Source organism: Microtus pennsylvanicus, chromosome 20, assembly GCF_037038515.1.
Source record: "Microtus pennsylvanicus isolate mMicPen1 chromosome 20, mMicPen1.hap1, whole genome shotgun sequence".
NCBI lineage: Eukaryota > Metazoa > Chordata > Mammalia > Rodentia > Cricetidae > Microtus > Microtus pennsylvanicus.
Window position 1 is genome coordinate 5442128 of NC_134598.1, and position 113126 is coordinate 5555253.

General features: G+C 37.9%; 1 protein-coding gene and 1 long non-coding RNA gene across 6 annotated transcripts; one reads left to right on the plus strand and one right to left on the minus strand.

Moving 5' to 3' along the window:
- Window positions 1–847: 847 nt before the first annotated feature.
- Usp15 (ubiquitin specific peptidase 15) lies at window positions 848–94115 on the minus strand. 5 transcript variants are annotated; one of them, XM_075954562.1, is made up of 22 exons: window positions 93964–94115; window positions 78363–78490; window positions 74480–74610; window positions 66446–66572; window positions 62548–62693; window positions 57505–57566; window positions 46507–46593; window positions 39808–39952; window positions 19551–19724; window positions 16182–16340; window positions 15826–16050; window positions 13400–13483; window positions 13215–13309; window positions 12929–13120; window positions 11265–11380; window positions 10821–11093; window positions 10361–10431; window positions 9950–10065; window positions 9356–9505; window positions 8526–8629; window positions 6403–6491; window positions 848–1293 (listed from the first exon to the last, which is right to left on the minus strand). In XM_075954562.1, exons 1-22 carry the CDS (start codon window positions 94050–94052, stop codon window positions 1111–1113), a joined length of 2946 nt encoding a protein of 981 aa, XP_075810677.1. In that variant the 5' UTR covers window positions 94053–94115; the 3' UTR covers window positions 848–1110. The 5 variants fall into 5 exon arrangements, with proteins under 5 accessions (XP_075810677.1, XP_075810678.1, XP_075810679.1 ...); XM_075954563.1 differs by lacking the exon at window positions 46507–46593; XM_075954564.1 differs by lacking the exons at window positions 74480–74610; window positions 78363–78490; window positions 93964–94115 and adding an exon at window positions 67127–67193.
- LOC142838879 (uncharacterized) lies at window positions 94034–95854 on the plus strand. Its single transcript, XR_012908646.1, has 3 exons — window positions 94034–94147; window positions 94521–94573; window positions 95737–95854. It is a non-coding gene; the product is annotated as an uncharacterized LOC142838879 (long non-coding RNA).
- The last annotated feature ends 17272 nt before the right edge of the window (window positions 95855–113126 follow it).

Sequence of the window (113126 nt, forward strand, 5' to 3'; positions counted from 1 at the left end):
CTTCCTATGCTGCTGCACAGGTCTGACTCTGGGAACATGCAAACGCCCTCTCTCTTATACACGTGCCCTTCTGAGAAAGCTGTAAGGCTATGGTGATTTCCATCAGGAACGCACAGAGAAAGTGAACAGACCTACCTCTAGAGCCAAGTTATCAGGAGTCAAAGGCTAGCACATGGACAAAGTTCCCTCACCTAAGACTGATGCCACGTTCACTTCAGATACAGAATACTACTCAGTCTGTCCTTACGTCATAGTAACCGGGAGAGCTAAAGAGTTGGGCTAAATCACCAAAAACGGGGCAGAGAACAACAGAGAGCAAAAAAACTGAATTTGGACCAACAGTGGATGAGAGATAAGCATTTAAAGCCAAAACAAGTCTGAGATTTTGAAGAACAGATTCCAATGGCAATGAGGGATACTTACACGTGGCTGAAAAATGACTTGTGGCAGACTGTGAAATCTAGAGCCTGCTCCCACAGTGCGGTAGATGCAGTGCTTTGTGTTTTAATGATGCAACAAAAGGAAATTATGCCAAGATTATTTCTCATGGTACGATTTTTTTTTTAAACAGACCCACATTGATTAGCAGGGACAGATCTGAAAATCTGGCTTTCCAAAGACACACTGCAGTATGCGTGCCGCACGGACACTGCTGTGGAATACCGGAGTGGTGCAGACAGCAGCCTAACACACACCAACTACATTACCCAACAACTAAGTTCAGCCATAGTTTTCTTGCAGTATTATTAGAGCAAAATTAATGACCAACATCCACAAATTTAACATTTGTCATCAATTAAGTCACATCCAAAAAAATTAAAGAAAACATAATTCGTCAAAACAGCAGCAAACTTAAAAGGGATTTATTTGTGATTTCCTATATATATTTAGCTTGTAAATACAAGACCGTAGATGTATTCAGAGACAATTTCTGTTAAAGTTTTCATTGTGTTTCACTTCAAGTACTGCACAAGTTAAAATCTGATAAAGGATTTACATTCGGTTATCTGAAACGCCTCATCTCAGACTCTGTTTTAATGTGGTGGATCACTTCATTTCCATAGACACCACCAGCAGGAAAGTCTCTCTTTATGGCTTCTCGGACTTTCATTAATTAGTGTGCATACAGTTTTCATTTTCTATGTCATTGTCATTATCATTGCTGTCTTCGTCACTTTCCAGGGGGATACCTGTGGCAGCTGAAGCACCTTTAGTTTCTCGGTCAAGAGGGAAGAAGCCGGTTCCGCTGAAAGTGTCTTGTCTCTGGTAGAAGAGTACGTACGCTGCTTTGGACTGTCAAACAAGCAGAGGATGTCAACACACAAAGATCATATTTGATACAGTATGGATTTTTAGCTAACAACCAATTTTAGTGACAAAAAATAAAATAGAAAAACTACACATGACCAAATGGAAGTTTATAAAATTGGCTAAATGTAATTATTTCTATGCTTAAAAATAAGTATTTTCATTCAATATAAATTGGACTAAGAAATAGATACAGCTGAAACACAATGAACTTATTTACTATAATATGAAATACAATTGTTTTGCTTTCTTTTAATGTGTCTTTCTAGCCAAGACTACATGTTTCAGCTCAGCCTTGACCTCCAGCGCAATGTCCTCTTACTGTATTAACACTTCCCTGATGGATAAAAATGTTGAACATTGTCCCCAGTATTTATCAGGAAAATACTAATTTTTAAAAAAAGGACATGAAAGCACAAGAAGATTACTAAGGAATTGAAAAGGGGAAGAGAGGAAGAAAGACAAGAGAATAAAAGTTTTTCCTTTTTGAGAGATATACTTTCCTTGTGTAGCCCTGGCTGTCCTGGAACTCATTCTGTAGACCTAGTAGCTCTGCAGAAACCAGAGATCCACCTGCCTCTGCCTCCTGAGAGCTGGGACTAAAGGTGTGCAGCCATAACTCACAGCTTAAAAAAATTATTTTAAAATAATATTTTCCATCAACCATAACTATAGATTTTAAAATTTATTAATTTTTAAACATTTATATTAGTTTTGTCTGCATGTACGTCTGAGCATCACTTAGAAACTCAATGCGTGAAGAAGTCAGAAGAGAACACTGGATCCCATGGAACCAGAGTTAGAGACAGTTGTGAACTTCCATGTGGGTGCTGGGAATCAAAATCAGGCTCTTATCCACTGAGCCATCTTTCTTGCTCTTGTATCATTAAAAAAAAAAAAGTCAGGCTGAATATATGAATCTACAGAAAATTAAAATATTTCTGCCGAGCAAAGGAAACAATCAGCAAAGTAAACTGACAGTCCACATAATGACAGAAAAATCTTTGCTAGCTACATCTCAGACAGTTAAATCTACATTAAATATATAAAGAACTAAAAAAAATTAAACACCCTCCCAATCAAAAATGTCAATCAATAAATGGGCCAATGAAATATACATTTCTTAAACTCAAATAGCCAATAGTTTTAAAAATATTAATCAGGTTTAGCCATAAGAAAATGCAAATTCAGAGTATCCATCTCACTGCAGTCAGCGTGGCTAAGATCAAGAAATAAAGGATAGGTGCTGTTGAGGATGTAGGGAAAGCGGACCTTCATTAACTGCTGGTGGTAGTGGGAACTAGTCCAGACAGCCCGTTATATTGCTGCTACATTCACACAACAGTGAATCACAACCAGTCTATATATATATTCATTAACAGATGACTGGATGCTGAAAATAAGATGTATGTGTGAGTGTATATATATGTATATATATATGAAACACATACACAATGGGATTTTATTTAACAGTCAAGAAAAATGAAATAATACATTTTCAGGAAAATAAATGATCTAGTGGGATGACTTGGGCTCAAAAAATATAAAAATCCTATTTTCTCATAAGCAAATTCCAACTTTTCAATGTTTTATGCATGTATGTATTTAATATTTTATGCACACATGTATTCTTATGTATGTATGCACACACGTATTTAACATATGTGTGTATTTAAGTGGTTTTGAGAGTGGGTACAGGCAATGAAATCATATAGCAAACCATGAGAAAGGAACAGGAGGTTCTGGGAAAAGGAGTGCGTGAGAGAACACACGACACACAAGTGGCCAAGAGGCTGTGGGGGTTGACGGGTGCAAGGGACAAGAGAAAAGGGGAGGAAAGGAAATCAACAAAAAATGTGCATGAAATGTCATAATGAAACCTAGTATTCTGTAAGCTAACAAAAACAAAAGATAGTCCAGGCTGAGCTGGAACTTGCAACATAGTGCAAGATGCTCTGAACTTGTGATCCCCTGCCTGAGTCTCTGAAATGCTAAGATCCCAGACATGTGCCACCAGAGCTGGTCAATCACTCTGATTCCTTATGTACTATGCCAGACATCTCTCTCCAGCTTAATCAATACTTAAGTTTTTCTGCATCAAAAACCACTCCCAAGAGAACTTCCATTCTCCATTCCCCACAATCCTTCTCTTCCTCTCCTTGGGCTGGTAGAGTGGCCACCATCTCACCAACAGTCCTAAGCAACCTAATGGAATGGCTTGCTGCGGGGTGACAGTGTCTCAGTCAACTAGTGGCCTTGTAAAGTAATACTGGTCCATCTCTCAGGAGCATCAACATCTCACCATGTCTTCTGTCCAGTAACCTGCATCTTCAGTGACACCACTTCTCCTTGAGCCCACTCTCTGCCAGTTCCCTCACTAAGTCCTTTAGAACACATGTTCTGCCCTCAGAACCCATCATTCTCAATTTGATTCCCTCATTAGGCATCCTAGCACCCAGACAGTAGGACTATCACGAGGCCGAGGCCAGCCTGGACTACACAGTGAGACCCCGGCTCAGGAGAGAATCTACTTCTCACCCTGAACTTGAGTTAAGTATTAGCGTCCCACTACAAGAACATGCCCGCAACTAGGTATCATGCACTCCAAATGTCACTGGCGAACTTTCTTCCAGTTTTGGTAAATCTTGCATTTCTCATCTTCATAGGCAACTCCAGTCAGGTTTTACCAATTCCATCTAGTAACTATTTCACAAGCTCATCTTCTTCATGTCCAGATTATTTTAAGTGCTGAAATGACCCGTCAACCTGCTGGATAGCCTTTCTGCTCTTTTACTCGGTTCCTTCAATCTCCCTTGTTTACTGTTCTCTGAGAGAAGTGCACACATACACAGTGCTGTCGGGTGACTTACCAATCCATTACCTAGCTGCCCAGAGTTTAACATCTAGGATGTCAGTTTTCTTTACCTGACCACTAATCTGATTTTGTCTCATTTCACTACCTGATTTCTGATTTCTTCCCAAAAACCCTATATAAACTTTCCTTTTCAGTCATGTCAAATGATTTTCTATTCTGTCAAAATGCCACACTTTGCCACTCCTCCTTGTCTAGAACACCTGCTATGCGCCTATGTAATTTACACCTATCTATACTAGCAGAGTCAGGACACACGCCACCTTGGCGACACGGGCTTTCTATACTCTTGTTTGTTCAAGCACAGCAGTTCTGTTTCTCAGAGACATACTTAAAAGTAATTGTCATGTTATGATGTTAATCTTCCGTTCTTGGCTGGTCAGGGATAGAGACAGCAAAATACACACAGCTGTTTAGAATGGCGTTCTCACTATGCCATCCCAGACACGTACACAAAGGTATTCAGATACTAGTTGACTAAATGAAGAATCTCGGTTAAAATATATAGCAGCATCAAATCCACCTTTTATTTTTGGGGGTTAGTCTCAACATAGGTCAGGCTTGTTTCAAACTCATTATATCACAAAGAATGTCCCTGAGATCCTGATGTTCTTGCCTCCACTGTCTGGGTTCTGGGAATACAGGATTGTGTGTGGAATCAAACTCATGGCCTCTATCTATGAGCTACGTTATCAGTTCCCAAACTGTTTTATAAGCAAGATAAATTTTTATTTGAAGGCAGTATTAGGGCAGTTCATTTTAGGATGTTTGGGCTGAAAGATTAGAAAAAATAGACTCATATAATTATTTTTAAAAATAATATAGAATTCAAGCATGTTTTTGTTACAGATGTCATCTTATAAGCTATATATAATATTGCCTAGGTATGAAGAAAGATATATACCATAGAGGTTTGTGTAAGAACATTCTTTGGTATTGGTACAATAGCAACACTGTTTATGAACACGTTCTCAGAACACATACAAACTATAAGACTGCATAGCATACACATAAACACACATGGGGATGGGAGAGAAAGGAAAAGATACAAAAAGTTATTTTGGACCTATTTATAAAATGACAGATTACATCTACACCAATAAATGGGCTCAGAAGTTTAGTAACTTGCTCTAAGAAGCTGAACTCTTGAAACAAACAAATGAACAACAATAAGAAAACATAAACTAAAACCTAATGTCTATTCTAAGTAGTATTTAATCTGGGGACAAAGGAGTCAGTGTTTCTAACATCTCTGAGACCTACACAGAAAATACCACAAGAAAATACTGCTACTTCTCTTTTTAACCAAAAACAAACAAACAAACAAAAAAAACCAAACTTCTAAAATAGGTGTTCTGTCTGGATATATGTCTGTGTAGCATGTGCAGGTATGGTGTTGTGGAGGCCAAGAGGGCAACAGATCTCCTGCAACAGGAGTTATGGTTGTGTCGGCTGCTGGGAATGGAACCTGCATCCTCTGGAAGAGCAGTCAGAGCAGAGAGACTTCTGAGTCCTCTCTCCAGCTCCCTTAGATCTCTTACTCTTAATACTGTAGCTAATAAGTGCAGATTAGAGAAAAACAAGCTTCTATGGAACGACTCAGTTTTGCTCTTTTTTTTTTTTTAAAAAAAAACCCACATACTATAATCTTCTTCCATCAATTAATATTTGGAAATAAAAATGTACTCTGTTGTGAAACAAAACAAACACTAGTGTGCAGAGAGAACCTCCTGACTCTTCTACTAACGAGAAGATGCAGAGCGACACCTGCAGCAGGCTGGCCTTTTAACAATCTGTAAACCCTGCACATCCTCATGTGTCTAACAGCCTGACCATCAGCAGCCAGAGTCTGAGTAGCCCAGAGCAGCGCAGACTTCTCCAGAGGAAAACAAGTTCCCATCAGAAACTTGTTTCATCTGAAAATGACAAGACAAATTTTCACACTACAATTTATGGTTCTCATAAAGAGAAAATTCTGAAGATAAATTTCCAACCAACCATCTTCTACATACTGAAATCAGAACACGAGCCTTTAGCCAAAGCAGCTGCTGAAGTGTGGACTAGTGTTCCAAAGGGCCCTTTTTCTTTTCTATTTTTGAGATAGAATTTCTCTGCATAGCCCTGGTTGTCCCGGAACTCTGTAGAGCAGGCTGGCAACTGTTAAATTTGTATTACCCTGTAAGCTGCTGGCCCACGAGCTCAGCAAGTGAAGGCATACTTACCACAATTTGGTCTTCAGACGCAGTGGAGACACTACTGTCATCAAAATAGTACCACTTTCCATCATCTTTATTTTTTGCAAAAGCAGTATCTAATGAAAAAATATAATTACTTCTATGACTGGAGTATCTATGGCTTTGGGGGGGATTCTCAAAACTCTATAATCACCTACATAAGAAATATCTACTAAATGACATGATAATCATCTATACAGGCATAATATATATTCACTTGATTTGACAAAGGCTTTTAGAATAGTTTCTAGCAATTAAAAGGCTTAAGACATACTTTTTTCCTAAGATGAAACGTGATTTTTTTCAGAAGAGGAAAAATAGCATTATTATTATTTTTTAATTAACAGCGATTATGTGACCAGGAGCAGCTATGTACTGTGCCCACACTAAGGTGTTCCCGTTACACTTCACACTGTAAATACAGAGACCAAGGCTTCCAGAAGCAGACTTTGTTAAGGCACTGTAGCTGATATGCAGCAGAGCTAGGACTTAAAACCAAGACTGCTTCTGCATCGAGAATTTCTATTTATTTACTTATTTATTTAAATTTTCTATATTTTCTTTTCTAACAACTCTACTTAATCTGTACTTTTTACACATTAGAATTTCTTCTGTCTTTAATGACAGAACAAGAGAAAGATAAAAAATACAGCGACTTCATTATCCATGCTCTGTACAGACCATCTACTTAAAACTCCTGTGTGCTAACAGAGCTCTTCCCAACACGGTCATTCACTTGCGCTGGCTTTAATGAGGAACTGAAAAGCAGCTTCCTTCGTGCATCCCTCAAACCTTTCTTTTGCTCCTCCTTCCATCCACTAGGATTCACTACTGAAGAGCTGTGCACGTCCTTGTTCGGAACTCTTTCGAGGATCCACCAACTCAACAGTATTATGTCTTTGTTCTGTCTACTTTCTTAAACCTGCTGAACTCATTTGAGGGAAGCCTACTGTGTGTGGTGAGTTTGCTACCTGAACTCAAGAGAATTGCAGTATAGACAATGCACTTACAGAAAAAAACATATTCTCAGTCTTAAAGAAAATATATAATCTCAGATTAAATAAATAATAAATAAAAGTCTTTGAAAATAGTAGCAAGATAAGTCTTTGGGGAAGATTATTAAAAAGTCATAGTGAGAAAACAATAAAAAAATAGCCTGACAGTAACTATAAATAGTCTAAAATAAATTGGAATTTGGGTGAAATGAATATACTTTTAGAGAAATGGAAAAATGTTCAAATATACAAATAAGAAAAAGAAAACTGCCCAATAATATCATAATAGTCCAGCAATGACATAAGTAGAAAATTTTATGGGGTAAAGTCCATAGTTTGACAGAGAATTCCAGTATGCCTGATGGATAATTATTCCCCATATTGTTCTGATGATTGCAGGAAATAAAAAAATCCAATCTAGCTTCTTTATAACCATAAGTTCAATCAAAATGAAGTAATAATAATAATAAAAGACTCATGAATGAAATTGTTAACAGTCCTTATGAGTCAACTTTGCATTAAAAATGACAAAAAGACAAATTCAAGAATGAAAATCTGCCACAGTCAACCTCGGACGATCTGGCACTCAGTTTTGTCAAGAATGCCCCTTCTGGGTAGTTCAAAGGAACCCTCAGCTAACATCATCAACCGTGACATTTCACAGTCTTAGAGTGGTAAGGAGTTAAATGTGATTTAAGTGGCAAGATACAGTGCAATCAATTTAAGTCACCAGTGGTGAAAGCAACAGATTAAACAGGCATGAACTGACAAGATTAAGTCTAAAGTCTTAGGAAAGTTACTAAAATCATTAGAAAGTTATTAAAATCATTGCTTACGTTAGCACATGTGCATAGTCTACAAGAACACAACACAGACATGTTAGCAGGAAGAGAATGAAGAATGGGGAGGGAAGCACCTGAACAGACCCAGGCCTTCAGTTGAGGAGGATTAACCAATCCCTTTAGAACCGGGTTTTAAAATAAAGCTGATTCATTCATTTACAAGGTATTGAACAATGATTACATGCAAGATACACCTGACAATTTATTTACTTTAAAAAGTATGAACTATCTTACAGGAGAAACTACAGATGGGAAAAATGGTAAAACAACTTACAATGTCCACCTCCCATCCCTCCATAGTGGTTGGAAACAGCAATCAAATTATAGCGGCAAGGGCCTGCATTTGGATTAATCAGGAATTCTGACATATCCAAGTCACTGTTAAAGAAGAATTCAGTTAAGTTATGCTTTCGTTAGAACTAATGAAAATCTTTTTCTTTTAAAACAATAAATTCTAGTGTCTTCTGTTAGTACTGACTCTCACATATGCACGTACACAATCATTAATACAATATCTCACACACACAGATACCCCTCATACAAGAAATTACCTAGAGATAACCTACCAAACAAATTAAATACTGAGATTTGAGTGTTTGGAAATCCTTGTCTCAAAGTGATAACTTGACAATAAATGCTATTCTGATTAATGTCTTCATGCTAACACATTTAATTTATAGTGTGCCAGCATTTTTTCAAGATGAAAAGTGAAAAGCAACTTCTTTATGAACATTCAAGAGTTAAGAGCTTGGAGAACCCACTGCTGCCACTTTTCCCAGCAAGTACACTCTCTGTGTTCTCCACAAAGATGGGTGTGGCTCCCACCCTCAACAAAGAAGCACCTTTTGCTGCAGAAGGAGATCACTTTCAGTCGAAACTGGTCAATATGTAGAGACAGAAGGTCTGTGGGAGTGCTTGTTTCCAATGAATACAGTCACAACAAATTGTGAAATAGTGATCCTGACAAATTATTAGAACTAGTCGAAGCTTCGAGGCTTAAACTGGTCCGAATATATCTGACATTTACTATGATAAAACAGGAATATCATCACATCAGTTTGAAAAAAGAAGATCCAATGCTTACTGAATACAGTTTAAACTTACCTGATGGGAAAATCGACTAGTGTATCTAACTTGTCCCTCATGTAGCGACTATAGGAAAATCGTTTGAGATGCACCACAAGCACTGGAGGCAGGGACCATAAATCCAACTTCTTTGTGGCTTGCTGGTGTTCTTTACAATTTGGACAATACCTACAGAGAAGAAAAAAGTCATACAGCTTGACAGAGGCTCAAACAAAAGATTTGTATTAATGAAAACTACAAATCAAAAATCAATGTTTACTAAGTTTTACATTTTATCAGTAATTACTGTACACTTAATATATGTGAACATGAAAACAATTCCTTGTTATTTTTATCTCATACATTTTTCAGATAAGCTTAATCATTATAAATATATAGATAAATATTCAAAGAAATGATGAAAGTGGTTATTAAAGAAAAGGCAGTCATGAGAGTAAAGGTAACCATTGTAATACTTTAAAAAGGGTGTCAGCACCCCTGTTTAGACTAGAACTTACTATCTAATGATCTTACTAAAAATTTAAGGAAGCTTAGTTAATATTTTGCCAACATTACCAGAGTAAATCTTTAAAGAAAAGGAACTAGACACAACCATCTAACGTCTTTTCTCACCAGGGGTCTTCAGCACCGAGTTTTTCTTTTGTTGTAAAGAGCTCAATGCAGTCTTTCAATTTCACGAAGGGTTTTTTTGGAGGTTTATATTCCACACTTTCATGTTTTTCAAAATCCTAAAGAGAAGCATTTCTCGAGTTCAGAGAACAAACGAAACAGAACTCAAGCATCTTAGTGACTTATCTTACTAAGAATACTGAAAATATACCAGCTTATGAACGAATAAGGACACAGAAAGCATGTTCAAAACCAACCTTTTGCCTTAAAAAGTAAACAGGTTCATGATTTTCTTTTTTTTTATGGTTAAAAATAAACATATATGTAGAAGCAAGGGAGAAGAGAGGAGTAAGGGCCAGCTCTCAACAGTCATGTGAAAAAGGCAAAGACGGCCCAGAAGGAGTGAGGGCTCACCTCGGCAGCATTCTCATCAAAGTATCTCTTTTTCAAATCAGGATCCCAGTCCAAAGCCAGAAAAGATCTTTCTAAGGTGGAAAAATATTTTTTCATGAAAAATGCCATAAGCTTTAGTTTTAAAATAAACAATATCTTAATGCCAACATATATATACTACAGAAAAGAAAGAGCAATTTCTTTAAAGCACTATTTTCTACTTGCACTAGGTGATCAGGGCAAACACTAACAGCTATTTCCAAGTCACTGAATAACCTAAGCATTAAAAAAGTAATATAAAGCTAAAGCATACATACACTAACCTCATTTTAGTATCACTTATTATATGAAGACATTAAGGCTTTTATTCCTTATAGACAAGTATTTATTTTCATGACAGGTCTAAATTTCATGGTCTACACCTAAAAATACTTTGTTATGCTTAAGTTCAGTGTTCAAACTATTTCTCACAGACACTCACCATCTAGCCGAAGCTGCCTATCATCAAATCTTATATGCCTGGTGTCATCTTTGATGTAGTTGATATCAGTGTTGCCTAAATTGATGAACTGGAATGTAAACAATCGCTTTTTGTGTCCCGTGAGTTGACCTTTGCAAGTTTCTTCAGTACACAACCCATTTTCAGAATCGTTGTCTCCTCCAACCGAATCTTCAGACTGACTGTTGTCATTCTCTGAGGGAAGCTCTTGATCCTGGCTGGACTCATCATCTGGCTCATCTGTCTCCATCTCACCTGGGCATTTAAATAAGAATCTTTACATTAGCCATACACTACCTTTCAAAGTAGGTATTACTTTTCCATATCGACTCTTGTGTTTTAGCTTATTAATTCAGATCTCAACCTTTTCTTTGGGGCAATATTGTCTAGGTCAGAAGTGTTTAGGATATGACAAGAAAGTCTTACTTGGTGAGCCTTCTTCATGTATGCCATTTGGGCCGTTCCCATTAATATTCTGGTCCTCACAGCAACGCAGGGGTCCATCAGTTTCCTCACTTTCAGTAGACATCTTGACATACCGGCTGCAGTAAAATCAGGCAGCCAATAAGCTTGTAAAATTAACTTTCCATTTTACTTAATAAACAATTTTAATTCAAACTCCAACCTAGCACTCATATAGTAAAGCTGAATAACAATTTATATCTGGGTTGCTTTTAATATAACAAAGTGATTTACTTCTAGAATTTTTGCTTTTTACTGCTACTGTTTTTGAGAAAGAGTATCACTGTGTACCTGCAGTCGGCTCGGAACTCTCTATGTAGACCAGGCTGGCCCTGAACTAGTTCTCCTGTCTCTGCCTCCTCAGTTCTGGAATTAAAGGAATGTGCCACTACACCTGGTTGCATGTTCTTTTCAATTTTTTAAAATTTAATTATATTTTTGTTTATCTGTGTGCATATATAGATTAGAGGACAAACTTGTAGCTTCTGGCTCTTTCCTTCTACCTCATCAGCTTCAGGGATTGAATTCAGGTTTTTGGGCATGGTGGCAAGCATCCTTACCTACTGAATCATCTCATCAGTTCTGGTTTTTCCAAGTTTTATATGTTAAAAGTACAGCACAGTAGATCACTTCTGAACTTAAAAGTAAGAATTTTATAAATGATACTCATTACCATGCTGTATATTGTTGCTAGGAACACTTTTATATTTGTGCAATGTGATTTTCATAAATGGATCATGAATTTATAATGATTTGGTTTATAGAAAATAAAAAGAATGTCAGCCATAAGGGTAAAATAAAGGTCTTTAATTGTATTCATCATACCTTATTTACTTGAAGACTATAAAAAAGAAATCAGCTGTGCGGTGGTGGCGCATGCCTCCCAGCACTCAGGAGGCACAGGTAGGCAGATCTCTGTGAGTTTGAGGCCAGCCTGGTCTACAAGAGCTAATTCCAGGACAGGCTCTAAAGCTACAGAGAAACCCTGTCTCAACGTTCCCCCCCTCAAAAAAAAATTCATAAAAAAAAAAATCAAAGTGTGGTACACTATCTCACCATCTGCCACAAAAGCTTATTCTTTTAAATCCACATGCATTAAAAAATGACCATTTGACATTTATTATGATTTCTCGTTTGTTCTTATATTACATTTATCTGCCAACTAAAACTTCCAACAGTAAACTTTTGGTGTAAAACAGCTAAGAATTCATGTTTCTGGATTTGAAATAATCTCAGTTGTGTATTTTATGTGAATAAGTCAAGGGACTAAATTGTCATTTTATTTTTACTTCATTATTGGGGGGTAAGAGTTGAGGCACTCTTTGATATAGTCCAGAATGGCCTCAGATATACAATATAAAAGAAACAGTATTCTTGATTTTCCGGCCTCCACATCAAGTGCTGAAATTGTAAGTACACTTCCCAACCCCAGTCCATGCTGCGGGGTCTCATGCTGGACTGAGATCACAGGTGTTCATCACTGCCATACCTGGCTGCCATCAACTTTCTATCAGTTTGGTTAGAGATGTGTATAACACTCTGGTAGTACTTGAACAATGACATTCATTAGCTATTTTATATTTTATTCTCATGTTTATTTTGCATAGTTCAGCTTATTTGGCACTTACCACATTCTCAAGAGTAGAAGATTATAGAGTTTATCTTCAGTATTGTTTCGTGGTACAGCCATAAGAAAAGGCTGACCAAACAGTGAAGAGCCAGTATGGTGGGTATAACTTGAGTGTCTGAATTTTTCTCTTAGGCAAACAGGAATAACCACATGTTCTGTGTCTTCTGTCCTGTTGATGTTAATTTCAAACCTACAAGGGCGGGAATGACCATAAGTTTTACGTTAGTTCTTTAAATTTTTTACCCTCCCCCCCACAACAGACTGTAAATGGATATTATACTTACACATAAATGTCATCCCGCTCCATAATACTACTGAGGTTCTCATCCATGGCAAATATCCTATGAAATCTATGATTGTATATGTCAGTGACTATCATCTAGAAGAAAATAAATGTCTATTAAGCTGGTTTTACAATACTGAGAAACCAAACCCCAATTTCCATACTTCAATCTCAGAAACATCTCACCTTATCTGCAGGCACTCCTGACAAAGCAGACAACGCTGTACAAAGATCTAGTATATTTCCAATTTTGGGCACAATAACTTTGTACTAAAAAACAAACAGAAACTGTAATGAATCTATGGCACTGGGAAAACACTCAACATTCAAGTGTCAACTCCTGGGTGATAATGTCCATCACAAGGACTTCCTAGCTGTACTGTACGCTGTTCACTGAATCAAAGACCTACCTTAGCCCACCTCCTGGACCTGTCACCACGAAGCTGTTTCTGGGGTCTTACACTCAATAGGTTACTTCTTACCTCTTTTTGGTTACTGTACAGATTTCTAGTCCTTAGGATGCTTTTCTCTCTACTGTCATGATGTCATTCACCTAGACTCCACCCTCTTATTATTTTAACCACCCTGCAACAAAATCTTTGTTTTTTCTGCTCAGTTCTATTTTTGTTGAACTGTGATTTGAATTAAGAATGACTCCCATATGCTTATATGTTTGAATGCTTAGTCATGAGAGAATGATGTTATTTGAAAGGATTAGGAGTTGTGTCACTGGGGATGGGTTTCAAAAGTCCAAGCCAGTCCCATTGTGCTTCTCTTTCTGCTGCCTATGGATCTGGATGTAGGGCTCTCAGCTCCTTCTCCAGCACCATGTCTGCCTGCATGCTGCCATGCTTTCCGCCATGATGACAATGGACTAAATAAAACCTCTGGACTGTAAGCCAGTGTCAATGGACTGTTTCCTTTAAAGAGTTGCCGTGGCCACGGTGTCTCCACAGCAACAGAGAGATATTAACTTTCTCACAGAGTTTGTATATGCTGAGAGAACTTCTCAAACCTCAGCACTGGCGGGCTACAAATCAGAGTTGAGTTCACCACTGCCAGGAGCACTTCTGTGGGTCACTCCCTTGTCCAGGAGCACTTCTGTGGGTCACTCCCTTGTCCAGGAGCACTTCTGTGGGTCACTCCCTTGTCCAGGAGCACTTCTGTGGGTCACTCCCTTGTCCAGGAGCACTTCTGTGGGTCACTCCCTTGTCCAGGAGCACTTCTGTGGGTCACTCCCTTGTCCAGGAGCACTTCTGTGGTCACTCCCTTGTCCAGGAGCACTTCTGTGGTCACTCCCTTGTCCAGGAGCACTTCTGTGGTCACTCCCTTGTCCAGGAGCACTTCTGTGGTCACTCCCTTGTCCAGGAGCACTTCTGTGGTCACTCCCTTGTCCAGCATGCAGTAGCTATTTGCATCTGCTCCATTTCTTAGCATTCTATTTCCTTTCTCCTTTCACTCCCTGAAGAACACTTCACCTAGAAAACTGAAGCCTCTTTAAGTAGGAAAGTCTGGCTTCCTGTCCTTTACAAACCTCAAGTCCAGAGGTTGTTTTGGTCCTGTCTCTGAGACTACGAGAAGACAGAGATCTTTCTTCCCATGCACACCTGACCCTAACACCTAAGAATGCTATCTTTTTCTTTTTTGACACCTAAACTCCTTCTCCATTTACCTTAACTTCATGTGAGTACCGAAATATACACAAGTCTTAAAAAATTAACAAATCCCTAAACCAAAATAGTCCTTTACTGTCTTTCCCTATCAATTCCCCATTTCCTAGAGCTCCCTGTGTCACTGAAAACTCAAGCGGTCTCACTTCAGTTTAAGAATATAAGTTTAATGAATACTGAGTATCTCTGTCTAGATTTTCCTCATGTGCCCCAAACACAAGTGCAGGTGTGCCTCAATCCTTCCATCACTTTGAATGAAGGAGCTGGTAGTTTTGAGAACACTGCGTAGACACTATTCTTACTAAGAGTAAAATAAACTCCAACACTTCAAGCATCAATGGTAAGAGAACTCTGTTCAAAGGACACCTTTCATACAGTTCTATTTCTATTACGTACCAACAAGTTTGAGATATCTGGCTAGAACCCTAACTTAGGAATTTATAGCAAACAATATAGGAAAGCAGGAACCAAATCTGCTCTGTTTAGGGACAAAGGCAGGTTTCATTCTAGGCACCCACATGGTAGTTGACAAACAATCTGTAACTCTAGGCTAGGGGAGCCAATGTCCTCTTTAGGCCTCACCAGTACCAAGAGCACATGTGGTATACAGACATATATGCAAGCAAAATACCTATATACATAAATTTAAAAATTGATAGAAAAATAGAGATAGTAATACTGTTATTAATCTTTTAAGCAAATACCTCAAATTATAAAACAAACATCTTGGTTGTCTTTTATGTGAGAATGAAATTTGAAAGTTTATTTTTTCTATGACATCCTTCAACTTTCCATGACCTTTTTAGTATAACTTCCAGAGGATTTGGCTTATAAAATCTATTACACAATAAACTTTATTATTGGATTGTGCTGGAGAAACCAACAGGTTTTAGTCATATCACTAGTTAAGTAAAATTAACAAATAAAAAGGTCATTACTTACTTGCATAGGTTTAATAAGTGGATCCATTCTAACTAAATAAACTTCCAAGCTACGTTCTTTTTTCATGGGCAATGGAAGTGTCAAGTAGCAAAAAGGGTCAAAGGTTACTGAGATCTTAGCACACTCAGGACACACTAAAGTAGATTTGAAAAGGCCATGAAATATATCTACTATGATAGAATCATTTCTTTTTAAATGGTTTTCCCAGGCTTCTTCAGCAACCACCTACAAGGAAAAGGAACACAAGTCACTAAGAGGTGTGAGAAAAGTTTGTAACAATGACGACAACAATAGCAAGAAGTTCACTAAAGTCTGAGAAAACTCACAATGGCATCAATAGCATGGAGTTCACTTACCTTATCCGGCCTGCCATCAGCATCTTTTAACTGTATATATGGTTTTTTCCTAATTCTGTTCAAATCCTCATGTAATCCATCTAATAGGAAAGCTAACAGTTCTTGGCAGTCTTGCTGCTGATATCCAGAGAACTGAGGTGCAAATCGTCCTACCTGTGTCTGAAAGACAAACAAAACCACAAAATCAGATAGACAGGATTCCTTAAAAAGCAGTTATTCTCATCATTCCTATGTTTACACATGAGAAATTACCTATTTATTACTTATATGCCTCCAGTCAAATTTGTGACACATTTTAATCATCTGAAGACATGTTCCATTTAAAAATCAGTTACCTGACGTATGCAACCCCCTCTGGCGGGGAGAAGCTATACTACCTTTTAGTTTCAGCATCGTTTTGTAATTTTTGTCTTATAATTATGTTTTATTCTTTATACTTTGTGCTTTCCAGGTAGGCTACTAGTGTATAAAACATTCCCCAAGGAGAATGCTAAGGTGTTGGCTAGAGTTCATAAACACAGTGAGTGGTAGTGTACTTTATGGGAAAACACAATTAGATGAATTTTGTTAAGAAATGAGTTATAGTGTTGGTTATGAAAACAGTGCTAATGTGTCAACCGTACAAAATAGGGACTTTTCACACAGATACAGATAGAAGATGAAGATGAAGAATGCATTGATTAGTTAATGAAAATGTGACCAAAGGCTTGATGGAATCAAATCCTGCATTTTCCCTAGGAATGTGGTTTTGTATTTGTTAATTTAACATTATGAAAAATAACTTTTGTGAAGAATGAAAAATGACTGTATTTATATAGAATAAGAATAAAGACAAATATACCCACTCTCCACAGACACACAAACACAGTTTATTTGTTTTTGTATTTCCAGTAAACATGTGATAAGTCTTTATCTGGGACAAATCAGACCACCACATGGGCTTTCTAAAAATAGAGTTGGACACGGTAACGAGCCTGTGGTCCCAAAACTTAGGAGGCTGACACAGAGGATGCTGGAGTCCAGACATTTGAGACCAGCCTGGGCAATATAGCAAGAATCCATCGTAAAACAAAAAATCCCATGAAAAAAATACATGCATAAAAGAACTCTCTCTAAATATATTGATCATTGACTTGTTATTAATCAGCACTTCACTGTTTATCTACGGAATTTGGCATCATTTATATAGATCTCCCTGTAATGACTGGCAGACAGATAACAAGGGACAGGTTTTCATCCTAGCTATATTAATAGTGTAAACATTATATACATAGAAATATACCTCTAAAAGCATTCTGAAACAACTAAGTTTCAGAAAACATTGACTTGAGAAACAAAATGAAAATATGGTAAAATTTTATATAAGACATTGTGAAACACTGGAGACTTAAAAGCTAGTAACCTTTTACTAAGTCACTAAAGAAAAACTATAAATTCTCATTTGGTCATTTTTAAAAAAGGAAAGTTGGGTGGTGGTGGCACAAGCCTTTAATCCCAGCAGTCAGGAGGCACAGGCTGGTGGATCTCTGGGAGCTTGAAGCCAACTTGGTCTACAGAGTAAGTTCCAAGACTGGCTCTACAGCTACTGAAAAACCCTATCTGGAAAATCCAAAAACCCCAAAACAAATAAACAAACAAAAAAACCCTACCAAACAAATGAAAAAGAGAACAAGTCTGACGGTCAAAAGGCACACTACATTTCATCTACAAGTTTCTTTAGTCTTTACAGTACGAGAATTTTTAAATAAGACTTAAAAGGAATATAATCTGAATCATAGAATGAATAAGGTCTGATAATTAATAGGTGTACATGTACATATAATTTAAAGAGAAAAAAAATCTAGCAAAATGAAACTGTTGAGGGTTGGTTTGTCTAGAGAAGTCTGCCCAAAGTTTAGAATGTGAAAGAATAAATGCAGAAACAGTCCGATTTATTAACTGCTCCATATTTTTATTTGAATTTGTTCTTAATTACATTTATTTATTGTTTGTGTACACACACGGTGCTCAAAGGACTCATTTATTTTCTTAATCATATATTTAATTTTTTAAGTCTTATTTTATATATGGGAATTTTGCTTGCATTTTCTTTGTGCCTGTGGAAACCACCCTGAAAATGGAGTTACAGATGGTAGGTTGATGTGGGATGTCTTTCTGTATATGTGTTGCTTTTATTGGTTAATGAATCGAGCTGTTTTGGCCAATGGCTTAGCAGAGTAAAGCCAGGTGGGAAATCTGAACAGAGACAGATAGAGAGAGTAGGCAGAGTCGAAGAGACGCCATGTAGCTGCCAAAGGAGAAAGATGCCAGAGCCTTACTGGTAAGCCATGGCCTCATGGTGATACATAGACTAATAGAAATGGTTTAATTTAAGATGTAAGAGCTAGTTAGAAACACGCCTGAGCCATTAGCCAAACTATAATATAGTTTCTGTGTGATTGGGTCAGGGCAGCCAGGAAACGCAAATGCAGTCTCCATTTACAGTGGGTAGCTACTATGTGGGTGCTAGGAACTAAACCCTGGTACTCTGGAAGAGCGGCCAGTGCTCTTGAATGCATAGCCATCTCCAGTTCAGACTCATTTGTTAAGAACTGGTAGCTAATTAACAAGATATTCTCTAGTAGATGGTCTACGAATGCCACTTACCTGTAAAGACTATGGCTTACAATAACTGAGTGTGAGATCTAAGAAGTAACCACCTCATACATACACACATCCAAGTGTAAGAACCATTGAAAATATAATTTGCAGATTAGTTTCATTCTGATTTTTTAGAACAATCTACAATAACCATAAGGATAAGCTAGATTACTGAGACTTAAAGGCATGCCTGAGGGAAATTCTTTGTATCACATAAAATATTCATGTAGGGTTTCCAGAGTCTGAACCCTTTTAAACCATAATGTCTTTTTATTTGCTCGTCTTATTATTCCTTCCCTCTACTGATAGCCTTATTCATAAATATTTAATTTTAATTATGAGTGTGTGTGAGTTTGCATGTGAGTGCAAACACCTGTGGAGGTCAGAAGAGGGCATCAAATCCTCTCCAGCTTGAGTTACAGACATTTCTGAATGACCTGATGTTAGTGTTGGCAACTCGTGTGCTAAAAACTCGGGTCCTCTGGAAAAGTAGAAGTGCTCTTAACCCCTGAGACATGCCTCTCCAGCCCATTTCTAGACATTAAGAAAACAAAAGCCGAACAAAAAGTCCTAACCACCCATCCTGTGCTATGTCCTGAAGTTTTGTATCAAATGGGTGGAGACCGGGAGACGATGAAATGGGACTTCATCCCTTTCACCTGAGGATCCCACTTGCCCTCGCCCGAGGGACAGGAGCAGACATGCTGAGAATAAGTTTGCCATACTAACCTTAAATGCTCTAGGAGTGACGTAGCTAAATTTTCCAGACCACATCTGCTTGATCAGTTCAGCATATGATTTAGCTATTTCACCTCTCATTCCTAAGGGATTGTCAAAATTCAGTTCTTCTTGGTACTTATCATTGAGGAAATATTCAGTAAGTGGAGGTGTGTTGCTCAAACACTGCAATGAACAAAATATATTTTAAAGTAAAAGTAACCACATACACAATTAAAAACATCAATTTACCATAACACATACAGAAAAAAATCAATGGTAACTGTCAAACACTCAAATGAGGCACTCATATTATTCATTTCCCAAGCTTTCAATCATTTACTTAAAGTAAATAAAAATACTAATGTTTGTTGCTGCAAAATCTGCATTAATTTTAACCACAGCAAACTACCTGTTAACTGGGAGAGAAGCTCAGAGTTTTCTTTCCTTCTTTTACTTGATTGGTAGAAATTATGGATTGTCTAATCATCCAGGCACCTGCAAATTAGCCTGAGTAGGTAAAAACTGAGATAGTGTGCACGCGAAAAAAAAAAATCACTTAAAAGAGGTACAGATGGTTCGTGGTATCCATGGACTCAAATCAATTAAAAATAGGAAAACATTTGTGGGGAAAAAAAACCACATTCACACTGACCAAAGTTGTTTCTTGTCATCACTCTTTAGTCAGGACAATGTAAAGGCATTATAAGCAAGCCAGAAATGACTGGAAATCTACAGGAGGAGATACTCAGGGTATGTGGTATTATAAGCCACATAACAGAAAACACTCTGTGTGTCTGTGGGTTTTCAGACCAATACCTCATGGATACCAGGACAACTGTACTCACTGCTTCTGCAGCCAGTGCCTTACCATAAAGGAAGTTTTCTTTCTTTTCTTTTTTTTTTTTTTTAAAGATTTATTTATTATGTACACAGTGTTCAGCCTCCATGCCTACAGGCCAGAAGAGGGCACCAGATCTCATTACAGATGGTTGTGAGCCACCATGTGGTTGCTGGGAATTGAACTCAGGACCTCCGGTAGAGCAGTCAGTGCTCCCAACCTCTGAGCCATCTCTCCAGCCCAAAGGAACAGTTTTCAAACCTGTCGTGTGGCTGGCAGCAGTGTTTAGAAAGGGTAGTGCTGACCAGTAACCTAAAAAGACAAACTTTAGGCAGACCCTGGGTGTGTTCTTTTGATAGCTCTAATAATAATCTAATTTTCTTTTATGAAAATAAAAGCTGCAAAAGTTCTCCACTCTTAATCTGAATTAATTCCTGAAGAAAAAAATTTTTAAAAGATGGTAGAAACACATCTCCCCCAATATTTTACCTTATGATGGAATAATTTTAAACTGATGATGTATATAATCTGACCTCAGTAAGAGCCAAGTTACTTTATTAAGGAATGTTTGAATATGCAATGTGTCACATACACATACAATCATGTAAGTCGTACAAACGGCCATATATATCTGTTTGTCTTGGAGTCCAGTGACAAAAGTGCTATATAAGAAACCGCTGCTTGCATGTAACTTTTTAAAAAAAAAACCACTTTGTTCAGAGTCTCAATCAATATTCATGGATATCAAAGCTTTGGAGAAATAGTGTGCAACTAAGTTAAATCGGCTTTGGAGCTCTGAAAGGTTCAGCTTGCTGGGTTCATAGAGGTAATTCAAATTAAGAGCATATTATGTAGTCTGGTCAAAAGACTAGGTAGGCATATTCTACTTTTAGTTCTTTCAAGTAAATTATGATACTCTTTTTTTAAAAATAAATCAACTTATGTTTGCTAAGTAATCATAATTATCTATAAAATTTAGAATGTAGTCTAAATTGGTAGTCTAGCCCCACCCCTCAAGATGAAGGTGGAAACGTATTAGTATCCCGGCTGGAGCTGACTGTCAGATCCTCCCCTCTTCCTAGCTCATCTAAGAGGTTTGAGAATATGGACACCCGCTATGGCTGAGCTCCACCCGTGCTCTTATTGCACTGCACTTCTGGTTGTGAGACAAGATCTTAAGTGGCCCAGGCTAGCCTTGAACTCATTCTGTATCACAAACAGGTCTTGAACTTCTCATTTCTTGCCTTGGTCTCTAGAACAACTATGATTACTGACCACTACTAGGTTTAGTCATTGTTTTATGATTCGGGTTGGGCTCTGTAGGTCTTTAGAGTCCTTTATGTTTGCCTACAGTATAGAAACAGGCTTTGTAGTAAGAGAGAAATACATAGGGAGTTTATAATGTAGACGGTAAGGAAGGGAAAGAATACTGCCTGCTTGTTCTCAAGTCCTTTTATGCTTCAAAAATCTTATACTCTACTTGAGTTTCATTTTCTCCTTTTGTAGGACATTTTACTTTCAATTATAAACCCTGCACTGGAGGAAGGGTCAGGCAATAGAGAACACATCAGAACACAGATGTGGGGGCTGGAGAGATGGCTCAGCTGTTAAGAGCATTGCCTGCTCTTCCAAAGGTCCTGAGTTCAATTCCCAGCAACCACATGGTGGCTCACAACCATCTGTAATGAGGCCTGCAGGAAGAATACTGTACATATAATAAACAAATAAATAAATATTAAAAAAAGAGAACACAGATGTGGCCACCTTGCAGCATCCTTTGATTTACCACAAGTAGGATCAACACAAAACAGAAAATTAGGCTAAGAGGCAGTCACAGCAATATATAACAACTAGCACCAGTTCCAAATCTTCTATTTGATTTGGTCAGGATTACAATAATTAATTATTATACTTATACAAAAAACCAAATTTATAGTGTTTCTAAATTGCTAAAAAGTAAGTGGTGCAAACATGAATAATTTCTGAACTTTATTTTTACTAAGTTATTCATGGTTTGTTTTGTTTTGTCTTTTTGAGACAGGGTTTCTCTGTGTAGCTTTGGAGTCTGTCCTGGAACTAGCTCTTGTAGAGAGACCATGCTGCCCTCGAACTCAAAGAGATTTGCCTACTTCTGACTCCTCGGTCCTGGGATTAAAGGTGTGCACCACCACTGCCCGGCTCATGTGTATTCTTAACTTATAAGACCTTCCAAATACAAAAAAAAAAATTTTTTTTAACTCTCTACCAGTGGTCTTTTAACTATGTTTAATTATGTTACTGCCTTGCTATAAAACCTTTAACAGGTTAGAGAGAGGTCAGTGATTTAGAGCATTGGCTGTTGTTCTTCTAGAGGTCCTGAGTTCAATTCCCAGCAACCACATGGTGGTTCAAAACCATCTATAGTGAGATTTGATGTCCTCTTCTGACATAAAGTTGTATGAGTAGATAGAGTACTTATAAAAAATAAATCTTAAAAAAAAAAAAGGCTCGGCAGTAGTGGCACACACCCTTAATCCAGCACTTGGAAGGTAGAGGCAGGATAGTATCTGTGAGTTTGAGGCCAGTGTGGCCTACAAGGTGAGTCCCAAGACAGATAGGTCTGTTACACAGAGAAACTCTGTCTTGAAAAATAAAAAACAAACAAAAAAACCTTTAGTAACTTCTTACAGTCATACTAGAACACCAATTCTTAGACAAGTCTCTTATTCATCTATGTCCTTGACAAATGCCTTTAATTACTTTCTTCACTGACAGTCTCTTAACTTCTATGCTTCCTCTCAATACGTAACGTGCACAACTTCACCTATCTGAAAACCTATTTTCATGCCTTATTAGCTCCATCATCTAAATGAGATCTGGGTGTCCTGCCGGGAATGTGTTTTCAGATCCTCAACAAAGTTTCCTGCTGGGCTTGCACACTGCTCAGTTCACTTTCACTATAGCACTGGTTTTACATATTTTGTAACATTGTTGCTAATCTATGTCACATGGGCTGTAACTTTCATATCTGTAATCTTCAGCACTGAATATATCACTTGGCACTGGTCATACATAATAAATACATGTTTAATAAAATGTTTTGCCTGTATTTACTAATTTATTCTCTCAGTTTTTATTCCTTTCTCTCATTATCTAACACAGAGTACTCAATTTTTGTCTAATAAAACCTTAGCACATGTGGTAAGTATATATTTGCTTATAATGAATGACTTCAAAAGCACCCTAAAAACCCAAAGATGAAAGCAAAAGGACAATATGTATTGAACCCATTTCACCTTTATGTCTGAGTTTTCTCTTGGCTTTGCAGTGAACCTGTTCTGATCCTCTAGACTAGTTCTTATTTTCACAGGGACACAAGTCAGTTTGAACAGTACCGCCACACTAAAGAATGAAATACAAATACTCTTAACACGTAGGGGCCTGGACTACTTATGGAGATGTCATAGTTCTGTTTCTCTAACAACTTCTAAAATCACATGAATACAGAGATCCAACAGCTAGCCAACCATGTTACTAATTACACAAATAATATTAGCTTAAATTCTAAGCGATGTCAGAAATTTCTCTAATCTTCCAAGTATTGGTACATTTACAAGTTGTGTTCTTTAAAGATTTAAATCAAGTAAGGACCAGTTACTATAACTTTGGGTACAAATTTCAAGAGAATTAAGGTCAAGCATCCAAGTGTCTCTGTGTCACAGGTGCCATTCAACCCATGTTAAACACCATCGTTTGGGGAGAAAAGCAGCAGCCAGTTTCTTAAGCTAGGTTGTGTTGCTGTTTGATGTGAAATTATTGGTTTTTTTTGATAGCTTAGGTTTTTTACTAACGAGTTCTTTTATTTATTTATTAAAGATTTCTGTCTCTTCCCCGCCAACGCCTCCCATTTCCCTCCCCCTCCCCCAATCAAGTCCCCCTCCCTCCTCAGCCCGAAGAGCAATCAGGGTTCCCTGCCCTGTGGGAAGTCCAAGGAACCCCCACCTCCATCCAGGTCTAGTAAGTTGAGCATCCAAACTGCCTAGGCTCCTACAAAGCCAGTACGTGCAGTAGGATCAGAAACCCATTGCCATTGTTCTTGAGTCCTCAGTAGTCCTCATTGTCCGCTATGTTCAGAGAGTCCGGTTTTATCCCAGGCTTTTTCAGCCCCAGGCCAGCTGGCCTTGTTGAGTTCCCAATAGAACATCCCCATTGTCTCAGTGTGTGGGTGCACTCCTTGCGGTCCTGAGGATGTGAAATTATTGTATCATTTAGTGTTTTCATACGATCTTATCTTAAAATGAGAAAAGCCTTTGATGATTGAAATAGGATGCTTAGACTGGCTGCCACTGCACATAATGTTCTAAAGAATAACTCCTTTTTAGTGTGTGTGTGTGTGTGTGCATGTTTCTCTATATTTAAATAAGGAAATTACCCTCTTAGACTTAAAAGATACTAGGAATACTAGATAACAGAGTACGGACTAACAGTCTTTTGTATCGTATGTAACCTAAACATGTCCTTGACTGTACAATTCAGTAAAACTTTAATTTCTTAACATATATGGTAGTTGCTAGCAAAACCAAAGCATATATGAGCACATTATAAGAAAAACCAGATGCATGTATTAGTAAATGCACTAATTTCCTTACATTCAGCCACCTGACACTGTCAAACATCAAAATCAAGAAAGTTAGATCTTCTCATTATTTATAATAAAATGGGGCCCAAATATGAGAAAATGATTTGATATTAAGACACACATGCATATAATATTTTCTGAGATATGGTTCTATTATATAGCCAAACTGAATATGAAATCCTGATCCGCCTCCCTCAGCTTTCCCAGTATGGGAAAAAAAGATCATAAAAATCTTAAGCCATGTTTTGTTTTAATTATAATTGGGTTTAGAGTTTGTTCCTCAAACGAAGGTGAAATTTTTTGAAGATGATATTAAAGATAAAGTAAAACCATGCTTGATAATGCCATTATGAAATTACTATCATGTACAAATATCTATACTAATTAAAAATAAAGTAATAAAGCAGAAACTAGACAAAAGGGTTTTTTGTTTGTTTTTTTGAGACAGGGTTTTTCTGTAGCTTTGGAAACTGTCCTGGAACTAGCTCTTATAGAACAGGCTGGCCTCGAACTCACAGGGTTCTGCCTGCCTCTGTTTCCCGAGTGCTGGGATTAAAAGTGCATCACCACCACCTGGCACAAAAGAGATTCTTAATAGTATCTTCAACTCAATGCAAAAGAGGAAAAAGTAAACAACTTATGTTAATGAATAGGTAAGGTACTTAGCAACCAGGTTAAATATTTCTATATTTAAATATTTAAAAACTGATTCCATGCAAGCTTACAGTGTAACATACTGTTAAGAGCAACAGAAATTTAAGGATGAATAATTAAATTTCATATTTGGTGTAGATATGGTAATCTTTTTGCCTTTACTAATTTAGCTTTCATGACAGAGTGATGGGAGACAACTCAAGGTTGAGTATAAAAGCTATTATAACAAGTTCCTGATGAGGAGAAACAGTCAGAAAGGTGATGGACACAGGACAACATGCACAAGACTCAGGCAAGCAAAGGCATACCAAGTCCCAGCATGGAGATGGAGGGGGACAGTAAGTGTCACCCCTAGCCAAGGAGCTAGTGACAACTGATAACTGTTAGGGAAGGAGAGACAGTCTTCTCTAAGAGAGAGTCCCTGACAAGTGGCAGGCCACACATTCAGAAATATAAGCACAACATAAATGGGATTGAATGAGTTTAACCAACAAACAATGAAAAAAAGAATCGACACAAAGTTCCCTGGATCTGGAAGAGTTGGCTGAGCAGAGTGAACGGGATCAAAACACACGGTACAAAATTCCCAAAGAACTAATTAGAAATAAATACATGATAAGGGGGAGAGAAACAAATGACAGTGAGAAATGACTGCTCAATATCTGTTTCTCAAAGGGGCTATATGTCCTTGTATATTTTATACTGGAAACTGCAAATTTATTATTATTCAATTTAAATTAGGAGTCTTACTATAACCCCTTATTAATGTAGTGAACGAGCCTTTGCGTGCACTCCTTGGAGAGCTCTCTCACACACAGTGCCCCACCTTAGTCTACCAAGGGGTAATTAGTATTTATCCTTCCTCAGGGAGAACTTTGTGCTTCCAACTCATTGACAGCATCAATGTGTTAGTCACCGCTGTAGATCTAGCACAATGCTGGCTGAATAACCCAAGAAAGTGTTAGCTGAATGACAGTATCAAGTAGGGACCAGAAATGGTCCTTAAAACATTGGGAGAGGAAGAGACACAAAAGGACACAACTTACACCTGCTTATAATAATATTTATCCAAAAGTTAGATATGTCCAAAAAAATCCTGTTTTTTTTTTTTTTTTTTTGAGACAGGGTTTCTCTGTGTAGCTTTGGATGTCCTGGAACTTACTCTGTAGGTCAGGCTAGCCTTTGATCTCAGAGATCCGCTTGCCTCTGCCTCCTGACGGCTGTGATCAAAGGTGTCACCACAGCCCAGCTCAAAAAGTCCTCTTAAGGCTTAAAGAGGCATTATGTAGCTTCAGAATGAAAGAAAATTATGACTGTCAAAGCCTCAATATCTACAAAACTACATCTACATAAGTTAAAACTATTTTTCTAAATCTTTAGCCAGGAACCAAGCAAAAATTCTACTGGAATTCTAAATACTCAAATGTCTCACCTATTGGGCACTCTGCTATATGGTTCAATGTAAATAGAACTTTATCCACTGCAACCCTCAAGAACAGTAAAATAAATACAGAACACTTCAGGTATTTTATAAAGAATTATCTAAAACTTAGCCCAACATTCTAAAAACTAGAATACTATGTGAAATGTTTAGTTACTTAAATGACGGATGTACTGCACCTAATATTTCTTGCTATACGCATACACATATCCTTTCATAAGTACATTAGTATTTGAAAGTAAAAGACTTAATCTGTCACTAAGTTATGTTCTGGCCAGTGAGACTTATGTCTCCTGAATTCTCTGAAAAAACTTTTAGGTGATGTATTTTGAGTCTTAATAAACTTCTATTTTATTTATTTTTTGATTAAACTGAAAAACTCAAAATCTTACTATACAACCAAAACCGAGTCTGAAACCAACATATGAATAATTAATAGCCATCCCATAACTTGAAATGAATCTGGAATTTCCCCAGTACCTGGAAAATAGTCAAAGCAATCCCCTTCAAAAAGAGGAAGTTGTCTTTTGTACAGCTGAGTGAGAACACTCCCTCTCTGCTCAGGCGCTCCAGTAGCCCAACTCTCAAGTGCTCATGTATGCTCACTACTTTAGTAAACCGGTAACTACAACAGGAAAGAAAACACACTTAATTTTTCATTACCTAAAGCTTTTGAGTTTTGCAACTTATTCTGTAACTGATCAAAATGAATGTCACTCAATACTTTTTAAAAAACAGCTACTCCTTCAAACTGAAAATAAAACCCCAATCCCAATAAGGGACTTGCTTTTATTTTCTTATGATTTTAAAATAAAACCCAAAGAAATATATGCTTACAACCATTTTAGAATATTCTCAGGTAACGTTTTCTAAATTTTAAGTGCAGTGACTGAGACTCCTTTTTTACCTCAATTGATTTTTGTGTCAACTGCTGTCCTCCCTGCTGTGACAACATTATGAGCATTCTGAATGGCACTCTGTTCTTACCAAAATAACTGCCTGCAGCTCTTCACCCAGACAGCAGCCACTGGGAAGTCTAAGGCAAGCATCCATGTGATGAGCTGCACACATAGGGGGCTTTGTCAAGGTGATTAAAAAATGAATCTTTTAATAACATGATACTTTTATTTTTTTTTAATTTCTTCTAGAAAAGTAAGATCTCAACACCCTAGAGATAAATCCTAAGGATCCCTACAAACTTACTTTGTGAAGCAAATACAATTATGGCTCTTTTAGCTTTATATTTATATTTTCCAAGCTTTTCAAAAGAGAACAAATTTGGGCAAATAAAAGCAGATATACTTTTCTTCATTTATTTCTTGCTCTAATTATCCCTCCCCCATTCAAGTAGTCAATAAGGTATGAGCTACCTCTACTGAAAACACTGGGATCTTAGATCAAGTAAACCCCCTCCTCTGCCTACTCCCCTACTTCACTCTGTTTCATCTTTTTGAGGTGGGGTCTGGCTACGATTCAGGGTGGCCTGGATATCAGTCTCTCTACTTCAGCCTCCTACATGATGACAAGAGCCTGCTACCACATCCAGCCTAGTGAACACATACTCAAAGGGAGTGTTCTGGTCAGGAAAGGATGCTCTTCTTACACCATCATTGTTAGTGCGACTCCTAGGGTTATGATAGGGATGAAATCAAACTTCACTGAATGTCTCACTTTATTCCTTCCTCATGGTGTTTCTTCACGTTGTATCAAATCCAATAAAAAATTATCATCAAAGTTCTGGAAGTATGACAATTGATAACATACATTTTGTTGGGTAGCAAAGAAATATTAATCCCTTTCCTCTTCTTTCATCTATAAGATTTAGAAAGGATAATCCTAAATTTATCAAAAATATTACTTAAGTATGCCCCTTCCTTATATATTTACCCTATAGATTACTTATAGCAAGTACATCCTTTAACTATGGATGTCACTATCTAAAAAAGTTGTCGTAATTCTTTTGAACAGCACAAGAAACTGAATATTCATATTGAAGAGCACATGAAATTGAATAGAAGATTCCTTCTGAATGCATATGTACAAGTCTGTGATGAACTACACTACCAATAAGGCCAAAGGCTATTACAGACTTTAGGTATGGAGTATTTTAATCAAGTTTTAACACTACTAGGCCTCCACAGCAATTAGCTAATTAAAACCATTCTTAGCAATAGGCTATTCATTAGTGATTTCTATTTACATATTTTATGAAAACAAGTAAAAACCATAAGGTTCAAATAATTTTAACAAAGTGTAAGCTCTACTTATTTTCAAAGCCAACAAATTCATTTTAACGTGAAATGACGTCTTAACTCATTAAGACTGAGACACTAAATGTCGGGTTTTTTTTGTAAGCAAGATAGAAAAAGGAGTTAAGAATAGAAAAAGGAATTAAGAAAATAATGGTTTCTTAATTTTTTCAGTATTTATTCCTTTTCCATAATGTTCAGTACAGAAACATTTTTAGATAAATATTAAGAATTGTGTGATTTGTTAACTGTTTTAACTTTCAACGGCATGGGATGGGAAAAAACATTATTATATTCGTTAAGAGAAACAATGAAGTCATGCACTTCTCTGTCTCAACTCATTACAAGATGCCTGCACTGACAATAAACAGAAGTATTATGTGATATCATGAATTATGAAGCATTAGATTATTTTTGTAAGAAAAAATTTAAGCAATTATTCCACAAGTATTTATCACTGAAAACCAGCATTTCAAGAGAACTGTAATGGTAGGACTAATATTCTGGAAGAGTGACATTCTTACGGAGATTCCTTGCAACGCAGTGATGGTCCAGCCTGTCATGTTGTGACCAACAAGGCAGTCCAACCCATTTGTAATCACATTGGTTACATTTGTGGGGCACAAACTATAATGTTGACATAATATTTGTTTATAATGCTTTCATCTTTCAACTGCAAGGCGTTAACTATTGTATGTCAGAGTTCTATTTAAATTACTGAGCTCTTCTGTAGTTCTTTTGCAGCTCTAGAAATACTACTACTCAGGTACAAGTCAAGTACATGTCTGGTAAATTACTTTTTTCTAATGCAATATTTCTCAAACCAATTTGTGGAGTGATCAACTGAAAAAAAAACCTTCTAAATCACTAAAGATTTGGCACTTTTGTCAAACAAAATAAAAAAAATTAAAAACACCATATAAAAAACCACGTCTGATTATTACAAAAGTATAAAATTACTCTATCAAATTGACACAGAAGACTTTGATCTCTTATAATTTCTGAAACTCTTCCATCACTGACCAGTTCAGTGACACCACAGACAAGATATAATCTGAGAGAAACACTGTGCTAGCATTATTATTATTATTATTATCTGGTATCATGCTAAATACTGAAGACATAAAAGAAATTAACGACAGCCTCTGCTTTCACAATGACCACTGTGACAGAAGGAGGGGGAGCGCTCAGAGTGTAGACAAAGAAATCTGACACAGCATAAATTCTAAAAACTGAAGACCTTTAGACTGATCTGGCTAAAGAGATAAGCTGGTTACAATTTAAATTTTATTCTTAGGTTATCTAAAAAAAATTAACAATGAATTTTGAAACAGTATACTGAATGGCCTGGAAGATGATAAATGAGGCGTGAGAGATGGTGTTTTCCATCCTAAGAGCAGCTGAGTACTGAAACAGAGCAAACAGTGCACACGCAGAGGAAACGACCAACGTAAGTGCATGTCAGATGCAGTCAACAGGGCTGGGACTGGGAGTCTCAGGTTTGTCTTGGGTTAGTGGATGAATGGTTATCTATCACAAAGTATAAGAAAATCCAATGTTTTGGTATGTACCAACAATCCCAGCACCCAGCAGACAGACAGGACTGCTGTGAGCTCAGAGTCATCTTGGTCTAAACAGAAAGTTCTAGGTCAGTCACACAACAATCAACTAACCAATAAAGGGTCAGGGCCAGAGTTAATAGACATGTTGCATCTGAGTCATTTGTAAGCTACCTTGGCGTAAATATTCACTGAACATTTCTATGTTAAGGTTGAAACTCAGGAGGGAGAATTATACTTGGGACAGATTTGGGACTTGTCAGTATATAAATAGATATTAAAATTTCAAAGGTAAAGGGGCAATAAAGAACAAAAGGTAATTTCTGTGAAGGAGTATCCGACTACTATCAGCTGACACAGACTGTGTCAAGTATGTCTTGTCTTAAGCTCTTTCTCTCAGATGAAGAAACTATGAAATTTCTTTCTTCTCTCTCTCTCTCTCTCTCTCTCTCTCCTCTCTCTCTCTCTCTTGGATTTTTAGAGACAGGGTTTCTCTGTAGCTTTTGGTTCCTGTCCTGGAACTAGCTCTTATAGACCAGGCTGGCCTCGAACTCACAGAGATCCGCCTGCCTCTGCCTCCCGAGTGCTGGGATTAAAGGTGTGCGCCATCACTGCCCGGCACTATGAAATTTCTTTATCCAGGGATCCAGGGTGATACAATTATAAAGGGGCAGAGTTACAGTTTGAATCCTGGCAGTATGGTTTGAAAAACCACGTGTTTACCCACGCAACTTAGCTGACAGCTCACAGTACAATGAGAACTCCGAAATAGCAATGACAAAGTGGAAGGAGCAGATTATTCTTTTCAAGGTCATGGGTCCTCCTAGTCCTATCCTCCATTTAAAAACCTGTATATAAAGCTTAAAAAAATAGTGAAGAAAGAAAGTTTAAGTAAAGGACAATGGAGACATAGGCTGGGAAAGTGTGCAGACTCCAGGAGGGTGGCAGGGTAATTACGACACAGGCATTACTATTTTCAGTATGGCATTCAATGATAATACAGTTAAGAATAAAAGGAATCTGGAATTACATTTTATTCCTCTCAGAAGGTTTTCCTATGAAGTAATAATGTTTTCTTTGAAAAACAAACACTGAAATAATTCTCCTGACAAAATATGTATTATTTAGAAAAACTCTTAGCAATTACTCATAACCCTTCTATTACATCAATGTCAGCAAACTGAGGCAGTCAAATCTAGTAAACACAAAATCAGGTATATAACAGAGATACTATAAATAACCAGTGTATATTATGCTAAATATTTCATGTGACTTTTTTTTTTTAGCATTTCAACATGTGAAGAAGTATCAATAGGATGGACGGGATTCTAACACACACTGAGTACATGAATGGCGTGCTTTGGCTGTGGTAAAGTAGATTTGATTTTTATGAAAGAAATAAAACAGGAATAAGACATGAGGTAATGTTTGTAGCTCTGGTAATATCCTGCTATGGTATCGCAGGATAGATAACCTGAAACAAGATGAACAGTAACGTTCTCTACAAAAATAAATTAAAAAGCTAACTCAAAAGGCGCTATCTGTTGAAGTGTGGTAGAGACTTGCTTAACATGTGCATGGCACTGAGTCTGATCAACAGCACTAAAAGTAGTAAAATAAAATAAAATATCCACTTCTTAGTAAAGCACCACTTATTTTCTGATGGCTTTTTTATACTCAAAATATTATGCAGATCATGTATTCTGATATACCTTTGGTATTCCTTAGTCTATTACACTTAGTAGACCATGAACGTCCAGCGACAGGTATTGTCTTTGTTTGTATGAGTCATGTCTGTAATAGACACTTAATGGATATTTTTTCTCAGCTGATAAAGTAACTAGTAAAACAATTAGTTTATTTTCTTGGTTGCTTTGCCCTCAGTTGAACTTTGCTCATTTTTCTCTAGAAGAATTTAGTAAATTTGTTTCATGTACCACATAAGTAAACATTGCTTGGAAAAAACTCAAGTTAACAAATTAATGTCATTCTAAATTAGTGCCGCATGATCCCAAATAAGCCCCCAATCACACCCTTCTAATCCTCTGAGAATGATGCTATTTTTTGGAGATAAAATAATTCATTACAAAAATCTAGAAAATATTTGTATTCACAATTCTTTTTTTCTCCTACCTAAGTGCCTTTCCTCAATAAAAATACTGTAGGGCTTCTAAAGATGTCCTCTTTAGATGCAATAGCTTTTATGATTTTAACTACCATCTGCACCATATTTCCTTCTTCCATTTTAGACTTCTGACTTACACTCTCAAACAAGAATATTTGGCTACTTATGGTTATTTGCTTGTAGTTTTCATAAAGCAAAATGAAACAAACATCTAAAATTAATTCGTAATCTTCTCTCTACCCAAATGTAGCCCTATATTTACCTCTTTTCCACTACTATAATTTTGTCAGTGTTAATATTCATTACTTTAATGTAAGAGACAGAAACTAGAGGTACTTAGAACTTCTTTTATCCTTCCTTAATTTTGGTGTTCTCTATATCTGAGATGCTATTCCAGGTCTAGGGATTGGTGGTAACTAACAGTACCTGTCATATGTACATGTGTATAGGTGGGTGAGCTAGGAATAAGAGAAGAGAGCTGAACAAAAGCCCCTTAAATACAAATAGCATGCAGCTGGTCCTGAGCTGCACTCAATATGAGGAAAGCAGTTACCGTTTTCTATAGGGTGCTTGGGCAAGGGCCTTCTTCCTGGGTGTTAGAGACCTAGCGAAGTCAGAGGGGAAAGACGCAGACACTTAAAGGAAGATTATCACAGACATAAAGCAGAAGCATGTTTGGTTCAGTGAATCATTACAGATAAAGTAAACTTGATGAAATATGGTGGGATATAATTCATCAGGCCTACACGATATAGGACTCTGCATGGTTTTAAGGACAAACTATGTTGTGTGTATGTCTGTATATATGTGCACAACCAGCCACACACATCAGTAGAGGCCCAAGGTCACCATGGACATCTCCCCAGTTGCTTTCCATCTTATCTTTTTAGACAGAGACTCTCACTGAACTTGGAACTCACCTTCGGGATCCTCGTCTCCCTGCTTCCCAGCAATGGGATTACACGTCCAGCATCTCACTTAGGTGCTGGGGAATACCAACTCAAGTCCTCAAGCCTGCATGGCAAACAGTTTACTCAAGGAGCCACCTTCCCTGTGCCCAGGGTGAAGTCAAATGAAAAGGTAGTGTTAACAGTCAGAGGAACAGGAAAGAGTTTCCTTAGGTTTAAGGAAACTTCATAGGCAGGATTGAGGGTAGAAACAAAGAAAAAGCTAAGAAATGAGACTTGGAAGCCTGAAACTGTTAGTATCTTTGTAACTCGTTCACAGATAATTCTGTTCACAGAATTCTCCTTCATCTGGCTTGGTCTTTTTTATATGTACATCTGTCCTCACTGCACACTTCACTTATTACTACCTCCCAGCACTCTATGCGTACATCTGTCCACACACTTCACTTATTACTACCTCCCAGCACTCTTTTGGCTCCTCAAACATGGTGCACCTTAGGGACTCTATACATGGCTCTATTCCCTCTAACTTCAATCCACACCTGCCTGTGTCGCACCTACTCTTTGGCCACAGCTCAAATGTGAATGCCTGAGAAGCATGACACTCAGGATAAATTAAGAGCTATCAGAGTTACAATAACATTTCATTTCTCCTCCTCACGATGTGCGTTATAACTTATGATGGACTTTAGTACTCATCTCCCCATTTTGTTTGTCGTGGTATAATTAGTACCTACCAGAGTAAAGCATACTCAACAGGACTTAAATATTTGCAGAGTTTAATAAATGACATCACAAGTGCAGCTTACCTGAAATAACCACTGAGTTTGTTAACTGACCATGCTTATGATCAAATGATTATGTGTAGATATAACTTTCAAGGAAACTGCTATGATGACTTAAAACAAGAGTGTTATTTTAGGGAACTCCTGTGAATTTTACAGTCTTTCAAGCGTCACAGACATGTGTGCAATATGATTACACAATTGTGTGAAGACCCTTAAGGCCACTGAGCTTTACACTTCATTCTTAAAAAGGTCAAGTTTGTTACATCTAATTTACTGTAACACAATGGAAGGTGCTAACAGAATTTCCTGTCATCTGATTAGCATAATTTTAACAAATTATTTTTATTTTATCCGCATGAGTACTTTGCCTACAAGTATACATGTGTACCGGGAAGGTCTCATGTTCATGGAGGACAACAAGTAGGTGCCAGGTTCCCTGAACTAGAGTAAAGGATGACTGTGAGCCTCCACGTAGGTCCTGGGCATCTCCTTCTGGAGGACTTAGACCTCTACAGTGCATTTAACTGTTTAGGCATTTCTTAAGTTTCTGATTAGAGCACACTTTAAAAAACAAAAAGAAAAACACCCCAAAACAAAACAGGTTTTCACAGAATGTTCTGAATAAGAACTCAGCTCAACTTTACTTATCCATCTACCAAAGAGATACTTAGGTATACCTTACTGACTTCTAGGGAGAAGTTAAGAAAATAAAAATGGTATAAAAATAACCTGGAGCACACAGATAAAACTTGTTACTATTATTCGAAGACCTAATTCAACCTCAGACTGTCTTACTATGGGTTTATTTGAGAGCTAGTAACTTATTTGTAGATATGATTCACTGAACAAGGATTCTAGTAATCAATTCATTAGCCTTTTTCCTGCTCCAAATTTACAGTTTATAGGTCACTGTAAAATAGTGATATTATTTTGTAAATGGTTTCTACATAAACTATACATAAATATTGAACTCAATTGATTACATGTAAAAGCATAATCACAAACTATTTCTTGTTGTAAACAAAAAAGGTCTCAAGAACAAAGGGAGGGATGGAGAGGGGGAGGAGGAGACAGCCAGGGTTAAAAGAGAAAAAATTATCAACAAGTATAGCCTGAACTAGAATTTAAATTTAAATCTATCCAGTTAAAAGAAATTGGCAAAAGACAAAGTATTACGGTTTTCACTCTCTCGAGAATTTGCCAACCCAAATCTATAACATTTTTATTATCTGATAATACCAACATGCAATATAGAATATAGGGCTGATTATGGAAGAGGGGACAGAAAGATTCCGAGAGCAGAGGACCTCGGAATCTGCTGAGAATGTGTCTCTCAGAAATAACAAGGAAGCTTTATCCATGACACCTTAACAACATGGCTGCCTAAATAGGACTTGGACAATGACCAATGGACAAGCTAGCATGGCAGGGTAAAATCTCATGGGCCCACTCCTAGCTAAAGAGCCACAGACAGGTAAGGAATGCTGCGGGTGGGGAACAGTCTCAGCCAAGGATGAGCTCTCAGCCTGTCAGCGCTGAGATCACACACAAACAAGGAACACTGAATGGACTGGGCGGGTTGGATTTTTACACTGGTTTACATCCACACATCACTAACAGCAACAAAGAAACCAAGAGGGAGTGGGGGTTGCACATAGAAGGACTGGGAGGAGGAAAGGGAAGAAATGTTGTAACCATAATTTCCTTTCAGAAAAAAAGAGAATCTAAATTTGGAACTTAAATCTTCCTGAAAACCATGCTGACTGATGTTGGAATGCGTTGGTAAAGGAATTCAGCTTAAACCTTTTTATATTAAGCAAATAAGTTATATTAACAGAGGAATGCTGGAGCCAGTTTTTGTTCATTTTATTTTTATAGGTACAGATTCTCTAGTTCCCAATAGGGGCTGGTGAGATGGCCCAGCAAGTGAGAGCTCCTGCCGCCAAGCCTGACAGTTCAGCTTGATCCCTGGAATCCACATGGTAGAAGGAGAGAACGGATTCTGATGTTGTTCTCTAACACATGTGCACATACACACAAGTTAAAGTGGAAAAATATTTAGAGACAAACTTTTCTTACATTAAAGTAACTAAAAAAAAATCAAGAGACTGCAGTTTAATTCTACTGCTAACTGCTGTTAACAGAGACGGAACCATTATGGTAGCACTCAGTAAGTGGGGAAGTATATAGTAGTTCTTAAATATCCATGGATACTAAAACCTGTGGAGGCTCAGATCTTTTATATAAAATTTTTATATGAAATGAGATTTTGCATGTAACTATGTATTCTCTGGCATACTTTGTAATTTTCTATCCTCATATTACTTATACACAGCAATACAATGCAAGTGCTGTTCAGCTCCTTTACACTGCACTGTTTCAGGAATAATGACAAAAAAATACATGCTAAATACATATGCAGTAGGCTGACTGGATGCAGAACCCATGGGTATGGAAAGCTGACTGTACCTGGAAATCAGTGCTGGTGTTAGCCCCGGTAATACACAAGTAAGTCTGTATTTTAGAATCTGATGCACTAATTTATGATCCTTAAAACAATGTCCCTATGATCCATAACCATGTATCATCCTTCTATTATGACATGAGTTAAGAACAGACAAGACATTTAAGTCTGCATCAGTTAATAAGAACACTGGTTATAGAGAAATTTCCTCATTAGCAGAGACTGAAGAACAGACAAGTTACACACTTTCTCCTCAGCTGAGATGAAGACATGTTTTCACGACAAAACAATCCCTGTTAGTGAAGCCACACACTGTAGGACATTCTTTTAGAGATATATTCTTCCTCCAGCTGTAAATATTAAATTCTCACAAGTATCATCACCTGTCTGGGACCACAGGTTCTCCTTCCTCACTGTCCTGTCTCTACAAGAAGAGACATCATCTCCTTTGCCCAAATAGAAAGGAGGAAAGCATGAAAAACAATCCTATCCAGTGTCTGCAAGGTGTGTGCCTCTGATGCAAACAGGCTCTCTGCATGCTTAGTCGCGATCACAGGGGCTTCTGTTAATAGTTGCTTCGAGGTCTGTAGAAGGACCGAGTAACTGCACTGAGTAATTTGGAAGATTGGTTTTAGGCATTGGTGATCAAGTATACCACTCACTGCCAAGCATAACTCATTCTCATAAGAAAGTCTAATTTTCACACACTTCTGTAGGTTATTAACAGTTACAACATTTTATATAATGATCACTGTTTTTTAGATTACTGAATTACTGGAAGACGTTATATTAAAAATCAGCAGCAGCAGCAGAAAATTTTCAATGTTTGGAAGCTCATGAGTGGGCTTCGATTTTAAAGTTATAAAGAAAAAAAAATACCTGAGTAAACCCTGAAAAGAACAAAGTAAAGCCCTACCTTTGAGATTCTGCATTTATATTAAAAATAAATCCAATAATTGGGGCTGGGGACACGGCTCAGTGAAGCACACTGACTGCTCTTCTGGTCCCATGGGACTCAATGCCCTTTTCTAGTGGGCACCAGGCAGAATCATACAAGCAGGCAAAACACCAATACTCATAAGAATAAAGAAAAAACCATGGTTTTTCCCCTTTTCCAGCTTATTTTAGAGAACTTTGTTTTAGAGAAAGTATAGTTTTCAGCTACAATAAGACACAAGTATGAAATAATATCCACTACTTCACACAGTCGCTGCTGGAGTGTTTGGTGAACACTCAAGGTTTACAAACCAGCATCCTCATGGTCAGACTGAACTATGTTAAAAGACACGACCAGGAGCTACCAATTAATTGCAATCAGAAGAAGATTAACCCCAATTCTAGCTGAACAGGGCAGTCTCACTTAGATTGACTTAGCAGGTGCAATGGCTTGCCTGTCAACCCAATGCTCATACAGAGGACTCAGGAAGAGTTCACTAAGCTAGTCAGCCTCTGCTTGACAGATAGGCAACTTCTGAAATGGCCCCACTAAGTCAGAAATTGACTATGTTCCCTGAACCCTCTAGTTCTAAAACTATTGCCAACTCTTGGTCTAGATAGTTCAGCTAAACTTTAACTGTGCAAGAAGTTATAAAAAAAGGGTCAATTTATTAATCAGCTGGATCAATGACAATGTACTTTATAAATACTTATCCTTAGTCTAAAAGATTTGTGGTTATTTTCAGCAATTCATACTCTGTTATCTTTGGAGGTTACCTCCTGTGTAGAGGAGACTGAATTTTAAAATATGAACAAAAATATTAGACTTAAAATTAATAATTCACAGAAAAGACAAAAAAGTTACTAAGTTAAAATATCAAGAATAGTCTACCCTACTTAGGGCTTTTAAAAACACAGCAGTGGTAGCACATGCCTTTAACCCCAGCACTGGGGAGGCAGAGATAGATGGGCCTCTATGAGATTGAGACCATCCCGGTCTACAGAGTGAGTTCTAGGACACCCATGAATACACAGTGAAAGCCTGTCTCAGAAAATAAACAAAAAGAGGATGAAGCAATCTGCTCTAATTTATAGATATGACAGTTACTTCAATATATACTTCCTTCATTGCTTCAGATTAAAGGCATAGATATTTAACAACTATGAAGAATGAATAGAATGCAAGAAAAAGAAAAGTCACATGGAAAGAATGGGCAAGGAGCAGTAACCAGCTCTTTTTTGCACATCCATAAGCTCTAGAAGAGAAAGTAGTTAAAGCGTGGAGGGGAAAGGAGAGATGAATTTCTCTATTTTTAAATGTCAAGCCCTTATTAAAGCTTTAAGAATTTATTTTTTTAAAGCAACAGACCTCTACTGCATAAAGGAGAGTTGGACTGTCTGCTTCTCCTTTGGGAATTTAAGTTTCCTGCTTAGAATTATATATTTCGCATGAGGAAACATTTAGTCTGAATATAGCAATAGACCATGCTACCTAACTGGGAAGCAGGTCGAAATCCTACTACCAGCAGCATGAGCTACCATGTACACGCCTAAATATCCCACAAATTACAAATTGTCAAAACATGAAGTTCTTCAACATGAAAAAAATAAAGACAGAACAACGCCATCCTTTTTGCAGTAATGAATTCATGAAGCACAATTTTCACTCTGTTTGGAAAGACCTACCTGAATGGCTGAGTTCATGAAACATGTATTTCCCAAATTACTTAAGCCACAGAGGCCTGGCTGTTCATTGTTTCTTCCAGGTTCTGAATAATCATAGTTCTTATAAGCAGTATATGATGGGAGACAGTAATTTGAGTTTTTCACACTGGAAGAAAAAAATTATAAAAATGTAGCCAGTTGCATCACAATATGGTTACAATAAAGAGTACTTTAAGCATATGCAGGGAATATCTGGTTAATCTTTAAGGATATTTTGCTAAACACTCAAGTGGAACATCTTGAGACACCATTTTCAAAGTAACTTCCTTAATTAAGGTGTTTTTATCCAAGCAACAAAGCACCATATCAGAAGCCACATCACTCAACAGAACCCACTATTATATCATTCTACCCTGGGTTAACAGGAGCAGCATCGTGGCTTGCTCCATTCTGCATTGCTCCATCAAAATGAAAACACTCAGATTTTAAACACCATCCGCAGCAATTAATCATCTCATTAAAGTCCGCTTTGAGTCAGTCTGCTATGGTAAGACGACAGTGCAGGAACGGGAGAGTTGGGCTTCAGCTACAGATGAACACCAAGAGGCCCAAGGCCACTGTGACATCACGTTGAGATGCAGGGAAGATTCTATTTATAGCTTCTAAGCTGGACTAGCAAACTCTAGCACGGAAGTGCAGAGAGCAGCCTCTGATCAGCAATGCAGAAAGGATTGCATACAAGCAGATCCAGGCAGGACCACTCACTCACCTTTGCTCCTATTTTCTGCAATACTCACTTTAACTTTATAAACAAAAAAACCTCTATCAGTATAATAAATGTTGAAAAACTCTATAATCTAAAATTTAGGAAATCAGCATAATTTTAGAATTATTTAGGTCAATAAGTTAAATCTCTTATTTTTATATAAGATAATTTTATGAAAAGGAGGAATTCTTAATTTTTATGATAGCTTTTTATGAGACTATTTAAGAGATACTCTGCAAACAGTTCAAAATCATATTTTTCGCGCTTTTTATTCATTAGGATGAAGCTGGATGCAATTCAAGGTCATAAAATAGAAGTAAATGATGATACAAATAAAATGTAGTTTTACAAATAAACACAATAAGTTAGTAACTCCACTAATACTTCCTGGCTATAATTTATTCCTGATATTTAATTTTCTCATGGTTTCAAATATTTTTTGTTACTCTAGACATTATACTCTCACTAGATTAAAATGGTTTATATGAATTACAGTATTGCTTATTCTAAAAAAGATTTTAGTAAACATATGTACACCATACCAAACAGACAACAGAAAACAGTAAACCCAAGATTAAACACAGCTGTTAGGTGGCTTGTCAGACAATCAACAGGCCAGAGGTCATGGTCAGACCCTTTAACTCACGGGTCAGCCTTTGGAGAACTTTCATGGCAATATAGTTTTTTTTGTTTGTTTGTTTTTCGAGACAAGGTTTCTCTGTAGCTTTGGAGCCTGCCCTGGAACTAGCTTTTGTAGACCAGCCTGGCTGGCCTAGAACTCACAGAGATCTGCCTGCCTCTGACTCCCAAGTGCTGGGAAGCACTACTGCTTGGAGGCCATATACTAATTTTTAAGAAAGGACAATATCCCAATTCTTGTCTTTAGGATTAGAAACACCTCAGAGCTAGGCTGAGGCACATTCTAGGACAGCTACTTCCTCCTTGTAAAGCATAGCTATTTTTATGTTTTTATTTAAAATTTTTTCTTTACTCACTTTGCAATCTACTTTGTTAGTGAAATTCGTCAACAGATTGTGATATGAGTTTTATCTCTGGCCCTGAGTGGAGATACAATATTCTAAATTTCCCTAAAGGTAGTGGTTCTCAACCCGTGGGTTGCTACCCCTTTGACAAACCTCTATCTCCAAAAATATTTACATTACAATTCATAACAGTAGCAAAATCACAGTTATAAAGTAGCAACCAAAATAACTGTATGGCTGGGATCAGCACAACGGGACTGGACGATCTGTGTTACGGGGTCGCATGTGATGGAAGGTGAGAGCCACTGCATAGGGTTACAAGATTACAAAGCATCGCTGCCCCTTTCCTCCAGAGTCAGGAACACTTGCTGAAACGCTTCTCTAATCAGACAGTCCTATAGACTCCAGAAGCCCAGCTTTGATGCATTTCCTTATAGTTCTTCACTGTCAAGCCTGTCCGTTTTCCTGACCTGTCACCGCACCCCCCCCCCCCCACAACCACAGGGCCACCTCATTCTTTCTGGAAGGACTTCATACCTCTTGCTGCTCATTTGCAAGCTTACCTCCAACCCAGAAAAGCAAGGCTTTCTTTCTTCCCTGCCCCAGTTACATTCCCCAGCTGAAGCTGAGACTTTCAGCCTTGATTTTCTCTTCCACTCTAATATGATCCCATAAAACTACCCTTCAGATTTCTCCTAAGTGTTTTTAATAAGACTATAAATATTTTTAGTGCTTAAAAAATTCATTCCCTTCTCAACAACAACAAAAATACCAACTCCCTGATTTTCCAAAAAGAATCCACTCTAAGATTGAATGAAAATATCAAGGCCCAGAGAAATGTAACAACTGTTGGACTTACGGCTTTTGTCATAAACTTAATTATAAAAAAGACAAACAGAACTCAAGTTTTTTCTCTTTTAAAATACTAGCGGTATAATATATCTTATTCTGTTTTATAGTCCTAGTAAGTAAAAACTTACTAAGAACCTGTTAGACTTTAATGTATCATCACTCAGAATGTAATTAAAATCAAGTTCTCCTATACAGTGTTTAAAAAGGTCTGACAGAGGAGAAAAAAAGATATAGCTTGACTGTGAAATTTAAGTAGCTAAAGCAAAAGAGCAAAGTACCCTAACTACACACTCATGCGTGCCCCCGTGTATGCATGTGCATGGGTGTCCACACACATGCACACACGCACACACACATATCAAACCAGTGAAAGCACACTTACATGCTTATCCCTGAAATATATGTTCAGCTGTCTTTCCTTACATCAAACACAAATAGATACTGAAATGCTTATAATTCATTAGTACGAACATGAATGAGAATCAAGGTCTTATGCTCAAAGTAAAACACTGTTTTGATGTTCTAGACTTTTTATTTACCCTGAAATGGGAAAACCTATGTGCAACGCACATTTTGGTTGTTTAAGAAAATCTGAATCTTTTAAGATGTGTCTATACTTTGGTTTAAATGATGGGATGAGTATAATGCTCACCCAAAGATTAAGACAGTCTACAAGTACAATGATGATACTGAAGACAATGAATTAAAAACCAATGATCCAGCTCTCCTGGCCACTCACATTCCATGTTACGTATTTTAACTGCACAGGAAAGCTCTTTCTGGCAAGGACAGAAGCTATCAGCTATCTGTACACTCAACAGAGCACATGGAAGCCTGAAAAGCTTTCCTAAGGCCCACGAAGCTTCTGCTTCTCTTTTTTGCTAATGATTTTGAAAGATAAAATTTACACAAGTGTTAGTAGGCATTGTAATACTGTACTGTGTTAATACTGTTTGTAAATCTTCTTTAATGGTGATTATGTAAAAATGGAACATTTTATACACCTTTTATTTAGCTTTCTGATTGACTTTTCATTTAGTGTTGATATCTGACATCATAAACACATATTTAATCATGCTAACTTTGCAGTTAACGAAATGTTTTCACCTAGGTTATTCAACAAAAACAGATGGCAAGTTCTAGACGACCACAAAGTATATAGTTACTGATATGACTTACTCTCATACAGGGCATCATTTTCATTTCAAGAGACTGAGACAAATTAAAAAAAAACACCTACTTTGATATGAAATTAAAATCCAGACAACAGATCATTAAAATAGCTTTAATAGCAATGTTAGTAATATTATAAAATACATAAGGCAGAAAAATAAAGGTAATGAAAACATTAATAGTTAAAAAATTGGCATATTTAAAAAGTACTCATAAATTGTAATTGAGGCAAAAATATTTTATGACCTAAGAAGTAACATTACTGGAAAGGATAAATAAAATGTATTCTAAAAGTAGACTTTTCATAATGTTTCAAATTTTATTAACTTAAATTGAATAATTCTAAGTGTACATTATCAGTTACAATTATTTCTGAAAGTGAAATTTTACTTCTTAGGATATAATAATTCAAGTCTTGGACTTGAAATTATGTTTCATATAATCTTGTGTATCTACTCTTCTTACTATATAATTAAGTCTACAGTATAACTATAGATTTTAATATACAATTTAATTCTGGAGACTACTTCTACATACATGAAGTTTAAAACTATGTTACCTAGAAAGGTCACAAACTTGTTGACCTACTTTTATTGAAACTACACTATTTTCACCTCAAGTATTTGGCTACTACTTATTTCTACAAGTCAAATTAAAAAAAAAAACCTTATATAAAATAGTTGCTTAAATACATTAAATTCATATATTAAAAATTAAGGCAACACAAAATTCCTAAATTCTGTTCATTACTCAGAAAGATAAGTCATACACACAACTTACTTCCAAGCTCACAAATGACCACGGTGGAGTTCCTTAGAAGGTAGTTCCTGTCACAATTCCCTAAACAACTTCCCTTTCCCTCAGGAGTTTCTCTTTCCAGAGGTTCTGAGACTAGAGTGCACTTTGATATTTTTATTATATAAAGGAAAAACACAAGACAAAGACAGAAAAACAAGAAACCACATATACCAACACAATGACCCCAGTCAAAATACAGTTTCTAGTCAATACCACTTAGGCATAATGTTAAAATTGCTTTAAAAATGAGCACAAGGGCAAATTTACTTATTTTATTGTAGATGTGGGAGCCATTAGCAACATTACTAACATAACATTATCGCCTACAAAAAGCAATTTTGATGAATTAAAAAACATAAAATATAAACTGGGCTAAAAAATATTTATTCTCAAGAAGCTCTTCCTGAGGGTATGTACTTTTATGTAGAAGAGAAAGAAATATAGCACCTGGATATTCACACCTTCCACGCTGTACTACTACACTACACTGTCGTACTAATATACGGTGTGTTTACTTTTGATGAATTATGAAAAGAAGATATGTTTTAAGTTTGTTGGATCTGAACTGGGAGACTTTTTACTAAAAGTGCCACTATTACAGCTGCTCAGAAGAAAGCCTTACAAGAATAGATATCATAGTTTAATTTTTTATGGTTGTAACTTACAAAAGCAATTAATGAGAACCTGACATGCAAATATTTATAGTTAATTCTTTTTAGTACCTGGTTGTATTATTTAGTTTTCTGTTTCAGGAAATCTCTAACCTTTATGAACTTGATTTTAAAGTGTTTTTCTCCCCCCCCCCCCGCCCAATTCTTTACCTTCTTTTAGTGCTTAATAATAATCTTGGATTGAAAGTTCTAAAGAAAAAAACATCTAGAAAAGCTACCTAATCTTTTGGATGGTATTTCTTGGATAACTGTAATATTTTTTCATTGTTTAGAATGCTTTGCGATGGCATCAAATTCTTACATGGAAAGATGTTTTGGGTTGTCTGATTCCACTTAACCGTATGTGTCTTCTTAGATGAAACTGTGCTGTTTACATTGCGTATTTTTGTAGTATGCTAAAGAACTAACCTTTCTCATTATTTTTCTCCTTTAACATTTTCTTAGCTATTATTGTATACTTAATATCCAGACATATCAGAATCACTTTACCATGTTCCTACAAAACATGAGGATTTTAATAGGGAAATTAAACTCATAAATGTAACTACTGCTAGATTTATGATTATTTCCCAAACTGCTTTAGTGCTTCAGTTTATGAGTTTATAAATTAGCAGCCATCTGTGAAGTGCACTAACGTGTAAGCGATCTGAACTGTGGAAGTGACACATAACCACAGTGCACACAGATCATACCCATTAATAAAGATGGACAACCCACTGGGATAAAGGTTCTCATACAGTGGCTGAGCAAATTATAATTAAAATGGATTTCTTTTTCTTTTCTCCACCAAGATGAAAATAGCATGTTTTGCTAGTGAGACGGCCCAGCAGGTAGACTACTGGCAGGTGAGCCTGTGACCTGATTTCAATCTCTGAAACCCATTTAAGGTGGGAGGGGTAGACTGACTAAACAAAACTGCAATTTTTAAGGTAGCAAATACACCGTCAGATGTTAAAGGAAGGTCCTAGTGACGTTTAGCCTTTTGAAAAAAAGCAATCAAGGACATATTCACAAACTACATAATTTTAAATACCATGTATTATGGGGAAAAGAAACTATTAAGAAAAATTGCTTTTTCTATAGTATCTGCTCTCCAACTAAGAATCATTGACACATGCTTTATTATGGGTCAGACTAAGATGACATGTGAGATTTATAGTCCTATGAGCTTGTGTTGCAACCAAGTCCTATAAAAAAATTGCAATAAATAGAATCTGAATTTTAGAATAGAAAATGCTCAAAGTTCTTTTTATTTTTCAGCTAACTATTACAGACTATCTTGTATTAAGTCCGGTAGTTTTTAAAATGTGTTTTATTTCTTGTGAAGTGACTTGTGAAAGAACTGACCATTAATTTAAGAGAAAACAAATTTTGATTCATGAAGACTTTTATCCTAAATTTTAGATAAAAGAGATCTTTTTGCAACCATAATAGGGCTAACCAATTAAAGAAAGAGTTTTTAAGATTCAGTGCTTACTTTCTGTTGTTGATGTTGTTATAATTATTTGATAGAGATGAAGGAGAGATCTTTGGTAAAGCTGAAAAATTGGATGCACCTGGGGACCTTTAAAAATATGAAAATGTCAAATTAGATAAAAATGAATTACAAAATTATGAAATAAAGAAAAGAAACATGACAATGTTTGTAGTAAATGAATGCTGGAAAACAGATTTTATGGTCAAAATAATTATATATCATTTGGTTTTTAATTTTCAATATATATTTCCTTTGAAGTACAATTGGTACAAAAGGGAACTTTTCAAATAAAATTTATAAAATTATAAAATTTGCAATTATTCTTATAAATCTATAACTCGATATATCCATTTCTGAGGGTAACAATTACTAACATTTTACAATCACTTTCTGTATGTTTAATGGGATGAGGCTAATTTTCTTACTTAGTAGCTATCAGGGCCTCGCAATTATACACAGTACTGACACAGGGCTCAGTGAATGTTAACCATTCATAAATCTTGAAGTCAGTGCGGGGAAAGAACAAAAGAAAATTCCAAACATAATTCTACGAAACAGTATCTGGCCAAAAGTATCTCTGGAAAAACTGAAGAATTCATATATGACTATGATACACACTTCATTAATTCAGCATCTTTTGGGGTGGGGGGATCTCCATGAGGACTGGCTTTTAGATAGTAAACATATGCTAAAGGCAGATAGAAAAATCAATAAATCTATTGTGAAGAAATAATTAAAGTACATATAGGTGTCTGGAAGATTCAAGTCTCATGAGTTGTATAAACATTACATTGCCTATGGACTATCTAGCTGGGATGTGAAAGCCATGCCATCCTAGCTCAGTCACAGTAGATTCTAAGTGATGGACATGCTTCTAAAAACGAATCTCCTCCACATGGGTGCTAATACACAGTGATTTGGTCAACAGGCCAGACAATCTAATCTACAAAATGACTTAATTTGCATTTATTCTTTATATACAGACATACATGCTACATGAAATAAATGCTGGACAATGAAATTTCTTAAATATAAGAAAACTTCAACTTCAAATTCAAAAATCAACTTCAAATTCAAAAATCCTAGTAAAAACACCTTTGTTTGTGAAGAAAGTTCTTTCTGCTACTGAACACTGCATATTGACAGGGTCCTTGAATTAGGTGCCTTCCCAAAAGACGCCTCTTCACAGGGAAGCATTCTACTATACTAAGCTAAAATAGAAAATACAGTCAGCTAAGTTGTAAGAGCACATCCAGTGGAGGACACACTTGAAAGCTTGAATGCTGCTAATATAATACCTAGTACTGTCAAACACCAGTAGAAAGAACTCTTTGCCTTTTGATAATTGAGGTTCTTTTGTTTGTTTTTGAAATAGAGTCTCAACATGGTACCTCCACCAGGCTGGCCTCAAGCTCAGAGGTCCACCTGTTTCTCTTCCTGAGTTTTGGGTTGAAGGTGCACACCGCTATGCTGGCCATTGTAAGAGCTTTTAAGTAGGGGAAAACAATCTAATGGGATTAGAATTTGAGTTGCAGCAATAAAATGGATGTTAATTTTTCAAAACTTCATTCAGCATATTTTTTTCAGAAATGCCTTCTATTTTATTTTCAGTCAAAAGTAAATATTAAATAAAGGCAAGCTTCATTTAATAAAGCAGAGACCTATGTTTACATATACATTTCCTGCCTGTCCAAAACTTTTATTATTGAGGAGTAACTGGACTTACAGGTTATACTAAAAAGGAATAAAATATCATGGAGTGCATTTGTAGTTGGTAGTAATTCCTATGAAGTTCACTAATCAAGTGATTACTATATGCTCCATTTTCAGTGTATCTAACAGTGTGAGACAACCCAGTTCCTGGACTCCAACAGGTTTGCAATCAGGTGGGGAGAAATGCCATAAGCAAAACAGATGTAAAGCACTAAGGGCTTAACAACTTTTAATATAAGATTCTGTGACGTGTGACATGAAGCAACTTGAAAAAATGATATACAGTTAGAGGTATATGTAGGAACTAAGTAGAAAGAATAGTACATGTAGTTGTATGGATTGCAGAAACAATTGTGTTTGGGAGTCAACAGTCAAGTGACCCTGGCTGAAAAGGAGGTACACAGTGATGACGGGACAAGGGAAGGCAGACGGCCTTTAGTGTCCTACGAAGAAATCAGAATTTTACACAACTGATGGAACATAATGCAAATTTAATAAGGAGCAGCAGCATAATCAGATTTATATTCCAGTATGATTACTGACTGGGGGAGAGAAATATAGATTAGGGAACTATCAAGACAACAAAGGGGGAATTCGATAAAGGGTGAAATTAAGAAAGTAAGAGTGAGCCAAGCGGTGGTGGTGGCGCACGCCTTTAATCCCAGCACTCGGGAGGCAGAGGCAGGCAGATGTCTGTGAGTTTGAGACCAGCCTGGTCTACAAGAGCTAGTTTCAGGACAGGCTCCAAAGCTACAGAGAAACCCTGTCTCAAAAAACAAAACAAAACAGAAAAAAAAAGTAGAGTGAACAGGGCAACACATTTGTATCAAGACCCTTTCAAGACATCTATGAGGTTAAAATGATTTTCATAATACTGAGACCTTATTAAAATGTCATTTGGTAGCTTTTCCTGGATGGATATTCAAAGTCAATGGCAGTTCAAACTACTGGCCCACACGCATGAATGGAAAAGCAGTAGCCACAGCACAATCTAAGAGTGAGGAACAATTTCAGTAAGAACCTTTATTAAATCTTGACTCTGAAAAAACTTCTATATTTGTTTTTAATAAGGTATAGGTGTGTGGATGTGTGCACGAGACTGCAGGCGCCTGTAGAAGCAGAAGGCAGAGGTGTCGAATCCCTTGAAACTGGAGTTACAAGCAGCTGGGGGAAGACTTCAGTGGGTGCTGGGAACCAGATTTGGTATCAGGAAGCACTATAGCTCCAGTCAGCCACCATCTCTCCAGCCTACTACACTTCCTTTAAATACTGTCTGCGAAACGGAAGCCTGCATAAGCTCCATGCTAATGTGAACACAGATCTGAACTGCAAGCTTAACTTCACTCAGCACCTCTCTTTCTATGTCGTGTGGACACCTGGAGACGCTTACAATCAGGTCAAAGTCTGACAACTGAGAATTGAAATGACAGTGACAAAATCCCAACTTTCAACCAAATTCTGTGAATTTCGACTTTCCGACCATGTTAAGTTCAAACTTTTCTCATAAAATTCATTTTTTAAAATGTGAGTTTGCAAGAAAGTTGCATTATGAAACATACCAGTGTTCTGAAGGTCTGAAGAACTTGGATATACTTATGTGTCAAGTGACCATTGCAGATGTTAGTGTAAGGCTGTAAGTCACGGATATACTTCAGATTCCCATTTTACAGTCACTCATTTGAAACATAGACCCCGTGTCAAGTTTTGATTCATCTGAAAGTTCCATCTACTACATGTCTATACATAGTTGAATTCTTCCATGCACTTCATCCAGTGTATCTAGTAAACTACATGAAGAAGTGTAGGAGTTTAGCTGTCTCTACTTAACCAGATTTTCTCATTGAGTACATCAAGCACGCTTCAGGGCAGGCGCCATGCCCAGCAGTAGATGATCAACAGAAAATGAATGTAATGGTATCTTGTAGACTTTTTTTTTTGTCTCATTTTGCTCTGTTTTAACACTTTTTTCTGTCTTGTTGACCTTTTGCTTGTATATTACGGTTTCCATTTTAATTGTTTTTGTGGTCTTATGTGTGTTTGCCTGGCAAAAGTGTTTTAATGCTACTTTCTGAATGTCTTCCTTTTTAAAACAGTTAACTTTATAAACATGTTACTGATGTCAAAATATAATTGTTCAATATTGCTACTCTTAAATATTTTACATATTAATGTATTAGGATACACTGATAAAATCCGCACAAAAAGAAGTTCTCTGAACCAGGCAGTGTTCGAGGCCAGCCTGATTTACAGTACAAGTTCCAGGACAGCCAGGGCTGCACAGAGAAACCTTGCCTCAAAGGGAGGGGGTGAAAAGAAGTCCTCTAGGTGGCTAGAGACTCTGAAGACTGTAGCAGGAAACTAGTATACTGCTTAGGAAACAACACTTCACGGTGCTACCTCTGAGATGTGCTAGTTAGATGAGAAAAGTGATTGAGGGATTGGGAAGCTTGAGGGCACCTGGTAAAACCAATACAGAAAATGTATATATTTATGTATGCAAAACAAAGAACAAATATCTGGTTCAAACTGATGTGGTGTCATGCATGATATTCAAGAAGAACAGGAATTTAGATGAAGCTAGAAATCTTAATACAGATGACTCATTACTATCTGCTTGTGTTAAGGGAAAGTTTCCTGACTTTGGGTGTCTACGATGGATGACCGAAGAGTTCAAGTGCAGTCAAGACATAAGCACAGCAGCTGCACAGACTCAGTGGAGTCAGGGAGAACCTCATACATTACATGTGAATAATTCTCCCAGAGAAATAAGAATTGATTAAATTGTGAATGGTACTAAGGACAGTTTTCGGGAAAAAGGTAGATGTCTAGAGGGCAGGCAGGGGGTGATGGTAGTGCATCAAAACAAGAAAACAAAAAAAACGAAAAAACTTAAAGAGGCATAGGAGAATATTGATGGTTTGTTTCCTAATGTGGTGAACTTTCTTATGTTCATGAGATAATGACATTAGAAAGGAAACAAATAAATTAGTGCCTACTATATGCATAAGAAAGAGGAATTAACAGAAGGAACAGCAATGAAAAGTCTAGGGTGCATTGATACAAAAACACAGGTAAATGTTTTCCTTAAATACCAAGGAAATTAGAACAAGAGTGATGGATGTAGGCTACAGATAAAGAATTACTGATTAAACGAATACATTTCCTGGTTTCTGATTTAGACTTCTGAACCATATTTCACACACCTCATTCTAGCTAAAATTTAGAGTTAATGCCACATTATTTATAAGTCAACTAGTTCACTGAAGGTGAGCAGCGACACTTTGTTCTCAATTTGAAAATCACACTCTTCATTTTCTAATGGCTTTCTACCGAAGAGAAAGGAAATGTCTAAAGCTCTACATACTGATTGACTAGAGAGCAAGCTATTTACCTTGCTGAAAAATAATTTTGATCAGGGCAGGCTAGGTGCAATATAAGGCAGTATATTCCTCTCTTTGAAAAATCAAAAAGGTAAATTGTCAATTTAGCTGAAGTGGTTTGAATAAACCTTATTCAACATTCCAACATTTGTAGTGTCTGAATTTTATATTCAATGTGATGTTTCAATTAAATGTATGCAATTTAGTACACCTGAATGTCTTCCTTCAAAATGAAAATATAGTTTCTAAACTTGTTGTTAAATAAACTAAATATTTAATATACATTAAAATCTAACACCAAAATATTGAGCAGCTAAAAGGCAGCTAAGTTTGACAAAGCAAAACAGTCATCTTAACTTTATAAAATCTAATGGCAAAGTTAGCAAAACTAAAACAAGACCAACCACAAACTACGTTTCTCTCAATTATTCTAAAACAAGTTCTTAAAGGAAAACTTGCAACTCTTCAAATACTAAATACTTTTACTTTGTGATTGCTCCTATTCAGAAACATTTCTGTTGTGTGTCTCCTATTAGCCAAGATAATTTACTATACAAATCCGCAGTTCTCATCATGCTCACACTCTGGCTCCTTTTATGAAATTATATCCACAACATTTTTGGTTTGGTTTTCTCCTTATCTTACACATTAGAAGTCTGAGCAAAAGCCATCCCACAGCTGATTTTTTATGAAAATTATATGAAGAATAAGGAAAGTGCAATGAACCTTAAGATCGCAATACAACTTGTTAAAATAAAATGGATACGCTGTGTGGTATGTTTCCTAATGGGTCCTTAATTTTAACCCAGTTAAGTCTATGCACTAGTTCTTTATTTATCCTTCTAGCTATACAATGGGTTTATTCTCTAATAATCTTCAAAGAAGATCTTGATACAGTTGGTATAGAAAAACAACCACCAGTCACCTACATGCTTAATATAGATTCTTCCAGTGACAATTTTATAACTCAGAGTGTTTCTTCTTGTCTAGCAGAACTCTGTAAAAATATCCTAACACTGGATTAAGTTTATGCTTTATAGTTTTAGCTGTCAATTTAGATTTCTGTTAGTCAGAGCATCCCAAGAGCAGGAAAGTGCAAGAGTAAGAATCGCTGGAATGATGGCTCAGAAGTTACGAGCACCTGTTAGTCGTACAGGACACAGGCTCCTACTAACACCTACATCAGGGCTCACTACCATGCCTTACTTCCATGCCAAGGGGATCCAATGCCCTCTTTTGACCTCTGCAGGCACCAGGCAAACACGTAATGCGTACATGAACATGCAAGCAAATCAGTCACAAAAAGAATTACTGGCATGGTTATCTTCAATCACACATGCTTTAACTGGTTAATGATAAATTCCTTACTTGTCCATAGAAACACAGAACTATCAATGGCTTTGAACCTCTTTCCACTACCTTCTCACATGTTCTTTTATCAGCATTGTTAAGTAATAATGGAAATGAATGAACTGAATTCAAATGTTATCTTCACAAAAAGGAATTTTTATTATTCCAGAAAACCAATTTAGCTTTCTTGTATATAACTGCAATTATTTCAAAATGCTTTAAATTATTACACCTAAATGAAGCAACAGAGAAAAAGATACAATAGTACAACATAGTCAAAATCTAGGGCGCTCACATTCCAGAGCCACAGCTCAGGAATAAAGCACTAACTTCCATTTCCTTCCCTCCCTCCCTCCCTTCTTTCTTCCTTTTTGTTAAGTAAGCATTAACTTATTGATATAGTTTTCTCTTCTTTTTAGGAACCCCAAGGCTTCCACAATTATTTTACCTTAAAATGTCTTATGTTAAGGTAACATAGACATCCATGCATTTCCAATCATTTAGATCAATTAGGATCAGTCCCTAACACTCCTGCCTTTGCAAAGCAGACAAAAGTACCAATTTTTTTTTAAAAGAGAAAAAACCCTTTTAAAGGTAAAACTAGAAAATACTGTTTTGTGAGGTGTAAGAAACTGGATACTCAAAACTGGATTATACATGCAATAAAGCAACTAGTAAGCACAGAACATTTGGAATATTATCTGTGCATGTGTGTGTGCATGTGCACACAAGTAAGAACATCAAATTGTATGCTGATATTTAGCAGGAAATTAATTAAAATAGCTTTTTAGTGGTTTGGCTTTTTTCCTTTTTTGGTTTTTTGAGACAGGGTTTCTCTGTGTAACACTCCTAGTTGTCCTGGAACTCAGTTTGTAGACCAGGTTGGCCTTGATTTCACTGAGATCCACCTGCTTTTGCCTTCGTATCACTACTACCTGGCTTTTGAGTGGTTTTTAACGGATTTTAGGTTGCTTTCCCTGTTAATTAAAATATATTTAGATGTTTTAAGTAAAATTATATTTACTATTAATATTTATAGTATTTAACATTTCTTCAAGTGGCCCCTAAAATTTAAGGTTTAACATAAATGTTAATGGTTTCAATAAGATCAAAATGGGCCTGATAAAACTTGATGGCAGTCAAATTTGTATTGCATTCATGACTGATGTGTGCAGGCTCTGTTTACTGGGGGTGGTCACAGACAGCATGAACGAAAGCTGAACAAGCCTTGCAGGACACATCAGTGAACAGCCCCTCTGCATGGCTTCTGCTCCACTTCCTGCCTCCTGGTTCATTTTTTGAGTTCCTCCTCAAGCTGCTTTTGGTCACAGTGTTTTATCAGACCAATAAAAACCCTAAGACATCTCTAAAAAACCCCAAACAAAACCTGTAAAACCAAAGCACAGCAAACCTGACTGCTCACATGTATTATAAACTAAACTTGCACACTGTCACATGAGTTTGTTGAGAGCAATCTTTAGGAATAAGGAGACCTCCTTGTCTCAAATAGAATGTCTGTTTCAAGTGTCCTCCAAAACTCCTCATCATGGGTCAGGCTGGCCCTCTGCCTCTGTAACCGTGAAAAGGGAGAAAGGCAAACAGCTAGAGGGAGTGAAAACATTTCCTACAGGGGTTACGATTGCAATCTCTGCAAAGATGCCTGTGGTGGGAATGAGAACCTGGAAGCTCATGCACAGAGAAGCCCTGTCTGAAAACCTCTCTATAGCGAACTCCAGTAGACTGTTTCATAACCGTTGGCTTCCCTACTCATTTCTGCTGGATGTCATTGTGTCCAATTTCACGTTACTTACCTGCTATTTGTTCTTTTACTCTTGCCCACTACAGGTCTAATAAATGCATTCATTCTGCATCCAAAGTATTATATTGCAGATTATTCCCCAGAGAACACACCCAAATGTTTGAACAACCTAACTGCCAGGTGGTAGGTTAACACACTACTGTGGGTCACATCCTGAGCCGGACATGTCTTTCTCAGCTCACTCATTTGCGTTTTTTTGTTTCTGCTAGTGTGACATCAGAGGCCCTTTACTTAGCATTGTACTAATTCTCAGTAGTCTACCAAATAAATTTGTGCATCCTTATTCACAATTTATGTTGTTTAATTTTCTACACAGTTCAGTACTAATATACACCAGAGTTCACAGATGTATGGCTCGTAAAATAAATACAAGCTTTTCGCTTCCATATAAATAAAACTCCCTCAATACAATCACATCTCTGTGCTAACAAGACTAAGGCAGTGTGCCACATCAGCAGAGCCTCAGCTCACACGACCCACAACACTGAAGGTCTCCATCAGTTATCCTACTGAGAAAAGATCACTGGCCCCTGGCAAGAAAAAAGGCCTGCTGCCATCGTCTCAGTTCTCACAGCTTTCAGCAGTTTGCTGATCTAGACTTTTTTGAGATTATCATGTAATTACAACATTTTCCCCTTCTCTTTCCTCACTTCAAACCCTCTCATATGCTGTCCCCTCTTTTCCTTTAAATTTATGGCCTCATCTTTCATTAATTGTTACTATATACGTATATACATACATTAGATATGTCACTTAGATGTATGTTTTCCTGGCAGATCATTTGGCACTGAACAACCATTTGGTTTGCTCTTCCCATCTAGATTTTCAAGTAGATTATTTGATCACTAGTGTTAAGGTCCTTTTGTATTATGTGTCGATAGTGAATTTATCTATCTTCTGTCTTAATTGAAGGGTGTTTAAATTTCACAATGAACAATGTTTACTGCTACTGAATTTTGCTACATAGGCTTTCTTAAACTAGGAGAATTTTCTTTAGCTTTCTAGGAATCTTTTCATACACAAGTGAAAATATTCTGGTAAATCATGATGTGACAACAGAGATACATTATTGTGTGCTTCTGTTTTAGATGAAATGATACTTAGCCTTCTTTTGCGAGTACTCTTACTAACCTGGTAGCTGTACTTCACGCAACTCCAGTACTACACTTGCATTCACCAATATACACATCAGTATGGTGTACTAGGCATTGAGAATTGTTTTTTACTCTGACATAATAGCAGTATTTCAGCTATCTGAACAAACTAAAATGGGAAAAATCGATTTGGACTGAAAACAGACTTGGTCCTAACTTTAGGGAATTGAGACAAGAGCGTCACCAGAGCTCCGGAGTTCAAGGTCAGTCTAGGCAACAGGCAATACCTTGTTGTTGTTTAATAACAAAAGAAGGAATGGAAAAAGGAGAGAGCCAGGTGAAGCCATCAATTCTATACAGAAAAGGTTTCTCAAACTTTAGAACTCTTGATATTTGAGTATGTAACTCAATCAATTTTATTGTTTCAAAATCTGTTTCAAGATTCAGCAAATGTATATAGCAATCTAAACGTAAGTGAGAAAAACAAAAACAGTGGTTTTGATTAAACACTAAAGTGAATATTCTCAAAAGTCCATAATTTCCAAATCTCTACCTGTTAAGAAATCCATGATTCAATTCACACGCTTTCACTTTTTCCTATAAAAAGTTTGGTTTTACTCAAAAATCTACCCTTATATTCAACTAAGCAGGGCATTGAGCAATACACACCTTTACATAATTAATATATTTAGGCAACAACTCATAAACAATCAGAACAATAACAACACCAATAAACACTGCACAGAAGATGAAAACTGCACATTCTTACTGAAGGTGCATTTCCTTAGGAAGAAAATCTGTAGTCAAGTGGCGAGGCTGTTTGCTTTTACAAATTTGCTATGTCTGCACCTAATATATTAGTAATTTAATTACATCATTATTTTTGAAATTCTTCAAAACTCAGATCTACAATCCCTCAGAGAATCTGAAATTCTGAGTTATAGAAAATTAAATTTTCCTTGAACTTATTTGGCATCAAGCAAATGTGAGCAGGTATGAAGCTATCTGTAGTTCTCATTTATCTCACTTAGCACAGTATTTGCAGAGCGAACCTGGTGTGATATAAAGGGTCTCTGTAGGCTACAGAAATAGAACAACTATAGACACATGTATTACTTCTCAGAGATTTGAAGTTTATGTATTGTAATATAAGTAGGTTTAAGTGTCTTTGATAATACCGTATAGATCTTACAATTTGGAAAAGATTCTCAACTCTTCCTTCATTTACCATCAAAAGCAACTCCATACTCCAGACACGGTCTACTTAGACACTTAAATTCTAAGACATTTGTATAATGGAAATACTACTCTCATTCCAGGCTGTCTTTCATAAAAGAAGCATTTCACTAACAGGTGTACTTCAACATCACAAAAAGAGAACAAAACAAAATACTTAAGGATCTGACTATATTATACACAACATTTATTACACTATCATTTATTCTAAAAGTGATTTTACCTTGAAGGTTTTAAATTTGTACCATATTAATCTATGTGTAAACTTAGAAACATTCTCCAAGAATAAAGTATAAAAGATAAAGGATATGCATTGCAACATTCATTAGGCTTTGCTCTCATTTGGACTTCAGTGTCTGAATCCACATTTCAACATCATGCAACAAACCCCGAGGGAAGCACTTACTTAGGAGCAGAAGGACCCCTTGGCCACGTTCCGTCTTCATTTTTTTGTTCTATCACTAACACCTGCAAACATGACACAATAAAGGGTGTTTGTGCACAGCTATGAAGTCAGACAGTTTCAGGAGATACGCTGGTAAGGAACTAAAGTAACTGATTATTTAAGGATGCAACAGACAAAATGGTCTGAAATAAAAGCCAGTGTTGATAGGAAAGAAAAAAAGAAAAAAAATCAGTTTCTGTAACTTCAAGAAAGTGTAAGTAAGTCAAATAATAAACTGGTCATAAGTTGTAAATGTGTTGAACATGTATGCTTTCAAATTGTATCTACACTTGTAACATAGGATACAGACGTTCTATCAGTGGCGCTATCATGATTTAATTATTATTATGCAAATATTATCGATAAACAGTAGCAAAAATTCCAAACTACAGATTACTTATAATTTAAAGTTAGTATTCATTTACATTATTTTTATGAATTCTGAAATCTTTTTTTTTAAATATTTATTTATTATGTATACAATATTCTGTCTGTGTGTATGCCTGCAGGCCAGAAGAGGGCACCAGACCTCATTACAGATGGTTGTGAGCCACCATGTGGTTGCTGGGAATTGAACTCAGGACCTTTGGAAGAGCAGGCAATGCTCTTAACCTCTGAGCCATCTCTCCAGCTCCTGAAATCTTTATTAGAAATAGATTTTGTTACCTTTACGTGTTTGTGTATAGTATGTATGGCTGCCTATATGTGCAGGCACCCAAGCTCTATGGGCATGGATGTGCCTTGATCACACATGGAGATGCGAGGACAACTTGTGGGAGTCATTTCTTTTCCTCCAGTGTGCATGGGCCTCAGTCAGACTTAGCAACAAGGGCCTTTACCCACTGATCCATCTTGCCAGCCTTAAATTATGAAAACTTTTAGTACATAACTGATAGTCACACTGATAAGAATCCATAATCAAATTACAGTAACTCAAGTACCCTGCTACAGCTTGTCTCAGATAGACAAAAATCATCTAGGTCAATAAAAGATCCATGCCAAGATAAAGCTATACTTTTTTTAAAAAGATTTATTACATATACAGTGTTCTGCCTGCCTGTATGCCTGCACACCAGACTATACTTTTTTTATTTTCTCAAAACATCCCTAACGCCTTTCTCTTTCATGATCCAGGTTAAAAAAGAGGCCTTTTCTTCTATTTTTTTGTTAGGGATGAATCATGTAAGGAAGAAAATTTTAATTTAAAAATATTTATTAATTTGTGATATTACTAAGGAGAAATTAAAAATCTAAATTTTCACGGTAAACCTACAATGCAAGAGAACACGAACTGAAATACAGTATACCACAAATGAATAGCTGCAATTTTGCATGCTCTCCTAAATCCTCACAGCAACTCTCCCTGGAGGACTATGTGTTTCCAGACCATTTATCAATTGGCTTTTGACCATAATCACAAAGAATGCAATAGATAAAATATAAAGTGTGAAATGTAATTGACATTGAAATACTCATTCAAAAAATTCAGGTAACTTGTTGAGACAGCATTCATGTTGAATAAATACTAAAGTTGCCTTTGACTAATGGATTTCATACACTCAATGTGTGTTGCACCAAGCACCTACCATCCTGACCCCTTTGATGTTCTTCTCCTTACCTACCAGTTTATCCATTATCTCAATTTTCTAATTATCATCTTAATAGGAAGTATATATTTTCAAAGATTTATTAAGTAGAATTTATTGAGTGATTCTTAGCTTATAAGATTTTCTTTACTACAACTTGCAACTATAGTGACATACATAAACCATATCCACATATTCATAAATATTAGGTACTTCTGGAGAAATTTCAAACAAGGAATTTCAGCTATAAAAACTCCCAAAGTTTTGCATTATCATTTAGCAATAACATTTTAATATTTAATAGCATTTTTACTTAAAATTCAACATTTTATAGCTACAGATAGTAATAAACCACAAGAATAAAATTCACTCCTTTATTTAAATAATTTTCTGTATTCAGATCATTTTCTAAATAGTGTTTTGCTTATTGTTAAAATTTAAGAAAAGTTCCAAATTTAAATTATACACACATCAAAGAGAGACAGGAAAAAATACACCAGTATGGGGAGGTAAATGCTTTTGTACTGTATTTCTCTCTTAAAATTTTTTAAACTGTTTATTTTTGGGTAATGTACAGTTTTGTGTATGTACTGGGACATGCACACAAGTCCAGGAACCTACAGAGGCCAGACAAGGCGTTGAACCCTCTGGAACTGGAGGTACAGGTGACTGCAAGTCACCCACATAGCTGCTGAGAACCAAACTCAGGTCCTCTTCAAGAGCAACACACGCTATTAAGCACTGAGCCATCTCTCCAATTCCATGCTCACTTTCTAATTAGGATACTTAACATACAGTAAAGGTGGAGAAGGCAGTGAGAGTGTTTCTTGGGTTTGGGAGACGGCTCAGTAGCCAAGAGTGCCTGCTGTGCGTGCTTGGTATGCACACACAAAAGCTGGCCATGGTACATATGCCTTATAACTCAGCACTGGGTGGGGTGGGCTGTTGGGAACTTGAAACAGCGAGCTTTGGGTTCAGTGAGAGTCCTAACAAAGAAAGAAGGTATACACTGAGAAGCTGACACTGATATTCTCCTCTGGTCTCTGTACATATAGAACACACACAGTTTTCTTTATTTGAAAATCTTAATTTATATTATTGGAAACATACCTCCTCCCAAATGAATAAGTCCTCACAAATATTTAATCTTATTAGACTAGCTTAATTCTCTCATCCAAGTCTAATCTTCAATTGGACAAATGTGTATCATCAAGAATATCAAATTCTTTAACTTTATAAGACTACATTTTTCTATGTGCGGGGAAAATAATGTCCATTTCGTAAGGCCCCTAAAATATTGACTGAATTAACTCTACACAATTTCAAATTATGTTTCTACTGCAAGTACCAACAGATGGTAACCTGGGCAGAGGTTTGTGTCCAGTGGAAGTGAACTCATTAGCTGTCAAGGAGATTATGTCTTATATGATCTTCAATCAGGCAACTCTCCTACTGCGAATAATGAACTTCAGTTTCACTTAAGAATGGCTAAAATAAGTTTGAAAATCATTACTTTAATGTTTTTGAGATTCTGGAGGGAATTATACGGCTAACGTCACACCATTTCTTTCTTTCTTTAGAAGATTTTAATGAATGTGTACAGGGGAGCGTGTGTGGGCACAAGCCTGTGCAGCCAAGGTCAGCGTCAGGTATTGCTGAGTCACCATAGTTAAGTCACCTGCTCCTGAGGACGGGGTCTCACTGAAACCTAGGTTTGCCCATTACATGAGGCTGCTTCAACGAGGAACCCCAGGATTTGCTTGTCTCCATCGCTAGTGTAGCAAGCACTCAGCACAATGGACTAGTTCCCCAGCTGGGGATCAAACTCAGGTCCTTAGGTTTGCGTAGTAAGACTTGGAACACCTGACTAGTTCCCCAGCTAACCAAACTGTCTTTGATAGTCTAGTATAATACTTGATATATAGCAGATATTTACTAACAATTCATCTCAGTTTCTCTGAGTTTTTAAAAATAACTATATTATTGATGTTAATAGTAATTTTCAAATAAACTGACAGAAAAAAGTTATCTACACATTGAATCACCAGTCATTGTATTAGGTACTAGTAATTAAAACAACAAACTCTAATCAAAATATGAACCTTAGTATATTTTTAAAAGATACTAATAAATCAATACAGAAAGTAGGGGAGAAATTTTTCTTAAATGAAGATAAATGGATACTGATAAAAATAAGGACAGGTAAAGAGCTGTGTTTTGGGGCTGAAACTTGAAGGATAAATTGATGCAACCTGACGGTTAAAATAATTTTTTACAGGATAGATGCAGGAAAATGGCAAGAATGGTACACCAGGTACACGAACAATGCATTCAAAAGCTCACTGTAGGAATACTATGGCAACCAAAAGACAAGGATAGTCTAAAGATAGACAACTAGACAAAGGGCTAAACTATGACCTGTACATTGGTTAAGGAGTCTGGACTTCATAACCTTTACGGAGCAAGGAAAAGTTTATGAGAGGCAAAGAGTCAGATTTACATCTTAGAATGAATATTCTAGTGAAGTAAGACTACACGAATATGTAAGAAACTGGAGGTAACAAGGCATGTTGACTATGAAAGACAAGGGCTGGGAAAGAAATAGAAATTAGTTGAAGAAATAGCTACAAGGTAGATTCTGTTGCTAATTGTGATGAAACACTATATATGTATACGTAATTTCTCACTATATTTAATTATTTTAAACTATACCAAAAGGGAAGATCGAATTGGGAGCCGATAGGCCCAACAGCGATAGACAAGCTACAGTTTCCTAAGCCTACAGCTCTGTTAAACCAGTTTATTTGTGATACAGCTGTCTCCGCTTCTTTGTGCAACACCTATGGCTGCTTTTATACCGTTACAATGGGAGAGTCACAGCTGCAACAGAGACTTACATATGGCCAATAGAGACAAAAGACTATTTGATCCTTATGTAGTCCGCTGATCTATCTTACAAAATTAGCTATTTTCAGTGAAAACATTCCTAAGAAGTAGAGTGTTTCCAAGCTCAACAAGGAAACTAGAAATTACAATTATTGACCAGTGAGGACAGAGAAGAGTTAGAAAGAGGTAGCCAGAGACAGACTCATCATGTATCACACAATATTTACAAAGTTTTTAAAGGCACAAATAATTTAAAAGCTACATTTAAAATAAGCATTCCTGTTGGGCTGGAGAAATGGCTCAGCAGTTAGAACATCTGTTGCTCTTGCAGAGGACCTACGTTCAGTTCCCAGCACCCAAATTAGTCAGCTTACAACTCCTGTAACTCCAGTTCCAATTCTAAGGGATCCAGTGCTCTCTTCTGGTCTCCATGAGCACCAGACATGTACATGGTTCAGACACACTCGCAGGCACTCACACATACAAATAAAATATAAAGAAATAAATCTTAAAAAATTATTGCCAAAAATACCTGTCCTTGATATAAGCCAGCATCCTGAATGGTGCTATCTGGTTTATTCAGCGGCTCAAATGTATTACTCATATACTTGTTCCACAATCTAGTCTCCTTCTCATCTGGAATATTGAAGATTTTTCTTATTTCCTTTTCAATTGTATCTAAGATTTAAGAAGGGAAGATATGTAAATACAATATATTTAAAAAATAGGTATATTAATTACAAAGAGGTAAATGCTTACCAGTCTAAACATTATAAATTTATAAAATAAGGATAAAATAGCAAAATCAGATAAGCAAATACATAGACCAGCTATGTGTTTTTAAAGGGAAATGGTAATTTTAACACTGATAGATGATTATTTGAGGAATTAGACTGCAAAAGAAAGCAGAAACAAAAGAAGGATAAAAAGACCAAAATTAGAATATATTCATATTCATAATGCAATCAATTTAACGAATATCTTACATCAAAGAATGAGAATATATTCCCAAGATATGCTATGAGATTATGTGTAGGATTGCAGAAACAATCCAAACATTCCATTTTTCTTATAGATTTCTTTTTCAATAAAGATGATTGTTACATATATCTAGTGTGTGTGCATCTTTATTGGTATGTGAGGAAGCATGTGCATGCATGGGTGTCGTCATCAGAGGATAACTTGAATGAGCTGGTTCTCTCTTTCCACCATGTGAGCTCCAGGGACGGAATTATGAGATTGTCAGGCGTAGCTGCAGGTACAACTATAGCTGATGAGCCATATTGTTGGCCTGATACAACCATACTTTTTACCTGAGAAACTGCAAGAGGAGGCAACTGATTACCAAGATGGGAAAAATGTGAAGTAGAGGGATGCGGGCTAGGGAAGAGTCTAACTTCATGTATAACTATAACTTTTTTTTTTTCGAGACAGGGTTTCTCTATAGCTTTTGGAGCCTGTCCTGGAACTCGCTCTGTAGACCAGGTTGGCCTCAAACTCACAGAGATCCGCCTGCCTCTGCCTCCCGAGTGCTGGGATTAAAGGCGTGCGCCACCACCGCCCGGCTTATAACTATAACTCTTAACATACATAAATGAAGATACAAGGTGGCTGAAACTGAAATCAACAGTGTTCATTTGAACATTAATATTTTATGCCAGGAAATCAGATGAAGTTAATTAAAAAAAAAACAAAAAAACAAAACAGAGATGGACCAAGGGAGAGGAGGCCAAGTATGGCGATACCAATACTTTCCAATTAAGGAACTGGTGTGTTTCTAGACAAGTAGTGTATGATGTTCAGTTTTGCTGGTTGGTTAAGAAAATGGGAGACTTTTAAATCATCACTCAACTTGGCAGTGAGGAACTCACCAGAGACCACGAGAGAAAGAGTAAAAAGAGAGTTAGCCCTGCTGCAGTGTGCCCGAGAATGAACAAGTAGAGGCTGCAAACAACACGAGCTAACCGAGGGGGCGGGTACAGCTAACGATGACGCAGGCAGTGCTCTTGATGCTTCTTAGCCTGCTGCCCTGCCTATCTGCAGCAATCCATTTCTAAATAAATTAATAGTAAAAACAATGACAGCGAAAGACAACAGGGAGTTAGGGGCTGGAACTGTGTGTGCGTCAAACACTGGAGATGAACTGAGGGACTAAGCATGTGTTTTCCACATATCACTCTGACTCTATTACTCATGAAGTCAACGAACATTTTTTTAAAATACACAAAACAGAAAATTGTGAAGAACATTTCTTGTAGGAATATTTACTTATGAATTCAACCAATTTCATTAATTTTTATTTAAAAAGCAGTTTTTAGTAGCTTTAGAACAAACTGTGTCCTTAGTGGTTAGCCCTGAAACATATGAAGTTGAATTTAATTGGACACTCAGCACCCAATTAGAGCAATTTAGAGAGCAAAAGAGTCAAAGGCAAGTATTTAAGCCCTAACAGTCTAAACTATTTCAAACTGTCTACTGCTATCATTTTACTATCATGTGGGTAGGAAACAGACTATTTTATTAACTTAGAAACACAAAATTGGAATTTAATTTCCTAATTCTAGGTAGACAACAGACTTTTAAAAAAATTAGTTTCAATTAAGGTTTTTAAAGACCAAAGGGAAAACACACACACACACACACACACACACACACACACACACACACACACAATCTTTTGCTTATTATCCTGATTCCAAGCAGTTTGAAAAACATCCATTTGACAATAAGAAATTTCAAGTTACCAAAAATCCAGTTCATTTACAATATTAAGACATATATTCCATGCCTGTAGCCTTAAAAAGTATTAGAATATCTAAAGTATATGGGTTAAAAATCTATGTAAGATCAAACTTTTTGAACAGATATTCTGTATAAATTACATTTATCCTCTATAAATTTTTGTTTAGTACTTAATGCAAAAACTTCCTAATGGTTGTTTTCAGTGCAGAAATTAAAATCAATTGCTGATTTCATGAGTTTTTTTAAGTCAAATAAAAAAAAAAAGGTATCTGATGGATTCAGATTTTCTATAACATTTCTGTTAAAATCAAAATTTATAACTTGCTAGAGATCTGATGATTACTAATTATACTAGCATGTAGTTATTTATATTCCAGTTGGCTTTTAAAGATCCACAAGGTGATATGTAGGTTGCTGAGGGAGAATGGTAAGCCCTTGAGAGCAATAGCATAAGAACTCTTGCAGTTCCAGGTGACCGACAGCCATCCTACTTGATTTAAGGGCTGTTAGAGTTGAGCAAAGTCATGCTTGGTGCTGTAAACCTGGCAAAGAGCCTGTGGCAGGAGAGGTCACAGACCTTACATGATGATTTACTATTTTGCTAAACTGGTCCAGCGGCCTTCTATAAAACCATGGATACAGCGCAGCTATCACCCCTCATTTTCTTTCAGTCAGTGTTCTTAGTGACAGTGCCCAACTTCACAGTACACTAATTTCTCTGGCATGCTGAGTTCTGCATGTCACGTTTCTCTATTATTTGTATTTTTCAATAAGATCACTTATCTTTTAAATAAATATTTGATTTGAAGATAAATGTGTTCATATTTGTTAGCACTGCGCATTATAAAGGTATCAGAAGAGAGGCTAATGGGGGTGAATGTCATTCTATCACACACATGTATGAACATTTCATAATTAAAGCTATTAACATGTATAATATGTATAATTAAAAATTTTAATGTGCTCAATTCAATGTCAATTTTTATACAAAGCTATATAGAGAACTAGGTCCACTGATAGTTGAAACTATGTTTTTCTTTTTATTTCTCTCTTTTTTTAAAGTTTTTTTTTTTTTTTTTTTTTTTGAGACAGGGTTTCTCTGAGTAACAGTCCTAGCTGTTCTGGAACTTGAACTTGCTTTGTAGACCAGGCGGGCCTCAAACACACAGAGATCTGCCTGCCTCTGCCCCCCCCCCCCCCCGAGTGCTGGGATTAAAGGTGAGCACCACCACCCCCAGCAGTCCCGAGACTACATTTTTCAAGCTTACTCATTAACAAAAATCCCTCAATATGCTGTAGTTAACATCAAGCCTGCCATCTTGGCTACTTACCTGGAATGAAAATAATACCAATTGACTTTTTATTCCCCATTCTTGGCCAATTTTATTGAAACATGTTATAAAGTTCTACTTAAATTTATATTTTGTTGTTACAAACAAGGCATGCAATGTTCAAATGCTAATTTTAAAATTTGATTCTCTTAAATTAAAAATGATCAAACATTCAACTCATTTAATAAAAAAGTATGAACAAGCTAGTCCACTATAAGCTAGAAGATATGCATGGAAGCTGAGACTGTACAGTGTTCATGAATCTACCTGTAAGCAGATTAGTACCACAGCAGACCACAACCAAGAGCCACGACTACGTCTCTAAAAACAGTGACGTGGGACAGGACTGGGCATTACCTATTGTGTCAGCTTTGCTAAATCGCCGAGTGACAACATTGTTCATGTTCCCATTCTCACAGAGCTTCAGTTCTGTGAGATACACTTCCACTTTGCAGTGCTTTACAAACATACCCTGTTCTACCACCTAAAAAAAACAAAAACAAGTTAGCATGCATTCTCTCAATGTAGTTCTCATAGTAATACATATCTTTAACAGAGCCTCAGAAAAACTAGATATTCAGTCAAATATAATAAGCTATTATAAACAATTTAAAACATTAACAGTCTAGAAAGGCATTCTACTAATTTGTTAAGATTTTGGTATGCTATAAACAATAAATTTACCTAAGTTAAATCAAAATGACTGTAAACCAATTTCCTATATATGATTTTCACATATAGCTACGAATAAAGATACAGACAGATGTCTACCTTTTTAACAGTGTTCTGACACGGAAAACTTACAAAGCTTTATGTAATAGTATCTACAAGGTCTGTTATTACTATTTATGTTAAAACATGTCTTTTAAAATGACCACTCTGTCCCTGTAATAGATATATTTGTTTCACTCTCTAAAATGACTTAGTCTGACCTCTAAATGGGTACTTAGTAAGTCTATGGAGCACACAAACAAAGAAAAGCTGTCAGCATGCAAGAAATAAAATATAAGACAATAAAGTATTTTCTATTAGGTTCACCTTTGAAATAAGTATATTTCCTTTTGCTCTTCTAAAGGTTAACTGTAGGATTTCCGTCATGAACACTGTTTCTGAAAATAGTAATTGGCCTGATATGTGATACATTAGACAGATATGGCAGAAGGGAGGCGCAAAGGCGCACATGAAACAGCAGACTCACATCAAAGTCAACATGGGAATCACAAAACTCCTCTTTCACTTTCACGAAAAACTGTTTCAACCCAGGGTTTTTAAATAGTTTATCTTGAGTTTCTTAGATAATCCAACATAACTTTGCTTTTTCAGACATGTTCTCTTCATCATGTTTGTTGCAAATCTTTACAACAGTTTTATAGACCATATGTCTCACATTTTAATAACAACTCCCAGCGCAAAACTTTTAAGTTCTAACCAAGATGATTTAGCCCTCTTACAGAGTCACACTGTTTAAGAATGTAACAATTTACTGAGTTTCTCTAAGATTTTCTCGTAGCAATTTGATAATTTAAAAAAACTAGGAATCAAATATTCTTACCAACAGAAACCTTGGGACTGAGACTCATATCTGAGTAAAATCCTAAAATACTATAGACTGTAACTTTGTTTAGCTTCACTAAAGTCCACATTACAGTATTTCTCCACTAAAATGAAATTTCCTTTTCTTGACCTGAGAAACTGATTTTCGGTTTCATTTCTCCCACTTTTTGCATTTAGTTGTAAAGGTCCTCCTATGCAGAAATGCCAACAGTTTCACTATGTGACCTAAGCAGCTCATCTCCACCCCCAAACACTGAATAGTGAGATCATGCGTACACACCAGCAGGAACCATGTGGCTTAGCCACTTGTTTAAGTTGTATTTTATTGTCATTTAGCTTAAATTTTGATGATTTCAAATGGTACTCTTGTAAATAGCTGGGGGATCAAGTGTCTCTTTGTTACTAATTTCTAGCTTAATTCCACTAGGAACTGGAAACACACAGGATACCTTCCCTCATTCGTCATTTCAGGAGTTTGTCTGATGACCCAGGATCTGATCAATTGCTCATTATCTTTATATACAGACAATAGGCAGTACAAGTGGATATTAGGCACCACTTTGGCAAATCACTAAATTCATTATACTTTTTTTAAAATCTTTCAGTTTGTAGTAGAGAGATTTGCAAGAAAAATCATATTCCTCATAGTTTCCAAGGTCTTCCTACTCTTCCTCTAAGTCTTCATTGATACCCTCCTCAAACGGCAAATTCTCAGTCTGCTCACGGCCTTTTAGGCTTTTTTTTTTTTTGATACTCCTATTTTCTGATCACTGAACAGCCAAAGCCACCATAGTCCCTGTTTGTTAATACTCCAGGTTCCTAAACTAGTTTGAACAGCCTACTGACACCACACGAGGAATTATCTTAAGGCTTCACTAACCGCAAAAATCCTACATCATTTCTGAGGGCCAAAAATCTGTGGGCAGTTTAGCTAGGCGATCTGGGTTAAGATTTCTCAAGAAGTTTCTGTCGATTTTTAGGCTATGGCTTCATAATACTCACTTAGAACTCATTTTACTGGCTGGGGGCGGCTTCCTGGAATACACAAATGTCCTTAACAGACACCTGGGATAAACACTGTATGATCTCCCATCTTACTCTTAAAATATGTCACACCAGGCGTAGAAGAAACCAGTATTCCCCAACTAGGGGATCAGCGTCAGGAAATACACAGGAAGATAAAGAACTACTCCGTTTTGAAAAATCCTTCCCTTGGACATAGAATCCTTGACTGCCAATTATTCTTGTAGTGCTAAAAATAGTGCACCGCTTCCTGTCTTCCACTGTTTGCTAGGAAATCCTTTCTTTGACTTACTCTTTTGTAGGACAATGTATCCTTTTGTCTAACAATATTGAGGAATATCATTTTGTCCTGACAACTTTTGATTATGTGTTTATATATTTCAGTCTGAGAAAGTGTTTTCTGACTCTGTAATTTGGTACTTTCTCAGTTTGGGAACTACTTCAGCTATTTCCTCTTCGGGTATTAGCCCTACCTGCCCTAAGATTCCAATGATAGGTATTTATAGTGACTAAACTTAGTCACTATACCAAGTACAACTTCACTTTTTAAAGATATTCTGTTCCTTGGTATAATTTCTACATTGCATATTATCTAAAAATTCACTTTTCAGCTCTCTTTACCACTACACTCAAAAGTATATTGTTTATATTATTAGTTTCAGAAGTGTCGGGATCTTATTTAATAGCTTTGTGCTACTTCCCAGTTATTTATTTTTTGAGCTTATTAAGTCTACTGTCACCATGAACCGTCTCTATGTCTACTGTCACCATGAACTGTCCCTTACAGTCTACGTCTACTGTCACCATGAACCGTCCCTTACAGTCTACGTCTACTGTCACCATGAACTGTCCCTTACAGTCTACGTCTACTGTCACCATGAACTGTCCCTTACAGTCTATGTCTACTGTCACCATGAACTGTCCCTTACAGTCTATGTCTACTGTCACCATGAACTGTCCCTTACAGTCTATGTCTACTGTCACCATGAACTGTCCCTTACAGTCTACGTCTACTGTCACCATGAACTGTCCCTTACAGTCTATGTCTACTGTCACCATGAACCGTCCCTTACAGTCTATGTCTACTGTCACCATGAACCGTCCCTTACAGTCTACGTCTACTGTCACCATGAACCGTCCCTTACAGTCTATGTCTACTGTCACCATGAACCGTCCCTTACAGTCTATGTCTACTGTCACCATGAACCGTCCCTTACAGTCTACGTCTACTGTCACCATGAACCGTCCCTTACAGTCTACGTCTACTGTCACCATGAACCGTCCCTTACAGTCTACGTCTACTGTCACCATGAACTGTCCCTTACAGTCTACGTCTACTGTCACCATGAACCGTCCCTTACAGTCTACTGTCACCATGAACCGTCCCTTACAGTCTACGTCTACTGTCACCATGAACCGTCCCTTACAGTCTACGTCTACTGTCACCATGAACTGTCCCTTACAGTCTACGTCTACTGTCACCATGAACTGTCCCTTACAGTCTACGTCTACTGTCACCATGAACTGTCCCTTACAGTCTACGTCTACTGTCACCATGAACCGTCCCTTACAGTCTACGTCTACTGTCACCAAGAACTGTCCCTTACAGTCTATGTCTACTGTCACCATGAACTGTCCCTTACAGTCTACGTCTACTGTCACCATGAACTGTCCCTTACAGTCTACTGTCACCATGAACTGTCCCTTACAGTCTATGTCTACTGTCACCATGAACTGTCCCTTACAGTCTACGTCTACTGTCACCAAGAACTGTCCCTTACAGTCTACGTCTACTGTCACCATGAACCGTCCCTTACAGTCTACGTCTACTGTCACCATGAACCGTCCCTTACAGTCTACTGTCACCATGAACCGTCCCTTACAGTCTACGTCTACTGTCACCATGAACCGTCCCTTACAGTCTACTGTCACCATGAACCGTCCCTTACAGTCTACGTCTACTGTCACCATGAACCGTCCCTTACAGTCTATGTCTACTGTCACCATGAACCGTCCCTTACAGTCTATGTCTACTGTCACCATGAACCGTCCCTTACAGTCTATGTCTACTGTCACCATGAACCGTCCCTTACAGTCTATGTCTACTGTCACCATAAACCGTCCCTTACAGTCTATGTCTACTGTCACCATGAACCGTCCCTTACAGTCTATGTCTACTGTCACCATGAACCGTCCCTTACAGTCTACGTCTACTGTCACCATGAACCGTCCCTTACAGTCTACGTCTACTGTCACCATGAACCGTCCCTTACAGTCTACGTCTACTGTCACCATGAACCGTCCCTTACAGTCTACGTCTACTGTCACCATGAACCGTCCCTTACAGTCTACGTCTACTGTCACCATGAACCGTCCCTTACAGTCTGTCTACTGTCACCATGAACCGTCCCTTACAGTCTACGTCTACTGTCACCATGAACCGTCCCTTACAGTCTACGTCTACTGTCACCATGAACCGTCCCTTACAGTCTGTCTACTGTCACCATGAACCGTCCCTTACAGTCTATGTCTACTGTCACCATGAACCGTCCCTTACAGTCTACGTCTACTGTCACCATGAACCGTCCCTTACAGTCTGTCTACTGTCACCATGAACCGTCCCTTACAGTCTACGTCTACTGTCACCATGAACCGTCCCTTACAGTCTACGTCTACTGTCACCATGAACCGTCCCTTACAGTCTACGTCTACTGTCACCATGAACCGTCCCTTACAGTCTGTCTACTGTCACCATGAACCGTCCCTTACAGTCTACGTCTACTGTCACCATGAACCGTCCCTTACAGTCTACGTCTACTGTCACCATGAACCGTCCCTTACAGTCTACGTCTACTGTCACCATGAACTGTCCCTTACAGTCTACGTCTACTGTCACTTTTCCGGTTTGGCTCACTTACTGCATCTCTTGCTTATTTTCTTGTTTTCTGGTTAGCTTGATTTTAAGGCAGAGTGCCTGACACTAACTTTAGTTGAAAAGTTTAAAAACTTAGTCCCCAAAACATAGTTACTTTTGTTTATGTATCATAGATTCTTTAATGTAACCAGAGATTAATACAATTCAGAGCTGGACACCAGACTCTATAGGAACAGTTACTGTGCTTATTTCTCTCTATCTCAGGGTAGAGTAAAATGCAACTTCTTAGACCTACTGAATCAATTTGGAGGGAAGGATGCATTGCTCTGGTTTTTTTTGTTTTGTTTTGTTTTTTGAGATAGAGTTTCTCTGTGTAACAATCCTAGCTGTCCTAGAACTAGCTCTTCTAGACTAGGCTGGCATTGAACTCACAGAGATCCTCCTGCCAAGTGCTGGGATGAAAGGTGTGTGCTAACACTGGGAAGATAAATTTCTATAAGAATTCCAGACAATTTTATGTATGTTAAAGTTTAAAAAGTACATGTTGAAAAATTTGAATTCACCTTATTAAGAACAAATGTACAAACTTCTAATAGACTTTTCAAACTTTTCTTTGTGTGAACTTTCCATGATTCTTTCTTTTCACTTTCATTTCCTTAGTTTTCAAAAACCAAACTTCAATAAGTCCTTTAAAAAAGACTAAGAATTTTAAAAAGGCAATGCATTAGTTGATAGATCTAGTACCAATACTGAAACTTGTAGTGTACAATGTACTCCAGGCATAAGGAAAAGAATTTAATACACATATACACTTTTCTTTAAGAAGTGAGTTTTGGGCTGGAGAGATGGCTCAGTGGTTAAGAGCATTGCCTGCTCTTCCAAAGATCCTGAGTTCAATTCCCAGCAACCAAATGGTGGCTCACAACCACCTGTAATAAGGTCTGGTGCCCTCTTCTGGCCTGTAGGCATACACAGACAGAATATTGTATACATAATAAATAAATATTTAAAAAAAAAGAAGTTGAGTTTTGTCAGGGCCAAATGGATCAAAGACTTCGATATAAAACCAACCACATAGAACCTCACAGAAGAGAAAGTGGGAAATACACTTGAACGCATTGGCACAGGAGACCACTTCCATAATATAACTCCTGCAGCACAGACACTGAGAGAAACAATGGGACCTCCTGAAACTGAGAAGCTTCTGTAAAGCAAAGGACATGGTCAACAAGACAAAACAGCAGCCTACAGAATGGAAAAAGATCTTCACCAACCCAATATCGAAAAGAGGACTCATCTCCAAAATATATAAAGAACTCAAGGAACTGGTCATCTAAAGAGCAAATAATCCACTAAAAAAAAATGTGGTACAAACCTAAACAGAGAACTCTCCACAGATGAAAGGAGAATGTCTCAAAGGGCTGAAAGTCACTTAAGGAAGTGTTCAACGTCCTTAGTCATCAGAGAAATGCAAATCAAAACAACTCTGAGATTCTATCTTACACCTGTAGGAATGGCCAAAATCAAAAACACTGATGACAACTTATGCTGGAGAGGTTGTGGGGGAAAGGGAACACTTCTGCATTGCTGGTGGGAATGCAAGCTGGTACAGCTGCTTTTAAAAATCAATATGGCAATTTTCATACTGATCAGTATGGAATATTAGGAAACAACCTACCTCAAGACCTAGCAAAACCACTTTTGGGTTGATACCCAAAAGACGCTCAATCATACCACAAAGACATGTGCTCAACTATGTTTATAGCAACATTATTTGTAATAGCCAGAACCTGGAAACAGCCTATATCCCCCTCAACCGAAGAATGGATAAAGAAAATGTGGTACATTTACATGATGGAATACTACTAGTGGTAAAAACAATGACATCTTGAAATTTGCAGGCAAACGGATGGATCTAGAAAAAAAACTATATTGAATGAGGTAATCCAGACCCAGAAAGACAAATATATATTTATTTATAGTGATTTTTAGACATAAAGCCAAAAAAAAAAAACCAGCCTACAGGCAACAACCCCAGACAACATAGATATCAGAGAGGACCCTAAGAGAGACACACATGAATCCACATAGGAAGGTGAAGAAGACAAGATCTCCTGAGTAAATTGAGAGCATGGGGGTCGCTGAGAAGGGTAGGAGAGAGGAGAAGAAGGGAAGGGAGTGGAGAAAAACATATAGTGCAATAAAAAACAATTTAAAGAAGTGAGTTTTGGGATATAAGAGAGGGTAACAATATATATTCATTCATATAAAATTATAAAAATATTTTAAAGGAAAAACTGTTTTTAAAACAAGGAGGTTTCTCTTTCAGTGCCATTTCATATTTAAAAGGCTATCCTTCAGCAAATCAGAGCACTCCATTCTCCAAGAATGACAAAACCAATGACCTATATTAACATTACACAAATCAGAATCATTCAATAGATATGAGGTCAGTTTATTTGCCTTAAATCTGATATTCTACCAGAGTAACACCCACTTTAGTTCCAAAAAAGTTCATTTTTAGTATTTCTAAAGTGTAACTGTAGAACTTTAAAAGATTGAAAAAAATTACATTTTCATTTTTAAAGTATTTTATGTTGTTAAAAACATTTCTTCTCAACTTTTAGTTTAGTTTTTAAATTGGAAAGAAGCAGTGCACCATATAGAAAAGTGGTCCCTCCCTCTTTTTGTCCTCATGTCCTCAACTGTTAAATAAAGATACTAATTCTGTGTTAACCAGTCAATCATGAGTACTGTCCTTAGGAGGTGAGAATGAAGCTAAGTTTCTATACTACACTATCAGCTGTTAGTACCTAGTGCACAGGAATGTTTTCCTCACTTTTTTCCTACGGTAAGTTAAGAAGGCTTCAGAATACATTGAATTACCAACATGAGCTACTTAACAAAATATATTTATACTCCGTTATTCTCAAATATACCTTTCTTGCTATTGGCTCTTGGCCCTCCATCAATGTGTACCAGCTGACAAGTTTATTCCAGCCCTCGGTTGGCAGCAGTATGTAATCCAACTCATCAATAAGGTGCTCTTTAAGTGACTGGGCATCGCCATCTACAAAGGAAAAAATAAACTCAGTACAGAATAGGAAACAGCACACATCTCTAAATATACACTGTTACATACACTACAAACTAATGAAACTCATGAAGGTGATCTGAAGTATTTGCAATAATGAATTCTGGGTGGGAAAAAAAAAGCCAAAAAGGTTCAAATCAATATTCTTCAAAATAAGCCACTGCCTGAAAAATTTTCAAAGTGCTATTAGTCAACCAGTAGTGTTAAAATGACATTATTTTTCTTAGGGTCCTAAAATACTAATACATTAATATTAGCTAAAACACTATCAGAAGAGGATCTTTTTTTAAATAATTTTTTTATAATTTATTTAACTTTATTTTATGTGGATTGGTGTGAAGATATCAGATTCCCAGAAAATGGAGTTACAGACAGTTGTTAGCTGCCATGTGGGTGCTGGGAATTGAACCCAGGTCCTCTGGAAGAACAGACAGTACTCGTAATGGCGGAGCCATCTCTCCAGCCCCCCTCAGAAGAGAATCTTTAAATATTCTAAGCGTCAGTGATCCCTTACACAGTCTCTGTTCTAGCTGCTAGGACTATTGTCAAGACTATCTTGTTTTTCCTTTCAGTTCACTAAATCTTCCATTCTGGTATTTTCCTCTCCAGCTCCTGGTTCTCTTCTGTTGTGGGGGCTTTCAGAGTCCTCAGGTGCTGGTGCTGTCGCAAAGAAAGCTGTGTCCCATGCCATGAGCTATATGGGCAAAGAGAGGTGGGTAAGTTCTCTCCTATCTACTAACTATGAAACTATCACTATTACCAAAATGATAATCCATCTATCACCCTAAAAGTTCCCCTGTGGCTCTCTATATGTAATCTCTTCTCTCTGCCTGACTGGATTCTACTGTTATGATAATTATCACTTATGTTTTACAATTAATTTGCATTTCCTAGAATTTTATAAAAATATTACCTGCTTTTTGTTACTGTAACAAATTACATTTTCTATAAATGTACATAAAATAATATGCCCTCTTTCTGTTTGGTTTTAATTGTACTAGTCTAGATTTATAGATATTTTATCGATCTGCAACTTATTTGTTTTTTTAAGTGCTAAGTATGGTTTCATTTATATGAATATGCTATCATTGCTTATTCATTCAGATGTTGACAGGTATTTGGATTGCTGGCAAGTTTTTTCTTACAAATAACACTATGTGAATATTAATGTGGAACTTTTCTTATGGGTAAATGCTTTAATTTCTCCTAAGTAAATACCTAGCATAGTGTGACTGGGTATTACAGCTAATAGATGTTCAACTTTAAATCTATTTGCTCTCCATCCTTGTGAGCAGGTGTCAAGAGTGTTTCTTTTATATTTTAATTAAGTTGTGCATACATAATGGCACCAGATTATGGTTCTGCACATCAAACTCCGGATTGCATGTATATAGATGCTTTACCACTATGCCACATCCCTGATCAACTGTCACTGTGATTTTCGTTTTCATTTTTTGGGGGCCTTTTAATTATGTAAGTATGTGTGTCTGTGCCATGAGGCACCCAATGCTCATGAAGCTGAAGTCATGTTGTGATCTGACGGTGCTGGTGCTGACAGCTGAACCTGGGTCTTTTGCAGGGGAAGCACAGCCTTTCAAGTGCTGAGCCATCTCTCTAGTCTCTACCTCTTCATTTCTTTCATACTAATAAAGCTGAACATTTACACCCATTCCTTTGCAAAACTATTTTCTTCTTTGGTATAGTAGTATGCACGTGAACAACTATATGGGCATATTTATGTGTAGGTAGTTACATGTGCATGTATGTAGGAGGTGTTGACTGGGTGTTCTTCCTTGAGAGCTGATTTTCAGAGAGGGTGTCCCACTAGTCTTGAGACTTACCTCGCAGACTAGACTGGCTGGCCAGCAGGCCGAGGTCTGTAGTTCCCAGTGCAGGAATTACGAGAGTACAACACCAAGTCTGGCTGTTTATATGTTCATTCCTGTGCAGTAAGAACTTTATTGTGGTACTTCCCTAACCCCTCTTTTAGTAAAGCAAAGATTTATTCAAAATTGTTTTACCTACTTTTTCACTGGGCTTAATGTTTTCTTAAAGATAGGTTTTACTCTTCTGTGGTAAAAGAAAAAAAACTTTTTATGATTTGAGACAGGTTTTATGACCCAAAATATGGTCCATTCAGGTAAATGTCGTCCATATACACCCATCAGCCTGACTAGAGATTATGAGTCTTTCAAATGTTTTCTATGATTGTGGCTTTTCTGTCCCTCACATGTAGATCATTAACTGCAAGGACTCATTTTATTCCTGTTTTTGTTTTGTGCAGGATCTATCAATTCTTCCTCTAATTTCTAATTTACACACCACACGTCAGAAACCTGGAGGCAGGCTCCACTCCACCTGTTCCTTCTGTGGCAAACACCATGGTCTAAGCCTTTCTTCACATACAGGTGCAGCAAGTCAAATTCCCTATCCAAGTACGCTGGCCCTGGGAATACCCCTGTGAGATACGGTAGAAACCCGCCCTTCACACAGGCACATGGAAATGGGCTTCCTCTGCTCCTCTACCGTGGGAACAACCATCCGTTCAGCAGTACCGCCTAATTCTGCAGAGCTGTCACAACTAAATCAAGCTCCTTACTCATTTTCCTTCCTTCTTCACTTCCAGGCACCCAAAGCATGCCGGTTCAGACACATAGGAGCTGAGAAAGCCCAGTCCTCCAGCTGTTGCCAACAAGCCAGGATGCTAGGCTGGGAGCTGCCTCACTCCTCACTAGCCTTCCTGGCAGAAAAGTCTCAGATTTTCACTACTCTTAATCTCACAAAGCAGTTCTATTATAGCAGTCAACACGTATTTTCCTATTAACAGTTCCCAGACATCAGAACTAGCGTGTTTCATTCAGGGCTTCATGTGAAGTAAAACACCGGCAACTTGGCCATGTGTGGTGTTAATAACCACACTGAAACCTGGGAACTTAAATACACTCTCTTTATTGTCTTTTGCTTAAATGGAGACATTTCATGGTTATATAATCTTTCTGAAAAATAATTTAAACATATATTATTGTGGTTTTCGTCATGTGTAAATACAGTGTGGATCATGTATAAAGTTTTGAGACTAACACTGTGGAGTCGATTATCTCTTTCTACTTTTATGTGGGTTCTTGGATCAAACTAGAAACGATGTACTAAGTCCTTGTCAGGGTTTTAGTTATTTCAAGTCTATGAATCTAGTCCCTCTGACTCCAACTTAAGTGGGAGTGCTGGTACTTTCAAATTATTTTAAGGTAGAGAAGCGCTGGCAAGTAGTGAGGGTTGTAGGGCAGTGCAAAAAGTCAAGAACGTAAACAAATACTGGTAATAACTAATTTTGAAAATATATCCCAGGACCGTTAGGAAAACAATGTGCTACAGCAGTTCCCCAAAACCGTAAAATAGTGCTTTATAATTTACATTCTTCATTTCAACCTTTAAATCCTAAATCACGAGCACATTATAAATGACAAAAGAAAAATATGTCCTATACGTAACAAATAATTACAGAATGATCTGCAACAAGTATCTTTTCCTTTTGCTTTTATGAAAGAATCTCCTTATGTATCCAAGGCAGACTTAACATGGTGATTCTCCTGCTCTCGCCGGCTGTTCAGGGCTACAGAGGTGTGCTGCCTACCAACCACACCTGCAATGAATGTCTACCTGTCCATGTACCCACAGATACCCATTCATTAAGTTTAACACATTTACAACTTGACTGAAGAAAATAATACCTTTGAGTAGTCCAGAGTTATCAATGGGTCCAGGATAGACATTTTGATCTCCCATCTGGTATTTATCCCAACTGTCAAAGCCAACATATTTCTTCCACTGTTTGAACCAGCGACTATCTACTAAGTACCTACAAAAAGAAAGAAAATGGTTAATTAAAACACCTGGAAACATAAGAATAGGAACAGATCACTCTACTTTTGTTATTTCATTTTTTCCCCCACCGGAGACAGGGTTTCTCTGTAGCTTTGGAGCCTGTCCTGGAACTAGCTCTTGTAGACCAGGCTGGCCTCGAACTCACAGAGATTCGCCTGCCTCTGCCTCCCGAGTGCTGGGATTAAAGGCGTGCACCACCACTGCCCGGCTGTTATTTCATTTTGTATTAAGAATGTCTCCAGGGGGCTGGAGAGATGGCTCAGTGGTTAAGAGAATTGCCTGCTCTTCCAAAGGTTCTGAGTTCAATTCCCAGCAACCACTTGAAATGAGGTCTGGTGCCCTCTTCTGGCCTGCAGACATACACACAGACAGAATATTGTATACATAATAAATATTTAAAAGAAAAAAAAAAGAATGTCTCCAAAGGATCACTGAGAACAAGAACAGTTTGAAATTACAGCCACACTGTCACCTGGAAGAAAAGAGTTCATTTGTAAAAAAGATTTTCATTGTTAAATAAGAAGTTATTACTTGAGACAAGTACTTCCATAAAAATAGGAAAACAATCCCCGCAGCAATTTACAAAAGCATTCAAATGAGAAAAACTCAAGAAAATCCTAGTTAGTCAAACAAAACTAAAAAATAAATAATAAAAATCAAAAAATATAAAAACTTAAGGTACACTGTGGTAAGAAAGAAGTATATAAATGGTTCTACTAGAAACCTACAAATTTGTATATATCTTATATTCTTTAATGTTTTTTGAAAGAAAGGACAGTCTATTATTAAGGGTTTAAAAGTTGATAACAGGAGTTTATCGCCAACGTTTTCAACACTACACTTGGCACGACTTCACACAACAGAGTTCTAAAGTCTCTGGGACATCACTCTAGCATTAGGAAACTAACCACAGCGGCTCCGGAGATACAGGGTAATTACTGTGTATAATGCACACTTTCAGGGATCACCATCCTAACATTTTTGAGCTTACCACATACATCACCAGAGAAATAAAAACCCACAGTTCTGTCTGAAAATAGCTAACGCAAAGGCACCAACCTAACAAATGCTTCTAATTCTTAGAGAATATTCATGAGCGCTTTCCTTCCAAGGGATCTAAAGAATCCTGCAGTGCCCCAATCCCACTGCCGGTTATGCAACGCAAAGCTCTCACACTGCACAAGGTTTTGAGGTAGTAATTCTTAAGTAAACCCATTTTCCTTAATTAAAAACCATAAAATATATTTTGACCACATTTTTCCATTGAAAATATGATCCTCCCCACCTAAATTCATTTTTAAAAGCCAATAAATACATAAAAAAGTCACTCAGTGAATTTTGGACTTCTTTGCAATTTAAGATTCTAAAACATGTGACTTGCTTTCTCCGTAGATGCATGTCACACTAAGAGACATTTTCCCTATTTCACTCATTTATGCATTTATCATTGTCCCAATTCAATAGTGTTTTAATTACTTCAATTGTGAAACTGTTTAGAACATATCCTTCAGCTTATTGTTCTAACTGTTTCAACTGCATGTGGTCATTTGTGTTTTCAAAAGAATTTTAAATAATCTTATCAGGTTTCACAAAAAAGTGAAGATTATGATTGGAATTGCACTGAACTTAATAGAATAATTTGGGGGAACTGTGGCTTAAATTCTGATTCACAGGGATAGAATTTTTCTCAATTACTCAGGTACTATTTAATATCTTTTAAATAAATGTTAACAAAACATTTTCATTATTAAATAAGTAGTTACTACTTAAGGTCATGTACTGATATTAAAAAAATAAAATAATCCCTGTAGCACTTTATTAAAAAAATTCAAATGATAAAAATTCAAGAAAACCCCTGTCAATGAAGCAAAACCTGGAACAACTCAGTCACAGGGATTTCAGTTTCTCTACAAACATTTTACTTCTCTGCCAGGCACGGTGGCTCATGTTTCCACTCCCAGCATCCAGGAGACTCAAGCAGGAAGACTAGGTCTCCTGCCTACTAGGACGGTTGTCACTCCAAGACTAGGAGGATGCAGAGAAAGTGCTTTCGATAGGAATGCAAAATAGTGTTATTGTGGGAAACAAAATAATAAAAAAAATAGAGTAACTATATATGATTCAGCCACCCACTTCCTGACATATATAATATCAAGATGTTGAAAACACATAAGCATTTCCATGTTCACTGCAGCATTAGTTTAAGACATAGAAAACAACTTAAATGTCCACAGACAGACGAGCTGATATAGAAAATGTGGAACATACACACAAAACACTATTCAGCTTCCAATGGGAAGGAATTCCTGCTATATGTACTAACACAAACCAGGAGGGCTGAGCTAGATGAAAAAAACCAGTTTCAACTGACATGAGGTATGTAAAATACTCACAGTAAAGGGAGTAGATATAGATGTCGTACCTATCCAGTCTCAGTTATGCAGGAGGGCTGAGTTCAGATGAGTTGTGTGTTGTGCTGACAGCCGCAATACTCTACTGCAGGACAGATCTCATGTCAAGAGTTCTTAGCATGAATAATTAAGTGGGAGACATACACTGCCACGCCTGACCACCTGAGTTCCACCCCTAACACACACACACGGTGTAAGAAGAGAAGCTGTCCTCCGACGGAAGTGGAACATGAGTGCTGTGGGGTTGCCCACATGCCACTCCAAGTGAATATGAATGCAACATATGCATCTTAAAAAGTCCTTATCACCATATAAAATTAAATTGAATACAATACAAACTGCATTGTACACTTAAGTAGTATTTTATATAAAACCAGGCAGAATGAGGGTGAGGCAAGGGAAATATCTTTGGACCTGGAAAATGAGTGGCTCTTAAAATCTGGTGTTCTAGAGGTAAGAGACATGTAAACAGAAAAAACTACTTGCCTGTACTTAGTCTACAGAAATGTACAAGTACACACGGTTCAAGCATCTATCTTAATTTACTATGTGTTATAAACCATATACTTCTCACCTGCTATTAAAATCTCCTGGTACATTCTGGGAAATCCACCTAGCACCAATTTATAGTAACCCACAAGTTGTAATACTTCTCAATTCCACCATAAGAAAATCTCATCTTTCACAATAAAATTTCATACTTATTTTGGCATTTATATATTTACTTAACATTAAAATTGTGGTACCACTTTTACAAGGCTTATAAGTATCACTAACAGAGTTTTGAGTGTTGTATATGTCTTATAATTTAAATTTTTTTTTTATTATTTAATGTGTATGGGTAGTTTGCCTTCATTCATGTCTGTGTAACACATGCATGCAGGGCCTAAGGAGGATACCAGATCTACTGGAACTGAGTTACAGATGTTTGTGAGATGCTATGTGGTTCCTGGGAATCAAACCTGAGTCCTCTGGAAGAGCAGCTGGTGCTCTGAACTGCGGCATCATTTCTCCAGCCCCATCCCTGGTCATTTTAACTGGGATCTTTTGCATAGCAATGTGGTTTATACAAACACAATCTGTGTTACAGCAGAGCTGGTATAAAAATTATAGATGGATGAAGAATAAATGTGAGGGTCTGGGAATACAGCTAAGTCTTAGAATCCCTGCCTGATAAGTCTTTGGGTTCACCATCGTGCACGCGCACACGCGCACGCGCGCACACACACACACACACACACACACACACACACGAGCAGGGGAGAAAGAGACACACATACCAATGGACACGTGGAGCGCATGAAGGTCAGAGAACAACTTTCAGGGGTTGATTTCCCCCCTTTCCTGTGGGATACAGGAATGGAACTCAGGACATCAAGCTTGAGAAGCAAGTGCTTTTATATGCTAAGCCATCTTGCAGGCCTGGAACTTTTTGTTTAACAAAGACACCACCAAATAAAGGGATCAGCTATAGACCAGGGAAGATACTTATACTGCATTTAGCCAACAAAGGTTCAGGTTATATTAAAAAAGACTAAGTGAAAAAAAGGAAAGAAAAATAGGTAGTATCTAGAACAGGAAATTGAAATGGTCTCTACACTCCATAAGACAGATACTCAACATGGTAAGAGGGGAATTAACACCACAAAGAAACTCTTGATCATTTCACTGAAACTGAACAAACGAGCAAATATATACAGATGGCAATATTAAACATGAAGACCATGTATAGTAAATTAAGAATTTTTATGCTGCTAGAAGGAGCATGCAGGAATAAGCAATAACCCTAACTTCAAAAATAACTTGACAATATCTATTAAAGATGAAGATGGATCATACAATTATACAGGGAGACTGTTAAATTCTACCCTACAAAGACTCTTGGCTCGTATGTACAAGAATAATAAGAATATTAACGGCAATTTAACATGATGAAAATTGGGGAAAATCAAGATATATACCATTCATACGGAAATATTACACAAAAATCTAAACAAAACTACAAGTACATGTAATAAGATGAATAAATCTCAATATTACAATGTTATATGAAAAAGGGTACAAAAATACTTTCTCTATGACATATAAGAGAATGTATATATGCACACACAGTATAATCATAAGAAAATTTAAGACATGCTACAGATCCTGTTATACAGATTCATGGATATGGAGTAAAGTATGAAGGGAATTACAAAGCTTCACATACAGTGTCTTTACAGTTTTTTTTTCTTCTTTTCATATAACTGAAAGGGAAATTAAACATTTTTCTAGGGTTAACTAGGCTTCACTGAATTAGGTTATAATTTTTGTTTATTATTATTTTATAGTAATTTTATAATAGCTTATTATATATTTACTTGTTATAGAATGACTGTATGTGAAGAGAAACAGGATTTTTAAAAATAAGATTATACTTTTAAGTAATTCAGCAAGAATCTTTATCTGAAAGTTGTTACCATAAATATATACGAATCAAAAATACTAAATAAACATCATCCACTGCTCTAGTTTCCTAATCTTCCTCCTGGGGCATTCCCGTATCTCTGTTTACCTGTGTTATACCTGGGACTACTGCTAAATCACTTATTGGGCCCTATAAAGCTTTTTAAAATTTGCTTCTGAATATATATAAAAAATGCTTAAAAATGGAATTCTCCAGTTTTACCTCTTCATACTCCCACAAAAACAAACCTGAGGGTTTTGTTGTTATTGTTGTTGTTACTATAACATCATTGTAATTAAAACTGACTACACTCCAGAGTCACTGAAAATTACTGTCCAGACCACAACACGATACTTTCTTGGGGCTGGCAAAATATTTAGCAACATAGAACTTGTGTGTATGGCAGTCAGATGACCACAAGCAGGAGTCCTGAGTGTCAAATTTAGGTCATTTTTAATACTCTTAACAGCAGAACTTGTTTTTTTTTTTTAACTAATGGAGCATTTCAGATATATCTGATACAGCCAACAAGCTCTGTGGGCGTGTGAACAAGTGTGCATGCAGAGTATCTGGTCCTTTATTAAATCAAGTATTTTGTTTCTAGAACTCAGACTTCCAGTGTTTTAGTAAAAACTAAAGACAACTATGACGCAGTTTTAAAGTAAACCAATGGCCCGGTTTACTGCTTCTTTATATCTTTCAGATTTCAGGCATTTCTAACCTATTTTCTGCTATGCATCTTAACTCCATTAGTGAGAAAGAACTAATTTTTATGACCCATTTTTAAACCTAAGCTAAGACAAATAAGGAATTCAAGAAGGAGGCCAAGTATGATTGTTGTTCTGTTCGTCCAGAAAGTTAAGTATACACTCACTGACACCTCAAACACAGAGGCCACAATTAAAAGGACCCCACAACTCTACCTGACACGAGAAATAGTAATTAGTAATGTTTGACCTTTAGTATATAAATTCTCTGATCTAACTTTGTATAATAACTGTTTTCTATCGGAAGGAGAACTAAGGAAAGAGGGAAGTATGGAGGAAAGGGAAGGAATAAAGAAAAGAGCACTAAGAAGTATTAGGACAGCCCATAAACAGAAAGTCCTTACAACCAGCCTCTCTTAGAAAATGACATCATATGCAGGCACACATTATATACTTGAGGATAACTCTTTGCATACTCTTGCCCTGAATTTAGCATTTATTATTCCATAAATGTTTATTTTTTTAACATAATGGTATTTCCAAACCAAATATACATTCTTGAATGTTTGCGAACTTCAAGTGTGGATAACTGCTTTTTCACCAGAGAAGTAGTGTGGCTTAAGCACCCTTTCAGGACATCACTCAGTTTCCAGTTGCTGAGAGTGTTGTAGTGTTTGTTCGATCTTATTAGATAAAAATAATGAAAGTGTCTTTTTGATAGTCAGCGCATCCACCCATCCGAGCATCTAGCTATGCATTCTTCATGGTCCCATATGGTTGGTGTACTCATGCCATAATGCGGTGGTAGGAGGAAAACTTGCAGGAGCTGGCTCTCTTTCCTCCCTGTGGATCCTGAGACTCAAACTTAGGTCACTAGGGTCGGCTGCAAGCCCCCTTACCTGTTCAGTCATCTTCCTGGCCCTTATATGGGTTCTTACTTATAGGGTCCTTACACAGTAAATAGTGTTTGTACCTTTAGGTATACAAGGTTAAAATTCAGGAGAGATCTCAGGGTAAAAAGACATACAATATTCACTGTGTGAATACTGTCTCACGTCTCTAAGAAATTCAGGGTGGGAGAAAACCTGCAAATAGATATTAACAACAATAAGGTGTACAGAAATACTGACATATACTTAAACTATCATTTCAATATATCACACTTAAGTAGAAAGGACAAAACAAAACAAAGTTGCTGAAGGAGTCTGGGCAAAATCGGGAGGTGACTGCTAATTATTTGGAGTTTCTTTTTGGATGATGGAACTATTCTAAAGTGTATTATGATATGTATACCCAGAGAATTGCCCCCGCTTAGTGGGAATATTGTGTAGTACATAAATTATATCAAAATAAAGCTGTTGTATTTGTTTTTATAAAACAATGTGTGAAGGGATTATACATCTATATTTATAAAAGCCTTTACAGGGATCAATTTTGAGTTCTTGAAATAAGTAAATATCAATAATCAAGGAAAGGGGCAAGATGGCCCAACAGTTACAGCCACTTGCTGCCAAACCTGATGACCTGAGTTTGATCCCTGGACCAACATGAGTAGACTCCAGCAAGTTGTCCTCTGATCTCCACTCTATTTGTACCCTGCCACACGTGCCCAAACACACGTACACAGTAAATATGATGGCATTTAAGAAAAGAATCAGGAAGATGTATTTGAAGTCCGAGAATACAGGAAATAGTAAATAACTTAAAAGAAATGCCAAACCCACGTGAATCATGTCCATGGGTATAAGGCATAGAATGAGGACAGAAAATTCAAAAGGTTCCCCTGAAGGGACAACAGCTGAAAATGGTCTTTCCCTAGCGTGACAATGCTGGCGCCTCTTGACTTTAATACTGTTAAGTATCTACTTTTAAGAGTTCATGAGTACAGCTTGGTCACTCATAGAAAGGTATAGCTAGAGTCTTCTAGGGGCTAGACTGCCTGGGTTAGAATCACCCCTCTGTTTATCCACTATACGCCTGTAGACACTCTATAAAATAATGCTTACTATTTCAAACATATAAGAAAGTTCTTAATACATAAGCAATGTTTTTATAAACTACTGCCACAGATTTATATATCCTCTTAGAATCAGAAAGCTCAGCATTTATCCAATATGAATTTGATTTTTCTATCTTTATCAAAGGTAAATTTCTTGACTAATTTGTTACTTTGCCAAGCTGTAAAAACATAGCTTGACAGTAACAGAAAATAATCAAATTATCAAATAAATTATCTCTGCCAAAATAAAGGACCCTGATGTTCTTTTTCATGCAAGCAATGTATTATGTCTTGAATATCCTCAGGCTTTGACTGAACCATGCCTACAACTAAGAACAGTCTGGCCTCAAAGACACTCTTGGGGTGTCTGTGAGAGCCTTTGGGATTTTTTTCCCCCACAAAGTAAGCCTTTTTTGTGGTACTTCTGCTAAACAATTATCTTTAACTCCCCAGAGCCTGGGTCTGTAAGTCACAGAGTCCACCCAGGTGGAAGGGGCAGTTGGTATTTTCAGTTCTTTTGTGGGAGAACTTCCAGCACTCTCCTTCTGTTTGCAAAGTGTAAGGAACCCTCTAGGAGGCTGGGGGATAACTCACTTGGGCATGAGGAACTGCACTAAGTCCCTGGAACCCTAATGGAGACAGCAGGCCGACAGGAATCCCTGCAGGCTCACAGGCTAGCCAGCATGGCATACAGGGATGAACAACACACAGAAACGGGGACCAATTGCCAAGGTTGTTCTCTGAACTCACAGGCACTCAGGGCATGCACATGCCTGCATCCACTCTCCTGATTAAAAAATAAACATGTCCATGTGGAACCTATAGTGATTACAAACAGTGATCAAATACAAATTACTCCTAAAAGGGTTTTCTACCTTACTTCACAATGTGAATTTACTAAAGAGCAATTCTCAATGCCTTCCTTACATACTGTAATGTGTACTAAGAATGGAGATTCTCGATGCCTTCCCTACATACTGTAATGTGTACTAAGAACTGAGATTCTCGATGCCTTCCTTACATACTGTAATGTGTACTAAGATCTGAGATTCTCGATGCCTTCCTTACATACTGTAATGTGTACTAAGATCTGAGATTCTCGATGCCTTCCTTACATACTGTAATGTGTACTAAGATCTGAGATTCTCAATGCCTTCCTTACATACTGTAATGTGTACTAAGATCTGAGATTCTCGATGCCTTCCTTACATACTGTAATGTGTACTAAGATCTGAGATTCTCGATGCCTTCTTTACATACTGTAATGTGTACTAAGAACTGAGATTCTCGATGCCTTCCTTACATACTGTAATGTGTACTAAGATCTGAGATTCTCGATGCCTTCCTTACATACTGTAATGTGTACTAAGATCTGAGATTCTCGATGCCTTCCTTACATACTGTAATGTGTACTAAGATCTGAGATTCTCGATGCCTTCCTTACATACTGTAATGTGTACTAAGATCTGAGATTCTCGATGCCTTCCTTACATACTGTAATGTGTACTAAGATCTGAGATTCTCGATGCCTTCCTTACATACTGTAATGTGTACTAAGATCTGAGATTCTCAATGTCTTCCTTACATACTGTAATGTGTACTAAGATCTGAGATTCTCGATGCCTTCCTTACATACTATAATGTGTACTAAGATCTGAAATTGTCGATGCCTTCCCTACATACTATAGTGTGTATTAAAAGCTGAGGCCAATTACTAGTTTTACTAGAAACTTATTTGAGCCTTATTTAGTAGTAATTTTTTTGGGGGGGAATTGAACTAGATAAAAAAATTTAAAGAAATTCAAATTTAAAGATGTAGTCATCTTCCCTTCTAAAGACTAGATAAGATAAAGTCTAAAGAATAACTTCATGGGAATAAATAAGACATAGATTGTGAACTAAATGATAACCCAGAGAATGAAAGTAAGGGGACAATATGGAATGACACTACTCAGGGAAAACAAAAAATAAAACACCCTAGCACTTTGAAAATTTCTATATGAGAACTAAGAAGAAAGTACACTAGCCACTGTCTGAGTCACCGCCAAGCAGTAACAGCATCAAATTATTAATCCTACCTATGATTTTAGAATTATAATGAGGTATCTAAGCAAGCTCAGAAATCCAATGGAGTTAAGGACATGCACTTTGAGGGCACGCATGTGAAGGCATTCCCAACAGAGGCTGGCACAGACTGAGCAAGTCAATAATGTTCACGTGCAGCGGCGTTATCATGAACCACTGGCAAGCCAAATAATTCCTCTCAAATTCCTCACCTATAGGAGAGAAACAAATACATTTTCTAGAACTTTTAGGATCAATTCAGACGTTCACATTCAGCCTTTATTAGTTGTTTTTATGAAGCTCTCACTTCTCTACCCAAATACCCAAGAGTTTAGACTTACCTTCCAATAACATGACAGATATGGTTAGTAGTACGGTGGTTCTCCAGGTGAGAAAAGAACCGTTTCTTCTCGTCACAAGGAAACAGACGTAAGCAATGATGGAGACAGCACAACTGACTGTTTAGTTACTGTGGCTCCATAAGGTCTGACAGATTTTTACAACACCCGTGAGGTGTCAACATGGTTATGATTCCATTCTCTTAAAAATGTTTTTTGACTTTACAAATTCATTAAAACAGTACCCCCAAAAAATTTTCAGTTGGCAAACATGGATTATAAACTATGTTTTTAAAATGCTAGGTTGTTCATAAGAACTTCAAGTGCATGTGCAAAAATAAACAAATGCTTTTAAAATATGGATAGAATACTAAAATAAAATACCCTATACAAGACCTTATTATCATGTTTGTTGTAGTGTTTCTGTGAAGCAATGAGAATGGGCCTTGTTATCTCTAATATAAATTTATGATTACTGATAATTAAATTCTGTAACAGTAATGATCATAGTTAATCTTAAGAGTTTTCAATCAAAACGACAGCTACTCCATACATCCAGTTATTTGCCTACTGGTCTTTAAGCAGGATTTACCTTCCAGAAGCAAGCCGCTAAGACTTCCTACATATTCCACCACATATAAACGCAAGAGACAAGTGTGGGATAAATGCTAGAATTGCTGCTAAATATAAAATGGCCTCGCTCTAAAGAGAAAAAGAAGTCTTTTTTTCTCCATCAAGTAGAACTATTTTAAATGAGTCTTTAAAAGAGGCAGTCTAGTACAGTGATCTAAGGTCATGAACCTAAGATCCAAACTACTTATGGTCAAATTCCAGCGGCGGTATGAAGTTCTCTGAGTTTAGGCTTTCCTGTTTTGTCAAATGTGAACAGCAGCAGCAGTTCTTTCAATTTTAGCAATGAACAGTTAAGTCAACATATAGCACCTGGGCACTTCATGTTTTGAAATGTAAAACGGTAGGTTACGTTTTCACGAGCTGATATTTTCTTATACAAGCAAGAATAATAACTGTCACAAAACCACTTTGTAAAAATACCATGTTTTAAACATATTAATGGAGATACTGCATAATTTGGAGGGAACAAAAAGTCTGTCATGAAATCAATCAGTGAATACCTCTAGATCTTAGTCAAAAAGAACTTATTAACCCTTGACTCACTAGCAAGCTCATAAGGAAGGGTTAAACTAAGTGAACTTGCTTCTCTACTACCTTAGCATCTAAAGTAAGAACATGCTTTAATGTGACTACTTTCTATTTAATTTTTACTAATATGCCACTATTTCAAAGGTCTTGCTTTCTATTTTCATTTCCTGTAAGTGATACAATATATACCCTACTTGGAGGCAAACACCATGCTTGTTTTGTGAGTATAGACTTTGGAATTTATGTCAATGGTGTCCTTTGGTAACTGAGCACATTTCTTTTAGTGACTGTCAGGTTATCTTGTTGGAGTCAAAGTTCCATAAACCTAAACAATAAAAGAAAGCCTCATAGGTTCCTAGGTGAGACGGCAGGGAGGGAGGGGGCAAAGGAAGAAGGGAAGCTCTAAACATGGAAACCAATGTCTACTGTCCAAACCTCACTGATCAGATGCTTTGAAAATGTATTGAAACAAAAATATGAGCATGCTAAATAAGCACAAAGTAAGGTTACTCTCCAAAGTTATCTTAAACCTACTAGATTTACTAGGAATTATATAAAGACCAACCAACACAGCTAATGTGGTTAACTACACATTACTAATAAATACAACACAGAAATACTGAAAATGATTGGCAGATAGTTTAGAAAAACTTTTCACTTCTATTCATAATGGGTTCATGTGAGAAAAATCTCAAAAAGGAAAATTTTACAACCCATAACTTTCCTTGTACTTCATTCCACTACCATTCCTTAGGTTCCTAAAGAGCCACAGGTGATTAATCAAGAAAATTAAGCCCTTGTCTTTTGTCTTACCAGGAAACCAGCCACCATGGGTAAAGTTGCCTTTAATCCATCCTAAACTAAACTTTAGTTTTCCCACGGGTAAAGTTGTCTTTAATCCACCCTAAACTAAACTTTAGTTTTCCAACTCTTTTCTGTAATTCCTAAATTCTAATTCAACTTTGTTTATGGCTTTCAGAATGTCTGGTCAGAACTGAAACAGAGATTAACAAATATTATGACATGTTTGTTTTATTCCTTATGTAGCAAACCTCCTTTGCTTCACTTTTTATAGGTATAATTCTTGTATCAATGTTAATGAACTTATTACAGATCTAGTACCAATTATAAAGAATTTTTTCTCTTCATCTCAGACTTGTGTAGTCCATGTGGTAAAAAAAGTCATTCACTTTACAAATAAACATAAACCAAAATTCAAGCAGAATCAAATGGTTTTATTTGCCTAGGTATTTGAGTTAGTTACTATTATAAGAAACTCCCATTTTCAGCCAGGTGATGGTGGCGCACGCCTTTAAACCCAGCACTCGGGAGGCAGAGGCAGGAGGATCTCTGTGAGTTCGAGACCAGCCTGGTCTACAGAGCTAGTTCCAGGACAGGCTCCAAAGCCACAGAGAAACCCTGTCTCGAAAAAAAAAAACCTCCCATTTTCAAAGTGCCCAAGAGCTAATTGGTGAAGTTTAACACAACTGATCACAATTTCAAGAATCTGTACTAAATTCAAGATTATGAATTATCTCTTTTTTTCTTTCTTAGTAGTCCAATCAGTAACCAGGTTTTCAGAGACGCTCATACGCACACGCCAAAACAATGTCCTATTTGCCTATGGCCAGCTATAAAATGACAGGATTTGCCTAAATAATCCATAAAAGGTAATCGCCAATCTGAAGGGTTGTTTTTTAAGTATTTAAAAGAAAACTATTACATTTCAAACAAGTTCAACAACTAATTATCAATAAATGTTCCTACCAATGTAAAATTCATAAGTTCATTATCAAATTATACTTTCTAAATTACTCCCCTTGGGGGCTGGAGAAATGGCTCAGAGGTTAAGAGCACTGCCTGCTCTTCCAAAGGTCCTGAGTTCAATTCCCAGCAACCACATGGTGGCTCACAACCATCCGCAAGGAGATCTGGTGCACTCTTCTGGCCTGCAGCCACACATTCAAACAGGATACTGACAATACTGTATACATAATAAATAAATCTTTAAAATAAATTAATAAATAAATTACTCTCCCTAAGATTCTGAACCACACGTTTATTCCATTTTCTTGGGGAGGGGGAGCGGTTCACCTCCGGTTTACACATGAACTTATTTGATGAACCATCAGAATGGTTTCTGCAAATTCCTAATATGTTGTGCCTGCCTTTACTCCCTTCATTTACAACAATAGTTCTCAAACTGTGGGTCGTGACCCCCAGGGTAGACTGACCCTTTTAAAGAGGTCAGTCATCTAAGACCATAGGAAAACATATTTACATTATAATTCATAACAGAAGTAAAATTAGTTATGAAGTAGCAGCAAAAATAATTGCATGGCTGGGTGTCACCACAACATGAGGAACTATATTCAGGGTCAACACATTAAGAAGTTTGAGAACTACTGATTTACACAAAAGAGAAAATTAACAGGAAGGTAAAACTTCCACATTCAGCTGCTGTCCAAAAACTGGCCTTCAGTTTCCTTTTCAAAATGAAAGCAAAGCACTATATTAGCTCAATATGAACTTAACTTCTATGTTTTAACACAGCTTACAGTAAAAATACTTGCTTAAAAGGTACCCAATTTTATAAAATTAATGTACACAGTACACTTATTTCTTAAACCATACTGCAACATCAACACCAATTATATGGGGTATTACTCAGCACACAAAAACATTAAAGAGAAAAATACCCACACTTTAAACAGAATTTTATTTTATGGATAGTCACATATGTATTTGTATGGAGCAATAAACGAGTAAATCTGTTTTCTAGAAAATGTTCTTCAATATACACGAGAACAAGCTTGAATTTATCTTTAAGACTCCACAGGCCAAGTAAAACACTGATGTTTCTGGGAATACCCAAGTTCTACTCAATAATAAACATGATAGAAACACTAGAATATAAGCAATAATGGTTTAACCCACTGAAAGATCATGCCGTTTGCTGTAATGCAACAAGTGTTTTAAATCATTAAGGGTCTTAATTATTAGAAACTCTATGCAGCCTTACAAACTTCGATCAATACGTAAATTCGGGTCACCTACTAGTTTACTTGGAAATGCTTCCATTCCCACAGCACTTGTTAGGAATGAATGGCAGAAACGAAAAGATTACTAAGCCGTAGAATTTCGTATCAGATATTTCAGAATATTTAACTCAAGCAATAGAGAACGAATACAATAAAATTATTCCTGCCCATTTAACAGATGGGTACAGAGGGGCAATGGCTTAAACGAATTTGACTCAAAGTTACACTGCGAAGTAAAAGGTGGAACTGTGAAGTCAGTCAGGTCTAAGACTCCTTCCACTAAGCCACACTGGAGTGCCCGAACACACACTTGGGGGAAGCTATAAACCACTGGGATGGCGACAGAAGGAAGGGAAAGTAACTTTTCAAAAATAACAAACAGGCACACTACTGCCCTTCCTCCTAAAACAGTACTTTCCCTTCATATGACATATCCAAGTATTTAAATAATTCTGTAAGCCAAGTGCTTTGGCTGACAAGTATTAACACTTCCACACGCTTCCTCTACTGTGTAAGCACAGGACGTCTTTCGGTATTTTACAAGTTTGAATATAGCAAGCTTCTTAAGCTTCAAGCGGACTTATCTACTTTTTGCAGGCCTGCGCTATCCCTCAACCCCGGGCGAAGGGCTGCACTTCTCAACCGAACCGCGGCCGGAGCTTCTATCAAGCCAGGGGCAAAGCACAGGACCACGTGGTGTCTCTCAGAAACCCAAGGTCCCTACATCGCTCCCTCCTTTTGACAAGGAAGTGGAAATCAGGGGTTTCCTTTCCCAGTGGCCCCCTGACACGGGCCACCTGTGTGGTACCCGCCGCAAACATCCTGAAAGCCCGAGTCCCGGAAGACAAGGATCAGAATAATGGGGAACTTGGGGTGCCGACGATGCCGGCAAAGGGACGACCGGAGAAGCGCGGCCGGAGAGGTGGAGCGGCGGGACCGGGATCTGTCAAAAAAAACAGTGGCGGACTCACGCCGGACCGACTGCACCCATCTCTGGGAAGGAAGGCCCGAGGTGGGAGCGGCTCTGCCGGAGGGAGGAGGACCGGGAGGCGCACGAGCCTCAGTCGCCGCTTCCGCACAGCTCCGGGCGCGCACCGCCCACCGCGAGCCCCGGCCCTCCGCGCCGCTCCAACCTTTGCCCCCAAAAATCTGCTGCCCGGGCGGCCGCCGCCGGACCTGTCCGCACCTGTCACCCAGTCGGGAGACACCAGCCCCGCGGCTCCCGCCCAGCTCTCCGCCCGCCTCGGGCCACCGCGGCCACCGCGACCCCGTTCCCTTACCAGGTGTCCCCTTTCCGGAGCGAGGTTTTGAGCAGCGTCGCGATGTCAGATCGCTGGGTGTCTAGGTCCGCCGCTCCGCCTTCCGCCATCTTCTTCCACTAGCGGTAGCGGAGGCGGCAGCGACGGCGGCGGCACGCCCCGGAGCATTGTGGGAATGGCGTCCGCGGCCCCGCCCCGCCGGCAGGTCCGTACCAAATGGGACGCGAGGGCGGGGGGGCGGGGGGCGTGGCCCGGCGCCCAGGCGCGGGGAGCGCGGGCTGGGCGCGCCTGCGCGCTGCTGTCCGCTTCGGTTTCCCTGGCGCGCCCCGCATCTCCTGGTGTGGTCGCAGTGGCGGTCGCCGCCGCCCCGGAGCTCTGCATTTGCACTGTTCTCGCCCGGCATGGCGCTTTCTCTCCCTGGCCGAGCCATGGCCAGGCCCTCGTAGTCCGGCTGGCCACTCTCGGGAGGCAGCCGCCTCCAGACCCATTTTTGCGGGTTCACTGCCGCCGGAGGGCGGGGCCGGCTGAGACAGGGCAGAGAGCGCGCAGTTCCGTGACTTGGGGCTTTTCCTTTCCAGCCGCAGAGTCCAAGCACACTGAATATTGGCACAAAGAACGCTCTGAAACCAAGGTTTGGACGCAGTGCTCTTCCTAGGTTCCTCCCAGTTCTCCCTTTCTTGCAGCCCGTGGGGATCTTGCATACCTTTTAATACCTTCCATAGGCTCTTTGTGACTCCTCCTGTGTGTGGCGCGCGCAAACACATCCACACCCCGTAGCTGCAGTGCAAAACATGCCCCACTTTCTAGGTGAACAGGCAGTGGAAGATGTATTAAATAAGAACAGGTATTGAAGGGGATTTTTTTAAAAAAAGTGGGAAAAGCCTCATCAGTTAAATTCGCATTTCCTTCGTATAGTTTTGATGGTGTATATTCCCGAAGTTAAGACTAGATAATATAAGCTGCATTTGAAGCCAAAAATTACAAATGAGGAAATTGAGTTTCTTAAAAATCACATGCCAAGGTCACATGACAACTGGGAATGCAAGGTTATTGCCCGGGTTCCAAATACCTCTATGAAAGACTGAATTAAGATATAAACTCCGTAAAGGCTTAAATATTTTTTAACATTTTTTTTGTGTGTATGTATGTGGGTTTTAAATTCTGTATTTGGGTGTATTACCATTCTCCAAATATAAAGACGCAAACGTTTCAAAATTAATTGTGACAAAACTTCTGTTTCCAAGAATGAAGCTAGCCACCCCAGTATAGCGGTATGTGAGAAGTTAAAAGATAGGCAATGGTCCCTCCACTTTTAATGTCTCCTAGTTGGTGGGAATGCTGTAAAGATGGGCGTGGCTGCGTTAGCAGAAAGTTTTGAATCCTTCCAGGGAAAGTAGGGTTGTGCTGTTGACAGAAACTAAAGTCACTTGGGAGGAGGAAAACCTTAAGGAATTGCCTCCATCACAACAGCATATGGGCGAGTCAATGGGGCATTTTTATATTTTGGGGGAGGGTTTGATTTTCTTTGTTGGTTCGGTTTTGGTTTTTAGAGACAGGGTTCTCTGTGTAGCGCTGACTGTCCTGGAACTCATGCTGTAGACCAGGCTGGCCTTGAACTCACAGAGATCCAATCTGCTCACCTCTGCGCCCCTTAATGCAGGGACATTTTCTTGTTTAATGATGGAAGTGAGAAGCTCCCTGTGGGCAGGTGGGACTGAGTTGTAAAATAAAACAAGCTGAACAAAGCCATCAAAGCAAGCCAGTAAGCAGCATTAATCCATGGTTTCTCCTCAGTTTCTGTCTTCTAGGTTCTGGCCTTGGGTTCCCAGTTTGACCTCCTCCAGTGTGAGCCACCCAAACTTCTCCTTCCCAAGTTGCTTCTGTTCACAAGATTTCATCCCAGCAAGAGAAAGCAAACTAAGCCAAGTGTATATTGATGTTCTGCTTTGTGGGTGTCAGTATTATGACTGCTTGCTTCTGCACGGTTCTTTTTTGCATTACTTCAACCTCATTGAGAGTCTAAAAGTAATTTCCATTTACTGCCATTTCTTATGTTATTTGACCACTCCTGATAAAACTAAATTTTTCTAACTATGGACATTCTCAAGGACACCCCCAACCACCACCTCCACTCTACGAAATAGAACAAAGTACATTTCCAAAGAGAGGCAACGTGATATGAAAAGAATATACTGTATCCACAAACACACGTCTTCACTTTGCAAATTTAAGGTGTATAATACCTATCTTAAAGGATATTTAAAATTTGTATTACATTTATTTTCTGTATATGAGTTGAGTATGTCCATGCAGCAGCCTGCCATGGAGATCACAGGTCAACTTGCAGGAATCAGTTCTCTCCACTATGTGGTTCCAGAGTTTAGCTCGATTTCTAATAGCTCTTAATAATAAAAACCCAGAGTTAGATATTAAGGAGTGAAAGCCAAAAGATCAGAGAAACAAAGAAGTCAGCCACTAGTTTTTTACCTCTACAGAATCCTCAGGCTGAATGGGGTATCCTATCTCTACAAATTCTCAGGCTGAATCCCATGAGGGCCTGTCTCCTCCCACCTTATATTCCTCACTGTGCCCTGTCTCCATCTCCCTGGGGCTGGGGATAAAGGCATGGGACTCTTGAGTACTGGGATAAAGGTATGAGGCAACACCACCTGGCTCTGTTTCTCTTTGAGACTGGGTTGATCTAGTGTAGCCCAGAGTGGCCTTGAACTCCCAGAGATCTGTCTGCCTCTTTCTCCCTAGTACTTACTGGATTAAAGGTGTGTGCCACCATTGCCTGTCCTCTCTGGCTAACTAGTGGCTAGATCCACACTCTGATCATCAGGCAATCTGTATTCGTTAAAGCACAAACAAAATATCACCACACCAGGGGATCAAACTCGGGTAATCATGATTTATACCTGCTAAGCCAAATTGCCAGCCTAGAGTTTCTGAAACAAAGGGGATATCATGTATTTCAGGTTAGCCGTGTACCGGAGGATGACTGACCTCCAGCTTCCATCTCCCCAGTGCTGGGATGTTTATCTGTGCTGAGGTTCAAGCCCAGGACTTCATGCTTGCTATATAAGCGCTCTACCAGCTGAGTTCCACCTCTGGCCCCTGTTAAGGATTTTTTTTTTAAATGAAGGTTAAATGAAACAATGTGTGTTTGTTGCTTGGAAGTTAATAGCAAATCAATAAATGTTAGTGGAAAGAATTGTACTGATGATAGGACAAACTGTATAGCTTGTGTATCATATCTCAATAAAGTGTTCCGGACTTTAAGGACAGAGCTGTTTGTCTGCTATTTTATAAGCATAGTAGAAACAATACATAATGCGTTATTTACACCCTTTCTTCTAGTTTCCCTTCAAACAGAACTGTTGAGACCTATAGTCATGCAGAAAAAAAAAACAAAAATCAAACAAAATCTCCAACAACCTTCACCTACACTGTGCCCAAGGGAGTGGGCCCTTGATAAAGATGCGCCCATTCACACTATACACCAGGCTTAGGAGGTCATCTCAGAGACCTAACAAGTTGGCGCCAGTCAATAAAGCGGTTATAATGTTTATTTAATAAACACGCGAAATATCATCATTGCTCTCTGCCTTATTCCTCTGAGATGGGGTGTCTCTTTGAATCTAGGGTTTGCCTTATTTCAACTGGATTAGCAGCCAGCAAGTGCCAGAGATCAGGTTCTAGGAATTAAAATGGCTTCTATTAACATCCCTCCTTTATAGTAGATAAAGGAACAACTGCATTGTGTTAAGTCACAGAAATTTTTACTATAAATGAGGGATTGCCACTGTTATATAGAATTATTGTCTTCACTGTTGCTTCTTTGAGTTGACTTCCTCCAATTGTAATCTTTGGTTGGTGATTGATATTTTTTATTTCTTTAGTGTGCATTGCTAGTGTGTGTGTGTGTGTGTGTGTGTGTGTGTGTGTGTGTGTGTGCGCAAACAGAAGTCAGAAGAGGGTGTCAGTGTCTTCTATCACTCCCCACCTATTTGAGGCATGGTCTCTCCCTGAATTTGAAACTCGAATGTGCTTGGGTAGACTGGAGTCACAGTAATCCTCCTGTCTTGCCCCTCTTGGAGCAGGCATGCTGGCATTACAGGTGTGTGCCTGTTGATTGTACTCCGGCCCTCATCATTGAACAGCAAGAACGCCATCTTGTTCCTTTCTTAGACTTGTTGTACTCTTCTTGATCATTAAGAAACCTACAGGTACGAGTAGGGAAAGGGCACTTTAGAAATAAGACTTAGTATAAGTGAAGCGGATCGTACGTAAAATGTGCCGGTTTTGAAATTGGAGCTATTCTAGGGAGGACTTTTTGACCTATTAAATCTAATCAGAGAGTGCTTCATTACTCCCATAATTAGCATGCTACTGTTGCACCAATTGGTATATCTTGTCAGATAAGTAACTATTGTGGCTCCTGGGGTCTCTAGCTGGATAGGAACAGTGATGACTGCCCCTACCCCCCAGTTGCTTGTATTGCTTTCCCCGGCACTGTGATAGCTAGCCTGCAGGCACTGAGAAACTCCCAGCCCTGATCGGTATCACTTCTCAGTATCCTGCAACCCACGTATGTGTTGTTTTGAAGCAATAGAACCTTGCAAACCAAGGGCCCTAGCATTAGCCTATAATGGTGGCCTCTGGGGTTCCCTGACCAAGACTTATAAGGAGGTATCCTATACACGGTCCTGGAATTTTTATTTCATAATCGTTGGCTTCTAGTAGAAGTGTTATCCACTCATTTGGGTTTTTGTACCCCTGTGAAATTGTCAGAGTTTAAAAAGGAAAAAGAAAATCCAAACCTATGGTGTCTGGTGAGTTATTTTCAGTCTGGGGTGAACAGAGAGAGAATATAAATGCTGTGTTTATTAATAAGATTGAATGGAAGCAGGAGCCAGCTCTAAGATTACTTTTGGCAACTTTATGGTTCTGTAGCATTGGCGGGATGAACCTCAGGGAGAATCCACCTAATGTCCCAGGTGTCCCTTCTCTGTTCCTCTATGAGTTGTCCCCTCCCCTCTTGTAACCCCACCACCCACCCATTCTTATTCATCTTTCAGGTTCTTTTTCCTGTTATGTAATATTGTTATTTCCCCTCTCCCCATCAGCTCCCTGAACAGCTCGAAGGCAGCGAGAAGGCGGAGGAGTAGCACAAACACCAAAATAGCACGTAGTAAAACGCTGAATCTCTTAACGGTGTTTTGAAACTTGGAGCGCGGAGAAAAGTTTTAAGCCCCACGATGCAGCTTTTAAAGCTTAAGAAACACACCAGCGCCCCAGACAAATGTTAGCTTCTGATAAAAAGAATGAAAACGTAGTGAAATGAATACAGTACGTCTTCCAGGAAGCCAGACTACTTGGATTTTGAGTCTGGCTTGGTGCCACTAACTAACAGAATACTTTTGCCAAGTTGTTTAATCTCCGTGAGCATTCGCCTTCTCGTAGTATCATAAGGTGATTAAACAGTATTGGCTAAAACACAAGTGTTTGCAGGGCTCCGATATGCCTAAAGTAAAAGGGCGAAGCAAATCTGCATTGGGATAATATGGAATTTGGGGGGCTCCACGGAGCTCTGTACACCCCAGCTAAAGGCATTGAAATGAAAGGAACCAGAGCAAATGAAATTTTATCTCCTGCTCTCTCGGATCAGGAGAGTTTAACTTGGACAGGAGCATGAGGGCTGTGGATTAATGTAGGCTGCTATTTGTATCCTCCTCCTCAGAAGCACACACAGACAGGATGCTTTGAAAGGTTGTACTGTACCAGAAGTACGAAATAGACTCCCTTGTACATTTCGCTATATGATGAGAAAATTAGGCTGATTCCAATCAACAAGTTAGACATAGTCTAACAGAATCAATCACAAAAGACCTTTGATAGAGAATAAGTATAGTCTCTGGGTTCTTGATCTTTCTTAAGTGAAGTATTTGTGTATGGCAGGAAACTTTTCCAAAAGAGAAATAACTTACACTACCCAACCAAGATAAATAAAACATATATAAAACAGGGTTTGGAAAGAAGGTGCAGTGGTTAAGAGCCTTTGCTGCACTTACAGAGGACCCAAGTCCAGTTTGGCATGCATATGGTAATGTTTAAGTAGCAGCCTCTGGTCCCTTTCTCCCTTCCCGAGCCTCCCAGCAGACAGGGCGCAGAGAGCTAAGTGATTTAGAAGATGCTGGTCTTGAACAAAACAATGATCTTGGCATTATGTATTTCATCATTTGTACTTTTTCTCATGTCACTCAAAGGTCTGAAACCATTTCTATGCTGGTGAAACTGCAAAACCTGCACAATCAAAGTGAAGTGGAGAAAGTCGTGACGCCCAGGTTTTGTCCAGAGAGATTAACATTGGCACTTCCCAGGAGAGAAGTGAATTATTCAGCTTTTCTCTTTGGACTGTGCTCCTCTTCATTTGGCCGGAGGAGCAAAAAAGATCTAAACTGCTTACAAAGAGCTCTAGAAGACTATAACAGTAATTATTAAAGCCTATCTGTGCTCCAGTCCTGGTGGAACAGTGACAAGGCACTCTTCAGAATGCTGCCTTCCTGTCGTGGCTCCGCAGCAAGACACTTCTGACTATGTAGTAGGCTTGGGGAAAGTCAGAAAACACTGATGGAGAAAGGCAAGCTTGATGATATCATAAAAATATTCCCTATCACTTTGTTTTGGTAGCCAGTATGCTGCTGTTTAGGCCCTTTTGGATTATGTTAATTATGTTTTATAATTTTGTAATGGTCCAAGACTGCTACATAAATACCGGACAGGATTTCTACAACAGAAGGGAGTCATGAGAAGGGCAAGACATCATTGTATGCTTCTAGCTAATCCAACTTCCTTAATCATGCAAGAGGGGAACACGTGTAAGTACGAGTTCTGTAATACTGGAAATTTTAGTTTAACTGCTTTTGAAATAAAGATAATTTCATGTTTCTTCAAACCGTGAATTCAATAAATGTGAAGCTATTTGAAGTGTCAATATACACTGTCCTGGACTGCTACTAAATGTGAATGTTAAATTCATATTAATTAAGATGACAAAACTGTTACATAACAGCAAACAGTTTAGTTAAAATTGGGTTACCGATCAAAGATAGCCAGCTACTGAAAGGGTTAAGAAGGATAGTAAGTCTGACTTTACTCATAGTATTTTCCATGAAGACTTCTTTTTGTTTGGCTTTGTTTTTGTTTTTTGGAGACAGGTTCTTGCTATAAAGTTAGCGTGGCTGGAATGCACCAGATAGCCAAGACTAACCAGGCCCAATGATCCCTGTGCCTCCACTTCTTGAGTGCTGGGATTGTAAATCTGTGTTACAACACCAACTCTGAACGAAGAATGCTTAGGGATGAAACAGTGTACTTAGAAGCTGTACTAGAATAAATGATAAAGCATGCTTTATACGTTTATAAATAATCTTGAAGCCATAAGAATGACAGCTGAAAGTTATGATTTGGAGTTGTTTTGCCTATGAATTTACGACGGGGAGGACAGAACACTGACTCTCCATGTCCTAATCTCAGAAGCAGTGACTATTCTGTCTTCACGGCTAAAGGGACTTTGTAGGTGTGGTTAGGGTTAAAGACCTTGAAGAATTTTCTAACCATCTAACCGAGTCCAGGCTAATCACAGGATGAGAGGACCATGGGGAAATTGCCTAGAAGAAGGGATAAAGAGCTACGGGTGAGTTATGTGGGTGCCTTTGAGAAGCTGGAAAGGGCAATGAAATATGAATTCCCTTCGAAAGCCACCAGTGAGGGACGCAGCATCACCGTGAGTTTAGCCTCACAGGAGTCATGTCAGAAGCCTAACCCATGTGACAAACACTTTGCTGGCTCTAGTCACAGGTGCCTGGTAATTTACCATGGCAGCAGTAGAAAACGAAGACAAACAGTAGGGCAGACTACGTAACGGGTCAAAACAAAGTCTATTCAGGCTGGAGATTAGTCATTGTATCCCCTTCCAGGGTACAGAACACACACCGATATCTTATTATTATCTGTGATGGTAATAATAAGAAATTTGATTGACGTTCTCTGGGCTCACAAGTTGGAAAAATACGAAAGGTTTATCTCTTTAGCATTGAGCTCCGGAAACGACAATGTGAAACGTTACAGGTACATGGAAGTCTTTGGTGATTGAGATTATTTTAATTTTCAGAGGTAATATCATCCAATTCCTAACATCAAATTTTACTAAATGCCCATTCACAGCGACACCTAGAGTTTATAAGTCATGTATTTCAGCCACGCCCACAGAAGCTGAGGAGAAGTGACAGTTGGTAACTCTAGACAGGTTTCAGCAGAAACCGATCCACCATGCAGAAGAAAGTCTAAGGACCTGCGGTAGAATCTCGGAAGCAGCTGAAGGGAGTTAGGATAGTTACCCAGTGAATCTCATTATAGCAGGGTTCACCTGGTCAAAAGAATCAATAGGTTATAGACATGGCCTATCTGGATATAGAGAAAGATGTTTATTATGAAGGACTGGGGACTAAGATACCCATTTCTACTGTCTCTAAACTGGAAAATGTGGTACAGCTCTATTCAGACTTGCAGCCCTGAAGGCTTAAAGACTTGGAGACAACAGAAGATGGACAGCCTATTTCAGGCAGAGACTTAGCACCTCTTCCACCTTCTTGTTCTTGTCTGTCCATTAAAGTTTTGGATGACGTCCACCTTCATTGTTGAATGTAATTTTAACTCAGTCTGTAGATTCAAATGCTAATCTATGCTGGTAGCATCTTCACAGACACAGAAACAAGATTCTGGTAACCACACAGGCATCCACAGCGCAGTCAAATACCGCTTAAACTGATGATCACGGTCATGTATTACAGTCAGGGAAAACTGAGCCCGGTGACTTACGAGAGGCAGATCCATAAATACACACAGACCAGGATGTCATACCACTCTCAGCAAAACGCGGCTAGAAATCAAAGAACATACTTCAGTCTCATTTTCTCTTTCCTTCCCCTCTCCTCTGTTCCTCCTTGCCTCCCTTTAATCCTATCTCCAAAAGCATTTGATCCAATTTTATATGGACCGTGGTCCCTTGGAAAGTACTTATTGAGCGAATGGTTTTCCAGGGAAATTCAAAGCAAAAGGAAACTACGTCTACTGCAGTTAGTGGAAGGTGGAAGTGGATCCAAGTGTTTCTGACACTGGTGCAGAGGCATGAGCAAATGTCTCTAGACAGGACACTGACGCAAACTGAAGTTACAGTACCACCAGCGACCAACTGTGTGAAGAAATGACCTATTGGAGTACTTACAGGAGTAGAGGTGAGGGGTTACTTCCAGGAACACGGATGATACAAAGGCAGTTGCATCAGCAAAGGCCCAGTCACGGACGAAAGCAGAAGCCTAGAGCTTCTACCATCTTGCAGGTAGCTCTCCAAGCTGGGCTGTGTCCTCTCCTCAGCAGCCTTTACTCTTTATGAAACTTTGGCACATGTGCTAAATTCAGTTTTCAGACTTCTTGAGACTTGTTTACTTCCTGAATCTTAAAGAACTTCCTGAGTTTTAATGAGCTTCCTCTAGGATGCAGTGTTTCAGTTTGGAGGAAGTTGCTACACCAAGTAAGAAAAAAGTCACACCCAAATCCCTGTGCTTTTACCGGAGCAAAGGTTGAGTAATAAATGCCCTCTAGATCAGTGGTTCTCAACCCGCGGGGCGCTGACCCTTTGGGGTTAGAATAGTGCTTTCATGGGGCTTCTCTATGACCATCAGAAAACACAGACATTTACACTGCAATTCATAACAGTACCAAAAGTACAGTTATGAAGTAACAATAAGAATAATTTTATGGTGGGGTCACCACAACATGAGGAACTGTATTAAAGGGTCACAGCGTTAGGAGGGTTGAGAACCACTACTTTAGACTACAGTGCCAACACTGCTTTTGACTATCTCATCTAAATGATGCTGTACAATGAATTTCTCGAAATCTCTGCAGAGAAAAATAGAATGTCAAACTTATTCATGAGAAGACAGTCTAGCTGCAAAATTAAGACATTTAAGAACTGTCAGGCTCTCAAAATAAATAAATACCTCTCCTAATTTTCTACTATTAATATGCTTTGTGTTTGCAAACACTAATTTCACGCTGTATAAATAATTTTGAGAAGAAACAGGAACTGAAGATGGTGGTTTGTAATCCCAGCACTGAGGAGGCTATGCTGGAGGACCGCAGGTGTGAAGCCAGTTTAGGCTTCAGAGTGAATTCCAGGCCAGCCAGCAAGGGGCCGTGTTTTGAAACGCCTTGTTCCCACCTAGGGGGGTTCTCTCGCTCTCCTTTCAGAAACAGAAACACAATGGGCCGACAGTGCTTCAAGAGAGTAAAAAAAGAAAAAAGTTCATCTGAACCCCTCTGTGGTAGTACGATGCCAACCTACAGAGGTTGTGAGCATCACAGCTCTGTGTTCTCGGCAGGCTTTGGGGTGCCAGCGAAGAGGTCAGTAGTAGGGGTTACAGTTTGAAGGCTCTCCAGGGCCTTGGGTCCCAACTGAGAGCCCTTGCTTGCAGAGGAAGTTTGCAGAAGGCAGGCTTCTGAAAAGAGTGCAGGAGCAGCAGGTTTCCCTTTTCTGAGAGGTCTCTGAAGCAGCAAGTCTCAGAGGCTAGAAGTAGTTGCTGAACAGTCTTGCTTGTTTGCACTGCTGTTTGGAGGCTGCGGTGTGAAGAATTTTCCCCTGCCTGCACCCTTGGGAGAGTCCCGGGGTGGGGGTGGGGGTGGGGGTGGGGGTGGGGAGTCTGCAGGAGTTCTCTGTGGTGCCTTCCTTTTCAGAAAAGTGTGGGGCAGGGCTCCTATGGGCAGGGTGCAGACACAGACAGAAGTTAAATACATAGGAGTACAGTTTCTTTCAGGTTTTGAAAGAAGTTTAACACTCTTTTCTTTTTTATTGAAAATAGGTTTTTTTTTTCTGACATCATATATTCTGATTATGGTTTCCCTTTCCTCTTCTCCCAGATCCTCCCCCACCTAACTTCCTATCCACACCCATTCTCTGTGTCCCTTTAGAAAACAGATAAGCTTCTTGGGGAGTATAAAAATATAATTGATTGTATTACAAGAAAAATCAACACATTGGAATTCAGCAAGACAAGGAAACAGAAGGAAAAGAGCCTAAGAGAAGGCATAAGAAACAGACCCACTCATTCTCACACTCAGGAATCCCCCCAAAAAATACTAAATGGAAGCCATAATCTTTACACAAAAAGGACCAGGTGCAGACCTGTGCAGGCCCTGAGCAGGCCCTGTGCAATGCTGCCTCAGGCTCCATGACTTCACTTCAGCTTTGAGCCTGTTGATTGGAGAGAGGGCCTTGTTTTCTTGGTGGCCTCCATCTCCTCAGGCTCTCGCAGTCTTTCCACATCCTTCCCTGTGCCCCGAGGGAAGGGATTTGATAAGAAATTGGTTTCTGGCTGAGTGTTCCAGAGCCTCTCATTCTTTGCATATTTTCTGGCTGTGAGTCTTATTTTTGTTCCCATCTGCTGCAGGAGGAAGCTTCACTGATGAACTAGGTACTGATATATAAGTATGCAGAAAGTCATTAAGAGGCATTTTATTGCTCTTTTTTTGTTTGTTTGTTTTTGTTTTTTAAAAGGTTTGGATTTACCCTGGTCTGCCTTGGTCCCTGGGCTCTCTTGTTTCAGGTTCTTGGTCTCTCAAGCAGCTTCAGGTATGGGTCCCATCTCATGGAGTGGGCCCAAAGTCAACTCAGACACCGATTGGTTACTCACACAAGCTTTGGGCCATCACTGCACAAGCATATCTTTCAGGCAGGACACCATTGTTGATCCAAAGGTTTGGGGCTGGCTGGGTGTGTTTCTCTTTTGGTAGTTTGCCTAATTACCTTCCTTACCAAAGACACTGGAACGTATGGCGGAAGGCGCTATGTAAGTACCAGCTTGAATCCGTGTCCAATGAGTTGTGTGGATATTGTTTTAAGTAATTGGGTCTTACTTTCAGTTTGTGGAGAGCAACCTATAGTCTGGACAACAGCCAGGTTTGTTTGGGTATTCCCATTGGAACCCAATTGCTAACAACTCAATTGGCTATAACCCACTGTCAGAAATGGATGCTTCATTTGGTGACAGGAGATGGCCAGCTGAGGCTCTGTTTCTCTCATTATTTGACAATTTAAATTAGACTACTTTTATATGTATATATTTTAGGAAATTTTTATTACACTAGGTTTCCATATTGCCCCTCAAATGGCCCTTAATTTTAGCTGTCTCTCCCAATATTCCCTCTCTTGTCCCCCTTCCCCCTCCACCTCTCTATTTGACCCTCCTGTTCCACCCCGATCCATCCATAACTATCTTTTCTATTTCACTTTCCTAATGAAATCTATCCCGCCCCCACCTCAGCTCTTTACTCTATACTTAATATCTATGGCTCTATGGATTGTAGCTTGCTTATCATTGAGTTAACAGCTAAAGTTTATATATAAGCAAATACATACCATAATTATCTTTTTAGGCTACCTCATTCAGGATGACTTTTTTTTTCTTGTTCCATTCATTTAGTTGTGGATTTCAAGATGTAATCTTTTAACGGCTGAGTAATACTCCATTGTGCAAATGTACCATGTTTTCTTTATCTATTCTTCTATTGAGGGAATCAAGGTTGTTTTCAATTTCTGGCTATTATGTACAGAGCAGCAACATTCTGTTAAAGTATATAAGCTTAAAGAACAGAAAGGTTTATTTAAGGGTCAGTTTTAAAGAAAGGAAACCTTCACTAACATGATTTTATTATGTACTTATTATTGTGTTGTAGAAGGGAATTTATCCAGAGAATCATCAGGTCATATTTCAAAAACTTATACTCCACAAAATTGGAAAACTAAAGGAAATGGACAACTTTCTGGATAAATATCACTTACCAAAATTAAAACAAGACCAGATAAGCAAATTAAACAGTCTGCCGAAGAAATAGAAACAGTCATCAAGAGTCTCCCAACCAAAAAAAAAAAACCCAGGACCAGATGGTTTCAGTTCAGGATTCTACAAGATTTTCAAAGAAGAACTAATACCAATACTACTCAAATTGTTCCACATAATAGAAACAGAAGGAACATTGACAAACTCTTTTTATGAGGTTACAATTACCCTGATACCCAAACCACATACAGACATTACTAAGAAAGAGAATAACAGACCAATCTCACTCATGAACATTAATGCAAAAATACTAAATAAAATACTGGCAAAACAAATCCAAGAACACATCAGATCCATCATCCACCATGATCAAGTGAGCTTCATTCCAGAAATACAGGGATGGTTCAACATACGAAAATCTGTCAATGTAACATACCATATAAACAAACTGATAAAAAAAAACCCACATGATCATCTCATTAGATAATGAAGAAGCTTTCAACAAAATATAACATCCCTTCATGATAAAGGTCTTGGAGAGAGCAGGGATACAAGAAACATACCTAAATATAATAAAGGCAATATACAGCAAGCCAACAGCCAGCATCAAACTAAATGAAGAGAAGAAACTCCCAGCGATTCCACTGAAATCAGGAACAAGACAAGGTTTTCCACTCTCTCCATATCTATTCAATGTAGTTCTTGAGGTCCTAGCTAGAGCAATAAGACAACAATAGGGGATCAAGGGGATACAAATCAGAAAAGGAGAATTCAAACTCTCACTGTTTGTTGATGATATGATAGTTTACATAAGCAACCCCAAAAATTCTACCAAGAACTTCTACAACTCATAAACACTTTCAGTAATGTAGCAGGATACAAGATTAACTCAAAAAATCAGCAGCACTCTTGTACACAGATGATAAATGGGCTGAGAAAGAAATCAGAGAATCAATACCCTTCACAATAGCCACAAATAGTATAAAATATCTCAGAGTAATTCTAACCAAACAAGTGGAAGACTTGTATGACAAAAACTTTAAATCTTTGAAGAAAGAAATTGAAGAGGACACCAGAAAGTAGAAAAATCTCTCACGTTCTTGGGTAGGTAGAATTAACATAGTAAAAATGGAAATCTTATCAAAAGCAATCTACAGATTCAATACAATGCCCATCAAAATCCCAGCACATTCTTCACAGATCTCAAAAGAATGGTACTCAGCTTCATATGGAGAAGAAAAAAAACCCAGGATAGCCAAAACAATCTTGTACAATAAAAGAACCTCTGGAGGCATCACAATCCCTGACTTCAAACTCTACTACAGAGCTACAGTACTGAAAACAGCCTGGTACTGGCATAAGAACAGACAGGAGGACTAATGGAACCAAATTGAAGACCGGGACATTAAACTGCACACCTTCAAACAACTGATTTTTGGCAAAGAAGCAAAAAGTGTCAAATGGAAAGAAGAAAGCATATTTAACAAATGGTGCTGGCATAACTGGATATCAATATGTAGAAGAGTGAAAATAGATCCATATCTATCACCATGCACAAAACTCAAGTCCAAAAGGGTCAAAGACCTCAACATAAAGCCAGCCACACTGAACCTCATAGAAGAGAAAGTGGGAAGTACACTTGAACACATTGGCACAGGAGACCACTTCCTAAATAGAACCCCAGTAGCACAGACACTGAGAGAAACAATAAATCGGACCTCCTGAAACTGAAAAGCTTCTGTAAAGCAAAGGACATGGTCACCAAGACAAAACGACAGCCTACAGAATGGGAAAAGATCTTCACTAACCCCACATCAGACAGAGGTCTGATCCCCAAAATATACAAAGAACTCAAGAAATTGGTCCTCCAAAGAACAGATAATCCAATAAAAAAATGGAGTACAGACCTAAACAGAGAACTTTCAACAGAGGAATCTTAAAACGGCTGAAAGACACTTAAGGAAATGCTCAACATCCTTAGTCATTGGAGAAATGCAAATCAAAACAACTCTGAGATTCCATCTTACACTTGTAAGAATGGCCAAGATCAAAACACTGATAACAACTTATGCTGGAGAGGTTGTGGGGTGAAGGGAACACTCCTGCATTGCCGGCGGGAGTACAAGCTGGTATAGCCTCTTTGGATGTCAGTATGGCGATTTCTCAGAAAATTAGAAAACAACCTTCCTTAAGACCCAGCAATACCACTTTTGGGTATATATACAAAGGATGTTCAACCATGCCACAAGGACATGTGCTCAACTATGATCATAGCACCATTGTTTGTCATAGCCAGAACTTGGAAACAACCTAAATGTCCCTCAACTGAAGAATGGATAAGGAAAATGTGGTACATTCACACAATAGAGTACTACACAACAGAAAAAAAAATAACATCTTGAAATTTGCAGGCAAATGGATGGAGCTAGAAAGCATCATTTTGAGAGAGGTAACCCAGACCCAGAAAGACAATTATCAGATGTACTCACTCATACGTGGTTTTTAAACATAAAACAAAGAAAACTAGCCTACAAATCACAATCCCAGAGAACCTAGAAAACAACAAGGACACCAAGAGAGAGGTACATGGATCTAATCTACATGGGAAGTAGAAAAAAATCAAGATCTCCTGAGTAAACTGGAAGCTTGGGGACTATGGGAGAGTACTGAAGGGGAGGGGAGAGGCAGGAAGGGGAACAGAGAAAAATGTAGAGCTCAATAAAAATGAATTAAAAAAGAAGGAAATTTATATGAAGTCAAGCAAGTGACTGCAGATGTTTCCTTTAAAGGTTATAGAAATGGTGTTCTCTATTTAAGAATATACAAACTAAGGAGCCCCTTAAGAGAAAAACAAAAACTCTTTGGTCAGAAAGGAAGGCACCTAAGAAGTGAAACAATTATTCTTCTTATATTTTTTAATTTTTTAGTTTATAAAATAATTGCCCATCGCTCCTTTCTTCCCTTCAGCCCCTCTCATGTATACTCCCTTGCTCTTTCTCAAATTCATGGCTAAATTTTATATTTCTAAATATATAAATACAACCTGCTCAGTCCGTATTATGTAATCCCTCAGAAACAGCTGCATGATTACAAAGTCCTGTCCCATGATGGATGATGACATCATAGAAGCTACAATCACAGAGTCCAGCTTGCAGATAACCTTCTATTTCCTGTCTGCTCAACATAGCCCCAAATCGTTTGCAGCTGGCAGCTAGGTATGGAAGGATGAAGTAAGAGCTGGAATTCCAAGTGATGGTCCAGTGATTCTCCTCCTAGGTCAACCCTGTCCTAAGGAGTGTTAACATCTCCATTACCTTAAACGTGATTTATTTTATTTTAATTATGCATGCGCACATGCGTGCATGTGTGTGCACACATAAGTTTAGATGTCCATAGAGGTCAGAAGAAACTGGGATCCCCGGAAGCTGGAATTAAAGGTGGCTGTGAGATATCCTACATGGGTTTTGAGAACTGAACTTGGGTCCTCTGCAAGAGCTGCATGCACTATTAATCACCGAACTGTCTCTACCCCATGTTGCATTACATTTTTATATACCTAACTATCATTATGATCAAGCTACGGTTGTATCTAATCCAAGAAGACAATTGGATAGTTATGTCTGGAGGAATAACAAATTCATGTTAAACAGCCCTTTAGACCACCTTTTTTTTTTTTAGTAATTTTCTCTCTCATGTGTGTGTGTGTGTGTGTGTTTATGTGGTATGTATGCTTAGGTGAAGAGGCCAGATGTTGAGTGTCTTTCTCTATTGCTCACCAATCTTGTTTTGTGAGACTGGGTCTCTCACTGAAACTGGAATTCTGATTGGCTGGATTGCTTTGTCATGAAGCTCTGGGGATCAGTCTTTGTCTGCTTCCAGTGCTAGGGTTATAGGTACTCATTGCCACATTTGGCCTTTATGTGAGTCCTCGGGCTCCAAACCCAGGTCTTCATCTTTCCCCAGCAGCCACTTTTCCAATGAGCCACCTCATCAGCACCAGTGGCTAAATCTTATTTGAGTTAGACACAAAAAATCGCTAAGAATCGTGTGATGGTATTCCCAGTAAAAACAATATTTGTTGAAAGGAATGTGTTTCTTATACAAAGAGATCTAATTTAAAGCTTGCTACTAATAACAAAGATCAAATACAAATAACACAGAAATGTGCAATAAATTAGGCACAGCACACAAGTATAGGGAGCAAGTGACATCCCGAGTGAATGTGTCTTTTGTGGACACAGCAATGTCAAGGACCCTGACACCACAGCCCCATGAAAGCGGCAAAGCCTTTCTCAGCTAAGTCTCTGGGATGGCAAAACGTCTGATCTGAGCATGAGTATTGGCAGTGTGTGCAGAAAATGTCCATTATCATTTTCTCCCTCCAGATGTTTACGGCCTGAAGACTGGCCCTCCACAGAGATTGCTCCACCATGATTGGCTAAGCCCACCTCCTTGTTCAGCTGTATGCAACAACTCTGTCTCCTTGTTCAGCTGGGTGCAGTAACCTGTTCAACAGTAAACATACTGATCTCCCTGGATGTGCAGCTTGCTTTTGAGAGAACACAATTCACCAAAACCCAGGCTTTCTGTGTCGGTGTGTCTGTCCTTTCTTCATGCCCTAATTGTTCCAATTAGATCAGTCCCTGTAATCATGCAAGATGAAATGCATAGGCATTTATAAAGATGGACAATTTTTAAATGGAAAGAATAAAATACTTAAGGGCTGGAGAGATGACTTGGCAGTTAAGAGCCAGAGGACTCATGTTCGATTCTCAGCATCCACATGGCCACTTCCAAGTGTCTGTAACTCCAGGACCCAATACCTTCATGTAGATATACATACAGTCAAAACACCAATAAAAATAAATAAATCTTGAAAAAAGAATATTTTAATAAAAAGAACAAAATACTTACATAGCATCTACATTCATTTCTTTATAATGTGAATAAGTCATAGATTGTGCTTTCTATAGCAAAATCTTCTTAGTACTAAAGTTTTTAGGGTCATTGTCTTTTTTGCTCTTCTAGTTCCTTTCTGTTGCTATGATAAAGCATCCTGACCTAAAGCAAGATGAGAAATAAAGGATTTATTTTACTTTTACTTTCTGGTCACAATTCATCACCAAAAGAAGCCAAGGCAGGAACTCAATACAGAACTTATGGAGGAATACTGCTTGCTGGATCTCCCTTGAGCTCATCTAACTAGTTTCTTTATATACCCCATACCTAATTGTCCAGGGATGATACTGTCCACAGTGGGCTGGACCCTCTCCCATCAATCATAAATCAAGAAAACCCGTCATAGACAAGACCACAGGCCAATTTGATCTAGGCAGTTACTCTTCCCAAGCAGCTCTACATTGTGTCAAATTTTCAATAAAAAACAACCTCGATCGAGCTACTTTACACTTAGGTCACAGAAAATACTGTATAAAAGCAACTGTACGAAGGGAGCTAGGCTTTATTTTGTGTCACAGTGCAGGGGTACAGACCATCATCATGGCAGGGAGTTCAGGGTGGCAGGAGCAGGAAACAGCTGGTCACATGGTTTCCACAGTCAGGAAGTAGAAGAAGGAATCCTAATGCTTCGCTAGTTTTCTCCCTTTTATGGAATGATGTTGTTCACATTTAAAGTGGCTCTTATCACCGTAATCAACCTCAGTCTAGACAACTCCTCACAGCCGTTTCTAGCAGTTTGTTTCAAAGCTGATTCTAGACTGTGTCAACTTGACAATCAGTATTGATCATTTTGCACTTCAGGACTACAGTGATAGGAAACACCACTGTTGAAAGTTGGTTACAATAGGAAAACACTGAAAAGGCAATCATTTTATTTTGTAAGATGCTGTTGTCATCCTTAGCACTCAAAATTTAGCTTACAAAAAAGTCATGAAAGAGACACGCCAACATGGCACATTGTTGCGTGTCAAACTTAGAAATGAATATGTCCTATGCTTGATCAGAGTCTTTGGGAATACATCCAAAATGTTACGTTGGTTCTTAGAAGGCATAGGTTTTATGTATTCTTCCATAAATCTAATTATATATTGATTTTATAATGTTAGTGTGGAGTCACACCCCACATAAAGATTATGTTCTAAATGTCTTTAAAATTATATAATCAAAGGTACTATTGAAAATCTCCTGTTTATTTTATCTCCAAAGTAAAAAAAAATGTGATTTTGTATTTTAGACATGATACATTACAAAATAATGTAGGAGAATCCAATGAGATTTTCTATGAGACATAACAGAGGCAAATGTTGATCTCTGTATTTTGGA

Excerpts from the sequence above, each read along its gene's own strand:
- Usp15 (XM_075954562.1), bottom strand. The coding sequence starts at position 94,052 with ATGGCGGAAGGCGGAGCGGCGGACCTAGACACCCAGCGATCTGACATC. Across the intron at positions 16,051-16,181 it reads CTGATGGCAGGCCGGATAAG|GTGGTTGCTGAAGAAGCCTG; the intron begins GTAAGTGAACTC and ends TTTTCCTTGTAG. Across the intron at positions 6,492-8,525 it reads AGGGATGGGAGGTGGACATT|ATACTGCTTTTGCAAAAAAT; the intron begins GTAAGTTGTTTT and ends TTTTTTCATTAG.